Source organism: Lotus japonicus, chromosome 1, assembly GCF_012489685.1.
Source record: "Lotus japonicus ecotype B-129 chromosome 1, LjGifu_v1.2".
NCBI lineage: Eukaryota > Viridiplantae > Streptophyta > Magnoliopsida > Fabales > Fabaceae > Lotus > Lotus japonicus.
Window position 1 is genome coordinate 66,258,589 of NC_080041.1, and position 144,179 is coordinate 66,402,767.

At 38.2% G+C, this 144,179-nt stretch overlaps 7 protein-coding genes, 2 long non-coding RNA genes, 1 other non-coding gene and 1 pseudogene across 21 annotated transcripts; 8 read left to right on the top strand and 3 right to left on the bottom strand.

Annotated features, from left to right (window-relative positions):
- Positions 1-969: 969 nt before the first annotated feature.
- On the top strand, positions 970-2,067 carry LOC130743157 (uncharacterized; the record flags this gene model as incomplete). The annotated part of the gene is made up of 3 exons (XM_057595289.1): positions 970-1,297; positions 1,358-1,588; positions 1,811-2,067. Coding segments are annotated over exons 1-3 (816 nt in total), but the record flags the coding sequence as incomplete, so codon positions are not given.
- A 31,613-nt stretch (positions 2,068-33,680) lies between these two features.
- On the top strand, positions 33,681-38,320 carry LOC130740080 (F-box protein SKP2A-like). Its single transcript, XM_057592584.1, is given in 6 exon segments — positions 33,681-34,004; positions 34,570-34,897; positions 36,419-36,767; positions 36,862-37,003; positions 37,666-38,006; positions 38,008-38,320. Coding segments are annotated over 5 exon segments (1,191 nt in total). The 5' UTR covers positions 33,681-34,004; positions 34,570-34,625; the 3' UTR covers positions 38,095-38,320.
- A 1,488-nt stretch (positions 38,321-39,808) lies between these two features.
- Positions 39,809-56,668, top strand: LOC130731979 (uncharacterized). The gene is made up of 11 exons (XR_009016906.1): positions 39,809-39,867; positions 40,169-40,283; positions 40,458-40,529; positions 41,677-41,723; positions 41,824-42,018; positions 42,640-42,697; positions 43,084-43,167; positions 43,370-43,487; positions 43,635-43,774; positions 43,865-43,930; positions 56,259-56,668. It is a non-coding gene; the product is annotated as an uncharacterized LOC130731979 (long non-coding RNA).
- Positions 56,669-61,604: 4,936 nt separating this feature from the next.
- On the bottom strand, positions 61,605-65,349 carry LOC130740096 (uncharacterized). Of its 12 annotated transcripts, XR_009020076.1 has the most exons (10): positions 65,121-65,349; positions 64,940-65,040; positions 64,680-64,849; positions 64,488-64,520; positions 64,242-64,403; positions 64,072-64,121; positions 63,583-63,898; positions 62,999-63,105; positions 62,151-62,748; positions 61,605-61,983 (listed from the first exon to the last, which is right to left on the bottom strand). It is a non-coding gene; the product is annotated as an uncharacterized LOC130740096 (long non-coding RNA). The 12 variants fall into 12 exon arrangements; XR_009020079.1 differs by having other exon boundaries at positions 62,151-63,743; positions 63,842-63,898; XR_009020077.1 differs by lacking the exon at positions 62,999-63,105.
- Positions 65,350-72,803: 7,454 nt separating this feature from the next.
- On the bottom strand, positions 72,804-72,875 carry TRNAQ-UUG (transfer RNA glutamine (anticodon UUG)). The gene has a single exon. It is a non-coding gene; the product is annotated as a tRNA-Gln (tRNA).
- Positions 72,876-94,144: 21,269 nt separating this feature from the next.
- LOC130731980 (probable indole-3-pyruvate monooxygenase YUCCA10) lies at positions 94,145-97,082 on the top strand. The gene is made up of 4 exons (XM_057584128.1): positions 94,145-94,820; positions 95,437-95,670; positions 96,209-96,334; positions 96,638-97,082. Exons 1-4 carry the CDS (start codon positions 94,206-94,208, stop codon positions 96,848-96,850), a joined length of 1,188 nt encoding a protein of 395 aa, XP_057440111.1. The 5' UTR covers positions 94,145-94,205; the 3' UTR covers positions 96,851-97,082.
- Positions 97,083-107,781: 10,699 nt separating this feature from the next.
- On the top strand, positions 107,782-110,349 carry LOC130743178 (uncharacterized). Its single transcript, XM_057595311.1, has 5 exons — positions 107,782-108,006; positions 108,930-109,130; positions 109,214-109,943; positions 110,025-110,193; positions 110,289-110,349. The coding sequence occupies exons 1-5, from the start codon at positions 107,782-107,784 to the stop codon at positions 110,347-110,349; spliced, it is 1,386 nt and encodes a 461-aa protein (XP_057451294.1).
- A 151-nt stretch (positions 110,350-110,500) lies between these two features.
- Positions 110,501-111,301, top strand: LOC130740159 (glycine-rich RNA-binding protein 1-like). Its single transcript, XM_057592673.1, has 2 exons — positions 110,501-110,782; positions 110,876-111,301. The coding sequence occupies exons 1-2, from the start codon at positions 110,549-110,551 to the stop codon at positions 111,197-111,199; spliced, it is 558 nt and encodes a 185-aa protein (XP_057448656.1). The 5' UTR covers positions 110,501-110,548; the 3' UTR covers positions 111,200-111,301.
- An 817-nt stretch (positions 111,302-112,118) lies between these two features.
- On the top strand, positions 112,119-113,082 carry LOC130743181 (uncharacterized). Its single transcript, XM_057595321.1, has 3 exons — positions 112,119-112,259; positions 112,349-112,696; positions 112,750-113,082. Exons 1-3 carry the CDS (start codon positions 112,119-112,121, stop codon positions 113,080-113,082), a joined length of 822 nt encoding a protein of 273 aa, XP_057451304.1.
- Positions 113,082-114,574, top strand: LOC130743189 (uncharacterized). Its single transcript, XM_057595330.1, has 2 exons — positions 113,082-113,515; positions 113,776-114,574. The coding sequence occupies exons 1-2, from the start codon at positions 113,082-113,084 to the stop codon at positions 114,572-114,574; spliced, it is 1,233 nt and encodes a 410-aa protein (XP_057451313.1).
- A 26,730-nt stretch (positions 114,575-141,304) lies between these two features.
- LOC130743201 (uncharacterized) lies at positions 141,305-142,820 on the bottom strand (annotated as a pseudogene).
- Between the last annotated feature and the right edge of the window lie 1,359 nt (positions 142,821-144,179).

Below are 144,179 nucleotides of genomic sequence, written 5' to 3' on the forward strand. Positions count from 1 at the left end.
TCTCCGTGATCAACCACGTTTTTGTAGTCAGGTAGGAGTAAATACTGGCTCGAGAAGTAGTGGATCTAAGAGATCACACGACAGTGATGCAAGTGGCTCAAACTCTATAGGATCAATTCCTCGTCTAATGGGTAGGGAGGCAGCTAAAAAAAAGAGTAAAAAGAAAATTAGAGAAGATGCCGACGAGGAGGTGGACAAAGAGTGGGATTCTTACATCCAATTCAAGGAGAAAGAGCTTGAACGATTGGACAAGATAGCATCGGTGCAAGCAGAGACTAACGAATTGATTAAAGAGAAGACTAATGCGATGAAAGAGAAGACTAATGCTAAGAAAATTAGTATGTATCTAAAGCTAACTTCGGAAGAGCATCTCAATGATCGTAAGAAAGAGCTGTTAGAGCAGTTGTCGAAAGAGCTATTTGGAAATTAATTTCAAGCGAGTCTTTGTCTGTATTCGGTCAAACTTGTCAGTGGTGTGAAGTCTGTAGTGTTTGCTTTAATGTTTGCTTTAATAATTTTCAAGTGGTGACAAGTATGTAGTGTTTGCTTTAATGTTTGCTTTAATAATTTTCAAGTGGTGACAAGTATGTAATGTTTGCTTTAATGTATGGGTAACTGTGTTTGAATATGTACCACTCAATTCGAATCTTGTCCTTTTCTGATAATTAACTCTGGTTGATAACTTATTTCAAATCCGCCAGTGGTGTCAAGTCTTTAGTGTTTGCTTTAATAATTTTCCATCGGTGTCAAGTCAGTAGTGTTTGCCTTTAATAATTTTAGGGTAACTGTGTTTGAATATGTACCACTCAATTCGAATCTTTTCCTTTTCCGATATTTAACTCTAGTTGATAAATTATTTCAAATCCGGCACTCAACCATCATTCAATGTACTTATATATATGGACTCATAGATCCATTGATGTACCAATATCCCAAATCTCTTCCCATCTACTTCAAAATTCACAAAAAATGGATCCATCTGATTATCCTTTTGATCTTGCAGCATACATTCAAAATAGTCAAATCGAAGAAGCTTATGTACTCAACCGATTTAGAGAGCGTCGAAGAAAAATTCGAGAAGATACTGCACCTCGTAGTAGAAAATATCTCGATAGAGATCATGCAGCTGCAAACCAGAGGCTAATTAACGACTACTTTGCCAATGAGCCTACATATGACGATGCAATGTTTCGTCGTCGGTACCGGATGCAAAAACATATTTTCCTTCGAATCGTTGATGACCTTTCAAGTAGTGATAACTACTTCACCCAACGCGTTGATGCAGCCAATAAACAAGGTATATCACCCTTAGCAAAATGTACCACAGCAATGCGAATGTTAGCATATGGTGTGGCAGCAGATGCGGTCGATGAGTACATCAAAATTGGAGGTACTACAGCATTTGAGTGTTTACGTAGATTCTGTAAAGGAATCATACGATTGTATGAGCAACAGTACCTGAGAGCACCAACCCAAGAAGACCTGCAAAGAATACTACATGCTAGTGACATGCGGGGGTTCCCAGGCATGATCGGGAGTATTGACTGCATGCACTGGGAGTGGAAAAATTGTCCTAAAGCATGGGAAGGTCAATTTACTAGAGGGGATAAGGGAACCACAACAGTTATTCTTGAAGCAGTTGCATCTCATGATCTATGGATCTGGCATGCCTTTTTTGGATTTCCTGGAACGTTGAACGACATAAACGTTCTAGATCGGTCACCAGTGTTTGATGACGTGGAACAGGGAAAGGCTCCAGTTGTGAATTTCTTTGTGAATCAACGTCCCTATAATACGGCATACTATCTAGCCGATGGTATCTATCCTTCTTATCCAACTTTCGTCAAAACGATTAGACTTCCTCAAAGTGAACCCGATAAGTTATTTGCAAAAGTTCAGCAGGGATGTCGGAAGGACATCGAACGTGCATTTGGAGTTCTTCAAGCTCGTTTTAAAATCATCTGTGAACCAGCTCGCTTGTGGGACATAGATGATTTGAGTATCATTATGAGGTCATGCATCATATTACATAATATGATTGTTGAGGATGAACGAGATTCATATGCTCAACGTTGGACCGATTTTGAGCAATCTAGGGAAGGTGGATCTAGTACACAGCAACCATACTCGACCGAGGTGTTGCCCGCTTTTGCAAATCATGTGCGTGCTAGATCCGAGTTGTGTGATTCAAATGTTCATCACGAACTGCAAGCAGATCTAGTGAAGCATATCTGGGCAAAGTTTGGAATGTCTCAGGATTGAAGATGATTTGTATCTTTCTAATTACGTTATTTGTGTGTTGTGTGCTTAGTTTGTTGTCTTGCATTTTAAGTTAAGAAAAAAAAAATTATAGTCTATATTTTAAAAAAAATTAAATTGTTAAGTGTTTATTGTTTTAATTTAATTTAATTCAACATTGTAATTTTATGTAATCATAAAAACAAAAATATAAAATTAAATAAAAATGTGAAATAAAAAAGTGGTGGGGTAGGGTGAGTGGTGAGTGGTGGGGGTAGGGTGTTTAGAGTTAAGTAAAACCATTGGAGTGGGTAATTGTTGAGAGAGTGTTGAATTGGAGAGAGAAGATGATGTGGAGTGTTGGGAAGAGAAAAAATAGGGTAGGAAAGGGGTAAACAAAACATTTTTTGTTGAACCATTGTATATGGTCTTATATATCTCGGATCAAAATTTAAAACAAAACGAGGCGTGTTCTGGGTTCTGAATCCAAGAACCTAAGTTTTAAAATAAAAGGGGTGGATTCTAGGTTTTAAATCCCAGAACTAAAGTGATGTGTTCTGAGTTCTAATCCCTAGAATTATAACAAAAAATAACAAAATGGCTCCAGAACCAAAGTGGTGTGTTCCAAGTTCTACTTCCCGGAACTATAACAAAATGGTTTAGGTTTTAAATCTCAGAACGTTAAGCAAGGTTGAGGTTCCATAATCTAAATACTAGAACGTTAATAGTTAGGTACCAAGTTAAAAATCCTAAGACTAACCTAAATCTTGAAGCTCAAATGTAGTTCCGGGTTTTAAAACCTGAAACGATGGAACCTAAATTTAAAAATAACTTGAATATCATCTTATATCTCGGATCAAAATTTAAAACTAAACGAGGCGTGTTCTGGGTTCTGAATCCAAGAACCTAAGTTTTAAAATAAAAGGGGTAGATTCTGGGTTTTAAATCCCAGAACTAAAGTGATGTGTTCTGAGTTCTAATCCCTAGAACTATAACAAAAAATGACAAAATGATTCCAGAACCAAAGTTGTGTGTTCCATGTTCTACTTCCCGGAACTATAACAAAATGGTTTAGGTTTTAAATCCCGGAACGTTAAGCAAGGTTAGGGTTCCATAATCTAAATACTAGAACGTTAATAGTTAGGTACCAAGTTAAAAATCCTAGGACTAACCTAAATCTGGAAGCTCGAGTGTAGTTCTAGGTTTTAAAACCTGGAGCGATGGAAGCTCTGCTCCAATGGCAGAAGCTTCGTCTAGGAGAAAATAAATGGGAAAATGAAAAGACAAGTGGGGGGAACCGTACCTGAAAGTGATGAAGGTGAAGATGATGAAGCTTCGTGTGTGGAAGTGATGCAGAAGATTGATGAAGGTGAAACGAGAGAGGAGAAGGTGTGGGAAGGTTGGAACGTGGGAGAATGCGAGAGAAAATGAAAGGTAGAGAGTGAGAGGGAAAGGGAAAAGGAAAGGGTGGGAAACTTGGAACGTGGGAGAGTTTGGGGAAATGGAAAGGTTATTTGAATGAAGGGTATTTTTAGTTTTTTTTTTTAGGGTGACAGATTTAGTGGGTAGGGTGGGAAATTTATCTCCCAAAATGAAAACTAAATAAATATAAACACCAAAGATAACCAAAAAAAAAAAATCTCCATCTGAAAACGTTCAAGGGGGCTTGAAGGAATGGGTTTTTTTTTGTCGAATGAAGGAATGGGTTAAGGTATCAAATTGGAGGCTCCCTTAAATGGTCTTGATCTGGAAAATCTGCATAGCATTGGGCTTTCTTAGTAGCCCAATCACAAAAGGGACAATGGATCAGAAGATATCAATCAATATATATTAGAAAAGAACAACTTCTAGCATGACGTGTCGCTCTCACAGGCCAAGTTAGTGACGTGTCGCTCCCAGATTAATTCTCACCTAATATTTTACATGTAAGCTCTTTCTCCTTGGCCCCACTTGCCACATGTGCCCTGAATTTTCCTTACCTTATTTCTCCTTAATAAAAAAATACATTTTTAAATTTTAGATTTGATTAGGATTTAGGTTTTTTATTTATTGATTTTATCTTAATTTATTTTTGATTTATTTTTAGAGTATTAATTAATTTTTATGGTATTTTTATTGAATTTTCGGATTTTTAATTAATTCCGGATTTTATGAGTTTTTATTGTGATTTGCTAGATTTTGATAGTTTTTATCTATTTTTATTTAGTACATTTTTAAATTTTAGATTTGATTAGGATTTATGTTGTTTATTTCTGTATTTTATCTTAATTTATATTATTATTTATTTTTAGAGTATTAATTATTTTTTATGGTATTTTTATTGAATTTTCGGATTTTTAATTAATTCCGGATTTTATGAGTTTTTATTGTGATTTGCTAGATTTTGATAGTTTTTATCTATATTTATTTAGTACATTTTTAAATTTTAGATTTGATTAGGATTTATATTGTTTATTTCATGATTTTATCTTAATATAAAATCTGTGATAAGTGATTTAAATCAATAATACATCCCATCAGCAAAAACCCTCTTAAAACCCTACCTACCTCCACTATCTCCTCCATGGAATTCATCTCCTCCATGCAATTTTCATCTCATCTCTCCACTGAACGGAACCACCCCCACAAAATCGTCTCATCTCTCAACGGAACCACTTTGCCATCGACTTGCAATCGCATCCCTCCGATTTGCTGCCTTGGACTGATTGGGAAGGTTGCAGATGGAGGTTTCAAATTATTTTCTTCCTTTGCTTGCATAATATGTTATGGTTTTTTTCAATTTTATTTTACTTTACCTTTAACTTTCATTCACTCATGTTTGACTTCAAGGTCAATTTCGTTCATCACTTGCCATGCTAATTTCAAATTTTTTTTTTCAGGTAAACATGATTGATGACTCAAGATCTTATCTTGCTCTCATTTCAAGTAAGCCACAAAACATGTGAGACCAGTACTCATGGAGGTTTTTCTCAGTCCATTATATGTATATATTCACCAGATAAGAGATAGAGATGTGTGTTTGGTGTTGCACTACTGTGATGCATATGTATATATTCACTAGATAAGAGATAGAGATGTGTGTTTGGTGTTGCACTACTGTGATGCATATATAGTTTTACTGACTTAGTTCATTAATTCTACATCTATCTATCATCATTACATATATTAAAAGTCACTTTTCGAAGGCAATATTAGATTTTATAATTAATCATTGTTGTACTATGGTTCAATTAATCAAACTTTTTTTTTAGAGAGCAAAAGATTTTATTGAATAAGAAAAGCAAAGTACAACCCCTACAAGGAGGGCACAAAGAAAAGGAACCCGCAACACCGCACCGAAAATCAACCTAAGACGAAACCAGCGAAAATAAAACCAAAAAACCACCCACCAAGAAAGCCCATAAGCCAACTAAAGAACTAGTGACCCAAAATGAAAGCTCGCAAACACAAGAATGCTACGCACCCACATGCCCATTATCTCTAAGATATTCTGCCAGACCCTGAATAGCCTCATCCTCGCTGCCAGGGAAAACTAAACCCGCCATTTTTCCTAGGAAATAAGCCTTTCTGGCACGCGTGAAATATGGGCCAGAGGGGGAAGGAGGGTCAACCGGCGCGGCACACGCAACAACCTCACATACAACCTTCTTAGGTCGACCCCTATGCCTGCGAGAACCCTCTCCGGAGACAGTCTTTGCCCCCCGCTTCTTCCTTGGTCGACCACGAGGACGAGGCCTCGGCGGAGAAAACTCAATCATAGGGTCTCCGGAACTAAAACCCTCCTCCTCCAAAAGAGAAGAACCTTGTGGAAAAGCATCAGCACCCACACTCTCAAGAACTTCCAAAGCTGAGCAAGACCCCACCTCAAAGCTTGAGGAGCAGCCCGACAAAAATGAAACAGAGTGTGGAGGAACACTGCTAGCAGAGACCGAGCAACCTACTTGAGACGGCGAGGAAGGAAGGCATAAATCAGCACTCTCGAAAGATGGCACACTATAATTGCAAAAGAAAGAACCAAGGCCGAAAGAACAAAGCGAATCAACATCAGCACACTGAATAGGAATGACAGCATTTGAAAACCAATTTGAAACCCATAACAACTCGAAAGGTCCAAGCCGCAACTGCATAAAAGGGGAAAGATCCTACCAAATTATAATTAGGCTCCTTAAAAATAGCAAAACCATTGGCACCACCCACCAAAATAGGCACAACTTTAGATGACAGAAAATTAATTCCATTAATCCCATGATGCTGAGCTGTACCACTATCCATCTCTCTCATCCCACTACGTTGCCCCCTGCCTCTTCGAACTCAACCCGCATCAGAGACTTAGAGGCTGGATAAACAAAATCGCCATCACCGCATCCAACCACCACCTCTTGAGCATGCCGCAACCCCGCAGCCAATTCAGGAAATAAAACGACGTCCGGAATTCTTGGCCCCACAACACCGTCCATCCCCCTAACCGCAAGCAAGGGATCTTCCAAAGCATCGGCTGGAAGCAAGCTGCACCCCCTTGGCTTCCCCAAAACAACTTCACGCCAGGATCTTGGAGGCATGGACGATCCCAGCGCCCTTGACTGTCGAAGCTGGGAATTAAAAGACTTCGTTGGAACATGAGAACTGCGAGCCCGCTGATCCAGACCCTTGAAGAACGACCGAGAAATCATCGCTAAAAAAGCATCCTCCTTCAGATCATAACGAACGAACCCGAAGCGGAATCTACGCCCAGACTTCCGCAGCCGTTGGATGAACACGTTAGTCACCTTGCCATGCTTCAAGAAGAGATCCCGCACCTGATGGTAACCCACAGATTCTGATATACCGTCCACAAACAGTGTGAAGCACGGACTCTTCGACCCGCCGCCGCCATCCCGGCGCTCCCCATCGGAGCCACCATCTTGTTCTTCTTCATCCCCCTCGCAGACACCAGTATCTGAGGCACCACCTGGCCCTGAGACTGCAGAAGAAGTCGCCTTAGAAGATGGCGCTGAAGAAACCCTAGCAGAGCTTAGCTTCCTCATCACTAACTTTCCCAATTAATCAAACTTTAGTGTGATTGGAAGTCTTGCTTGCATGTGTGTAATTATCACATTACGATTTAGTATCTGCATATGTTTTTGATTTGGTTATTGTACTTTCAACAACAGTGCTACATAAAGTAAAGAGTTGTTTTAGCCCATTATATTTGTTGAACGGCTAAAACAACTCTTTGCTTTATGTAGCACTGTTGTTGAAAGTACAATAACCAAATCAAAAACATATGCTGATACTAAAAAGGGAGCATATGTCGTAGTATGCTCCCTTTACTATTAACTCTTGAGTACTAGAGCAAGTAAAGGGAGCATACTACGACTGCTTTACTATTCTGAATTTTTTTATCGCAGAAATGCTCTGGTAAGTACAACAAGCACAAAAGCATAATAGCATGATGAAACTACTAGATACACTACTACAGAAAAGGCCTTTGGCCACGGTTAAACCCGCTCATTTGCCACGGTTTAACCGTGGCGATAGCGTGCGTTGCAATTGCTCAATTGCCACGGTTAAAGGCGGAACCGTGGCAATTGATTAGCTGTTATCACGGTTTTTAAAAGGTAACCGTGGCAATAGAGGCCACATATTGCCACGGTTACGTACTTAACGTGGCAATAGAGTCCACATATTGCCACGGTGTATGGAGGAACCGTGGCAATAGAGTCCATATATTGTCACGGTTCCTCAACCGTGGCAATATATGACCTCTTTTGCCACGGTTTAACCCGCCCATTAGCCACAGTTTGTTATATATCCTTCTTCAATTAAGATGAGTGGATGCAATATTCTTTCTAATAAAGATGTAACTGAATTTCATCTAATTAGAAACCAAAAGATGTGACTGCAAGCTACTTCTATAAATCATTCCCTTAAATTTTGCAAGCTACTTCTATATGCATCTTATCTCAGGCTGTCATAGTGCAAGAATATAAAATGAAGCTATATGCTTTTTAACAAACATATGTGAAACAGGTCTATATCTCTATCCCTATTTCTAATGAAACATGAAATCAAAAATTAAAAGAGAAGGAAAGCAGTAATCACATGAAAACAAAAACCAATTTGGTGATCATAGGATTTGTATTTTGCTGTCACCAAAAACCATTTTTGCTTACCCAAAAAAAAGCTTCAACCGCAGTCACTGCATTCATAACTCAGATGATTGAAAATGACATCACATTTTCAAAACCAATTGACAGCAACATAGTAAATATATTAATCTTTACTCAAAATTTCCATAACATATATTGTAATCCTGTTATTCTTCTGATAAATATCAAATGGAAAATAGAACACGCCTTTACAACAGATAAATATGAATCAGTCAAGCCAAACATATTTTCCCACCAGTAAATTTCAAAATGATCTCATTCTCATGTACAATATTTCATGAAAAGTTTAGAAAGAGCAATGCAAACTACACATATAGACATAGTACTAACGGATTCATTAAGATTATCATAGGAATCTATCATCGCTGTCCATTGCTGTAAATCAGGAGGTGTGGCGCGGCTGAAAAAATTATAAAAAGTGAAGTAGAATGATGTTTCCCATTGTCACTATATTTTTGAAGAGGAAAACAAGTAAAAGACAAATTAAGAACTCACTTGAGTAAGTTAAGCTGCTGTAGAATTGAATGGTGAGCATTTTGACTCTGAAAATAGCAGTCAATCATGAAGAGAGTTAAACAAAATATAAACCAAAGCAAGAAATCTTAATGGAACCAAACTTTATTACAGACTCACTCTAAGTAAAAGGGGAATGTGCCAAATGTTTGGTACATCATGGATATTCAGAATATTATCAACCTGTGAAAAAATATACAGAAAATATCAATCAATAATAAAACAATGCTTGGTACTCTGCAGCAGAGGTTGCCACATTCAAGCCAATGTACTTTTACTCAGAAGTTAAGATTTGTAGCTTCTAATTAGAAGTCATTATAGAGCATATCACAGTGGAAACAAACATGTTAATAGTCTGTCAACATGTATAATTATGTTTATTGGTAATTAAGGATACTACTTTGATTGTGCAGTGATACTACAACAGGACTTGTTAATTTGTTATCTAGACCCGTTACATTTTATTACTTATCTAGGTGTAACTCAGCTTTATATAATTGATTGTTAATTAATCACTTCTTGATGAATGAAGAATGCTAATTTTGATAAGGTGCAGGGAAAACTCCAGTGTTTAGTACAGGATGTTGTATATGTTTCCAAAGCTTCTTTAATATTATATTGATCCTTGACATCTATATTCTAAATTTTATCTACATGTAGGCATTTGATGAATTCATTATATACAACTGCTGAAAAGTTAATCCAATATAATATTTTCTTTCTTTAGAATCAGTTATGTAAAGCAAAAGCTACTCACAAAAGCTTTTCCCTATAATTGATTCTGGTTTTAAAATCAATTGTAGAAGAATTATAAATCTTTAAATCCAAAGTTGTTAGTAAAGGGAAATGAAATCTGAAGAAGAAAAAAAGAGATCATTTTGGGGACCAACTAAAAAGAGAATAGCCAAGCTCAGTTCACCAACTAACTTTCTGGAACTTGGCAAACTGTGAGGCTTTTCCTTGGACTCTGCAGCAGAGGTTGCCATATTCAAGAACAAATATTTTAGCTACTAATATGTAACCAAGCCAGCAATTAAGATAAATGTAAAATTCTCCATTAAAATAATGACAAGTGGATTAGAACCTACGATGTCGGAGATTTTTTTGTTCTTTCACGACTCATCTAACTTATACTATCCAAGACCACCACAATCCCACTAATCACAAAATTTATGAAAATTAGCATGGTAAAACTAGCATGACAGTAAGCTAAAACTAGCATTGTCAGTATGCTAAAACTAGCATTGATATAAGCATGGTAAAATTTATCATGTGGAACAATACCTCTTGAGCTAGATGATTGGTTTACAGTGCCCTTGACAACTTCAACCAGCTCTTTTAGTGCTTTAGCACGAACTTTTAGAGCCTCAGATTCTTCTGTTTGTTGTTTCTCCAAGAGCTCTATGCATTTATCCCCCACTGCTGATGCCAAATCACCCTATATATGAAAATCAGAGTAAACATGAATGATTCTGGCTAGTAGGCAAGTCAAGGGTTGATAGCAACCCTTGGATTGTTATTGCACCACCCTCCAGTTGTTGTATTATAACTCATAGGCAGGGCCAGAGCACTTACAGGAGCTAGAGCTAATGCCCTTAACATCAATAATGCACCAAATATATCCATTACAAAACCTGTCAGCCATGTTCATAGCATATGACCTTAATACCTGCAAACAAGATGGAAAAATAACCCAAAAGAGCAATGTTAATACTTAATCAAACAGTCACACACTACCCACTTAGCTTCAATGCAAAAAAATGGAACTTTTACCCAATTTTTCATAACCCAAAACCCCACCCTCATACATATGTACCCAATTTCACAATTCCAAAAACTTCAATAAAACATGCGTATGTTAGTAATCATATAGTTTTCTTGAAAGGAGAGATTTTGAAGCTGGAATCAGATCATAGTGGTAAGGGGTAGCAGAAAGAAAGAAAAAAGCAGAAAAGAGAAAGGGGAAAATTGAAAATGAGAAACATGCCTTGAACTTGAAAGAGAAAGGGGGAAGAATGACTGTGCCTTTCTTCTGAAGGATCTTGCCTACCAACATGCCCCAACTCGAGAGGAATCCCAGCCTCAGAATATTGCCCTCAAGAATCGCCGACACAGCCTCTGTCTCGCCGAGGTTCTTCAAGGCCTGAGCCACCACCCAGGCTTCTCTGATTCATAGGGAAATTGGGCGTGGGTTCAACTTCAAGAGGCAACGGATCAAGAGGGAGAGTGGGAGGGAAGGAGAGGGAAACGAGAGAGGGTGAAATTTGCATAGTGTTGCGCGATGCATGCAAGCAGGTTGAGCTTTAGGGTTTTGATGGAGAGAACAGATCGAGGGTGAAATTCGCAGAGATGGAGATAACAGATCGATGGAGAGGCAAAAATTGCAGTGTCAGGCGAAGGGGAGAAGGGGAGGGTTTAGGGTTTCTCTGAAAATTTTGGAGTGTGTGGGAGGGAGTGGAAAAATGTTGGGGGATTATGAAAACTCAACCTATTGCCACGGTTCCCCCAAAAAATAATAAAATATTTCTCTCTGTTGCCACGGTTCCGCCTAAAACTGTGGCAATTGAGCTATTGCCATGGTTCCGCCTATAACCGTGGCAATTAGGGCGTGGCAATAAGCTAATTCTGCAGTAGTGATATTATTAATGAACCAAACCTTTCAGTTCCAAAACTGTCAAGACCTTCGCTAGAAATTTGTTCTAAAGTACGCCCATTAGTACTACTATAAGAGCAAAGCAACATGCTTCTTATATTGGGAGATAGACAAAAGCAGAGGTTGCCTTAGTAAGCTTTCTCACCTGGATCAACACAAAAAGCAACTGAAACTCGATCGATGAAAGTTGGAATGGCCAGGTTTACTCTTAAAGTCTTTGGCAGGAGGAGGATACAAGAGATCGACCTTGAAGCAAGCAAGGTATGGTGGGTGTCATCATCTTCATCGATATTACCCACCAGATAGACTTGAGCAAAGACTTTCAGGCATCCTGAGAGTAAGGAGAAGCTGGATCTAAATGTATTAAAAAGAGCCTAAAAGCTTTTATATATAGGAATAATATTTTACATGAAAATACTTCTACATAAAAATAAATGTTAATAAGATTTCATCGGAATTTTTTTTTGTTACAAGAAAAACATAATATAATATAGTTTGATGTTAATTTTTTACTACATAATAATATAGTCCACTTTAATTTTTTTGTACAAATTATTATAGGAGTTAAATTCTCCTACGGGAAGAAATATATTTTAACTAAAGTACCTTCATTAAGTATTAATTAATGTATCAAATACAATAACAAATTTCGCGGTACATTCTTTTTTTTCTAAGATTAAAATGTGTGCTGAATGCTTTATTGGTGATTCTTCATATCTATAATTTGTGTTATTGTCTTTAGGCTCATGAAGAATGTGAAACGACTTCATGTTGATATCGGTCAAACTTAGTTTATTTTATTGTGTAAAAAATGAACTTGCATAATCACGTACATAAAGAATCTTTTCTCTTTTTTTCATTGTAGATTAAATCAGCTATTGTTTATTAGCCATCATTAAACCACATCCCCTAATATATTTTGCATAATTTGAGATTTGGTTAACCAATTTTTTTATTAGTTATTCAATTGTACGAAGTTCAATCTATGCAACAAGGGTTTTAATTTAAGACTTTTTGTCCACTTTGCTCATCATTTCATACTCTTCTATTTCATCAGTTGTTTATTATATTTTTAATGATCAAGGTATTAATTGACCTATCAAATATAATAGATGTATTCCCCGTACAAAGCGCGGGTAAAAAACACTAGTATATGTAAAAGAAAAAGATATGGATTTAGATCTTCCAGAGTTCAAATGTAACTGCAGCATCGTGCAGTTATAATCCAATGGTCCAAAGTCCAAACCTACATGAACTATATATGAGGTCCTCGTGAAAGCAATAAGGCCATTGATGTCTTGGCTAGATAAGCTACTCAAGATGCAAGTCTTTGTGGTTTTTAAAGTTCTCACTTTCCAACTTAATTCAATTGTTGTGTTAGGATGTTCTTGTATAGTTTTGTTCTTCTTTTAGCTTTTCAAATGTAAATAAAAACATACTATGAGCTGCTAAATGATGAACATAACATCTAAAATAGAAGGTAGGAAAGTATTTGAATTGTGTAATATTAATGGGGATAGAAAAATAATTTTGTAACTTTAGTAATGATTGAATTTTTCATTCCATCTCATTTCGCTCAAATAGGAGGATTCATGAAACAAAATGGATTAGGTTTAATAGCCTTCTTTTCCATTTCATCATTTTTAAGCAAAATCAAAAAATAGAGCATAACAAGATTTATCATCATTCCCTTTGACTCCTTTTAATTAATTCAAATATACGATTGGCTAAATTGATCATCACCAATTCTTACGGCCAAATTGATCTCGCTAGTTAATGCTTGATTGGCTAAAAAAAAACTTTTTTGTTTCGGAATTTTTTTTTTGTTACATCGGAAAATTAACGACAAGACAGAAATAAAGACTAAGGCACAACAAGGTGAAGGTGTGAAAAACGACTAGAAGGGGGGGTTGAATAGCGTTTTCAATATAAAAACTTTCCCCTTAAGATTTAAAGTAAATCTTTTCGGTTTCTCTAAGATAGATGGTGCAGCGGATAAAGATAGAGAGAAGAGAGAAGCACACAAGTATTTTATCCTGGTTCACTTGATAAATCCCTCAAGCTAATCCAGTCCACCCGTTAAGGTGATTTCTTCCTTCTTAGAATGAAGGCAATCCACTAATCAGATAATTGATACAACTGCACTTGAAACATACAAGTGACTAACAATACACTGACTTAGCTCACACTAAGATTCACTCTCTTAGTCTTCTCTAGGATCCGATCAACCTTGATCTCCTAAAGGAATCACCACTAAGATTCACTCTCTTAGTCTTCTTAAGGATACTGACCTACCCGGTCCCTTAAGGAAAATCAAACAACTGTTTGAGGTTGGTGTTTACAAAGGTTTGCTTCTAAATAAGCTGAGTGTAAACTAAATAAGAACAGATGAAGAAAGTAGAGGCTTGAATCTTTTCTTGTATTGCAGCTCTTGGTTTCTCTCTATTTGCTTTCTTCTTTTCTTCAGCCTTTTATAGTCCAAGGTGCAAAGGATATTTCTGTTGAGAGAATATGACCGTTGGAGGGCATTTCTAGAACTTCCAGAACCTGCTGTGGCTAAACCTTGGTAGGTAGGCTTGTCAGAATAGTACACTGCTCTTGTACTTCTTGATAGAGACATTTGCCTTTAACCAATGACTTCTGATCAGAGTTATGCTTCGTGTTGGAACTTGTGAAGCTTGGTGATCAGAGTCAGTGGGATGCTTGGATCCTCTGACCTTCGTAACTTCTGCTTCTGGACCTTCAGAGCTTCTGGACCTTCAGAGCCTCTGGTCCCTCAGAGTTTCTGGTCTTCAGATCTTCTGATCCTCAGATCTTCTGATCCTCTGATCCTCAGATCCTCTGATCTTCAGACCTTCTGATCTTCAGATCTTCTGACGAATATATCTTCTGGTGTCAGAATCAGAACCTGTTTGTCAAAACACTCAAGACAAACATTAGAGTATCATAGTTGTTCATCCACAAATAAATACTTGTTATCATCAAAACATAGAGTTGTACCACATGACCAAATCTTGATCTTACAATCTCCCCCTTTTTGATGATGACAAAACCATGTATTTTGATGAACAACTCTAAACAAATAAACTGAATACACTCAGAGTATAAGGTATCAGAGTTAAAACTTATCCTGATGTGTATAGTTTATCTTGCTCCTTCTGAATCCAAGACTCGTGCTTGATTCTGAGCTAAGCTCCCCCTGAATCTAATACTTAATATCAACGTTAGTAATATCTAGATTCTGAGCTAGGAGTTGTCAAGATACTATAAGTTCTCCCCCTTTTTGTCATAAGCAAAAAGAATGAAGGGGAAAAAAAATAGTAAGAGCATAAGACGAAATACTCCCCCTCAGAAGGAATACCAAGGGATACTTGGCTGCTGATTAGTGTATCTTCTGATGAGAGCAGAAGTGTCAAAGTCTAGAGGTTCTGGTGACATCTCCATTCTGGACAAAATTTCATCTTCAGATACTTCAGAATGAGAAGCTAGGAACCTACTCTTCTTCTGATGACGCAAGTCAGAAGTTGTAGTAGCATCTTCTGATGTTGTTGCTTCTGGTTCGTCAAGTTCTGAGTCTTTGTTTCTTTCTGAAACAGTCATGCTCATCTCTGCAAGCTTTTTCAGCTAGCTTTGACTTGTCAGAGTCAAGCTTATCATTAATTCTAACATGAATAGCGTTCAGAATATCAACAGAGGGGTTCTTATCAAAAACCAATGATTCCTTGACCAAATCTTACTCTACTGAAACCTCCAAGATCAACTTCACCTTCAGGTTTAAGTTTTGGATCTTGGGACATATGCCTTTCTCCCGTCATGTGTTGCCTGCATCCACTGTCCAGGTTCCATGGTTGGAGTTTCGATGGACCTATTGAAGATATCTGCAACATATATAATCTTATCCCTAGGTACCCACTTTCTGGGTCCTTTCTTGTTAGTTAGCCCAGAAGTTCTGAAAACTTTGGGTCTTTCAACAGGATAATATAAAGGAATTTGAGCATGATATTTTGACATAGAGAAAGTTCCTTTCTTAAGAGATGATGGAGCAACTGCAGAAGGTTTAGAATGACCAATGCCATATATTCCATTTCTGCTTACGCCATAGATCATTGAAGCCATTAAGCTTCTGTCTACGCTTTTAGCCAGGAATCTTTGAAAAGACTTTTCATACTTAGATTCATTTCTACAATCAGAGGCATCACAAGCAACTATTTCTTCTAACTTAGCAATCTGGTTCTTAAGCACAGAGTTAGAATTTACCAAAGCATGATTATCATTTTTAAATCAGAAATAATTTTCTCATGTTCAGAAGGAGTCTTGGAAACAGCATATAAGTCCTTTTTCAGCTTTTTATGCTTAGACAATAAAGAGTTATACTTATCCATGATATCAGACAAAGCATGTTTCAGTTCAGAGGTTGAGAAAGAAGCGAATACCTCATTTTCATCGTATGAGTTAGGATCTCCTTCTGATGCTGAGTCAGAGTCAACAGCATCCTTTGACTCTGCTCCTTTGTCTTTGACAATAGCCATGAGTCCTTGAACTTCACCATCAGAGTCAACATCCTCTGACTCTGATTCATCAAAAGTCACCATCAGACTTTTCTTTGGTTTGAAATGCTTCTTTGACTTTTTGTCCTTTGATGAGCCTTTGTATTTGCTCTGCCTATGCTTCCAGATGCAGTTGAGCTTTCTGGATATCAGAGTCAGCTCATTTTCATCAGAATATTCTGATGCTTCTTCAGATTCTTCTGCTTCTGCTTGGAGAGCCTTAGCCTTTTCAGATTTGGATTTCCAGGCTATAGACTTCTTCTTCTGATCCTGATGTTCAGCACGCTTTAGTTCATGACACTTTAGTATGCTTATGAGTTCTTCCAAACTCATCTGCTCAACATTTCTAGTTAGCTCCAAGGAAGTTATCAAAGGCATCCAGCTTTCAGGAAGACCTCTAAGGATCCTCATGACATGATCAGCAGCGGTGTAGCTTTTGTTGAGGGGTCTTATTCCTGCAATAATCAACTGGAATCTGGAAAACATATCCTCAATGGATTCGTCAGGTTCCATTTGGAAGGATTCATACTGCTTGATCAAAGACAACGCCTTTGTCTCTTTCACCTTTTTGTTTCCTTCATGTGTCGTCTTTAAGGAATCAATGATACACTTAGCGGAATCACGATAAGTAATTTTCTCATATTCTTCATATGAAATGGCACTTTGCAGAATAGCTCTTGTTCTGTGATGATCTCTGAACTCCTTCTTTTGATCTTCACTCATCTTCTCCCTTGGGATTTTTACACCATGTTCATCAACAGGAGGGGTGTAGCCATCAACAACAAAATCCCAGAGATCAGGATCAAAGCCAAGAAAGAAGCTTTTGATTCTGTCTTTCCAGAAATCAAATCTCTGACCATCAAAGATAGGTGGTCTTGCACAGTATTGATATTTGCTTGTAGTAGTGGTGGAATCCATGAGTTTTTCACACTGGCCCGGATCTACTGAACACTGTTAAGTGTGGTAATCAGAACTTGCGCTCTGATACCAATGCCCACAGGAGGATACTTACTGTGGCTTTCTCGCGCGAGGAAATTGAAGAAGCACTCTTCCAAATGCATCCTACGAAGGCACCGGGATTGGACGGCTTTCCGGCTCTGTTCTTTCAGAAGTTCTGGAATATTGTTGGTGATGATGTCTCTAATTTCTGCTTGCAGGTTCTCAATGGTGAGATATCCCCAGGTCGTTTAATCACGGACAATGCTTTAATCGCCTTCGAATGCTTCCATTACATGAAGAAGAAAGTCACAGGAAGGAATGGGATGATGGCCCTAAAGCTTGATATGTCGAAGGCTTATGATCGAGTGGAGTGGCCTTTTTTGGGAGGTATTCTCACCCATATGGGTTTTCCTACACAATGGGTTGAGCTTATAATGTCTTGTGTTACCACAGTTAATTTTTCAATTATGGTTAATGGTAACCCGCAACCGACTTTCGCACCTCATCGAGGTTTGCGACAAGGAGATCCTCTTTCTCCTTACTTATTTATTTTATGTGGAGTAGCTTTTTCAGCTTTAATTCAGCGTGCTATAGTTAATTCTACTTTACATGGCGTGAAGATTGCCCGATCTGCGCCTGTTATCTCACATCTCTTGTTTGCAGATGACAGTATTCTTTTTGCCCGAGCGTCGGTTCAGGAAGCAGAATGTGTGAAAACCATTCTGGCAACCTATGAACGCGCTTCTAGGCAGGTAATAAATTTGGACAAGTCCATGCTTTCTGTTAGCCGTAATGTGCTAGAGAACCGTTATTATGAGCTACAACAGCTATTGAATGTGAAGGCAGTTGAAAGTTATGATAAGTACTTGGGGCTCCCTACCATCATTGGGAAGTCGAAAAACCAAATTTTCCAGTTTGTGAAAGAGAGGGTCTGGAAGAAGCTCAAGGGATGGAAAGAGAAGACTTTGTCTAGGGCAGGGCGAGAGGTGCTAATTAAAGCTGTAGCACAGGCAATACCTTCATGTGTTATGTCATGCTTTCTTTTACCGGATGGCCTCTGCCATGAGATTGAGAGTATGATTTCACGATTTTATTGGGGAGGAGATGTTACGCGTCGTGGTATTCACTGGGTCAAGTGGGGAACTTTGTGCCAGCCTAAGCAGGACGGCGGACTCGGTTTCAGGGATTTTAAATCTTTTAATCTAGCTTTGGTGGCAAAGAACTGGTGGCGAATCTTTAATGGCCCAGACTCTCTCCTTGGTAGAGTTTTTAAAGCGGTCTACTTCCCGGCTCAATCAATGATTGGTGCCAAAAAAGGTTATCGCCCGAGTTTTGCCTGGTCTAGTATTTTGAAGACGGCTGATATGGTTCAAAAGGGGAGTGCATGGAGAATTGGAAATGGCAGCAGTGTTCGAATTTGGGATGATAATTGGCTCCCTCATGGTGCTCCAATTAATTATAGACATGATGTGGTGGAGGAGCTCCAAATTAAGTTTGTGTCTGATCTACTTCAAGCGGACAGGGGAGCTTGGAACAAGGAATTGGTGGAATGGACCTTCTGTCCAGCTACTGCAGCTCGCATATTGGCTGTCCCTCTACCCATTAATCCAGCTGATGATCTTCTCTACTGGATGGGAACGTCCGATGGCTTCTATACGGCGAATTCCGGGTACATTTTCCTCCAACAATTATCTTGTCAGGCTTCCACGTCTTCTTCTACGTCTGCTGGTGCTTGCTTTGGGACGGGGCTGTGGCGGAAATTCTGGAAGGCAAAGTCTTTACCCCGGGTAAAAGAGGTTGCTTGGAGGGTGTGTGTTCGGGCGCTGCCAACTCGCATGCACTTGCGGAACAGACAGGTTGATGTGGATCCATGTTGTCCAGTTTGCGGGGAGGAGGATGAGACGATTGAGCATCTCTTCCTTCGTTGTCATGTCTCCAGGAGCTGTTGGTTTGTCAAGCTCGGGGTAAGGATTGATCCAGGTACACTCTTCCCTGATTTCATGCGTGAGGTTCTCCAACAGCGGGATAGTTGGGTTGTGGCTGAGGTGCAAAACATGATATATTGTTTGTGGGAGGCTAGAAACCGGTGGCTGTTTGAGGAGAGAAAGTTTGATTTTGCAACGGTAATTGCTCGCACGCAAACGCTGGGGATAGTGGCTCGGGTCACAGCTCATGCAGGTGAGGAGCCACGACATGGGAAGGCTACTTGGAGTAGACCAGCAGCTTCAGTTATTAAGGTTAATGTTGATGCCTCAATGGGGAGGGATAATCTAGCTGGTTTCGGGTTTGTGGCTCGTGATGGTGACGGAGAAATTCTTGCAGCAGGATCGAAGTACCCATCGGTGGCATCGTCCTCCACTATAGCAGAAGCTCTTGGCCTCCGGTGGGTGATGGAGATTTCTTCCCAGTTGGGGTTCCGACGAGTTCAGTTTGAGACGGACTCTTTGCAGTTGTGCTACGCTTGGAAGAAAGGCACGGGGAGATCTGTTTTATTTTCTGTTATTCATAACTGTATTAGTTTTTTGAGTTTATTTGACTTTGTTGATTTATCCTTTGTCCGTAGACAAGGAAATGCTTGCGCTGATTTCATGGCTCGGAACGCCTCTACCCTTTCCGATGTGATTTGGATAGAGGAGGGCCCTCCGGGTTTGTTTTGCCTCTTGCAGGCGGATCTTTTGGCTTCTATGCCGGTTTTGATTTGATTTAATTTAAGTTTGCCACGTTCAAAAAAAAAAGATGACGTATATACTTTTTTTTTTGTTAAACATGTTTTATTTTTAGTACATTAGAAAGATAAATTTCACCTTTCATATATTTCATATATTTGATTCCAGAATCTCCCCCACCTAATACATAGGTTCCTAGCTCTTACCCCATGGTTTTTTTTTCTTGTCGAACATGTTTGCTAATTTGAATCTAATTGATATAAAAGAAACATATTAGATACAACTGGATTTATGTCACTGTAAGCTGACCATGACCAAGTGGTTTGAAACACAAGCAAAGACAGGCAACCCATGATAATGTCAAGCAAATTAAAACTTGATTGACTTGAAAACTCTTTTTCCTCTTTCGTGTCCGCAAGCACAAGTAATCTTGCTCCCAGCACAAATGTTCATGCATGCACATGCTGGCTTTTCGGTTTAAAAGTAGTATTCTTACTAATGAAAAAGAAATTGAATGAATATAGGTAAAATTGCAATTTATACTTTTTAAATGTTTGACACAGCTTCTGAACCAACATGAAATAAGAAGCATTTACATTAAAGAAAAATGATTGTTGGAAATCCGATTTCTACAATACTAGATATTTATGACAATTTTAGAACATAAAAATTATAGAATTAAAAAATATATATATGACAGTTTAACCGTAAATTGAGTATATATTGTGGCGGTTTTAAACTGTCAAAACCACACACTTGCAGCGTTTTGGCAAACGTCTCAGCATACATTTTGCAGCAACTTGAACAGGAGCCAGTTGCTCAAGAACTGCTGCTACTTTTTAAATGTCACGTAATGTAAACATGTTTTTATTTTTACTAATAATTTAGAATAAAATCTAGCATACGTTTACTATAAAAAGTTTACACAGAAAATGTAAATTCATTATTTTCTTATATAAAAAGTTTACACAAAATATTTAATAATAGTAAAGTATCCTTTTTAAAATTATTAATTAATTAAAAAAATTCCACAAATCAATTCCGCATAGCAGCTGCTCAAATATTATTTAATTGGCGTCCCAAATTATCTTTTTATCCACTTCAATCATAGCTTTCTGAAGACCCTTTTTGGCATGTTAATGGAATGCATCCAGACGAAAACTGAAGCAAGGTTCACAACGTATATAGACAATCCTCAGGCAAAAGAATCCGTGGTTTTCCTACGCTCAAACCACATAGACATGTTGGTGATATATGCATGAAGATAAGATTGAAAATGCAAGGGTAAATTAAAGCTAGTCGACCCACTCCACTTATGCATTATTTCAAAGGTTTTTCTAATCAAAATGACACATGAATAATGGCTAGCTTTTCACTCTGCGACATAAAAATTCATAGAATATAGCAATTACAACGAAGTTAAGCAATATGAGTTTTACATATACTCTATGCAGTTGAAAATAATGATTGATGAAGGGACAATGGGGGCACCACTTATGACATTGTATAGCGTAATATGACAATTCTTGTTTAAGAATAAGAGGATCTAAGAGAAAGCCTAGCAGAGATAGGTAAGAGATTTAGTAGCCTCATGGAATAATTGAATATTATTTATTGGATGAAGAAGTTGTGTCTAAAGACTCGCACGAGCCGTTTTCCTTTACAAAAGTTTTCATTTTCTCCTATTACTCAGAGTTGCTATTTTGACCACTTGTGGTGCTGATGAAGCTACTCCGCTGACTTTCCTGTTCACGGATGCATTATAACTCCGGCAGAACCGTTTAGTTGTAGGAAGGGAGCTCTGGTTAAGAATGTTATTTTATCTTCTTTGCTCAGAAGTCATTAGGCTCTCTGTTACTTTGGGGTTTGAGGGGCTTTTGTTTAACTCTAGGGTTTTTACTTCATGTTTTTAGCTGGTTGTTTTCAGCTGAGTGTAGGCATGCTTGTTCTTAATTTTCTTATGTTTCTGTACATTGTAGTAGCACTCTTAGATAAATGATTTCTCGCATGTTGTAAGTGTCGATTGGCAAACCCTTGAGTTTTAATCTATTCACCTTTTACTAAAAAAAAAGACTTGCACGAGCTAAGTGACTTGCTCTTGAAGGATTTCTCACTCTCCATGTCCATAAGAAGGTAATTTTGAGGAAAATCGTTTCTCTCTCAAGCACATTCTAGGCGAGCTCTATATCTAAGAAGTATTTGACCACCCCACAAGACACTGCGCCTAAAGGGAAACGTGTCTTAATTGTCTCGAACCTTCATTGTTGTATGTTGCCCTTCGCGTCTTGCCATAAGGGCGTCCTGCATGGCTCGCCTTTTAGATTATGCTCGCCTCTTCAAAAGGTGGGTTCCCATGAGACTTCGTCTTAATTATCCCCGCTTTGTGTTTCTTGTTACTTGTCTTTCACATGTCTCAACTGCAAAACAATTATTAGTTTTTCGAAAAATAAATATAATTGACATATTTAATCTTCCTTCTATGACGGACATGACATTCCGAACTCACATTTTCCATCTCACACATCTAAAATGAACCAGGAAACTTCTATATCTTAGTTTTATAATTTATATACCAAATAGTTGCACAAACAATCAAATAAAAATAATTCAACATCAACCCGCCTTCTTGAACTAAAATCATAATTAAAAATTAAGGTGCCTTTCATTCATCATCTTTGAAGATTCCTATTTCCTATACTCGAAAATCACTCCCCCAATGTTATGTTATGTAGTCTATTTGTAGTCCCACATCGCTTATGTAGTCTATTTGTAAGTCTCACATCCCTTAGAATAAAGAGGAGGTTGACTTACTCCTACTATATATAGGCACCTCATTGTAAACATTATACACACCAAAGAGAAATATTACTACCTAGTGTAGCCGTGGACGTAGGTACACACATTGTGTTCTGAACCACGTTAAAAATTCCTGTGTGATATTTCTTTCTCTCTTCTTTCTTTTCTATTATTGCTCCCAACAACTGATATCAAGAGCTTCAGGTTCGTGGGAATGATCCTCAGTTTAGAGGAAGAAGTGGGAGCAATGGCGTTGGAAGAAGGGAAGGTGAAGATTGAGAGGTTTGATGGCAGAGACTTCGGGTTTTGGAAGATGCAGATGGATGACTATCTGTACCAAAATAAGTTGTATCAAAATTGACAGGGAAGAAGCCAAACGACATGAAGCAGGAAGACTAAAACCTGTTAGATCGATAGGCCCTTGGTGTGATCAGATTGACGTTATCCAAAAATGTTGCGTTCAACATAATGAATGAGAAGACTACTGCATATCTGATGAAGGCATTATCAAATATGTACGAGAAGCCATCTGCCGCCAATAAAGTACATCTGATACGACGTCTATTCAATCTCAGAATGGGAGAAGGTAACTCTGTAACTAATCATATTAACAGCTTTAATACAATTATTTCGCAGCTATCGTCAGTGAAGATTACCTTTGACGACGAATTGATGGCCTTGAGTCTGTTACAATCCTTACCGGATAGTTGGGCTGCAACTGTAAATGCGGTCAGTAACTCTGCAAGGGATAACAAGCTGAAGTTTGATGACATCAGAGACCTGATCTTAAGCGAGAATATTCGCAGGAAAGATTCGGGAGAGTCTTCAAACGATTCCGGTTCAACATTGAATACTGAAAGTAGAGGAAGAGGTAGCTAGAAGAGTCACAATCAAGCCCAAGGCCGAGGCAGATCAAAATCAAGAGGAAGAAGTCAGACAAGAGTCAGGAATGACATCACTTGCTGGAATTGTGACAAGAAATGTCACTTCACCAATCAATGCAAAGCCCCGAGGAGGAAGAAGAATTACCAAAAGAGGCAAGATGATGATGAATCTGCTAATGCAGCAACTGAGGAAGTAGCAGACGCATTAATTTGCAGCTTGGATAGTCTTGTTGATTCATGGGTTATAGATTCAGGTGCATCTTTTCATACTATTCCTTCAAAAGAATTATTATCTAACTATATCTCTGGAAAGTTTGGAAAGGTTTATCTTGCAGATGGAAAACCACTTGTTATTGTGGGAAGAGGTGATATTGATATCAGATCCTCTAATGGAACTCTCTAACATTGCATAATGTCAGACATGTCCCTGGAATAAAGAGAAATTTGATCTCCATTGGCCAGTTGGATGATGAGGGTTATCACACCACTTTTGGGGGTGGAGCTTGGAAGGTGACGAAAGAAAATCTGGTTGTAGCTCGTGGAAAGAAACCAGGCTCCCTTTATATGGTTGCAGAGGAGGACATGATAGTAGTAACTGAAGCTGTCAATAGCTCATCTATATGGCATCAAATACTTGGACACATGAGTGAAAAAGGAATGAAGATCATGGCATCAAAGGGTAAGGTGTCAAATTTGAAGCATGTTGATCTTGGTGTTTGTGAGCATTGCATTTTGGGAAAACATAGAAAGGTTAGCTTCTCAAAAGCAGGCAGGAAATCAAAATCAGAAAAGCTCGAACTGGTGCATACAGATGTGTGGGGTCCAGCCCCAGTGAAATCTCTTGGAGGCTCACGCTATTATGTCACCTTCATAGATGACTCAACAAGAAAGGTATGGGTTTATTTTCTCAAAAAAAATCTGATGTATTTTCTGTGTTTAAAAGGTGGAAAACAGAAGTTGAAAATCAGACAGGCTTGAAGATTAAGAGTCTGAAATCTGATAATGGCGGGGAGTATGACACCCAGGAGTTCAAAGAATTTCGTTCAGAAAATGGGATCAGAATGATCAATATCATACCAGGTACACCTGAGAAAAATGGTGTCGTGGAAAGAATGAACAGGACCTTGAACGAAAGGGCTAGATGTATGCGAATCCAGTCCGGGTTGCCAAAAATGTTTTTGGCAGATGCCATTAATACAGCAGCTTACATGATAAATCGGGGACCATCTGTTCCTTTAGATTATCAGTTGCCTGAAGAGGTATGGTCTGGAAAGGAGGTAAGTCTTTCACATTTGAAAGTCTTCGGTTGTGTCTCTTATGTTCTCATAGACTCCGATAGGAGAGACAAATTGGACCCCAAGGCCATAAAATGTTTCTTTATTGGTTATGGGACTGATATGTATGGCTACAGGTTTTGGGATGAACAAAATAGGAAAATCATTAGAAGCAGAAATGTCACTTTTAATGAAAATGTGCTTTATAAAGACAGGTCTTCTGCAGAATGTATGAGTTCAAGTAAACAGTTGGAACTTTCTGAAAGAGTGGCATTGGAAGAAATTTCAGAAAGTGATGTAGCCAAAAGAAACCAGATTAATCCCGAGAACGAGGATGATGGGGTAGAAGTTGAGCTAGAACAAGAGCCAACAACAGTAATTGAAACTCCTATAACTCAAGTGAGGAGATCTACAAGAACGCCGAAAGCACCACAAAGGTATTTTCCTTCGTTGAATTATTTGTTGTTAACTAATGCTGGAGAGCCATAATATTTTGGTGAAGCTATGCAGGGGAATGACTCTATCAAGTGGGAGTTAGCAACGAAAGACGAGATGACGTCCCTTCAGAAGAATGGAACATGGTCTTTGACCAAGTTACCAGAAGGAAAGAAAGCTCTGCAGAATATATGGGTCTATAGACTAAAGGAAGGATCTGATGGCAGCAGAAGGTACAAGGCAAGACTTGTAGTGAAGGGTTTCAGCAGAAGCAGGGAATTGACTTCACAGAGATTTTATCTCCAGTTGTCAAAATGACCACTATAAAAGTTATCCTGAGTATTGTGGCTGCAGAGAATCTTCACTTGGAGCAGTTAGATGTTAAAACTGCATTCCTACATGGGGATTTGGAATAAGAGATTTATATGACACAACCTGAAGGTTTTGAAGTTCCAGGCACGAAGAATCTTGTATGCAAGCTTCACAAAAGCTTGTACGGTCTGAAACAGGCACCGAGACAGTGGTACAAGAAGTTTAATGAGTTTATGAGCAACTCAGGTTTTTATAGATGTGACATGGATCATTGTTGCTATGTTATGAAATTTGTTGATAGTTATATTATTCTTGCTTTGTATGTTGATGACATATTGATAGCAGGATCAAATATGACTGAAATTAACAGGTTGAAGCAACAGATGTCAGAAAACTTTGAGATGAAGGATCTTGGTCCAGCCAAACAAATTCTTGGTATGAGGATTTCCAGAAATAGATCATAAGGTATTCTGAAGTTGTCTCAAGAGAAATATGTTGAAAAATTACTTGACAGATTCAATGTTGGAGATGCCAATACCAGAAGCACCCTTTTGGGAAATCACTTACAGTTTTCAAAGAAGCAGTCCCCACAAACAGATGAAGAAGAAAGTCACATGTCAACAGTTCCATATGCATCTGCAGTAGGGAACTTGATGTATGTTATGGTTTGTACTGGACCTGATAGAGCACATGCAGTGGGAGTTATCATCATATTCATGTCAAACCCTGGGAAGGAGCATTACTCTTTAAACTTCTGAAACCTCGTGAATTACCTTGAGCACCAAAGTGTCTTCAAAAGAAAGAGATGAGATAACTTTCAGAAGTTTAAAGAGCTAAGGATCCCAAATCAGAAACGTCTTTTGCCTACCTTTAATACCCAAAGTTGGCACAGGAAGCCCCAAGGGCTTTGAGCCGCTCTCCACCTTCACCGAAGCATCGTCAAATTGCTATCAACAATACAACCCTCTTTCACCTAAGGAAGATGCTTAAGACCCCAAGAGGAGATATGTCTGGGAAGAGAATCTCCACTAGAGCCCTTGGCCCCATTTCACTAAAGAAATTTTAACCTCAATCAGCCTCACCTCGATCGGTGAAGATAAGGTCTCACTAGGGGCAGATTTCCAACCAGAACATCCCTCCAAGAAGAAATCATCAAGCCATACCCCTTTAATTTTTATTTTTATTTTTGAAAGCAAAAGATATATATGTATATATATAAATGAATAGGTAAATTCATGAGAACAACCCTCTCACAAATAGGATAACATCTAAACCCCCCCAAATAAAAACCGCCCCAAAGACCACACCCGGGGAACGTGCCTCATTAAAACCTTCATAGGGAAAACCCAGTGAGATAAAACCCTAGTAAAGGAAAAAGAGTACAACATTCCCAAGAAGTGCCTTTGAGGCATACAAGGAAAAATAAGACACCAATACAATAAAACATGACAACCCAAATCTAACCTCAATAAGACTAAACAAGCCCACAATGCAACACTGAACACAACCCAAATGAAAAGAAAAAACCCAAACCACAAAGAGCTAAAACCTCAAGATGACCTATACTTATTTGGGTGAGTACGCTTGAGATGCTGCAATATCCCTCAATGGCCTCCTCATCAGAACCTTCCCAAACAAGTCTCACCTCCTTACCAACCGACCACATCTTACGAGCTCGTTCATAAACACAATCCTCGAGAAGACACCAAATCCACAGGATCCACCCTACCAGACACAGTGTCAGACACATCAGATGCTACTACAACATCATAACCAACAACCTGAAGCCCTAGTTTTTCCTTCCTAGCTTAGTGACTTTCTTGGGCTGACCTCTTTATCTCCCAATATAAACACTTGGGCCCTTAACGGGCTCCTTCTCCACAGAAGGACAACGGGAAAGAGGCTCAAACCGAGAGAAAATCACATCGAGGGAAATCACCGAGGGAACACCCTAGTCCGACACTAGACGCTGATCAAGTGGACACCCCATATCACCTAGAACTGTTGTCTCATAAGCTACATGACCATGATCCAACGCACAATCTGAACCATCAGCTAAGTCACCACCCAAACCTGTATCCAATAAAGAGCATTCAATCTCCATAGAGGCACCACTACCCCTTTACTTATATTATGATAACCAAAAATATAAACTATTTATTCACTGACATTAAAATAGAATATACTCACTTATAAATATTGATTTATTAATAGTAAATATGGGCTAATTTTGTCTTATTATATACTTTTACTTCCTTAAAAAATTATGTATTTATATAATTATTTACAATTTAAATATAGACTTATTTTAAAAAATAAATAATATTAATAAAATTTAAAAATTCAATTAGTTTTATCATTCATGACTTGCTACTAAATAAAAATGAATTGGTTACTTAGAATTTTAAATAGACTAATTAATACAAATAATTAAGTTTAGCTAATTTTAAAACACACACACATATATATATAGACTTACTTATAGAAATAAATAATATATATATATATATATTATCACTTTCAAAATTTATTGATTTAAATATTAAATTTTAAAATATTTTAAAATTTCTATGATAGAGTTTGATAATATTTTAGAATTCAGGTTAGTCCTAACTCTACTTTATAGCTAGTTTAGAGGTGGAGATTACTCTGCCTGTTATTAACACTTGAAGCAAGAACTATTTTCTATTATACTTGTATTACGTCCCTCACGCAAGAGCTCACTCGGACATGAAGCGTGGACAATGACATGTCCCCCCTATACATGTGATGAAACTCAACTTTTTATTAGAACAATAGGGACAACAATGGTCAAAGTCTAGACCATTTGGTCATAGTGGCTCTGGAGGTCGCAGTTGCTATCCACCCGACTTCAGGTTTCTAGATGACCAGAGCAGAGGTTGGACGCTCCTTTCCGTGCAAAGGAGGCAATTGTACTTGGAGGCGAGTTGTGGCGCTTGGGCTTGCACAGTGGCGGTCGCTTCCATTGAGTAAATCGGAAACAGAACAGAGTTCTGAAATTTGAAGAACTCAACAGCGGAATAACGATGAGGATTGATATCATGTAAAGAGAACAATGTAAAAAAAGAGAGGAGGAAATGAAGTAAAACATAATCCACTTGGGTCTACATTATAAATGATTGACTTTAATTAAAAGATAAAATACTTACATATATTTAGATAATGAGTAGATTCTTAATTTTAATTAAACAAGGAAATAAAGAAATAAATCAATATAGAAAATAATCTAAATTACCTTAGTTTTTTTATACAAAATTACCTTAGTTACACTAAGATAAGACTCAAATATTTTATGATATGATAAAGCTATTATGAGATACATGTTCATATTCTAACACTAAACCAATGTAAGTTTGGGGAGCCACTCAATTTTTGTAATCCTCTAAAAGGTTAAGAGATTACATTAAATGGGTGTGACTCTTCCAAAAAATTATTTTTCATACAATGTTTAAAAATTGAGTTAATAGTTCAATTTTGATGCTCACTCTACTGGCACTATTCTTTTTTAAAAAAAAAAATCTACTGGCACTATTCCTTTTACGGCGTATATTAAGATTTTTTTTTTTTGAAATAGTATATTAAGATTTTCGGTACTTTGTTTGTTAAGTGTCTTGATTAGAGAATAATTGACAGAATTGAAGAGGACAAAATGTTATGAATAGAAAATAATAAGAAAATATTCAATTGAATTATCAGAATCTTAAGTATAATTACTAATTAGGGATAGTAATTATTTTTAACTCTATCCTCACTGTTTATGATATGGTTAAAACTATGCTTGAATGTGATTGGCCAGAAATACTACCTGCTTTCTGACTTCTTTTGTAGGTTTTCGTTTTAGGGATGATGATGATGATCTGATCCTATAACCTAGACTTCTCAATTTGCATAGAGTAATTGAGTGTTGGGACGAAATGTATCCACTTGCATATAGAAAATGATAGTAACTTTTATTTGGAGTTATCTAGCACGAATAACTGGTGTTTGGAGAATTAAAAAATTTATCTTCACATATAAATATTTTTAAGTTTTTCATTGGTTTTAGACTCAATTTTTAAAGAGAAATTTAAATTGTTCCTCTGAAAAACTTTCTTGCAATAGATCTTGAATTTTTCATTTATTTGTCCTAGATCCAATTGATGTTTTTTTTTAATGACAATTGATGTTTTTCTAATCCTTCATATGTGCTATCAATTTTCCCCTGTTACCCGATTCGTATGAAATGTCAATTGAGAGGTGACCATATGAAGTATGACCTATTTCATCCTAGATTTTTCCAATCATTTTTGTTCATCCTTCCTCTTGATGCCTCCGCTCCCCCTCCTCTTCCTCATCCTTCTCTAGTCAGAAAATTATAATATCAATTGATATTCATTTAGAAAGTAATCAGTAGTAAGAATTCTGATTTATTGAATATCCATTTAAAAAGTAATTAAAATGATTTGAATTATATTTAAATATGAAAAATCATGCTATCTGATTTCCTGAGAAAAAAATGATGGTGTGTCTTGATGACATTATAGATTAAGCTCTCTAATTTTATATATAAATGGGTGGATTTTTTTTTTCGAACAGTTCCTGCAATATATTAAACAGGGACATAAAAGTCAAAATGTCTGCGGTTACAAAAGCATCAACTTCAGGTAGGACCTCCTCAATCCACACACATCCGGTGAACGAGAAGGCATTCCTAACCAAATAGTCAGCCACAGTATTGCCAGAACGACGAACAACCAAAGGGAAATAAAATCGAAAGAACGACAAAACTGAAAACAATCATTAAGAATAGTAGCTAAATAATTCCTCCCATCTGGAGGTTTTTTCCATAGCTGGAAAAGATTGAGACAATCTGTCTCCAAGCAGACCCGTCGAAAGCCAAGAGAGATAGCTAAGCCAATGGACCAACGGAGCGCCAAGGCCTCCGCCTCTAATGCTGAAGATGCCCTCTCCACCAAATCTGCCGCTGCTGCAAGAATCAAACCCTCGTGGTTTCTAGCCACCATGCCTAAACCCGATGTTGAGTCTGATTTCCATGAACCATCAAGATTATTTTAAAGAGCCCCTGGGGAGGTTGAGACCACCTCGCTAACTGCTCAGACGGTGGAAGAATGGGAGCTGTAACACCTCACTTTCCGTTATTAGGTTATTTATTTTTTATTTTAATTATTATTATGATATATGGTAATTGAGTGATTTTATTAGATAATTAAGTGATTAAATTAAATAAGATTTTTGGGTTTTAGTGTGAGTAGTTGGGAGTGGAGCCCACTAGTACTACTAGTTTAGGGTTAGGAGTGAAATAAATAGAAAGAAAGAAAGAAAATGAGGATTAGCAGATGAGCATACAGAAGAACCCGTGAAAAAGAGAAGAAGAGGAGAAAAGTGGAGAAAACCTAGAGTTGATCTACAAGAGGTAAGGGTTTGAATTCATATTTTCTAGATGGGTATAGTAGTTGGTAGTGGTAGAAAGCGTGATTTAGGAACCCTAGTGATGTGGAGCAAGTGGAGCTACAGTATCTGCAGAAGCGGGAACACCTGAAGAATTTACGCAGATTGCAGTGTCTGTTTCAGACAAAAAACCAGAGTTTTCGGGTAGAAACGGGCTTTTAAGCCAAACCACATCACTATGTCTATGAGATCAAACGTTTTTTGGGTGAATTGCTTCATCTTGAGGGTCAAATTCGCAATTTTCTATTTTCATTTTTTTTTTCAGTTTTAGGGTTATTTCAGCGATGCGGAATTTTCTAAACTGAAAGTAGATAGGTTTGAATTTAGATTCAAGATTTGTGGGGAGGAAAAGAAGAGTGGTGGCGCGCGGCCATGGGGGTGGTGGCGTGCATGAGAGGTGGCGCGCGCCATGGTGTTGGGGCACGCATGGTGGCGTGCGCTGGAGCGCGGCGTAGAGAGATGGCGGGTTTTTGGGGAAAATTATGAAAAATTCAGTTTTTGTATAATAAGTTGCTGAATCTGTCATATATGAATTATATTTAATTTACATCTGTTTAATAGTTCATTATATGATATTGTTTCTGAATTGATGTTATGTGTTAAGTTGCTAAGTTACTGTGACTGCAAGTTGTGTAATTGATAACATGTAAGTTTTGTGAAATTGGAGTTATTCGTATTGTTGAACCGGAGATGAATATGCTAAAATAATTAGGACTTGTTGATGGTCTAAATATACATATGTTAGTTGACTTTTGCACAATAAACTGCATAGTTGTCAAGAGGCAATGTTTGCTAGTTCTCGTGGAGGCTAGTGACTTGTCCCAAAACTGGAGATGGTTTTAAAAGCCTAGATGACAGACTTTATTGGTGGTTATCTGTCTGGAGTGGACGTGGTGATACTGCTAAGGATAACACTATGGTACCAAAGACATTTGCACGGAGTCACACTTGAGTCATATATGTTTCAGTAAGGAGTTGTTGATGTTAAATAATGATAACTGCGACATTTTTGGAAATTTTTTTGTTGTGGTAATTGGGGATATATATATTTGCTTTATTTGAGCTATAATTATGGAGTATTGACATATTGTGAAATTAATTGATTATATTAAATTTCATGATCTATTTTCTTAAATTATGTATGAGGTATTTATGGATAATTTTTATAAGTTTTTGCATTGTTTATTATTATGCTTATCCATATGATATGAGTTCTCACCCTACTGTTGAAATCAAGGTTGTCAGACTCGTGAGTTTAAGCAGACTCGTTTTGGGTAGGTAGACTCATCGAGTCTAACAGAAATGAAAAATTACTAAATATAACCCTGTTACATGAAGAACAAATATAAACATATAATTATAAGAGCATCCAAGATGCATTTAATCAAATAAACTCAAAATCCAACTTCATAATAAAGCAATTAAGCAAAGTTTAACAAAGTACCACACCATAAGTAGTAAGTACCAAAATAAAGTACATACTCAAAGCACCACAACATAAGCATTAAAGAAAAGTACATAAATAGCCAAATAGCAAAGTTCATAAGCAGGCGGCGGAAGCAAGCAGGTCGAGAGAGAGAAAACGTGACTCGCGAAAACAGTAATGGAGGCTGACTCGCGAAATTAGGTTTTAACAGAGTTGAGAATTTTAAAAAATTAGGGATTTAATTTAAAAAAAACGTGACTCGCTGACTCGGTCATTGACTCGCGAGTCCACCGAGTCTACCAAGTCTGAGCAAAAAATGAGTTTGTTGTCGAGTCAACCCGTTTTCCGCACCTAGACTCGCGAGTACAACATCGCTCAGGTACCGGGGATAGTGGAGCTTCTCGCAAGTGTTAGTTGGAGGAGCTAGTCTTTTATTTATATTTTAGTTATGAGGGTCATGCTCTGTTACACATGCATTAAATTCCGCCAAATTAGAAAATATGTTTTCAATTTGATAGATGTAAGTGTAAAACAATTTTACATTAATAATGTATATTCATTAAACTTTTACAATAACTCAAAATAACTTATACGCACTTATAACCGCTTATTAATAAGATAATCTAACAACTTAAAAAAGTAAAAAAAAAAACTTATAAACAGGTTATTAAATATTTTTATAAATTTACCCAAACATTTGCTAATGTATATATATATTTATATCATAAGACATTTCATTTTTTCCTTATACAGTAAAAATCAAGTTAACTTCAAAAACCTTGATTCCATTTCAACTTAATCACACGCACCACGTCCTTGCCAAATACCATTACCTGAGGGGACGTGCAAAGCATGTATCTCTGCCATGTTAAATTGGTGGATGTTGTGATGTGAGACAGTGATGTGGGGCAATACATCCATATGAACATGATTCAGTAAATTTGTGAACGATCAAAGTCGGCAAGTGTCTTTAATCTTTTTTTGCGGGAATGTAATATGGTGACAGATACTTTAACCAAATACGCAACCTAAGTTAACGGTGGGCAAGTCTGGAAACTTCCTTCTTCCGATGTCATACCTCTCATGGGACAAGGCGTCCTTATTTCTTGTTTTTCTAAAAAACAAAAACAAAAGTTTATCTCAAATCATATTGAACAAATCTTCACGCAAAGAAACACTAGGCAATTCCGGATTTTGTTAACTTATGTTATGAACGGTTTCGATTATGGACAACCAAAAACTTCTAGCACACACACATATCTCTCTCCAATCTCCATTCCATCATCACCTTGATTCCATTTCCTCTTCAATCCCCTCCCTTAATTTTCTTTTTGTTACCTTTTGGATTCCAATCATCAACAATTTTCAATTTTCAGATAAAGAAAGAAATAAAAAGAGTTTCCTTTCTTTCTTTCCCTCTTTATGCGTTTTCCTTTTCGTGGTTTTCTAGTCTTATCGATTCTGACCTCCATTCTCATCAACGTATGCTACTTTACTTGGGACCCACTTCAGCTGTCAAATCCCCATTGATCACACGTACACGTGTCACCGTAACGTGATACTTGCTCTTTCTCTGTGACTCTTCACGCTATTTAGACCCTCTTCTTCACAAAACCCCAATTTCAGAGAAGCACAACCACGCTTCTCTGTTACCAAAACCAAAACCAAAACCTCTGTTTCTTCCTCTCTTAGCTTCTCTTCTGGTAATCATCACTTTCATTTTTGTTTTTTTGTTTTTTTTGTGTATTCATGGAATCATCTTGCCTTTGATCAGAAACAGAGAAAACAAAAGTTTTGTTTTTCATGCTTGATTTTGTTTGCTTGATTTTTTCCCCTTTTTCCTAATGATTTTGTATGTATGCTTGATTTCTTCCTCTTTTTTTTTTTTACTTTATGCATGCCGAATTTAATAAAAAGAGTCTTTTTTTTTTTCAAAATTTTGGTGTTTTATTCTTATAACCTGGTGTGCTCTGTTTGATTTTTTCTGCTTTGCCCCTTGTGTAAAGTTTGAAACTTTCTGCGAAGACTTGATCATGTAATTGAGAAGCGTTTGATTTGATGGGTATTTCTGTAATGTTTAGAATACTTGATTTGAGTTTAGAGACCCTTTTTTTCTTATTTATTTTATTGTAGGATTATTATTGTATTTATCTGTATGTTGCTTTCGTTGCAAATTGCTTTGGGGGGCCTTGGCCACGTTGGATTTTTGAATTTTTCTTGGTATGTGGTGGTGGTGATTATTGTTTTGTTTTTTCATGACATGATCAGGTTTCATTTTCCCACAGCTGTGAAATTGATGGTTGTTGTTTGGCTGAAAGTCTGAAATGGTTGGCAAGGATAACCTGAGGACTGAGGACCTGAACCTGAACTTGTCCTTTGAGAAGCTGATGATGGTTGCTGGGAACAGGAACGGTGGTAAAGGAGGAGGGGATATGGTGAAGGGTGGGGTGATCAATGAATGGAAGGATATTCCTGTGGAGCTTTTGATGCAGATTCTGTCGCTCGTGGATGATCAAACCATGATCCGAGCTTTTGGAGTTTGTCGTGGCTGGAGAGATGCAATTTCCTTTGGCCTCGCCCGGTTATCGCTTTCATGGTATATTGTTTTTCTCTCTTGAGGCTTATGTATGTTTTACTTGTTGGCCATGAGGACTGTTTTTCTGTGTTTTTTTTTTCTCCATTTGGGGATTCAATTGAAGTGAAGTTTTCTTTGTTCCTTTTTTGCTTATTTCAAGTACCATATAATTTGATCCTAGAGTTGAGTTTTAAACCTACGATGCATGGGTACTCTATTTTGGCTGTTGTACCACGTAGCGGTACTCCTTGGGTACTTGAAATTACGCTATCAAAATAATATAATTTTTCAAACCAAGAAGTTTAGATACAATTTGGGGAGTTTTGTGGTACCACTTGGGTAGCTTTTAGGTATTTCTTGGGTACATATTACCTAAAACTAAATTGTTTTAATAACTTTTTATTCTTTTATATATACACAAATGAAATTCCTACTTCTATCAAAATAAAACCCTAAATAATCTACCGGTATCTTCAATATGCATCAATCAATTACTCAATTTAAGTTTTCTTTCTTGCATCATGTATGCATCTCAATTTCTCCAATTTGCTTTGTTAGTTTTGACAACAATGTAATCTTCGAATATATATAATATAAGCGTACCAGGACCATAGTTTTCTAAAAGATCGCGTAAGTCGTACCTGTTCCCGGTACCTTACATCCATGCAACTTAGCTAGCAACCCATTTGGAATTAATCTATTTGCTTGATGTCCCCTGCATCTTTGGCATTGAGATCAATTGCCTCATGTTTTAGGGGAATCGGATAATCACGTTTAATCATTTTTCAGTACAGCTGGTATTTTCTGATGAGAATTTAGGTTAAACAAGGGGCTTTAACTATGCTAAGTCAAGTTAGTTGAAGTCTTGTGTTATTTGCTGTGCTGTCGTTGAGATCATATTTTTACAGCTAAGTTGTAATAACGAAGAATACATGCGATAAGTAAGCAGTTTGAACCTTGTAGCTTTTGGTTACAATCCTCCCCTCCCCCAACAGATAATCTTACAATTTGAAAGATAGAAATGCCTTTTTTAGTTTCTCCGTTGAATTTCCGAAGTTAGTTTCCCTAATAACCACATTGCTGGAATAAATGTAAGAATGTGTTTGTTAGGAGGTATCTTAAAACACTCCCTGGAAGGTAAGTGCGGGAGTGTTGTATGGGTATTTGGTACAAATTTTATAAAAATATTCCCGGGCATAATTTATTCCCAGTAAAGTTGATTGCAACAATTAGCGAAGTTTCTATTCCCAAGGTATACCAGTTTAATTTGAAAACCCTTAGTTAATATTGTAATGTTTGTCGGAATCCTGGGGTATACCAGTTTCAATTTTGAAGTCCATTTTGTATGGTGACTGATATCCATTTCTTAAAATTCCTTGATTTGCCCCTAACTTTGGCATTCTTCTAAGAGAGCTTCATAGAAGTTGTGGTTTTGAAGGATATTTATTTTGGTTCAATGGCATGAAGCTGATGTGTGCTTTTTGCATATTGTGAAGTTCATAGAGTGTAAGAATAACAGGATTATGTAATTCCTCACTTCAGGTGTAGCAAGAACATGAACAACTTGGTCCTGTCTCTTGTTCCCAAGTTCAAAAAATTGGAAACTCTAATCCTTCGTCAAGACAAGGCTCAACTGGAGGATAGTACTGTTGAGACTATTGCAAATTGCTGTAGAGACCTGCAGATCCTGGACCTCAGCAAAAGTTTCAAACTTACGGATCGTTCGCTGTATGCTATAGCCCATGGTTGTGGTGACCTTATAAAACTAAACATCAGTGGGTGTTCAGCATTTAGCGACAATGCTTTGGCTTACCTTGCTAGTTTCTGCAGAAGATTAAAAGTTCTGAATCTCTGTGGATGTGTTCAAGCTGCATCTGATACTGCATTGCAGGTATTGATGTGATATACAGTATAGTGGTTGTTTTTCATAGTAATATGAATTAAGATGTCTATGAATTATAACCCATTGACTAAATGATCAACAGGCTGTTGGACAATACTGCAATCAGTTACAGTCTTTGAACCTTGGATGGTGTGATAATGTTTGTGATGTTGGAGTCATGAGTTTAGCATATGGGTGTCCTGATCTTAGATCAATTGACCTGTGTGGCTGCATTCGTATAACAGGTATTTTATTTGAATTTCCAGTAGTTTAATGATGGAACTCTTTTGGCAAAGTCACTTGTCATATTTTTGTTACACTGCAAAATGTGTTTTGTGAAATTGCTAAAGCCACAGATCCTGTCATGCAATGGAGGTGGTTAGAATAAATATTAGTGTTGTGGGGTCCAACATTGACTAGAGATTTGGCCAAATAAGACTTTATAAAGGGTAGACCAACTGTCCTGAGGTAGCTTTTGGGTAGAGTTTGACCTAAATTAAATTCTAAAACGGTTCCAGAACCTATCGTAAGATCTGTTTGTTGGGCCACCCTAAATGCGATAACTACAGATGTCTAGTCTTGCATACATCATGTTTTAGCTGTCCGGACCATGTGACAAAATAAGACCTTATAAAAGGTAGCAATTCTCACCCGTCACCCCTAGGCTAGTTTTTGGGGTAGTTATACATAACTTGTAAGACTTTGAAAGTGAAAGAATACACATAAAATAGTAAGAAAAAGAATAAATTGGAAATTTGATGTCTACAAGAAAGAAATAAGAATATCTATTGTAATGCACTAGCTCAAACTCATCTAATTTGGGTAGTCATTATAGCTTTTCCACTTGGTTTTTATGCATTATGTCTCGGTGATCAGTACAATTTTAACCTTTCTACGTCTATTGCAGATGACAGTGTGATTGCTTTGGCAAACAATTGCCCTCACTTGAGGTCTCTTGGATTGTATTACTGTCAAAACATCACAGACAGGGCAATGTACTGCTTGGCACAGAGCAAAGTGAATAACAGGATGTGGGGAAATGTGAAAGGAGCAAATGATGAGGAAGGCCTAAGGACTTTGAACATTAGCCAATGCACTGCACTCACCCCTTCAGCTGTTCAAGCAGTCTGTGACTCATTCCCTTCTCTCCACACATGCCCGGTGAGACACTCACTTATCATGAGTGGCTGTCTCAGTTTGATGTCTGTGCATTGTGCTTGCGCCGGCCATGCGCATCGTGCAATCACCAATTTCCCTCATCCTGCTCACTGAAGGCATGGTTTTTTCCCTACACTTCGAGGAAGTGCCCTTTGATGGGCTCAGAGAAGTGATATAATTCCCCTCTTGTGGATATGTTTGTGTTGGACTATATAAGAGACTTTTGGTACAAATGAGCTGCCATTTGGTGTTGAATTATGCAAGTTATGCACAACATTTTGAACCTGTCTCTTTCTGTTTTAATCTTGTAATTGTGAAGTTTAAGACATCTTGGCCGCAAAAACTGCTTGCTCCTAAGTCATCGGAGTATAAATTCATAGAAAGACGTTGACTTATGCCCATGATATTTTCTGAATTTGTTGATATTTTTATGGAGGAAATTAGGATAGAGTTTGCTCAACTAAGTAAGAAGATGCTTAGCCATAGATGTACAGGTTAAAAGGAAAAAGGAAAAACCTCATTTGCAGGATGTTTAAAAACCTGGTGTCTTAAGAACTCATCTTTCATATTTTCGAATTTTTGGTGTATATATATATTTATGGGATTTTTGAAATATGTAAGAAATTGGAAAAATTAAAATAAGGTTTTCGAGAATTTGGAAGATGACTTACCAGGTTTTATATCCCTATAATGTTGATGTTTATTGTCGGGTTTCTAAAACATCTTGTAGTGTAAAGTTGTTATTTATAATAAGAACTTGAAAGTCATTATACTTTTTAATATATCACGTTTTAAAACTCGATATCTAAATACAATATAAAAGAGAACATATAAGAAGGAAATTTTTGACATTTGGCATCCATTGGGAGTGGTTTCAGCCATTTTTTGAAGAATTAAAAAAATTAAAAAGAAAATATTATTACCACTTTTGGAAACTTGAGAGTGGCATCTTTGCTAATTTTATTTTTATTGGAGGGTAACCATGTAATAGCACCTACAATTTTAATAATTTTCGAATAATTTTAAAGATTTATTTTGACTAACATTAATTGTTAATTTATATTTACTTTCCACTACTACCTTTCTTTTTTTTGAAACTGTACTTTCCACTACTTCTAACCAATCACATTTTAACAAAATTAAACTCTTTTAAAAAACTGAGTAGTTATATTTAATTCCACCGCTAATGTAGCCAATAGGATAATAGTTCGTGAGTGGAAATTAAAATCTGTTGAAGATTGTTTGAGATTCATCCTCTCACCTCCCATTCCCAATGCTGCTCTCTCCTCGGTACTAATCAACCTCCCACCTCTCTCACTCATCCTTTCAAATTTTTACAGCTTGCTTTTCAAATTTTGATTTTGAAGGAACTCAAATACCCAGTTCGTCTCCTTATCTATTCAGATTCAGACTCTCTCTCTCTCTCTCTCTCTCTCTCTCTCTCTCTCTCCGACCTCCTCCTCCGCTCCCAACTCTCACCACCGCCGGTTCACCTTCCAAGCCCCAATCCCTCTCTCTATGAGCTCCGACACCGCAGGTGCCTTGGCAAGAACCCTCATTCTCCTTCTCCGTATCGCATCTGAACTCTACTTGGAACTCTTTCTGGAAAACTTCTCCCAAATTGCCCCAGACCCTCCTCTCCCCTCTCGCAATTCACCATTTCAGATTCCACAAATTTCAAATAGATGCTTAACCACGTAGCTTATTCATTGCCGTCACATTAGCCGAGTCGTTTTTTCTTTAATTATTTATGTATGTAAAAACAAGATTGCTTACTATTATAATCATTGATCCTTCCTTGCAATTGGTACTCAAACTTGAGTGTGTAAAATTAGATTGATTTTTTATGTATTTATGTTGTGTGTTATGGTAATAATTTATTCTAATTTGTACTGCAGCACAAATTGGGGAGAGGCCATCGCGAGCAGTTCATAACAATAACTGGAGCTAGGTAATCTCATAGTTGGCAATGATTTTGTTTGATGGAAGGCCTTGAATTGATTACTTTGTTTGTTTAGTATTGATCATTGTTGGCATAGTTATATTTTCTATGTCAATTATGTTTTACTTAAGACATCATCATTCATCTTGAAATTACATTTTAGTTTTGTTCCTGTCATTTGCTACTTCAGCTGAATTATTCAAATTTGTTTCTCAAGTGCGTAGCTCTCTTCCTGCATCTATGCTCTCAATTTTTAAAACTTGGAGGCCTTTCTTTTGGATCCCCTCAGATATGTTTTCTTTTTGGGCAGGGCTACATATTTGGCATGTGCAGTCTGACGCCCAACTAGCTGACAATGAAGCATGGTCGATGTCTCATTTGGAGAGGTTGCACAGATAAGATTTTCTATTGTACTCTGAATCAAGGTTTGATTGCTTTTCCATTTTCAGGCCACAAGGCTTTACATATTCTATTTTAATTTCTCCATTTTTTTGGCTTTTGGCAGGCTGATTCATGAATCATATATTTTGACAGGTTGTCTTTTATGTGTATCATCAAGTTTTAGTGAAAACTCTAATGACCTGAGAATTTTTTTGTAGCATCAAGTTTTAGTGAAAACTCTAAGTTCATCAAGGGCTGCTAGATAGGAAGCAGAGTCACCGGGCAACAAGGTAATATCTTAAATCAATTGTATTCAGGGTAAAAATCTTGCATAATTGGCTTGATTCACTTTACAGTGACACTGTTTAGATCATCACTGAAAATGAAGAAGAATCTGAAAATGGTATTTTGTTCTCTCTTTTTTTAAGTCTCATGTTGATAATGGTGTTATCATTCACTTCCTCTTTAATGTACTGTAGAGGGTGAGTTATTATTTGAGTTTGGCTTCCCGGAATAAAAATATCATGTCGACAATGGCATGATATTACCTGTGATGACTATGGGAGATTTATATGACTTTAGTGGAGAGTATAGTGTTTGAGTCTAGAAGACTTTCCCAATGTTGGTTAATCTTTGGAACTAGGATTCATGCTTCAGTTAGGAAGTGAAAACTGAACTCCATTCCAAGGTAGTATCTTTCATAGCATTTCTTTGTAGCAACCTCTACCTGTCACGGTTCTTATTGATTGATGCCTGCGACACTGTCTTAAGGTTCTTTTGCATTTTTATGGTCTTTTTCATGTTTCTTTTCAAACAGAAGAGGTTCAAAAGATAGGTAATAGATATCATGTTTAATTGTGAATCTGTTCCAGCTTTCCAAATATGTGAGATGTGCTTTGATTTTAGCATACAATGGACTAATGCTTGCAAATTCATTGTATATAGACATAGAGATATTGCATACAATAGACTATGTGAGATGTGCTTTGATTTTAGCTTTCCAAACGTGATTGGTGTCACCAATATATTCAAATTTAAAAAGTTTAGCAGAAAGCTCAATTTTTCAAAGCCTCATTATTAGTTTTTTTCTCATTAAAAGACTGCCTATTTTTTAGCCAATCAGGTTTTACTTTTATTTTAATGATTTTATACTGAAAATATCTTGAACTAAAACCCTGACTTTGCATATCACCGTCTGGCTTTTCTCCTCCCAAGCAATTGTTGGAAATGTAAACCAACTTATTTTTTTTTGAAAAGGAAATTCCAACCATGGAGAAAGCAAATCTCAATCTGTGTACCCTGCTTGACCTGTTAGATAGCATAAATCCTGGGTTCTTTTATACCCAATTTTTCATTACCCATGCTCTTCCACCGAAATGAGTGCTTACGTTTATGCTGATCTCTCATTCCCTTCTTCCCTGTTTCTTTCTTATTTAGGCTGTCATCATGCAAAATCCGGATTTGATTGGGGCATTTCATTTCAGGTGCGACTTTCTTTGTTTCTCTTTATTTAATCTGAATCGCTTCTCTCTCACGCCCTCATATTTTTCTGGATATACTATTGAATTCTGGATTTCCTAGCAGTGCAGATTTGATATCAGTTATGGATAGATTGATAATCGAGATTCTTCGGAACCTAAGATCAGTCCAGAGAAAGCTGTGCAGATTTGTGATCGAAACTTTGGTGTTGGTGTTGATGGGGATATCTTTTTCTTACCTGGAATCAATGGCACTGACTATACTATGAGGATTTTCTACTTTGATGGTAGTGAGCCTGAGGTATTACTATTTCTTCTTTACTGCATAGTTTGATTGAACGGGTTGGTTTTAGAATTAAAAAGTTTGCTATATTTTTTTCTTTCTTTCACAATTATTTTGCTTCCCTAGATGTGTGGCAATGGAGTGTGATGCTTCACTAAATGCATTTCCCAGGTTGAGAATATACATGGGAGGCATAGGTTTGATCATAATTAATATTTCTGGATATACTATTGAATTCTTGATTTCCTAGCTGATAGATAAGTCTATTTTATAAATGCATGGTGTGTAGGATCCTATTTTCCAACTCTAATGATAACACCACCCATGAAATCCTTCTTCCACTATTCTGTAGATTTGTATTGGTATTTTATTTTCTCTATGTATATCTTTTATTTTTAAGAATACTCTAATCCAAACTTAATGAAGGTTGGGTAGCTATTGAAGAGCCCCGTGGATAAATTTTCCCTTTCCATTAACTTCACACATTTTTCACTTCCCCATACCTTTTGTTTAATTCCTTTATGCTTTGTATACATAGTATTTTTTGAGTGGATTCATAATGCTTCTCCTATAAATAGCACTTTAATTTTGTTTCATTCTTCAAATCCGCTTCGATTCCTGATCTAATTTCGTTCTCAGGTTCAATTTTATTCTTCGATCTGAATCGGTTTTGGAATTTTTCTCATCAATTGACTCGGTAATTCATTCATTCTTTGATCCGTTTATCTTTTTCTGTTTGAACAGGAGGAATCTAAGAACTAACCAGAGGAACACAAGCATCCAATCTCTGCATTTCCTTTCATTTTCCTAAACGTTAATTTTTTTCTCTATAGAAACTTCCTTCCTCTATCCTAGATCCGCTATCGATTTTCTACTTTATTTTGATTTTCTATGAAATTTCCCCTGCTGAAGTAGATGAAACACCATCCAATTTTTCTTTGCTTTTTCTTATACTGATAAATTTAGGTTTACTTTGTTTAAATTAAATGCTTCCATATTTACATAGGAGATTTTGATAAATACATTTATCTGTAGTCTTGGTTCTCCATGTCATCATTGATTCTCTTCTCTTTCATGTTGTAGGATGATTTGGCTGTTTGAAATAGGCTCAAAAGCAAGTGTAAGAGATTAGTCAACTTTGGAGCCAAGGAAGTTTTTGATATTGAGGTTTCCAAATTACTGTCCATGATATTCACTTACTCCCTTTTTTTACTGTGTGAGATCAAAGATGGATTGTTTTATTTCAAAATCATATTCTAAGATGACTGTATTTTATTGTTTTGTGGGTCCTCATTCATAAGTACAATTGTAGTGTGCCTTGAATATGGTTCTAATTTTTTTAATGTTATTCTTGGTCCTGGATTTTCAGATGATACTAAAGCAGGCATGACTCATAGTAGATTGCTCATAATGGAAGAGAAGGAAATTATGGGCATGACGGACATGTGTATCATCCCCTGATAGAATCCAATAACAACAATAGATAAGTTTGTAAATTAGTACAACTGTAGTGTGCATTTAGTTGTTCAAAAAGAATTAACATTAAAGACTATATTCATTAGTACAACTGTAGTGTGCCTTGACTAGCAATGTGGTTCTAATTATTTTTTCTTCTCTTCCTTTGTATGGTGTAGCTGATTATGGTGTGGAGAGTGACTATATTGATCGGACCACGAAAGATGAACTTCATATTGAAATCGTTATGTTTTCATCTTTATGTTTAAGAATTTCTAATGGAGAAACTATTACTGGGCGTGGAGAGGCAAACTTTTAGGTACTTCTCTTTATTTTTATTGTTTTCTTAATTAGTATTTCTCTACCAGACTCTCACACCTTCTAATCAGTTTTGTTGAGGCTGGTGCAGGTGTTTGTGGTGATGTTGTGTTTGTATGCAAGGTGAAAAAAGTGAGTTTGGTGAAATGATGCATTGGTAAGTTTCTCCTTAAAATTTACCCAAATCTTTCCAACTATTTCCATTTCCTCAATCTCTATCAAAGGCAAAGTCTTTCCTAATATTTGAGACTCTTTTATTTAATGCAATTATTGGGGTTGGCAAATGAGACTTTGTTCCAATTTTATTGTTGGTTAAATGATTGGTGAGGACCATTTTTCACCTTTAACTAAGCTATATGTTTCGTTTTACATTTCATATATTGGGGTTCATGAATCATGCACGATATTGAGTATTTAGTTCGTAAGGGGGTTCTCATTTTTGTGTGGTGGTTGAAGGTATGAAAAACGGTAGAAAGGGGGGGTTTGAATAACGTTTTCAGTATAAAACTTCCACCTTAAAGATTTTGACAAATCTTTCGAGAACTTAAGTGCTAAAGATAAGAGATAGAAAAGCACACAAGGATTTTATCCTGGTTCACTTGATAAATCACTCAAGCTACTCCAGTCCACCCGTTAAGGTGATTTCTTCCTTCTTAGAATGAAGGCAATCCACTAATCAGGTAAGAGTTACAACTGCACTTGAAACCTACAAGTGACTAACAATTACACTGACTTAGCTCATACTAAGATTCACTCTCTTAGTCTTCTCTAGGATCTGATCAACCTTGATCTCCTAAAGGAACTAAACAAACTGTTTATCAAAGAATTGTTTACAAGAGATTTGCTTCTAAAAAGCTAATAGTAAACTCAATGAATTTCAGATGAAAGAAAACTTAGAAGATTTTCGAATATGTCTTGCGTATGTGAATGCTTCTAGCCGTTTCTTTCAGTCTTCAGCCTCTTTATATACTCCAAGGATTAGGGTTGAGCAATGCATGGGAAATGCTACCGTTGGAGGGCAGTTCTGGAAAATCCAGCTTCTGCTGTGGCTGAGAACGTTAGGTAGGTCGTCAGGAAGGTACAATTGCTTTTGTACTTGGATAGCGACGCGACCTTTAAACCTAGGAGACTTCTGATCAGGGGAATGCTTCATGTTGGAACTTGTGAAGCCGGTTGATCAGAGTCAGAGGGAAAGCACAGATCCTCTGACCATTGTATCTTCTGATTCTGAACTCAGAGGGAAGAACATGGCCTTCAGAGTTTCTTGCTTCTGGACTTCAGAGTTTCCACTATTCAGCTTCTGGATCTTCAGAGTCTTCTACACCATCAGAACATCTGAGCCTTCAGTGTTTCTTGGTTATCAGACTTTCTGGATCTTCAGAGCTTCTAGTGATTGAGTCCACATCAGAGTTTGTATGACTTCAGAACTTCTGAAGCTTTTCCACTGTTCATACTGAACATGGTGAATGCGAAAGCGTTGCTTGGGTCACTCTTTATACACAGTGCTTCTGATTTGTGTGAGATTGAGTTGAGGTCAGAACCTGCAAATAACACACTCAGAAAAACACGTTAGAGTACCACAATTGTTCATATCAAAAGGTTAACTTGTAATCATCAAAACATAGAGTTGTACTACTAGATCAAAACTTGATCTTACAATCTCCCCCTTTTTGATGATGACAAAACTAAGATTTTTGATGAACAATCCTTAAACATTAAACTGAATTCACTCAGAGTTTAGAGATATAGAATAAGACTTATCCTGATGTGAATAGTTTGTCTTGCTCATTCTGAATTCAAGTCACTGCTTGATTCTGAGCTTAGCTCCCCCTGAATCTAATACTTGATGAAAACGTTAGTAAAGTCTAGATTCTGAGCTAAATAATATAAGAGTTCAGAGTGAAAAACTTATGACATAGATGAAAATCGAGTAATCAGAGTGCATAAGTAATCAGAGTCATGGACAAGGTATCAGAGTCTTGGGTATCAGAGTCAACTTATAATCACTTCAGAAGAAGTGAAATGTATTCCTTGTATTTGCCCAGTGACACATCTATGGTCATGAAGGTGGAACTCTTAAAATCTCCAAAAGAAAAATAAATCACACTAACACATCTTACACATCAAAAACTGGGTTTACTCCCCCTTTTTGTCATAAGCAAAAAGCTTGGGGTGTGAAAAACTTAGCTTGAAGTACAAGGTACTCCCCCTTAGAGAAGGTCTAAGTTTAAAGGAAAAGAAAATGATGCAAGAATCAGAGTTAGGCGAAATAAATAGAAGATTTAATGCAAGAGAAGAACGTTTACCACCGGGCAAGAGAGTAAAGAGAAGGGTCAGTTACCAAGAACTTAACCTCGAGAAACTGTAGGAGCATTAACTTTCAGAGAGAAAGTGAAGCCTATATAAAGCGTTGGAGAGAAAGGTAAGCTTCACACCTCGAGCAATTTTCAGTAAGGAAAAAAAATGGCATCATACATCGTAGCACTAGAAGAGCTGAGGAAGAAGGCCTGTGAGGAGGACTTGTTCCTGAACATCAGGCATCCAGAGGGTACAACGACCATTGCGGAGCTGACACGGACACTGCTGGAAGAGGACCTGCGTCCAGAGTTGGAGAGAGACCTGAGGGAATTTCTTGCCTTCGTTGAGGAGGTGCAAGAACTCAGCCGGCTTGAACTCAAGCTGCTGGAAGAAAAAGAAGGCTGGGAAGAGAAGCTCAGGACTTCAGAAGAGATTCTGGAGAGGGATGAGCTAAAGGACAGGCTCAGCAACATCCAGCATGTACTGGAGCGTCTGGAGAAGGATAGGTCAGAGCAGCGCCAGGAGTGCAGAAGAATGAGGAGGGATCCTCCATTCTAGACTTAGGAAAAGAATGTATGATGTAAACATAAAAAAAATATTATGAATAAAAGGGTTTTTGCAAACATATGTGACACAATTATATATAGATAAGCATATAGAATCACAAACGAATAAAGTATAATAAATAAAGGAAAAGAAACAGAGTTTAAATAAAACAACGTTAAATAAAAAGAAAGAAAAATGAAGAGATCCTAAAACTAAGGTTTGTCAGTTCGTCTCAGAAGTTCCATCATCATGTGCTTCATCTCAATCAGCATGGATTCATGAATGTCAAGACGTTGTTCCATGATGTCGAGTCTGGATGAGCTTGACTGAGTAGAACTGGAAGGAACATTCTGAGCAGCTTGAGGATCTGGAATGGAAGCAGAAGCAGCAGGAGTAAACACAACTGGTGCAAGTGCTTGGCATCTAAGAGCTTCAGCCTCAGCTTCAAGTCGCTCTGCCTCAAGTCTGGCTTGTTCAGCTTGAGCTGCTGCTAGACGTGCAGCTTCTTCTGCTTGAGCCTTCTTTCTCTTGGCTTCTTCAATAGCTTCAAGAAGCTTATTTCTCTGTTCTTGTTCATGAAGAGCCACCCTTCGAGCAAACCTTTGTTTTGCAGCCTCAATGCTCTGACTGCCCTCTGCATGCAGGAGCTGTATCATAATTGGAACTTGAGCCACTAGCCAAGTGCCCAGATTGTTCCACTCATCAGCCACACGTTCAGCATTCTCACTGAGGTCAGTCTGACCGTGCACATTGCGGAGCCTCAAAGAGGCTTCATGATAGAAAATATTGATGCACTCAGAGAGAGATGTGGGTTGGAGGTGAGTATAGGGAATTATGGAGAGGTTGGTTTCAGGAGAGGCTGGGTGGTTGCTGCTATGAGCTTCAGAGGCACCTTGTGGAGAACCAATGTTAATCATTTGAGTATTGGGTTCAGAGGTTCCAAGGTGAGGGTCTGAAGTTTCAACCAGAGGATGGGGTGATCTAACCGAGGATTGGTTAGACACTGAATGTTCGGGTTCAGGTTCTGGTTGAATAGGCTCTTGTTGGTCAGGGACAGGGTGAGCTGGTTGAGCCAAAGGGTCTGCCTCTTGTAAAGGATTGGCCAAGATAGGTTCATCTGGGTCAACTAGACATTCAGGTCTAGGGCCAGGATATCTCCTAGGGCTTGGACATGTAAGGTAACATTCCTCTAAGGTAGACACCTTTTCTTTTCTAACCTCCATGAATTTTCTAATGGATTCAGAGTTATTGGAGGGAGAAGAATCAGCAACATTGGTTGGGAAGGATACAGGTGTAAAGGCTGTTGAAGAATCTGTATCCGTGGTTCTGGCAGCAGGACGTGCTGATGCTCTGGGAACAGAGTGATCAGACGTTCTGGGTTGTGGCTCTGTTTGGTTTGGCTCTGGTTGTTCATGGATGATGGGTTCAGAGGATAATGGGTCGTACGGGATGGTAAGGAGAGAGGTTGGTTCTTCTGACCTAGAGGGTTGGTTCTGAAGCAAATTCCAGAGAGGTGCTTCAGTAGGGGAAGGTTGAAAGAAAGAAGATCTTGGGGAATGTGGTGGAGAGGTGGTTTGTGCGGCTGGTTGGGATTCAGGAATAGGAGTGAGGGGATTTGAGGAGTGTTGGAGCAAGGCAGATATAGGGAGTGCATCAAATAAATTCAAATCATCATCAGAAGCAAGTGCAGGCTTACTTGAATGTGCTGATGATTGAGTCACTCTGGCAGGAGGTTCAGTCCTTCTGACCTCTTCAGCAGCTGGTTCCACCCGAGTAGGCTTCACCACGATTCTGACATTCTTCTTCTTCTTCTTGGGAGGACCATCCTCATGATCACTATCATCACCATCATCAGGCTTTCTCTTCGTCTTCTTGACCAGAGGGACATCGGATTCCTCAGAAGATTCGTCCAGTAGCATCTTCCTCTGAGCTTTCTTCTTGGGAGGAGAAGGAAACTCTGGAGCTGGCGGCAGTCTGCTGACGAAATCATCAAGGTCAATTTCGAATCCTTGAGCCCTGAGGTCTTCAACATAGCATCTGATGGCGTCAGGATTGTCCGCCTGTGTCCACAGAGGGTAGTCATTCAGAGGCATCCTTCTACCTCTGATCTCAGAAGATGTGTCTTCATGAGCAGGAGCAATCTTCTTCTGGACCAAACCCATCTTCTTCAGAGAGTTTGCAGTGAAGACATCACTGACTATGGTGCTCAGATCCTCTACACATCCAGCATTAACCAGATCTTGCACCAGGTTGCTTTCAATGAGAAAGTCTGAGAGCAGCCTCCCAAAGGGAATATATTTGATTGCAGACTTGATGGAGGCAGTGGTGCGAGACTTCCGGATGCATTCCTTCAAGTAGGAGAACAGGAAGTAGGGAAGGCAGATCTTCTTCTGATCTTGGATGAAGAACAACATCACCTTCTGGTTGAAGTTGATGTAGTCTGGAGAACTGCCCTTCGGTCTCTGGTTTATGCAGTGAAGCAGGATCTTGTGCCAGATCCTGAGTTTGGGGTGAAGGTCCATCACCTTGTAACTCGTCTTGCTCGGTTTGAAAGTGGTGTACAGGGCCTGGTTGATTGTATCCTTGGTGCTGGGTTTCAGCTTCGATTCCGTGAGTTGGAAACGATACCCATAAGCAGTGTCTGCACCCAGCAAGTTCACGAAGGACTTCTCCGTGATGATGATCTTTCTGCCAAGAATATGAGATACCACCTGAGTATCATCACAGTCGGCGTGCTTCCAGAATTCCTTGACCAATCTGTCATACACCGGTCCTCGAGGTCGAATCTCCATTCTGCCAGGACTTGGAGTTCCTCAGGAGCATATACACAGTGAACGGCACAACCCCGTTCTGCAATTGGAACACTCTGGTCTTGAGCTTGACCTTGATCTTGTGTCGGATTCTCAGGGCCCCTTTGACCCGTTGCTAGACCAACTTCCATGTGAGGGAACTGGGGTGCATCTGCAGTAGATCTTCTGGTTTGTCTCACCATTTTTGAAGTGGTTGAAGGTTTGAGGTAGAAGATGAAGGTTGGAAGATGAAGAGAGATCGAGAGAGAAATCGAGAAAAGCGGTTTTTGAAAAAGCAGAGAGAGCGAGAGTGAAAACCGGAAGTGAACGAGATCGTGTGTGTATAGTGGGTTTTATCAAATAACCGTTGTTGATTCAAAAAGCACTTTAAGATCAACGGTTGAAAATTAAAGATAGATAGTAACAGTAAAATACACAATCACACACAGGAGAGAAGCATATCTACACGCAATCAAGACAGACTGTCACACGGGCACAAGGAACTATGCATCAGAAAAACTGACACACGTGTTGTTGTCTCAGCTTCAGAGTCAGTACCAGTGGGTACACACACTCTGATTGAGTTACCTTCTGGACTAGACATCTTCTGATCAAGAAGTATCGTAGTCAGAGGTTCTGATCCATCTTCACTCTGGACAAAAGTCCATGTTTAGATTTTTCAGAATAAAATTAAATCTATCCTCTGCTAAGGGCTTTGTAAAGATATCTGCCCATTGATGGTCAGTATCAACAAACTTCAGAAGAAGTACGCCCTTCTGTACATAATCTCTAATAAAGTGATACTTTACCTCAATGTGCTTTGCCCTTGAATGCAAGATAGGATTCTTACTCAATGAGATTGCAGCAGTGTTATCACAATAGATTGGGATATTGCTCTCAAGGATCTGATAATCCTCCAGCTGATGTTTCATCCAGAGCATCTGAGTGCTGCATATTGCTGCTGAGATATATTCTGCCTCTGCAGTTGATAGTGCAATGGTTGATTGCCTCTTGCTTGCCCATGAGACTAGATTGCTTCCCAGAAATTGACAATTTCCAGAAGTACTCTTTCTCTCTGTTCTATCTCCAGCATAATCAGCATCACAGTAACCTGAAAGCTTATACTCTGATGTTTTCTTATACATCAAGCCAAGGTTAGTGGTGCCTTTCAGATACCTTAGGATCCTCTTAACAGCAGTTAAGTGGGTTTCCCTTGGATCTGATTGGAAACGAGCACATAAGTGAACACTAAATAATATGTCTGGCCTAGATGCAGTTAAGTATAGAAGTGAACCTATCATGCCACGATAGAGCTTCTGACATACTTTACCACTTTTATCTTCTTTCTCCAGAATGCATGTAGGATGCATTGGAGTCTAGGCCACTGTAGATTCCAGCATATTGAATTTCTTCAGAAGTTCTTTAGTGTACTTGCTCTGATGGATATATGTTCCTTCTGGTGTTTGATCAACTTGTATTCCCAGAAAGTACTTTAATTCTCCCATCGTACTCATCTCAAATTCAGCCTGCATCATCTCAGAAAATTCTTTGCATAGAGATTGATTAGCAGAACCAAATATAATATCATCAACATAAATTTGCACAATTAAGATATCATCTTTATAAGTCTTGCAAAAAAGAGTTGTATCTACTTTACCCCTTACAAACTCATTCTCCAGAAGGAATGAGCTAAGTCTCTCATACCATGCTCTGGGAGCTTGCTTCAGACCGTAGAGTGATTTCTTCAATTTGAACACATGGTCTGGCTTCTTCTCATTTTCAAAACCTGGGGGTTGATGAACATAGACTTCCTCTGAGATATAACCATTTAGGAAGGCACTCTTTACGTCCATCTGATGTAGAACTATGTTGTGATTTACTGAGAAAGAAATCAACAGTCTGATTGCCTCCAGTCTTGCTACTGGAGCAAATGTTTCAGTTTAGTCTATTCCTTCCTGCTGGCTGTAGCCTTGAGCAACTAGCCTTGCCTTGTTTCTGACTACATCTCCTTTCTCATTCAGCTTGTTTCTGAATACCCACTTCGTTCCAATAACATGGACATTCTCAGGCTTCTTCACTAAGCTCCAAACATCGTTCTTGGAAAATTGATTCAGTTCTTCTTCCATGGCCAGAATCCAATCCTTGTCCTGAAGAGCTTCATCTATGGACTTGGGTTCAATTAAGGACACCAATCCTTTCAGACTGAGCAAGGTCTCTTCAGAGGGTCTGAAGGCAGATCTGGTTCTGACTGGTTCGTCTTTGTTGCCCAGAATCAATTCCTTAGGGTGAGCTGCAGTGATTCTGCTCTTCTTCAGAGTTTGTGAGTTAGAGGGACCAGCTTCTTCCTCTGGTTCATCTTCCTCTGGCTCATCTTCCTCTGGAGCTTTGCCTTTGTCAGAAACATTAATGCTTAAATCTGCAAACTTTTCAACTAGCTTTGACTGGTCAGAGTCAAGCTTATCGTCAAATCTAACATGAATAGATTCTTCAATAGTCTTAGCATCAGTATTATAAAATCTAAAACCTTTAGATCTCTCAGAGTAACCGAGTAATAGACACTTAAAGGACTTAGCATCAAATTTATGCAATCTATCCTTAGTATTGAGAACATAACAAACACAGCCAAAAGGATGAAAATAAGAAATGTTGGGTTTTATGTTCTTCCACAATTCATAAGGAGTCTTATTCAGAATTGGTCTCACAGAGATTCTGTTCTGAATGTAACATGATGTATTTACTGCCTCTGCCCAAAAGTGCTTAGCCATGCCAGTTTCTTGGAGCATGGTTCTAGCCATCTCCTGAAGAGTTCTGTTCTTCCTCTCAACAACACCATTTTGTTGAGGAGTTCTGGAACAAGAGAAATCATGTGCAATTCCATAGGAATCAAACAGACTCTCAAACTTGTCATTCTCAAACTCTCCACCATGGTCACTTCTGACACGCACAATCCTACAAGCCTTCTCGTTTTGCACTTGAGCAATGAAGGTAGAGAACACAGCATGAGACTCATCCTTGCGGGTTAGAAACTTTACCCATGTCCAGCGGCTATAGTCATCAACGATAACCATCCCATATCTCTTGCCACCTATAGACTCAGTTTTCACTGGTCCAAAAAGGTCGATATGCAGAAGTTCCAACGGCCTTGAGGTTGAGACAACATTCTTTGCCTTGAAAGGGACTTTTGTGAATTTTCCTTTCTGACATGCTTCACAAAGAGCGTCTGAAGCGAACTTCAGATTGGGTAAGCCCCTGACAAGGTTTAGCTTGCTCAGCTGAGAAATCTTTCTCATACTGGCATGCCCTAACCGTCTATGCCATACCCACTGCTCTTCATTAACAGACAGAAGGCACTTCACATTCTGAGCCTCCAACTCAGATAATCTGATCTTATAGATGTTGTTCTTCCTCTTGCTGTTAAACAGAACAGAGCCATCGATCTGACTTACAGCCCGGCAGGACTTTTGATTGAATATAACATCATAACCCTTGTCAGCTAATTGACTTATAGACAATAAGTTATGTGTTAAGCCGTCTACCAATAACACATTATCAATGCATGGACTACTATCTACACAAATAGTACCAGTACCAACAATTTTACCCTTTTCATTTCCTCCAAAGCCAACTTCGCCTCCAGGCTTAAGTTTCAGCTCTCGGAACATACGCCTTTCTCCCGTCATGTGACGCGAGCATCCACTGTCCAGATACCATGATTGGTGTTTCAGTGGAGCTATCAAGGATATCTGCAACATAGATAATCTTGTCCTTAGGTACCCACTTTCTGGGTCCTCTCTTGTTAGTTACCCCAGAGGTTCTGATCACCTTGGGTGTCTCAACATGATATTTTAAAGGAATATTTGCATGATATTTAGTCATAGAGAAAGATCCCTTTTTAAGAGGGTTTTTAGCAGCTTTAGCAGGTACAGGACCAGGCAATATGGTACCAGAGGGAACAAAACACTCATACAAGGATTTAGCTTTAGACACAGAGGGCTCATTTCTAATTGGTTTAGAATAGCCAATGCCATGCATTCCATTTCTGCTTACGCCATAGATCATTGAAGCCATTAAGCTTCTATCCACGCTTTTAGCTAGGAATCTTTGAAAAGACTTTTCATACTTAGATTCATTTCTACAATCAGAGGCATCACAGGCAACAATTTCTTCTAACTTAGCAATCTGGTTCTTAAGCACAGAGTTAGAATTGATCAAAGCATGATTATCATTTTTCAAATCAGAAATAATTTTCTCGTGTTCAGAAGGAGTTTTGGAAACAGCAGATAAGTTCTTTTTCAGCTTCTTATGCTTAGACAATAAGGAGTTATACTTATCCATGATATCAGACAATGCATGTTTCAGTTCAGAGGTAGAGAAAGAAGCGAATACCTCATTTTCATCGTCTGAGTTGGGATCTCCTTCTGATTCTGAGTCAGAGTCAACAGCTTCCTTTGACTCTGCTCCTTTGTCTTTGACAATGGCCATGAGTCCTTGGACTTCACCATCAGAGTCAACATCCTCTGACTCTGATTCATCAAATGTCACCATCAGACTCTTCTTGGTCTTGAAGTGCTTCTTTGGCTTCTTGTCCTTCTTCAACTTTGGACAATCACTTTTGTAGTGCCCAGATTCTTTGCACTCAAAACATGTGACTTCCTTGATTGAAGACTTCTTCTGGCCTGAGGACTCATACTTTCCTTTTGCCTTTCCAGAGCCTTTGAACTTGCTCTGCCTGTGCTTCCAGATGCGGTTGAGTCTCTTGGAGATCAGAGTCAGCTCATCTTCATCAGAATCTTCTGATGCTTCTTCAGATTCCTCTTCTTCAGCTTGAAGAGCTTTTAACTTCTCAACCTTAGCCTTTTCAGATTTGGATTTCAAGGCTATGGACTTTTTCCTCAGATCTTGCATCTCTGAGCGCTTCAGCTCATGGCATTTCAAAATGCTGATGAGTTCTTCTAAACTCATATTCTCAACGTCTCTCGTGAGCTCTATTGAAGTCACCAAAGGCATCCAACTTTCAGGAAGACACCTGATGACCCTTATGACATGATCTTTTGTTGTGTAGCTCTTGTTGAGAGGTCGTATGTCAGCTACAAGCAACTGAAATCTGGAGAACATTTCTTCAATGGACTCATTTGGCTCCATGATGAAGGATTCATACTTTTGGATCAAAGACAATGCCTTTGATTCTTTGACTTTCTTGTTTCCTTCATGAGACATCTTCAGAGATTCGAAAATGCCTTTTGCAAACTCACGATCTGTAATCTTCTGGTACTCTTCATAGGAAATAGCACTTAGAAGAATTGCTCTTGCTTTGTGATGTTGTGAGTACAGCTTCTTTTGATCTGCAGTCATCTCTGACCTTGGGATCTTCTTGCCATCTGCATCAACTGGACGCTCGTAGCCATCCACAATAATATCCCAGAGATCTGCATCGAAACCCAGAAAGAAACTTTCCAGTCTATCTTTCCAATATTCGAACCTTTGACCGTCGAACATAGGAGGCTTTGCATTGTAACCATCTCTTTGAGTTTCACTGGTGGTGGCAGCCATTGTTTTTCACACCGGCCCGGATCACTGAACACTGTTAGGTGTGGTAATCAGAACTTGCGCTCTGATACCAATTGAAGGTATGAAAAATGGTAGAAAGGGGGGGTTTGAATAACGTTTTCAGTATAAAACTTCCACCTTAAAGATTTTGACAAATCTTTCGAGAACTTAAGTGCTAAAGATAAGAGATAGAAAAGCACACAAGGATTTTATCCTGGTTCACTTGATAAATCACTCAAGCTACTTCAGTCCACCCGTTAAGGTGATTTCTTCCTTCTTAGAATGAAGGCAATCCACTAATCAGGTAAGAGTTACAACTGCACTTGAAACCTACAAGTGACTAACAATTACACTGACTTAGCTCACACTAAGATTCACTCTCTTAGTCTTCTCTAGGATCTGATCAACCTTGATCTCCTAAAGGAACTAAACAAACTGTTTATCAAAGAATTGTTTACAAGAGATTTGCTTCTAAAAAGCTAATAGTAAACTCAATGAATTTCAGATGAAAGAAAACTTAGAATATTTTCGAATATGTCTTGCGTATGTGAATGCTTCTAGCCGTTTCTTTCAGTCTTCAGCCTCTTTATATACTCCAAGGATTAGGGTTGAGCAATGCATGGGAAATGCTACCGTTGGAGGGCAGTTCTGGAAAATCCAGCTTCTGCTGTGGCTGAGAACGTTAGGTAGGTCGTCAGGAAGGTACAGTTGCTTTTGTACTTGGATAGCGACGCGACCTTTAAACCTAGGAGACTTCTGATCAGGGGAATGCTTCATGTTGGAACTTGTGAAGCCGGTTGATCAGAGTCAGAGGGAAAGCACAGATCCTCTGACCATTGTATCTTCTGATTCTGAACTCAGAGGGAAGAACATGGCCTTCAGAGTTTCTTGCTTCTGGACTTCAGAGTTTCCACTATTCAGCTTCTGGATCTTCAGAGTCTTCTACACCATCAGAACATCTGAGCCTTCAGTGTTTCTTGGTTATCAGACTTTCTGGATCTTCAGAGCTTCTAGTGACTGAGTCCACATCAGAGTTTGTATGACTTCAGAACTTCTGAAGCTTTTCCACTGTTCATACTGAACATGGTGAATGCGAAAGCGTTGATTGGGTCACTCTTTATACACAGTGCTTCTGATTTGTGTGAGATTGAGTTGAGGTCAGAACCTGCAAATAACACACTCAGAAAAACACGTTAGAGTACCACAATTGTTCATATCAAAAGGTTAACTTGTAATCATCAAAACATAGAGTTGTACTACTAGATCAAAACTTGATCTTACAGTGGTTGTGTCTGATTTTATTAGCAGGTTTCTTGCAAGAAGCTATGAGAATGCTGACTCTCCTTTCCAGATTCAGATATTTCTATCTTGGACATTTTTTCATCTGGCATCCGGGAGATATGGTTATTAAATCTCGAAGATTCTGTACTTGAGAGCTTGATCTTGAAATTGAAAGGGGAAATTGACTATTGATTTTTCATTTTGTGTTATGGAGTTTATAAAAGTAGGGAAGAATATGATTTTATCATTTTGTGCTATGGAGTTTCTGTAAGATGAACAAGGTCTAAGGATGTATGTTTTGCCTTTAGCTAAACTAATTCAATGATTGTGTTATTGTTGTTTTCTTTCACGGTTCATCATTTAGAGGACATATATTATTTTGAGAAGAAAATTTTGGAGGAAATTGGTATTGTCAACAATAGAGAAACATGTTATTAAAAGAGGAATATTGTGTACTTTAAGCTTCTCTCTTGAATATTTATAAGTTTCATTATTTTTATCTTTTTATGTGTAACTCATGGCGTGACTACAAGTCAAAATAATATAGTATGCTATATGTATCTGCTAGCATATTTTGATAATGATATAACTCCCTCTTTTATATTTTCCATTGTGTTATTTGTATATATGATTTTTTTGTTCACATTTGAATTGATGTTAAAAGAGAAGCAGAGCTGAGAAAGATAAAGAAGAAAATAGAGAAAATAGTTTCAGGTTGAAATTAATAGAAAATATGTTTTAATTTAATTTTAGTACTTTTCCCAAACTTTTTAAATAATTTAACAGTAGATTACAAAAAGCATTATAATTTGATTGTGAATATAAGGCTCCCCACATGGAATTAAAAAAGAATAAACATATTTAGTATATATTTATTAATTATATAGTAAAAAAACTCCTACATGAGGAACAATGTGCATGAAAATACTTTCAAGATGAAACTGAGAAACTAATAGAGAATTTTTTAATATAATTTTAGTAATTTTTCATTCCTTTTAAAATAATTTAAGAGTAGGTATACAAAAGCATTATAATTTGATTGTGAATATAGGGCTCCTACGGGGAATTCGAGTAGATTAAACATATTTAGTCTATATTTATTAATTAAATAGTAAAAAGCTCATAAATGAAGAACATTTTGCATGAAAATACTATAAAGTTAAAAATGATATAAGAAGTTTTATTATAATTTTAGTAATTTTTCATATGTTTTTAAAATAATAAAAGTGTAGATATACATAATGATTATAATTTGATTGTTATTATAGGGCTCTCACGAGGAATTAGAGAAAAGTAAACATATTTACTCTATATTTATTAATTATATAGTAAAAAGCTCCTACATGATGAACATTTTGCATGAAAATATTTTTCAGTTGAAACTAATAGAAAATATTTGTATATAATTTTAGTAATATTCACAGACTTTTAACTAATTTTAAAGTAGATATAAAGAACCATTTAAATTTGATTGTGAAAATAAAGATTCCAGAAGAACATTTATGTTAAAATATTTTCAATTTGAAAATAACAAACAATACACTTTGATATAATTTTAGATTTTTTTCATAATTTTAAAGTTAAATGTATATAAAAATATGAAATTTTGACGGGAATTGAAATAAATGAACATATATACCTTTTATTTATTTATATTTAAATTATATATTAAACTAGTACCTTTTACCCGTGCGATGCACGGGGATATTCATTTTTGGGGTTTGTGTTTTTTTTTGTTAAGTCTATTTTTTTAAATATATTTTGTTGATTAAAAGGTATAAACGTTTTTTAGACTATGAATTCTTAATTTTTATTTTTATTAAATGTTTGTTTTTGTTTTTTGTGTGTTGTTATTTTGTTTTTATCTTTTGTCTTTTTATTTTAAATGGTAGATTAATATTATTTTTTGCTCTATTGATTAGTTTATCTCAGCTAGTTGAAGTAATATGTATGCGCTAAGAATATGTGTTTATTTTTTTGCAATTAGCATTATTTCATTGAGAATAAAACTGAGAGCGTAATATTTCACATGTTTTGTAAAAATATCTCCTTCGTATTACCTTGCGAAATACTTATTTGTACAGTGCGTTTGAAGTACTATGAGAATTACTGCCATCACCATCGCCAAATGAGGATTTTTAATTGTTAATGATGCCCGATTCTAGAGATTGCTATAGGAAATTGTCTCCTTTGAAATTTGAAAGGAATTCTCCTATCTGATGGGGTTAATGTTAATCTTGGTATAGACACCCTTTTTTCGGCATTTCTTCCCGATATAACCTTTCCTTCCAAAACATATTTGCCCATTTCAGATGTGTATCATTGCACATTCCGGCTGATTGATCGATGTTTCTTAAAAGCATCACTGAAGCTCCTTTTTTTAGCTTTAATTGATGATTAGGCAAACCTGAAGAGTTTATTGTGTTTAAAAACTCCGGTGTGTGGATATCATTTGGGCTGTCATATATAATTGCTGCCTGATGAACATGTGTTATCGGCACTCAAATAAGTTTTCTCTTCTCCAGGCAACAATGACATCATGTATTCATTCAAACTATCAACAATCTCATTTGTAGGAGCTCCTGAGGAATGTCCAGGATTGTTTCATCTTCTATCTTCTTTCCTGCATTTCCATCTCCTATGCTTAATATCCACTCTGAAATTTTTTTTAGCTCATCAACCTCTGCAGCTGATCTTCCCGTTTGTAGCCTCATATTTTTTTGTTAATGAAATACCTGCTCATGATTCAAAAGATAAGAACCATTGTTATAGCCGATAAGAACCAAGGTTAGCACAATTAGGCATCCACCTAATTATAAGTACCTTCCAAATCACTTAAAGGACGATTGTTTGCAAGCTCCAATGTATGTGAAGTGCACCTTTTTGAATGGGCATTGTTAATAATTTATATAGATGTAAGGAAAGAGTTAGTGTAAAGGTTATGCAACCATTAATAAATTTCTAAATCAAAACTAATTAATTGTGCTCCATTGGATTCTTTAAGTGGTGTAAGTAAATAAACCATCAAAAAGAGAATTGGAAGGGATTAAGCTAAATAAATAAATCATTAAATAAAAATTAATAAAAATGTAGTTAAAATAGGTATTTAAAATGAACTTTAATTACATATTATTATTTTATTATTTGAAGCATAAAAAGATGTTATAAAAAATTAATATAATTTAGGAGTTACATTAAAATTAAGAAATTAAATTATTTGATGTTTTAAAATTAATGACCATAAATAAAATAAATGAATACAATTTAAAGTGCCTTAAAATTTCATAGTAACCTTCGTACTTTTAATATTCCATATAATGGTTTTTAGTATCCCAACTTCAAATAGAATTGCAAGGGATTAAACTGAATAAATAAAAATAAATTGATAAAGATGTTATTAAAATAGGTTAAAATAGGTAAAGAAAAGTCATATTGATGCATATTCTTATATTTATCATCATAAGCATAGAAAGGGGATACAAAAAAAAATCAATAAAATTCAGGAGTTTCAAAGGAATTAATAAACTTTAAATTAAAAAACATGAATATTTTTAATTAATTGAACTTCAGTGTGCATAATAATGACTTAAAGACCTTTCACCTTATACATTTTCATTCACATATTTTTTCTATTATTATATAGAATAGAGTTAATAAAAAAAACCCTAGGAATTGAATTAGGGAAAAATAGAGTCCAGATATTTTTTTTCTTAGTTTTAATAAAATAAAAGGTTATTAAAATACACATTAAAATAACCATAAATTGGGGTAACATAAAAATTTAATATCATTTAAGAGTTTTTTTTGGGTACAGAATATCATTTAGGAGTTGATTAAACTAAATAAATAATGAAATTAAAATTTATAAAAATGTAATTAAAATAGGACAATAAAAGACATATTGATTACATATTAAAATAATATTAATTTAAGCATAAAAAGATGTTACCAATACTTAATATAATTTGGAAGTTAATAATGACATAAAATACCTTTCAACTATTACAATTCCATATACATACGTTTTCTATATAAAATATAATTTTAAAAATTTATTTTCATGTATCTTGCTACTGCAATTTGAAATGAACAAAATACATAAAAGAAAAATTGATAATTTTTTTATAACAATATGTCCATAAAATTCGTAATATGAAAAATAAAATATTAATTCAGAAAATTAATACGACAATAATAAAAATTCTTATTAAAATAGGTCTTAAACAAATGACATACCGTGAAATGAATATTATAAACGATTTGACTTTAAACGGACAAAAATTAAATTTTGAATGAAACAATGAGCTATAAATATTTATAATTTTTTCAATGCTATTAAAATACGAATACAAAAACTTTTGGTTACATATTTCAAGAAGCATAAAAAGAGATTACAAAAAAAAAATATCATACAGGAGTTACAAATTAATTTAGAAAATATTTATCATTAGTTCCAAAATTTATAACCTCAAAGATTAAAATTTAAACCAACTTAATAATGAAACCAAAACCAATGAACTTATACAATGAAACTGATGTCAACAATCATCCTCCCAAATGGAAGAATACATATATAATTATCAAGAATATGAACCACAGAAAAATAATGAGAATAAGAATGATCCCATCTTAGTTTAGCCACAATATCATGGTTTCTAGATTATAGTTCAGACTTAATAATTATTTGCCTTTTAGTTTTTGCTTAGCAGTGTAGTGTACTGATGGTTAATTGACATCATTTTCATTTTTTTTAATAGATTTAATGGTTCAATTGTAAGCTTCATTATAATCCCCTTGGGCTCACTTTGTAACTCTTCTATGTTATAATCTCAATCATTATTTCAGCTACCCAAACAAAAGTTGAATAGGCAAATTGGTATTTAATGAGAATAAGAATGATCTCATCTCAGTTTAGCCACAATATCATGGTTTTTAGATTATAGTTCAGACTTAATAATTATTTGCCTTTTAGTTTTTGCTTAGCAGTGTAGTGTACTGGATGGTTAATTGACATCAGTTTCATTTTTTTTAATAGATTTAATGGTTCAATTGTAAGCTTCACTATCCCCTTGGGATTGCTCACTTTGTAACTCTTCTATGTTATAATCTCAATCATTATTTCAGCTACCCAAACAAAAGTTGAATAGACAAATTGGTATTTAATAATTGGCTTTCAATTTTAATTATACTGTTTCATTCTTATTTCAAATTTCAACCATTAGCAGTTTTTTATTGCATTTAATATGAGTTTCATGATTTCACAATTTAGTAGAAGGAATTTAGAAAGTTACATTGCCAGCCTTAGAAAGTTAAGGAAAACAAATCTGGAAAAAACATATTGGGATAAAAAAAAAAGAGAAAATAACCATGTTATCTTAATGGTAGTATGGTTTTATGAAAAGTTTACATAATGCTAGTGACAATACAGAGCCTGAACTACAAATTCCTATTGTACTCAGAAAAATTCTTTGACTCTCTTGATACCAAGGCAGCCAAATGAAATAGTCAAATAAAGTTTCCGTTTAAAATGGGAGAGGTGATAATGGCGAACCACTTTCTATGTCAAAAAGTTCTATCTTGAATGGTATTGTGAAGTCACTCAGAAACAACTTCTAGGTGACAACTCAAATCTAACCAAACATCAAAAATGGAGGCCAAAGTCTCCTTTCTACAACTCTCTTTTGCTGCGTCATCTTAATTGATCTCACAACATTGAACACACACCAAAACAATCAACAATGGTGACAGCCTAAACAAAACCAAAAAAAAGGGAGCAGTTAGAAGTACCCACAACATGATTTTAACCCTAAGGGAAAACCTAATTTCATATCAATAATAATGTTAATGAAGAAAAGCATATACGGTAAAGGGAAAATTAAAATGAAAGCATGAACGAAGTGATAAATTTAAACATACTTGTAGCTTGGAGGTTGCAACCATCTTCATTCGTTGGTGATTTTTTAGATATCCATCACACTCTTCATCTGGTCATGAAGAGATGCCATTTCAGAAATGCCAAGTGATGACAACCTAAATCAGAAAGAGCACATATTTAGTGATCCCAGCTATCATTCAAGTACATGCATTCAAGGAATTTTCCCCAAAAATCCGTTGGTCCCAATTCATGTTCCATAATATACACGAAAATAGCAATTACTCAAGGAATGCTAACATACTTGCAGGCAAATTTGGGGTAAATTTTTCTGCATATGGCAAGCAACTAACACGAACATGGAATTAAAATGTTATATTTAAGATTTATAGTCTTAGCTCAAGAAGAAAATAAAATACATGAAAAATGTTACATAATAAAAGATTGTCAAACCGATATGTATCCGGAAATAGTTACCCTGCAAGTCATTATATCAAACATGTGATACATGATAAATGTTACATAATAAAAGACTATCAAACCAAAATAGATCTTATATTGTATACTACTGAGCTAAGCATCTTTTACTTTCCAGCAACCCATTATTTGTTCATCCAACATCAGAGTTGTGTAGCTAATAATCTGCAAAAGGGAAAAAAAAAACTGCAAATTTCATGGTACAATTTTGAATACAAACACTAATCATGATGCAGAAAAAAAAAATTCAGTGATAAACAAATTGACATGTAGCTACCAATTGGAAATCAAATATCAAATTACAAAAAGGGTTAAGCCCCATTTCTGATGCACCACACATTAGCAGTAAGCTAGGGAAATCAAGGGTCTCACATCTTCAACAATTACAACAAAGAAAAAAAGGAAAGACACTCACCTGAAGTCACGAAGATAAGATTCAACATCTTAATTGACTGCTTGTTCTTCCAAATTCTATTAATTATTTTTTCAAGAAAGAAATTTTCCCAAGAGAAATTTTCACAACTGTAAAAAAAGAGCAGATGATCATTTCATAATTTGCAAATCAAGTCCCTCTGGACATCTGCCAAAGCAGAAGAGCACGTATTTAGTGATCCAGCTATCATTCAAGTACATGTATTCAAGGGTCTCTTAAAAAATGAAGGCATTCAACCTCATCCCAAATCACAACTAATTGATTAATATTTAGCTTGGGCATTTTTTCCTCAACTCATATTTTGTAATTTAACATTTGTAGCCAAATGAATCAAAATTATGAAGCAGATTAATCACCATCACTGCTCAACTAATCGCCATCATCATCTAGCTTGGACATTTTTTTCTCAACTCATATGTTATGTAATTTATTATTTGTAGCTAAATGAATCGAAATTATGAAGCAGACCAAAGAAAACACAACTTCAGGCCCCTCTCCCTAATACTATGCATACCCATAACAAAACAATGAATCACAATCTCTGATAAAAGAACCAAATTTGATACCTTTGGCGAAACTGCGAGGAGCCGACTGTAAAACCGGTATGCATTTCTCCAATGATTAATTAATAGAGTAGCGGATCAATGTTTCACAAAGAGGAGTAGAGAAATATTACGTTATACGTCTTCAAGCCCAATGTGAATTGCTTTGGTTTTGCCACACCTTGCTGAATAAAAAAAAAAGGACAGAAAAGGATAAGGGCATAGCTATTGGCAGGCCAGTTTTCATGTACTGACACTTAATTCTTCACTGCCATTTCTTGACCTTCATGGTGCTGTCTGGGTACCTTCTCTGCCTTCACCACTCCGTTTTCACATAACTCTACAAAAATCAAAAGTGTGTCTTAAAGGTATACATACAAAGTTGTTACTAAATAACTATTTTATGTTAGTCACCCATACCTATCATCGTACCAATATTCCTATAAAGGACCAAATTTTTTTCTTAAACTTTCAGGGCAACATGAAGTTTTCAATTAATAGAGAAGATAGTACCTTGCTTCAATCCTTATCCATCCAATGGCTCTAGTGCTTCACGTTCACAACTGGAAAATAAAAGCTCAATAAGAAAAATTAGCAGAGAAAGTAATATCATTTTCCTTTCACCCACCGAAAACATAAGTAAGCTTAAAAAATCCACACAGATAGAAACACCCACAAATTACCGCATGATAAAATCCAAAAACCTATAAGCTTGCAAATTTCCAAATCATTACTCCTGAAGATAGCTGTTCTGTTAGAGAACCACCCACACAGTGATTTCACGTGGAAAGGAAAATTTCATAGCAGAGGGAGGTGAAGTTCTAATTGCTGGACAAAATAAAAACCTAGGCAAAGACAACTCTGAAATCAGAATAGAAATCAAAACGGAAGATAAATCATAAATAAGGTGCGGAGTGAAGGATTCTTACCGAAATTTGAAGGCAATTCCAGATCGTCGGCGCCTGTGAAAGAAGTGAAACGAACTTATAATGATGAATGATAAAATTGAACTATGAATTCAAACCAAGCAATCAAACCAACCTGTTCAAGCATAAGTGTCGGGCGAAATCAGTGCAGAGTAGAGAAGGAATTAAAGCAAAAATGGCGAAATCAGGAATAACCTGGTCATTGTAAGCCTCTGTCTCAAATCTGTCATTTTCGAAACCCTAGAGAGAAACGGCGCAGAGAAGGAGAAGAGGAACGAAAGAGTTGGAGAACCCTGCTTAAAACATGAGGAAGACGCCTCAGCTTCTTCTTCTTCTCAAAATCCAAGACGTTTCACCAAAGCACCCTTGAAAATTTCACTGGTGCTGCGTTATTGTTACGGAATTGAGAAGAAAGAGGCGAACACAGGAGAATAAAAAGGGAAGAAAGGTCGAACCTGAGAAGAATCTTCGCGCTCGCTCTCTCTGAGGCATATGGTTGCTTTTTTTTTCCCTTTTTGAGAAGATGAAATCTGTTTATGCCACCTGCCACCAATTTCTGCAAGAAGCAAAGAACCCCTAAAAAAACAACAATCAGAGACTCACAAAGCTCAGAAAGACGAAAGAAAAGAAAAGAACCAAAGCCCAGAAGATTGAAATCCGCCTTCAATCTCATCTGCTTCGCCTCGTTCGTGCTCTGCCTCGCCTTGTCCGTGCTCTGATCTGTTCCGGTTCTGCTCACACACGATCGAAGGAAAACGGAAGAAAAATATGAAAGGGAGAACGTGCGAGCGATTTAAAAGGGCTGGTAGAATGAAAACGGGTGAAAAGGGAGAAACCAAAACATCAGCGAATTTTAGCAGGAGATCAAGATTGCTGCAGGATTTACACGGCAAAGATTTGATCCATAAATAATAACTTATGGTGAATCAACGGCTGAGATCAAATCCAGGGTGAAATAAAAAGGATTTTTACCAAAATATCCATGTTCAAACTTCCTTGCCTTTAAAATTATTTGTTGATTGACAAATTTACCCCTAGGTTGCTAAAACTCTTCCTTTATAGAGTTTATAGATAGCTCATAAGGGTAGGAAATTTTTACATGAAAATACTTTGAAGTTGGAATTAATAGAAAATATTATTTAATTTAATTTTGTACTTTTCCGAAACTATTTACTTAATTTAGGAGTAGATATATATAAACACTATAATTTGATTGTGAATATAAGGCTCTCACGGGGAATTAGAGAAGCATAAACATATTTATTCTATACTTATTAATTATGTAGTAAAAAACTCCTACATGAGGAACATTTTGCATGAAAATACTTTAAATTGAAACTAATAGAAAATGTTATGATAAAATTTTAGTACTTTTTCTATACTTTTAAATAATTTTAAGAGTAGATATACAAAATCATTTTAATTTGATTGTGAAAATATAGATCTCACGGGGAAGAACATTATATTAAATTATTTTCAAGTTGAAAATAAAAAAAGTGTAATTTTATAAATTTTTTCATAATTTAAAGGTATATAATATATATATATATATAGGGATTGGAGATCTAGGTCATCATCTTTATCAGCGATGCTAGCCCAAGATTTATTCGGAAGTTTAGTGAGGCCTTGAGGTATTACATCTAAGCCTAATTGTTTGAAGGCGAGGGATGTTTCAATGGGCAAAGCATAGTCAGCTTTGGTTTGCTTTGGTTGTGAAGATTGGATTTGAGCAGTGGGTTCAGATTTTTGGACAGTGGGTCCAGATTGGTGGGCAGTGGGCCCAGATTGGTGGGCAGTGGGCCTAGATAAGATTAAAGAGTCAGAGATTATAATACCTTTGCCTTTTTCTTATATATATATATATATATATATATATATATATAAAAGAAAATTTTGACGAGAATTGGAATAAATGAAGATATATAGTTTAATTTTTTTTTTATGTTTTAGTTACATATTAAAAAGCTCATACGAGGAGGAACATTTTTCATGAAAATACTTTCAAGTTGAACCTAATAGAAATATTTTTTTGTTATCATTTTAGTTCTTTTTTCAGACTTTTAAAGTAATTTTAAGAGTAGATATACAAGACATTGCAATTTGATTGTGAAAATGAGGATCTCACAGGGAAGAACATTTACATTAAAATGTTTCCAAGTTAAAAAAATCAATATTAAATTTTAAGAAGTAAATATATATAAATATATAGTCACACGGGGATTGAAAATATATATTCTATATTTATTGGTGTTTAGGTTACATAGTAAAAAGTTGATACGATGAGGAACATTTTGCATGAAAATACCTTCAAGTTGAAACTAATAGAAAATATTTTAATATAATTTTTATAATTTTCCTAGACTTTTTTTATATTGTTAGGAGTAGATATACAGAAGCATTACAATTTGATTTTGAAAATAGAATCCGACGGGGAAGAACGTTTACATTAAAATATTTCTAATTAAAAATAACAAAAAAACAAATTTTATTGTAATTTTATGGATTGAGTGAGAGAGGGGGAGAGGGAGGTGAAGAGGGAGAGAGAGTTAGGGAGAGGGGGGAGAGAGAGAGCTAGAGAGAGAGAGAGAGAGAGAGAGAGAGAGAGAGAGAGAGAGAAAGAGAGAATGGAAGAGGGAGAGGGAGAGGGAGAGGGAGAGAGAGGTGAGAGAGAGAGAGAGAAATTCCCAAATTACATGAAAGCTTCTCCATCTTTTTCCGCCTATCCTCATTTGAAAGTCTCTGTTTCAAATGCTCCGAATGAGCTATTTATTGCATTATTTATATTTTTTTAATTATTTAGGGATTATGAAATCAAAATTATATAGTGTAAAAAAAATGTAATTTAATGTGATTCATTTTTTCTATCACATTTTCCATATGTTATAAATTGTGTATAATTATTTAGAGATAGGAAAAAAACAATAAAAAAACAAAAATCATGTAATTTAGTATATTCTTACATCATAAACACATTAATCCTCATTTATATATATAAAAAATTAATCCTTATATTAAAAACAGTTTTTAATATGTTCGGAAATATGCCACCGTGCAATGGCACAGGTAAATTTAATATGTTATCCATATTTTCTATCATCTTATTTGGAGATATGAAAAACAAAAATAAAAGAATAAAAACAAAAATCATACAATTATTGTATTATTATATCATAAAAAAATTAAAAACACAATAAATTATATTTATATTTTTTGTTAATTCATACAAAATAAATAATTCTATATATTAAAAGAAAATTATTGTATACTTGGAAATATGTCCCCCGTGCATCGGCACGGGTATACATACTAGTAAAGTATAAATGTGTACCGGGTTTTAGATCCGAGTGAACATTAAAGCAGAGGAAATATTAAAAAAGGTGCTCACTAGGGTGGTCACTTTCATTTTTAGTGCATGGACCAGGCCTAATCACTGTCAGATTTAAGCATATTAGAATACTCTTTATTTGAACGGTTAGGATTTGATGAATGCTAAAAGGTAAAAATGTTAATGAACAACTCTAAGATAGCGTTTGGTAGACAGGTGGGAAGGGAACGGAACAGGACACATGAGTTCCGTTATGTGTTTGTCATGTATTTAAGATGGAACGGAACGGGACAAAATACTCCAGGAACGAGATACTTTGGTTCTCTGGAAAAAGGGTGGAACAGAACGGAACACTCTCTTAAAACTTTTGCAAGTTCAAAACTACCCCTAATTTATATTTGAAATTTTATGTATTTAAACAGTTTAAAATCACTTCTAAAATTGAAAGCACTTATTATATTTGTAGACAAAGTTAATGAAAATCTATTTTTTCAAAAAAATCACTTAATATAAAATCAATTATTTTTTCAAAAGTAAAATCACTTTTTGTAAGCATTGATAAAAGAGCCAATTAGAGTGCGTTTGATTCAACATATTTTAGAAAAAATCACTTTTTAATCAAAAAATCACTTTTTAAATCAAAAAATCATTTTTTAAATCAAAAAATCGTTTTTTGTGTTTGTTTCAGCTGAAGCTTAAAACTGATTATTTGAAACAATTACTTAAGATTATCATGAAAATCTATGATGATAGATGAGAGGAGGTAAAACAAAGTGATTTTAATTAGAGTAGTCAAACACGAATCAACTTAATTAAAATAAAATCAATTATTTTTTCAAAAGTAAAATTAGTTTTTGTAAGCAATGATAAAGGAGCCAATTAGAGTGCGTTTGATTTAACTTATTTTGGAAAATTACTTTTTAAATCAAAAAATCATTTTTAAAATAAAAAAAAAAAATCACTTTTTGTGTTTGTTTCAGCTGAAGCTGAAAACAGATTATTTGAAACAGTTACTTTAACTTATAATGAAAATCTATGATGATAGTTAAGAGTAGATGAAAACAAGTGTTTTTAATTAGAATAGTCAAACACGAATAAATTTATGCTTTTATCAAAATCTCTAAAAAAATATATATATATATAGTTAAAAATCAATATTTTTTAATCTAAACAAACGCACTTAAAATAGCTTAAATAAATAATTAGGTTCTGCTTTTTTCAATATCATACTGAAACAATTTAAACAATATATAAGTGATTATTTTAAAGAAATAAGTGATTATTTCATGAAGTAAGCAATAACAAACGGTTTCTTTGCAAAATGTTCAATTGAGTTCAATTTGTTTTCATCAATCAAATATTAAACATGCATGGTTATATATGTAATTAAAATCATGGTTCTGTTCTATTGACTTGGTGTTACCAAACATAACACACAGAACATTATTGTCTTGTTCCATCCTGTTCTGTTCCGTTCCGTTCTGTCCTGTTCCGTTCCGTCCTGTTCCGTTCCGTCACCAAACGCCACCTAAGGTCCCCTTTTCTTCTCCTTGCTTTTGGAAACTGTTGGTGGCTAACAACAGAGCCTCATCCACTCTCCTTCATCAACTTGTAATGACTGCGAGCATACGAAGGTGGTTTAGCGTTGTCAGCAGCGAAAACTGCCTTTGGAATTACAAGTTGGTTACGACGGTGCAGAGTGATGGGAATAGAGGGACGGTGGTAATTCAACCGAAAGTGGTTGAATACGAATGAGAGGTGCATTTTAGTTGACACGATCGTTCGCTGCAATTTATAGTCTTTGGCTCAGAACGCGCTGCAATTTGCTATCATTTTTATCTATAAAAAAATTGTAAAATAAGATTATTTCACAAGATAAATCAAAATAAATTTTTTATGCAGGGTTATAATGGTTTAGTTAATCCAATTTCTTGAACATTTAAATTTTAAAACCCTATACTTTCATGAGAAGTTGTAGTAGTTTGAAAAAAAATTGTATTGATTAAGATTTCATTCAATTAAAAGTATTACTCCATCTGTTCTTATTTAACTGTCCAGAAAGAGAAGAAACACACATATTAAGGAGTGCAATTAATTTTGTTACTTTTCATAAAAGTATTATTTGATTTCCTATTGCACCATTTAAAATGTATATTATTTTTCCTCATTTATTGTTCCTACAAGGGCATTTCTTAGAAAAACATCATTTAATGCTCTCTTGAAACTCTAAGTGGATATTGAAACTCTAAGTGGACAGATATATAGAAACAAATTTTTTTCTTCAAAGTAGACAGTTAATAAGGAATGAAGGGAGTAGCTAATTAAGTATACATATTGTGCATATATTTACTCATTGCGAGAAAATACTTTAATTAATCAAAACTGAGAAGGTGTTAAAAGACAATAAAAAAGAGCAACAAACTTGCCATTATCAAAAACCTTAACTCTAGAATATTTTGTAATATTTTATTTCCCTAACTTTGAACCACAGTTTGCCACCTGTCCTCTTTGTATTATTATATTCAAATTTATTCATCCATTCTTCCTTCTCCCTCTTCCCCCATTATCTCCATCATTTTTTCCAATGTTCTGAAAACCGGACCGATCATTAAACCGGTAAAGGTACTGGTTTAAGGTTTAAAGGTCCAACCGGGGATAGACCGAGGTCAAACCGTTAATAATAAATTAATATTTAAAATATTTAGAATATACTAAATATCATTTAATACTGATACTTATTATGTTACCCTTATATTGCTACCCAAATTTGAGTTTAATTACATATAATATTACAATAGGTGAATATCAAGCTGACAAAATAGTAAATAAAACGAATGCACTTAGAACGTGTTTATTTTTTCATTGGCCAAGACTTGTTAATTAAATATACTATCATGAAATATTTAAAGTTTTATAATATCATCCAATTCTTTTTTTTTTGATACAGTGGTAGTAGGTCCAAAACTTCAAATTGGAATATCGGATCCATCCTTATATACGTTCAAAAAAATCAGATCCTTGGCCTTGGTAATATATATATGTGTATATATTGAAAAGTGGTGGAAATTAATAACCATATTTAATATTTCTCCATTTTCATGTTTAGATTGATAATGATAGTGGAAAGATTGACCGGAAATTTATGAAAAGCTGGTGCCACACGGAAATCGAAACGTTTGAAAGGAAAGTTAAAGAGAGAGAAAAAAAAATATTAAAGTGTATCCGGTTTGACCGTTGGTCTACCGGTTTTTCCGGTTTTGACCGGTTCTAGACCGGTTTGAGCGGTTTGATTCCGGTTTGATTTCCAGCGGTTCCTACAGTGTTTCGGACCGGTGCCAGGTCCGGTTACCAGTCGAACCGGTCGAACCGGCCGGTCCGGTCCGGTTTTCAGAACATTGATTTTTTCTCTCCTCATTTACTCGACCTCATCAACTATTTATTTTGAGTGTTTTAATACTTTATCTTTTCTATGTGCAATTAATTTTTGTTTCCTTCCTTTAGATCTTTTTTTTCTCTCTCCCACCAAGCTCTTCATTAAACCCGCCCCTCTGATTGTTTTCGTTCTCAATGCTTTCCAAATTCTTTCAACATATTACTTTTTTAAAAAAATATTTATTTCTTCAACATCATAATCCATATTCTTGCAAAGCTATTATTTTAAAATTCTTTCAAACCTACTAATTTTAATTAATAAACTTTCACCAATCTTTTCAGATATCATTCACTTAATAATTTGTTATATATTTTTTTGAACAGATAATTTGTTATATCTTGGAAATCTTTGAATTAGTTTTTTTATAAGCGGAAATCTTTGAATCAGTAATTGAATTTCAGATATACAAATTCTTTTTTAAATTAAAAAAAAGTTCAAATGAAAAAAGAAGACATTTTCCCATTCACCAAGTGAAATCCCTGCTTCGTTATCTCTCCTGCTGTTTCATCTCCCCAAATTTCCTACACATTCCATTTGCACTTTTCTCCAGTTTCCCAGCCTCCTCTCCTCGAAAATTTCTGCCCAATTGTTTGAATGCATTCCCACTATTCTCTATATTTTCGAGACCCTTCTCCCACACATCTCCATATCGAACCCAACACCCCACTTTTCCATGCTTACTTTGAATTTCAAATTCAAAGCTTTGGTTGCTTATTAATCATTTTAAACAAATTTCAGTGAGGGAAACAACATCTGCTCTGATGAGTCTCAAATTGGTCCCTAAACCCCAACCAAACAGAGAGGGAGTGACGAACAAGACAACGAGGATATGGATGAATATGATGATGACGACAGTGCAGATTAAGGAGAGGATGTGCTGTCGTTTCTGCTCTCTTTCCTCCCGATTATCGATAAGAACCTAAAGAGGAACCTGACTTTGTGCGAGTGGTGAGTTTCTGATTCTGATTCGATGTGTGATTTTTTATAAGCTTTTTTTTCCTTTAGATTATGATTTCTTCAGTAGCATTGTGTACTATGGATTATGATGTTGAAAATATTGGATTTGTTCTGATGAAGCTTGACCTTTTCAAATACTCCCCAATGTCTAAAAAGTTTTTATTTACTACTTCAGATTCAAATTCTCTCCTCCTCAACGAATTTCTGAGACCAGAATGAGTTGCAAGTTGCAACAAGATTGGTAGGTCCACTTCTGAACCCAATACCTCAACCTTTTAACCTTCTTCTTTTTATGATTTTTTGCCTATATTGATTTCAACTAGATGTTAATTAGTAATTACCATAAAATTCTAGTTTATCAAACTTATAAAAGAAAAAAAAAAAACTAGCATATTTTATTTTTTACATTTGAAAAATAGATGGCAGAGAGATGTGGAACAATCAAAGGTAATAAATATATCACAAGTATATATTCATGACAATGACCGTGATTAAATTAAAATAATTAGGAAAACTTTATACTATTAAAAATAATAATAATTTGGAGAAGCCTACGACAACGATTATCCACGACTTGCAAATTCCGCAAAACTTAATAAAAAAGAGGTCCTACCGGGAGTCGAACCCAGGTCGCTGGATTCAAAGTCCAGAGTGCTAACCACTACACCATAGAACCAGATGTTAATTGTTTTGGAAAACAATATATTTAATATATGCGGACAAATAAAACTATATTATAATACACTTGATTGAAAACTATATTATATATACATGTTTCTATTGCTATCTGACGATTTAAATCCAAAAGGCTTAATTGCAACTTTGGTCCCTGACATTTACAAAAGCCACAATTTTGGTCCCTCACCTAATTTAATTACAAAAATCGTCCCTCACCTAACACTTCGTGAACAACGTTGGTCCAACCATCAATTTTTTAACGGAAGAAGCTTACGTGGCGTTTGAAAGCTTACGAGAGAGATGCAGAAGGGGGAATTAGTGCTTAAGAAACGAACAGGGATCACCGAAAACAAGCTAAGCCCAATCTGGGAAGGGCCTTACAGAATCTTGAAAGCTTTAGGAAGGGGGGCTTATCACCTGGAAAGCTTGGATGAGAAGCGGGTGCCGCGATCCTGGAACGCAGCAAGCCTAAAATACTACTACAGCAGATAGAAAGCTGAATTCGGAGGGCTGGAAGCGCGCCTCATGTAGGCTGAAGAGCTGAAAATAAAAACGAAGAAACATACTTTTGTACTCCGTTTCAAGAAATTGTTGGCCAAAAGCGCCTAAATGATAAAAACAAAGACACGTTCTTGTTCTCCATCTCGAGAGTTTGTTGACTATCACGTCTGATTGAAAATACAAAAATTGTATCTAGCAATTTCAATCACACTAAATTGCGGCGAGAGCTCGGTGGGAAAAATTCCCTGAAGGTGGCAATCCCAACACGACCTTGATGTCTGGGGATTGCTCCGGAGAAGCCGACACAACTCGCCGTCACTCGTCGGCGATGTGTGCGGATAAGCTTCTTATCCCAATAATCTCCCCAAAATTTGGGCGAGCATTTTTCAACTAATCTTAAAGTCTCGGGTAAACCCATATGGCCATTGGGCCCTGAGCAACTGTAAGACCCCGCCTAATAAGGCTGGTGGGGCCACACCTGATTCTACGGGAAATACGTGTGTGAAAAACAAAAGCCTCGGTTCAAAGACTGAGCAAAAAGTCCTAGTTGAACGCAGCACACCATCAATGTCGTCAGACGTAATTCAGAAACAAGGAAACCATGGGGGTGCGAGAGAGAAAAATCAGAAAGCGCTAAAGCATGCATAAAACATAAGAAAGTAAAGGTTGAATTAACTAACTTAAAGTAAAATGCAAACAAAACAAAGAAGTACTGGCGATACAATAATCCGAAGCAGGAAAACATTATATTTATCTATCTATCTTTTCCCTCTTGTTCCACAGCATCTCCCAGGTCGACACAGGAAACCTCCGGTGGATCTTCAGAACCCTCCAACCTGGCGGGGGTAATCTTCTTGAAAACCCCCATGGAGTTGAGGTTGATGGAAGGTTGGAGGTGCTTGACTTGAGCTTTGCGATCAGGAAACCACGAATACGCTCGTTAGCCACCGCGTAAGCAGCTTCACTCCTCATCTTCTCCTCCAAGGCGAGGGCCTGAGCATCTTTCTCCGCCAAGAGCTTGCATTTGTACTCCATATCCAACTGGGCATTGGAGAGCAACTTGCCCTTATCTGCCAATCTCTTGCGCAAATCAGCAATCTCCCTGTCCTTAGCAGAAATGTCTTTCTCCTGGGAAACAGCGGTGACTTCCTTGGCGCTAAGGTCCTTGCGGAGTCCTTCAATCTGAGACTCAAGCTGCTCCTCCTTCTCGTTCGCCGCAGTTTGAGCAAGTTTCGCATCTGCGAGTGCTTTCTGCATCTTCTTGGTCTTTTCCACCTCACAAGCCAGCTGGTTGGACAGTTTGGAACAGGTCTCGTTGGCCTGAAGGTTGGTAGCGTGCAGTTTCTCCACCTCCTGGCGAAGCTCTGCAATCCCAGTGAGGGATCGTGCTTGCCAGACCACCTGGGCGAACAGACAGCCGGCGCAGAGAAGGTTTGACACGGCCTCCTGAGCGACGTCTTGTAGGTTCTGGCTGGGAACTTCCCTCAGTTTCTCAAGGTAGGGCTGAGAAAGCAAGAAGGAGAATAGGTCGGAGGCAGAAACGCTGGAGGGATCCTTTGGGCGGCTTGAAGAGGGATTTCCTTTTCCTTCGCCAGCCTTTGGAGAGTTAGGGGTAGATGAATCATGAGTCACCTGTACGGGGGAAGGAGGGCGAACAAAAGATGGCGTAGGCTGGGCCTTCGTCGGAGCTAGTGGGCGAGGAAAATCCTCGGCCGAAGAAATGTTCGCCTCGCCGCGCTGATCAGGCAGGGAGGAGTCATGCACACCAATAGAAGTAGAGAGGGCGGGAACAACTTCCTCTCCGCTTGCAGTATTCAAGGGAGAAGCCTGAGAGTCTGGCTCGCTTAATTTCTTCTTTTTGGAAGAGCCGTCGTCCGCCGGCGAGTTTTGCCTTTTCTCTCCGGCATGGGCAGGAGAGGGGGCCTTTGCGTTCCCGAAGAGGAAAGCCTCCAACAGTTCAGCAGTAGAGAACTTCATTTTCCCTAAAAAAAAGAGACAAATAAAAGCCACTAGAGATACAAAGCTCGACAGCAAAGAGAGAGGGGGGGGGGGCGATGAAAGGAGGAAGAAGAAAACCTAATCGAGGGAATAACTTGGATCCTGGGGGAGCGCCAAGCAGTTCGGCACAATTAAAAAGAGGGAGCCGGGATAAGACCCCTAGAGCGAAACTTTCTTTTGAAGAAGAAGACATTTTGGGGAAATCAGATAAAGGCTTGGGACGTAGTGTTCAGTAAAACGGGAAAAAGGCTTTTCCTCCTCTCTGCGTGAACAACGAGGGATAAGCAGGGTGGACAAAAACCCGGAAGTACCGGCGAGCCAAATAAGATTTAGAGCCAACCTGATGAGGGGCAAACCGTTCTCGGCCCGGCCGGGGCACCAGAATGACCCAGCCGTGGGTCCCCCACGATTGAGAGTCTACCTCAAAGAAGAAAGAAAAGAGGGCAGAGGAAGGCGCCACATCAACACTATGGCAGAGAATCTCAAAGCACTGCAGATAGGCCCAGGAGCAAGGATGAAGTTGGCAAGGAGAAACATTGACATCGCACAGCATTTGGGTAAGAAAGGGTGAGAAGGGAAGTTTAATGCCCAGAGGCCAAGAAATAGGAATTCGTACACAAAGAAGAAATGAGAATATTTGGGGTCATTAAGCTCACGATGTTGCCAAGGGCGGTCAAGTTCCCAGCATCCGGTGGTACGAAGAAGGTCCTCTAATGACGAGGAGTAGCAAAGCTCGCTAGCCCTACGGGGAAGATCTGAAATAGATCCGCTAGTCGACAGTTCTGATGGTTGATCAAGGACCTCTTGATCAGGAGCTTCTAAGATGGGAGAGGGGAGAGTGGCGAAGGTCGCCAAGCGATGAGTTTTGATCTCCTCAGTGGAGGAAAGGGACCTTGCTAAGGACATCATAAAACTAAAAGAAAAAGGGAGAGATGAAAACTAACCAGGAAAGGGCAACGAGAAGAGGAGCGGGGAGATCCGAGACGATGAGTTCGCAGGGTCAGCAAAGGAAACTGGAATGAGAGTCGGAAGTGAGTACGGAAGTAGTTGATGGAAAACATTGAATGGTGAGGAGGAGAATTTAAAGGCTGGGGGTGATAACGGTTGGGAAATCATGCCCCATCATGGCAAAGGTAAGACGATTGCTCAAGACAGTGTGACGTGGATTTCGGAAAGCGGGGGCAACACATTAAATGAAAAGTTACAACGGTTGAAGCTGATTAGTTTAAATTTAAATTCAAATTGTCAGACTTGACCATGATTCAAAGGGACGCTTCAAAGATAGCAGTTGGGATTCAGTGGATTCGATGACCCTAGCACCATCTCAGGGCGCGACGCGTGGCGTAGGCTCGACACATGTCAAAACATTGCAAGTCGGAACACATGCATAACTATGGTGGGGCGAGCGAATCAAATACCATCGCTACAAGCTCACTTGTGGACTCAGACCGCCCGGAGAAGAGGAGCACAACAAAAGTTTGAGATGTAGATTTTAAAAGCTTTACTCACCGAGCCATGTTGGCCATTGATCTTCGTTTTTAGACTTTAGGTTTTAGCGTTGATTAGTTTCTTATGACCTTCGCCCTAGTTTTTCTGCTTAAAGAGACACTTAGCTCTCATGCTTCGAGCTCGATGTCTTGTGGACTGGGCGAGACCCAGGGTCCCTCGCCCAGAGGCGTCAGCCTAAGGCGAGGGGCGCACCTGAGACTTGGGCCTCCCTCCCCGAGGCCCAATTGGCCCATTAAGGTAAATTAGCGGTGCCAAGCCCAACTCCACACCTATAAATAGGGGACGATTACTGAATGTAAGGGACTTTGGGCTCATTTGTGAAATAACAAGATTGAAATTCAGTTATTCTTTCTCTATCTAGCGGTTAGAATCTCACTCTCTAAGCATTCACATCACTTTCCTCACACTTTGGGTACTATATCCCTATTGTATGTTCTTGCATAGAACAACAGAAAATAGTAAGAAAAAGGATAAATTGGAAATTCGATGTCTACAAGAAAGAAATAGGAATATATATATATTGTAATGCTCTAGCTCAAACTCATCTAATTTGGGTAGTTATTATACCTTTTCACTTGGTTTTTATGTATTATGTCTCGGTGATCAGTACAATGTTAACCTTTCTACTTCTATTGCAGATGATAGTGTGATAAAGGTTCAGAAAGCATAAGAAATTCTTCATAGATCCTAGCATGAATTCAGGTTAGTCATTTCCTCCCTTTAAAATTAGTGAGAATCATATTAATGTAAAATCCTAGTTTAGGTTTTCTGCATGTATTAAGTGTTTAATGGACGCATCACGTCACACTGTTTCAAGTTGCTTAAAAAATAATTGATAAGAAAAAGTTCAAACTAATAAAATTTGTGGTAAACAAATTTAGTAAACTTTTATTAAAATAATTGACCTCAACGAAATTCTGTTTTGAATCACAAGAGAAGAAATCAGTAACAAAGAATAGGAGAAAATGAGAGAAGTAACTGAATTTTACAGATTCATTGAATTGAATGATGAATTGAACGACTTACACTATTATGAATTATCTAAATACTAACTTAATGTAGAAGAGATAAATTTAACCAAAGTAACTAACTACACAAATGGAAAACACTTGAAGGGTAATAAATTAACCAACTCCTCTGACTAACTTGCTTCTAGTAGCTATCTCTATTGCTGATCCGTATGATCAATAACTTGAAATGCTTCAATACCCCCCATCTGGAGGTGGTTAAAAAATGTTTGCACTGAGTTCAAGAGATAATGACAGCCGTCAAAGGAGAGATGCTTCATCTTTGAAGGAGTCAACCACTTCTCTACCTTCCGAATAGCTGGTTCCCATGTCACCACCCTCCTTGGGTTTGCACCCACCTTAATCTGCAAATACACAAAAGGCATACATAACTTTGCAGTTCAATATATCAGCAAACAGTCTTACAATCCTTTCATTTACAAGAATACCCGCTAACTTGCTTTTGAAAAAAATTAACTTTTAAAACAGATATCAACTCAAACCACCGGTTCAGTATGCTTTTTATAGTATACATGTTATCCAAAGACATATCCCCAATAAATAGAGTGTAGTCTGCAAACTGAATATGCGATGTTTCAATGTTGTTCTTACCCACCTTAAAACCTGAAAACAATTTTCCCTTCACCAAGAAAATACTTGAGCATTATATTCCTAGATATTTAATCCCCAAAGCCTCGTGAAGTGTTGATTTAGTAAAATAGGATCATCAATATAAACCAATAGGGATACGAAGAAATCCCCACCAAATTTGGTGAATAGAAAATTTTAAAATGAATTTGACGGTAACAAAGGCCAAGTAGCATGGTGGATAATTTCTCATTCCAGTTTTGACTAGCTTGTTTTAAACTGTATAGAGACTTAACCAATTTTCACACTTGGTTAGGCTTAATTAGAAGATGTGGCTCCCTCAGGCAAACTCGTATAAATATCCTCTTGTAGATTTCCCTGAAGAAAGGTATTATTTACAACTAATTGATGTAAATTCCATTGCTTGGATGCTCCTGGTGCAAGAAGAACCCGAAGACGGGTGAGTTTAGAAGTTGGTGAAAAGGTGTCAAAAAATCTAAGCCTTATCATTGATTATATCCCTTAGCTACAAGTCTGGCTTTGTAACGAGTTATGCTGCTAGCCATATAAGTTATGTTTGACCAGATAAACCCATTTTCTTTCAAGATAAATGTGTACTCAGAAGCCACAGAGTAATTCATGAAATCACAGAGATAGTTTCACACAGGCTTTTGAGTACACATTTATCTTGAAATTCACGAGTTCCCTTCGTAATACTCAATTTACCATGTGTAATTGCCCCAAGTTTCACGATGAAACCTATATAAACTCTAGTTTTCTTGATGAAAGTTAGTAAAGCTCAAGTTTCCACGTGAAATGGCTATGGTTTCAAGTGGAAAGCTTGGAAATCTCAACATTCCACGTGAAATTGGCCAAGGTTTCACGTGGTAAGGAAGGAAATCTCAACATTGGACGTGAAATTGCCAAGGTTTCACGTGGATAGCTATGAAATCTCAAGTTTTCACGTGAAATTGACCAAGTTTCACGTGAAAAGCTTGGAAATCTCAGGATTCCACGTGAAATAGCCAAGGTTTCACGTGGAAAGCTAGGAAAACTCAAGTTTCCACGTGAAATGACCCAGGTTTCACGTGGTAAGGATGGAAAACTCAACATTCCACGTGAAATAGCCAAGGTTTCACGTGGAAAACTCAAGTTTCCACGTGAAATAGCCCAGGTTTCACGTGGAAAGCTTGGAAATCTCAGGATTCCACGTGCAAAGCTTGGAAATCTCAGGATTCCACATGAAAGGCCAAGGTTTCACGTGGAAAGCTAGGAAATCTCAACATTCCATGTGAAATTGCCAAGGTTTCACGTGGAAAACTCAAGTTTCCACGTGAAATAGCCCTGGTTTCACGTGGAAAGCTTGGAAATCTCAGGATTCCACGTGAAAAGCTTGGAAATCTCAGGAATCCACGTGAAAGGCCCATGTTTCACATGGAAAGCTAGGAAATCTCAACATTCCACGTGAAATTGCCAAGGTTTCACGTGGAAAACTCAAGTTTCCACGTGAAATAGCCCAGGTTTCACGTGGAAAACTAGGAAAACTCAACATTCCACGTGAAATTGGCCAAGTTTCACGTGAAAAGCTTGGAAATCTCAGGATTCCACGTGAAAGGCCAAGGTTTCACGTGGAAAGAGAGGAAATCTCAACATTCCACGTGAAATTGCTAAGGTTTCACGTGAAACAGCCCAAGTTCCACGTGAAAAGCTTGGAAATCTCAGGATTCCACGTGAAAGGCCAAGGTTTCACGTGGAAAGCTAGGAAATCTCAACATTCCACGTGAAATTGCCAAGGTTTCACGTTGAAAACTCAAGTTTCCACGTGAAACAGCTCAAGTTCCACGTGAAAAGCTTGGAAATCTCAGGATTCCACGTGAAAGGCCAAGGTTTCACGTGGAAAGCTAGGAAATCTCAACATTCCACGTGAAATTGGCCAAGGTTTCACGTGGTAAGGAAGGAAATCTCAACATTGGACGTGAAATTGCCAAGGTTTCACGTGGATAGCTATGAAATCTCAAGTTTTCACGTGAAATTGACCAAGTTTCACGTGAAAAGCTTGGAAATCTCAGGATTCCACGTGAAATAGCCAAGGTTTCACGTGGAAAGCTAGGAAAACTCAAGTTTCCACGTGAAATGACCCAGGTTTCACGTGGTAAGGATGGAAAACTCAACATTCCACGTGAAATAGCCAAGGTTTCACGTGGAAAACTCAAGTTTCCACGTGAAATAGCCCAGGTTTCACGTGGAAAGCTTGGAAATCTCAGGATTCCACGTGCAAAGCTTGGAAATCTCAGGATTCCACATGAAAGGCCAAGGTTTCACGTGGAAAGCTAGGAAATCTCAACATTCCACGTGAAATTGCCAAGGTTTCACGTGGAAAACTCAAGTTTCCACGTGAAATAGCCCTGGTTTCACGTGGAAAGCTTGGAAATCTCAGGATTCCACGTGAAAAGCTTGGAAATCTCAGGAATCCACGTGAAAGGCCCATGTTTCACATGGAAAGCTAGGAAATCTCAACATTCCACGTGAAATTGCCAAGGTTTCACGTGGAAAACTCAAGTTTCCACGTGAAATAGCCCAGGTTTCACGTGGAAAACTAGGAAAACTCAACATTCCACGTGAAATTGGCCAAGTTTCACGTGAAAAGCTTGGAAATCTCAGGATTCCACGTGAAAGGCCAAGGTTTCACGTGGAAAGAGAGGAAATCTCAACATTCCACGTGAAATTGCTAAGGTTTCACGTGAAACAGCCCAAGTTCCACGTGAAAAGCTTGGAAATCTCAGGATTCCACGTGAAAGGCCAAGGTTTCACGTGGAAAGCTAGGAAATCTCAACATTCCACGTGAAATTGCCAAGGTTTCACGTTGAAAACTCAAGTTTCCACGTGAAACAGCTCAAGTTCCACGTGAAAAGCTTGGAAATCTCAGGATTCCACGTGAAAGGCCAAGGTTTCACGTGGAAAGCTAGGAAATCTCAACATTCCACGTGAAATTGCCAAGGTTTCACGTGAAACAGCCCAAGTTCCACGTGAAAAGCTTGGAAATCTCAGGATTCCACCTGAAAGGCCAAGGTTTCACGTGGAAAGCTAGGAAATCTCAACATTCCACGTGAAATTGCCAAGGTTTCACGTGAAACAGCCAAAGTTCCACGTGAAAAGCTTGGAAATCTCAGGATTCCACGTGAAAGGCCAAGGTTTCACGTGGAAAGCTAGGAAAACTCAAGTTTCCACGTGAAATAGCTCAGGTTTTACGTGGAAAGGAAGGAAATGTCAACATTCCACGTGAAATTGCCAAGGTTTCACGTGGAAAACTCAAGTTTCCACGTGAAACAACCCAAGTTCCACGTGGAAAGCTTGGAAATCTCAGGATTCCACGTGAAAGGCCAAGTTTCACGTGGAAAACTCAAGTTTCCACGTGAAATTGGCCAAGTTCCACGTGAAAAGCTTGGAAATCTCAGGATTCCACGTGAAAAGCCAAGGTTTCACGTGGAAAGCTAGGAAATCTCAGGATTCCACGTGAAATTGCCAAGGTTTCACGTGGAAAAATCAAGTTTCCACGTGAAATAGCCCAGGTTTCACGTGGAAAGCTTGGAAAACTCAACATTCAACGTGAAATTGGCCATGTTCCACGTGAAAAGTTTGGAAATCTCAAGATTCCACGTGAAAAGCTTGGAAATATCATGATGCCACGTGAAACCATGTGAAACATTGAGAATTCATGCACCAAGAATGAATCTCCCTTGTGAAGCCTAGGCTAATATGCATGAAAAACAAGTTTCCAGGGGCAAAGCTCAAGTCTCAATGAAAAGTTGGTTTGGGAATGCCATGCCATGGTGCCCAACATGCTACCGGATTCGGTCAAAACGTGGCAAAACAAAATCCCCGTGTGCATATTCAATGAAATTTGGTGGGAATGTTGGAAATATGCTCCTTGAGGTACATCGAAAATTCCAGAACAAAATTCGACCTCTAGGTACCGTTTTCTATTTTTACCGATTTCCCCCGTTTCGGTCGGAAAATCATATAAAAAAATCCCCGTGTGCATATGTAATGAAACTTTGTGGGAATGTTAGAGATATGAACCTTGATGTACAGAAGAAAATACAGACCAAAATTCAACCTCTAGGTACCTTTTTCTATTTTTACCGATTTTCTCGGTTTTGTCCCAAGAATAAAATCATATTAAATTCATCCCTTGCTGGAAGTTGATGAAACTTTGGGAACCATCTTGTTTCATTTTTATAAGCATGCCTGCAAAAAATCACGTCCGAATTCAACCTCTAGGTCACCAAACTAAATTTATGTGTCCTAAAAAAAAGGTATCATCTTTTACAAGTGTGGAATTGTTGCGTTTTCCTATAGTAGGGGGGAGCATACAGGTGAAAAATCAGCCCAACGTGGAATTTTCAGAAATGCTATGGAATGCCTCCCTGAGCGTTTTGGGCTAGCTTTTCACCTCGTTCCATGGCAAATGAGTGATTAAACGGATCAAATCACTCAAAATTCACGTCCCGGTCAAAAATTGCGTCCCGGCCGAGATTTCTCAAAAAGGTTAAACGACAACCCAGTCACGATTTGTGACTTATCACACCCAGTTGTGGCACACAAACATTGCGTTCTTAAGGTTTGGTGAAGCTTTTGCTTGACTCCGGCATGTTCGAGCTCAAATTCGTGAGCTTCAACCCATCGGACGGGCATTCGTCGATCCTCATTTTCGGAGCTTGATTTTTGTGTTGTCCCAACTGTTTGGAATGTGATGTGGCTGATTGATTTCACTCTTGACGTGCCGAATGCCGACCACAATCTCATTGGCGTGGGGATTCCGGTGACGGCGCTAGCGTCAGGGGTCAATTCGTGATGCCGCAGCACGAACCGAAATTCGTGTTGCATGCCCCGGCGGGTCGTGTGATCTAGTTTGGACGCGATTTATGATCTGAACGTGAGTTGCCATATGAAAATGATTGTGAAAGTTTTTGTGAAAATGATCCGACTTTTTCGAAGAAAACTTTTTAAAAGAAAATGATTGTGAAAACGATTTCTCTTGAAATAAAATCTCTTTTGAAGAAAATGTTGATTGTGAAAGCGATTTCTTGTCCCTAAAATAACGAGTTGCGATCGGTACATGCGATGGGTACATTTCCAGGTTTCATCATACCTAGCGATGTAGACATGGCGCTGCTCGATGCTTCCATTTGCTTGCTTGCCTTGGCATTGCGGGGTGTGGAACGTTTAGTGGTGTTGGGTCTACTGCACGTGAGGGTGTATGAGTTGTGTTTGGGTTGTTTTTGCTGGCTGGCTCCATGCTTTTGCATCGAACGGTTGGCATGCAATCCTGTTTCAAGTGAACGTCCCTTTTAGTTGCGTGATTGCGGTTCCTGTGTTGACTACCTCTTGAATGGTATTCGTGTGGCTTGTCGGATTTTGTCCATCCAGACCTCCTCGATGGGGTTCTGGGGGATCTTGAAGTGATACATGTGTTCCACGTTTGTGATTCACTCTTGAAGCAATTGTGGCGCATATGTTTTTGTTGCTCTCTCGGATGCGGTGCATGAGATGAAACATGGGAAAATTTTCCATGCAGTCCCTTTAATCTTGGTTGCCTTGAATGACACTTGCCTCTGTGCTTGCTTGCTCTCCATTCGTGGTTGCATGCAAGCACCGATGAGCAAAGTTGTTAATGGATGCTACCTGGTTGATCCTGCCAGTAGTCATATGTTTGTCTCAAAGATTAAGCCATGCATGTGTAAGTATGAACTAATTCAGACTGTGAAACTGCAAATGACTCATTAAATCAGTTATAGTTTGTTTGATGGTATATACTACTCGGATAACCGTAGTAATTCTAGAGCTAATACGTGCAACAAACCCCGATTTCTAGAAGGGACGCATTTATTAGATAAAAGGTCGACGCAGGCTTTGCCTGTTGCTTTGATGATTCATGATAACTCGTCGGATCGCACGGCCTTTGTGCCGGCGATGCATCATACAAATTTCTGCCCTATCAACTTTCGATGGTAGGATAGTGGCCTACCATGGTGGTGACGGGTGACGGAGAATTAGGGTGCAAAAACGGAACGACACATTGTTATTTAAGATAAATATTGTATGATCAGGGTCATAAAATTTACTAAATTGTGAGATGAGAGTTGCAGAACTCTCTTTGTCATGTTTAATTTGTGCCAACATAGAAAAAATAGAGTTCCTCAATAGATCTATTTTTTCAGTAGACAATTTAAGCTTGGCAAGCTTTTTTAAGCTTGAAGCAAGCTTAACTGGTTGTCTCTGAGTTTTATCCTACAAAAGAAAGATAATTAAATTCAGTCCCTCAATCATGCTTGAAACTGGATAAAAGCTCACAAATATCAACAACTACCAATCAAATAATCAACTAACTGTCCTAATTCATACTCTACTAATCAAATATTTCTCGGAACAAAGAAATCCTAATCCTAATCATTTTTTTGTCCATGTTTCAGTTGGTTCCTAGATGGTACATGTCATTCATCTCTATCAACAATCTACAAAACTCTAATTGAAATCAAATAATCAACTGTCCTAAATCATTTTCTTGTTCCTGTCATTCATCTTTACTAATAAGTCCAATGAAACCCTATGAATATGAAATTGAAGAGAGAGAATTACCTTTACTATTTCTGAAGATGAGGGTTGTTCTGTGGCCATCTTTACCATCAGTCCAATAAAACCTTATGAGTTCAGGCAGATACAGCAAGTGAGTGATTCATACATAGCAATATAGCATAGTGGCTTAACAAACACTATGAATTATCAGAATTTTGTAACTTGTCACTCACAAAAGACATGGAATTTGAATATGATTCCTACACCAGACCATATTTCAGTTGAAAAAAGAGAAAAAAAACCAAGGTCCTCATTATAGCATATTCAAATTCCATGATGACCTTGGTTTTTTTCTCTTTTTTCAACTGAAATATGGTCTGGTGTAGGAATCATATTCAAATTCCATGTCTTTTGTGAGTGACAAGTTACAAAATTCTGATAATTCATAGTGTTTGTTAAGCCACTATGCTATATTGTTATGTATGAATCACTCACTTGCTGTATCTGCCTGAACTCATAGGGTTTTATTGGACTGATTGTAAAGATGGCCACAGAACAACCCTCATCTTCAGAAATAGTAAAAGGTAATTCTCTCTCTTCAATTTCAAATTCATAGGGTTTCATTGGACTGATTAGTAAAGATGAATGACAGAAACAAGAAAATGATTTAGGATAGTTGATTATTTGATTTCAATTAGAGTTTTGTAGATTGTTGATAGAGATGAATGACATGTACCATCTAGGAACCAACTGAAACATGGACAAAAAAGGATTAGGATTAGGATTTCTTTGTTCCGAGAAATATTTGATTAGTAGAGTATGAATTAGGACAGTTAGTTGATTATTTGATTGGTAGTTGTTTATATTTGTGCTTTTGTTCAGTTTCAAGCATGATTGAGGGACTGAATTTAATTATCTTTCTTTTGTAGGATAAAACTCAGAGACAACCAGTTAAGCTTGCTTCAAGCTTAAAAAAGCTTGCCAAGCTTAAATTGTCTACTGAAAAAATAGATCTATTGAGGAACTCTATTTTTTCTATGTTGGCACAAATTAAACATGACAAAGAGAGTTCTGCAACTCTCATCTCACAATTTAGTAAATTGTATGACCCTGATCATACAATGTTTATCTTAAATATTAATGTGTCATTCCGTTTTTGCGCCCTAATTCTCCGTCACCCGTCACCACCATGGTAGGCCACTATCCTACCATCGAAAGTTGATAGGGCAGAAATTTGAATGATGCGTCGCCGGCACAAAGGCCGTGCGATCCGACGAGTTATCATGAATCATCAAAGCAACAGGCAAAGCCTGCGTCGACCTTTTATCTAATAAATGCGTCCCTTCCAGAAGTCGGGGTTTGTTGCACGTATTAGCTCTAGAATTACTACGGTTATCCGAGTAGTAGATACCATCAAACAAACTATAACTGATTTAATGAGTCATTCGCAGTTTCACAGTCTGAATTAGTTCATACTTACACATGCATGGCTTAATCTTTGAGACAAGCATATGACTACTGGCAAGATCAACCAGGTAGCATCCATTAACAACTTTGCTCATCGGCGCTTGCATGCAACCACGAATGGAGAGCAAGCAAGCACAGAGGCAAGTGTCATTCAAGGCAACCAAGATTAAAGGGACTGCATGGAAAAATTTCCCATGTTTCATCTCATGCACCGCATCCGTAGAGCAACAAAAACATATGCGCCACAATTGCTTCAAGAATGAATCACAAACGTGGAACACATGTATCACTTCAAGATCCCCCAGAACCCCCTCGAGGAGGTCTGGATGGACAAAATCCGACAAGCCACACGAATACCATTCAAGAGGTAGTCAACACAGGAACCGCAATCACGCAACTAAAAGGGACGTTCACTTGAAACATGATTGCATGCCAACCGTTCGATGCAAAAGCATGGAGCCAGCCAGCAAAAACAACCCAAACACAACTCATACACCCTCACGTACAGTAGACCCAACACCACTAAACGTTCCACACCCCGCAATGCCAAGGCAAGCAAGCAAATGGAAGCATCGAGCAGCGCCATGTCTACATCGCTAGGTATGATGAAACCTGGAAATGTACCCATCGCATGTACCGATCGCAACTCGTTATTTTAGGGACAAGAAATCGCTTTCAGAATCAACATTTTCTTCAAAAGAGATTTTATTTCAAGAGAAATCATTTTCACGATCATTTTCTTTGAAAAAGTTTTCTTCGAAAAAGTCGGATCATTTTCACAATCATTTTCATATGGCAACTCACGTTCAGATAAAAAATCGCGTCCAAACTAGATCACACGACCCGCCGGGACATGCAACACGAATTTCGGTTCGTGCTGCGGCATCACGAATTGACCCCTGTCGCTAGCGCCGTCACCGGAATCCCCACGCCAATGAGATTGTGGTCGGCATTCGGCACGTCAAGAGTGAAATCAATCAGCCACATCACATTCCAAACAGTTGGGACAACACAAAAATCAAGCTCCGAAAATGAAGATCGACGAATGCCCGACCGACGGGTTGAAGCTCACGAATTTGAGCTCGAACATGCCGGAGTCAAGCAAAAGCTTCACCAAACCTTAAGAACGCAATGTTTGTGTGCCACAACTGGGTGTGATAAGTCACAAATCGTGACTGGGTTGACGTTTACCCTTTTTGAGAAATCTCGGTCGGGATGAAATTTTTAATCGGGACGTGAATTTTGAGTGATCTGATCCGTTTAATCACTCATTTGCCATGGAACGAGGTGAAAAGCTAGCCCAAAACGCTAAGGGGGGCATTCCATAGCATTTCTGAAAATTCCACGTTGGGCTGATTTTTCACCTGTATGCTCCCCCCTACTATAGGCAAACGCAACAATTCCACACTTGTACAAGATGATGCCCTTTTTTTTAGGAGACATAAATTTAGTTTGGTGACCTAGAGGTCGAATTCGGACGTGATTTTTTGCAGACATGCTTATAAAAATGAAACAAGATGGTTCCCAAAGTTTCATCAACTTCCAGCAAGGGATGGATTTAATATGAATTTTTTCTTGAGACAAAACCGAGAAAATCGGTAAAAATAGAAAAAGGTACCTAGAGGTTGAATTTTGGTCTGGATTTTTTCTGTACATCAAGGATCATATCTCTACCATTCCCACAGAGTTTCATTACATATGCACATGGAGATTTGTTTATATGATTTTCCGACCGAAACGGGGGAAATCAGTAAAAATAGAAAACTTTACCTAGAGGTCGAATTTTGTTCTGGAATTTTTGGTGTACCTCAAGGAGCATATTTCCAACATTCCCACCAAATTTCATTGAATATGCACACGGGGATTTAGTTTTGCCACGTTTTGACCGAATTCGGTAACATGTTGGGCACCAAGGCATGACATTCCCATACCAACTTTTCATTGAGACTTAAGCTTTGCCCCTGGAAATTTTTTTTCCATGCATATTAGCCTAGGCTTCACAAGGGAGATTCATTCTTGGTGCATGAATTCTCAATGTTTCACATGGTTTCACGTGGAATCATGATATTTCCAAGCTTTTCACGTGGAATCCTGAGATTTCCAAGCTTTTCACGTGGAATTTGGCCAATTTAACGTGGAATGTTGAATTTTCCAAGCTTTCCACGTGAAACCTGGGCTATTTCACGTGGAAACTTGATTTTTCCACGTGAAACCTTGACAATTTCACGTGGAATCCTGAGATTTCCTAACTTTCCACGTGAAACCTTGGTTTTTCACGTGGAATCCTGAGATTTCCAAGCTTTTCACGTGAAACTTGGCACATTTCACGTGGAATGTTGAGATTTCCTTCCTTTCCACGTGAAACCTGGGTTATTTCACGTGGAAACTTGAGTTTTCCACGTGAAACCTTGGCCTTTCACGTGGAATCCTGAGATTTCTAAGCTTTTCACGTGGAACTTGGGTTGTTTCACGTGGAAACTTGAGTTTTCCACGTGAAACCTTGGAAATTTCACGTGGAGTGTTGAGATTTCCTTCCTTTCCACGTGAAACCTGGGCTATTTCACGTGGAAACTTGAGTTTTCTTAGCTTTCCACGTGAAACCTTGGCCTTTGTTGTGGAATCCTGAGATTTCCAAGCTTTTCACGTGGAACTTGGGCTGTTTCACGTGAAACCTTAGCAATTTCACGTGTAATGTTGAGATTTCCTAGCTTTCCACGTGAAACCTTGGCCTTTCACGTGGAATCCTGAGATTTCCAAGCTCTTCACGTGGAACTTGGGCTGTTTCACGTGGAAACTTGAGTTTTCCACGTGAAACCTTGTCAATTTCATGTGGAATGTTGAGATTTCCTAGCTTTTCACGTGAAACCTTGGCCTATCACGTGGAATCCTGAGATTTCCAAGCTTTTCACGTGGAACTTGGGCTGTTTCACGTGAAACCTTGGCAATTTCACGTGGAATGTTGAGATTTCCTATCTTTCCACGTGAAACCTTGGCCTTTCACGTGGAATCCTGAGATTTCCAAGCCTTTCACGTGGAACATGACCAATTTCACTTGGAATGTTGAGTTTTCCAAGCTTTCCACGTGAAACCTGGCCTATTTCACGTGGAAACTTGAGTTTTCCACGTGAAACCTTGGCAATTTCACGTGGAATGTTGAGATTTCCTAGCTTTCCACGTGAAACCTTGGCCTTTCACGTGGAATCCAGAGATTTCCAAGCTTTCCACGTGAAACCTGGGCTATTTCACGTGGAAACTTGAGTTTTCCACGTGAAACCTTGGCAATTTCACGTGGAATGTTGAGATTTCCTAGCTTTCCACGTGAAACCTTGGCCTTTCACGTGGAATCCTGAGATTTCCAAGCTTTTCACGTGGAATCCTGAGATTTCCAAGCTTTCCACGTGAAACCTGGGCTATTTCGCGTGGAAACTTGAGTTTTCCACGTGAAACCTTGGCAATTTCACGTGGAATGTTGAGATTTCCTAGCTTTCCACGTGAAACCTTGACCTTTCACGTGGAATCCTGAGACTTCCAAGCTTTCCACGTGAAACCTGAGCTATTTCACGTGGAAACTTGAGTTTTCCACGTGAAACCTTGGCTATTTCACGTGGAATGTTGAGTTTTCCATCCTTACCACGTGAAACCTGGGCTATTTCACGTGGAAACTTGAGTTTTCCTTGCTTTCCACGTGAAGCCTTGGCTATTTCACGTGGAATCCTGAGATTTCCAAGCTTTTCACGTGAAACTTGACCAATTTCACGTGAAAACTTGAGATTTCATAGCTATCCACGTGAAACCTTGACAATTTCACGTCCAATGTTGAGATTTCCTTCCTTACCACGTGAAACCTTGGCCAATTTCACGTCCAATGTTCAGCAATATTCTAGGTTTGGTTCCCTTGAAGGACTATAATTTCATTCTTCATAGCTAGTTTCCAGAAAGGATATTTTCCACCCTATGCATAACTTGTTGGCTTAGTTACTGAAGACAATGCTAGTCTATATGTACAATGCAATGGAAAATGATTGTCATATGACACATATATAATAAGATAAGAAATGGGCAGTGGTTGGAGGCTTGATTAGGGTGAACATTGGTAATCATGAAGGTGTTCTGGTGGTGTTATAGTTAGTGAAATTTTTTGAGTTACATGTATTAGATTTGTTGGTGGTGGTTGTGATTGTGATGAAGACGCTGTTAAGTCTAATAGCCTAAGCCTAACAATCCTTTTTCGTGTGGTTGTGATTGTTTTTTATAGGCAATAAGAATTATATTGAATAGAAGTACAAGGGGTACTTCAACCCAATACAAAGAGAGAGAAGAAAAAGAAAAAGAGACAAGCTAAAAACTACCATGTACAAAAACATAGCCCCTAAAGATGATGAAACTACCCCACCTAATACCTCCTTGAAAATAAACTTAACAAAACAAGCCTCATTAAAACCTTGCTAGGACAAAACCACCTTGGGAAAATCTAGCAAGGAAAAAGAGTACCAATTTTGGAAAGTCAAGAGGATATTTTCAAGGAAGTTTACAATGAATTCTAAAATCCCACCCCAACCCCAGCTGTCGAGCAGTGTAGAAGATAAACCACCAACGAATGAATCCCAATTAAAATTTGATCAATAGTGCCAATCGATCAAATATCTCCACCAAAAAAATCCAACACAGAAAACGCAGAATTAATAGCTCCCTTCACTCCTCATGCTTTCACAAACAAGACAAAACCAAGCCTTCTAGGTCCATTGCAAAAAATTTGTTTGATAACCGTTGAATTTTCATGCTATATCCTCAAGGTACCCTTTAATATATACTCCAGCAAATAGATATATTACTCCTAATAGCCTTCAACACTTGTGAATTCTCTGCTAGGCTATGTTTCAAAGTGGAAATTCTATGATTACCATACTGTTTAGCTGGGATTCTTAGGGGAACCTCAGCGTTTCGTTCCACAAAACCTCTGTTCGCCCCCTCAAGTCTCAACAAAGTCATTTTCTCGAACCATGGCACGTTGACATACAGCTTCATATCTCCTATGAACATCTGATCTATACGTCTTGCTAGTCCAGCAGGGTCCTCAACTCTAGCCATCCTCACGAAACCAAACCTGCGCCCATCCTTATTCCTCTTGTTCGGTATAAAGATGTCTACTACTTCTCCCCACTTTGCAAACACTCCCCACATACTTCGTTCATCAAAATTCTCCGGAAAGTGGGTGAAGAAAAGAGTGTAGTTATTGGAATCCTAATCTGCCTTCTCCTTCTTCCGGCTATCATCCATGCCTCTTCACCTCCCTCCACTCCTCTCTCTCTCTCTACCTTTCTCTCTCATCTCTCATTTTAGGTCGTGTGTGTTTTGTTGATAATAAAGATAAATTTATAAAAAATAAAAATACGATATTTGAACTTTCAAGTATCAAACAATGCAAAGCCAAATGAAATGAAAAATCAAGATGAACTGATTGTCACAACACTGAAAGCTTCAAACCCAAAAACTGCACAAGCTCTATCATCTATCATAATGCACAAGACTTTCATCAAGTTGTTCGTTTACCAGGGTGCACAAGACATCTATCGTTTGACCAAGCTTCAAAGAATATCAAACACCCAGAAGACTCAACTGATCATGAATAAGAGAAAGACTTGTTTCACCCAACTCTTTGACACCACTATCAAACATCAAAGCAATAAACTGTCAAAGAAGGATACACATCAAAGGTAGAGATGTCAAAGAACTATCTGAAAAGTCAGACTACCTCAAGTCAATTCTAAGCTCGTACAAAATTGGAAGAATCACCTCTGAGCTAATCCTAGGTTGAAGGATTAGTAGCCTCTCTAATATCATCTCAGTAGGAGAAAATCTAAGTAGGATTCTATCTTTTTCTAATTTGAAGGAGCCTGAATAGGTTGGTGAAAGATACTCGTTGCACCTGGAGAGGTTAGTGAAATAATACTTGTTGAGCTTGGAGATGCTTGGTAAAGAATACTTGCTGGGAGAAGTCCCAGATAATACTTGTTGAGAAGAGTCCCGGATAATACTCATTGGAAGAAGTCCCAAAAATACTCGTTATGAAGAAAAATATTGGAATTGAGATGAGATTGAGAAAAACATAAATTAGTGTAAGGTTAAATTTATAATTTTTTTAATAAATATTCAAAATAAAACATAAATTTAAATAAGAAGAATGTATAAATTATTCAACAAAAGAATAAACAAATAGAATTTAATACTTTTAATGTGATTTTTTTAAATAAAAGCTTTTAAGAACATATAATATAATCACTTTTTCACATTGAAATAAGAGATTAATGGACAGATTCGTTAATGTTATTTTGTACTCCTAGTACACTGCTAGGAGAAATGAAAATTTAATTAGCTAATTAAAAAACACTAAGCTAAAAACTGAATAAAGGCAATCCTTAAAAAAGTGTATTATAAAAATTCAGTAAAAATTAATCATGTTTAAATTATCTAAAAAAAACAAGGTTAAGACCTAAATAAGGTAATCATTACGGAACCACAAAACTAATCAATGTATGATAAGCATGTGTAAAATATAGGGCCCGTTTGGTGGTCAGGATAGGATATGATATGTGAACAGGATAAGAACAGGATATGATAAGAGCAGGATGGACTCTTATCATATCATGTGTTTGAGGTGCACATGATAAGGACAGAATATGATAAGGAAAAAAGTATCAGATTTATATTTGAATAAAAAATACATTTAAAAATTGATCATTCTATTAAATTTAATTTCTTTACATTTTCATGAATAGTCTATATTTTAAAATAAATACAAAAATTATTTAAATTTTATTAATTAGCCTATTTTATTGTTTTGAAGATAGCATATATTTTAAATAAAATTATACAGTTAGCCAATTGGTTTTCATTTAGTTGTGACACGTGATAATTAACAATAAAAGTTAACTAAATTAAGAATATTATTATTTCAAAAGTACTTTATATTTAAATATTATATAAGTAGATAAATAATTTTTTAATAATAGGAGATGAAAATATTAAATTAGTCTATTATTATTAATAAATCAATATTTGTAAGTGAGTAGTCTATTTTACTATTTATGAATAATAATTTTGTTTATTTTTTATTTTAGTTAAATTAATATTTTTATATTTATTAATTAATATTATTATAAATTGTAAATTATATAATATTAAAATAAATTAATTTGAAGTTAGGATACTGAAAGAAAATATATAACTGATATCCTATCATGTTCTATCCTAGCTCCTCCCTCAGGATAACTTTTACACATAATTGACAAGATAGGATAGGAGACGGGATAGTGTTATCCTATCCTGCTGGCGCAACAAACATCAGATAACAACATGATATGATTATTATCCTGTCCTATCCTATCCTGTCCTGGTCACCAAACGGGCCCATAGTGTACATGTTGACTATAAAAAGTTATGTTATTATAAATATTCTTCTTTTTATAAAATAAATAAAAAAGAATGTGTTATCTCCTTTTTTCTGAAATGTACTTCAAATTAAGTAAATAATAATTAAAAAAAAGACTAGAATAAGGATTGTTGCAACTCATCATTACCATATCAAGTGAACCTGAAAAATGTTCATGCTTATAAAAGCAGCTTCTCATTATAAACCTTAAGAAAACCAAAACTAATAACCAAAACCACCAAAACCAAAAACCATGGAGATAGAGGTGCCTGTTGTGATTGTGGGTGCTGGTCCTGCTGGCATAGGAACCTCAGGGTGCCTCAACAAGCATTCCATCCCTAACATTGTCCTAGAAAGAGATGATTGCAATGCATCTCTTTGGAGGAAAAGGACCTATGATAGGTTGAAGCTTCACTTGGGCAAAGAATTTTGCAACCTCCCCCACATGCCATTTCCTTCAGGTTCGCCCAACTTTATCTCCAGAATTGATTTTTTACGCTACATAGATCGTTACGTGAGTCGTTTCATGATCAACATCCGGTATAACCGGAGCGTGGAGTCAGCCACCTACGACGACAAAAATGGGAAATGGAGGGTCATTGTGAGGGACACAGCCTCAAATGTTGATGAGGTTTATGTCGCTGATTACCTGGTGGTTGCGACGGGGGAGAATTGCGAAGGGATCATTCCCAAGATAGAGGGGCTTGAAGGATTTGAAGGAGAATACATGCATTGCAGCAAATACATGAATGGAAGGGCATGGTATGATATGAATGTTTTGGTTGTTGGTTGTGGGAATTCTGGCATGGAGATCGCTTATGATCTCTCAAATTGGGGTGCAAATACCTCCATTGTTATTAGAAGTCCTGTAAGCCATTTCTCTTTCTTTGTCCAATTTTTTATATGTGAACTCTTGTTATTGCAATCCAAAACAAAATAAAAGGATGGAAAGGTTTTAAACTGTGGTCGATCGTGGGAACAATTGCATGACGGCATGATGCTTGTGTTTTGGTTCTTCGTATTATGGTAAGTTGTGAATTAACATGATTATTGCGTCTCAAATTATGGTCGCCATGCAGTTTCAATATATAACATTCAAAATCTTGACGTCGCAACCATTAGAATCATGACCTTGATTTAAAACCATGCTATCATGCAACAATTTAAAAAAAAAGACCCCTTGGCTTTAACATTGTTTTGATGATAATTGAGATTTATTTATTTATTTCAATAATAGTTGTATCAAATAAAAGAAAATACTACTCAGTGCGATGACGGTCTATATATCAAAATTCTCCTTCTAAAATCAATATAACCCATTATCTGGGTACTGGGTACGTGCATGTTTGGAAATTAGTGGCCATATTTGAAGATCGTGTAAAACATAAGCTACTCAAATTAGTTCCCCAATTAACAAAAATACATTGTTTTTCTTGTTGTTTAGTGTGTTTATATCTGATTAACATCTCTCTTATGTTCATCAGGTACATTATTTCACTAAAGAAATGGTGTTCATTGGAATGTCTTTGCTGAAATACATAGAAGTTGACAAGGTTGACAAGCTTATGGTGCTCATGAGCAAGCTGGTGTATGGGGATATGACTAAGTACGGCTTGACCAGGCCAAAGGAAGGACCTTTTGCTCTAAAAATCAAGGGGGGTCGTACCCCTACCATTGATGTGGGTTGTGTGTCAAGGATTAAGAAAGGCAAAGTAAAGGTAAATAAAGATAATGAATTAGCGTGTTTGAATTGGTGGTGGATGCAGAGTCAAAAACATACCAACTCATGAGCTATAATTTCTAGTTTTTTTAGAATTAAATATATTTTTGGTCCCTATAAAATCAAAAATTATTAGTTTCCCTCCCTGCAAACTTTTTCTTTAAAATACATCTTCAATTTTTGTAAACATGCATGTTTAATTTACGTCAGTCAAAGGACCAATACGTAAAGAAAATAATTTAGAAGAACCCTTTTTTAGTAATTTTCAGGATTTGAAATAGTATTTTTAGTTATTCCTAGAAACTCGTGTATTTTCAAAATTTGGGAATGTGTGTCAAAGAATTTTATTGAGGAACCAAAATCAAAAAATTAGTATTATATGATCTTGTAAGACGAAAAATATATATATTCAAAAATTTTATAACTAATTTTTGAGTTTTCAACCACAGTACTAATTATGCTAATGCATATTTATAACTTTTCATGAAGTCCTTGAAATAGGTACTGTTAATTTGATGATCACCATTTTCATACAGGTGTTCCCAGGTATTACAGGCATAAAAAATGACAAGATGGTTGAGTTTGAGGATGGACGAATTGGTCAATTTGACGTTATAATCTTTGCCACCGGATACAAAAGCAATGTGCTGAAATGGCTTAAGGTGCACAATAATATATAAACTATAACGCAATTATTTTTTCTCTAGCAGGTCTAAAAGTTGATTACTTGAGGATTTGTGTCCTTGCCATTAACATAATCCTAAATCCTAAGAACTGATCAAACGACAGTTACAAGCTCAAAATTTGAGGCGCTGAATCTTTGATATATCAAGCGACTCAAATTTTTTGGTGAATTTAGGATTTCTCTAACTATAGAAAATCCGAATAATAATTAAATGTGCCTAAGACTAGTCAATGTGTGTGAAATTTCTGTCATTTTATTCGGTAACACTTTCCATATGCAGGATTACAAAGGGATGTTCAATGAGAGTGGAATGCCTAAACCAAGATATCCATCACATTGGAAAGGAGAAAACAACATCTACTGTGCTGGGTTTTCAAAGAGGGGATTAGAAGGTATTGCTTATGATGCTCAGGAAATAGCAAATCATATAAGTTTGACTATGAATGCAAGGAATGTACCTAGTTCTATGGCCAATATTGCCGGAGTCGAGTAATAAATAAATGGGTTTGCAGTGTGATATACGAGTACTATCATTTTCTCCTAGGGGAGACTTCATGTGGATGATCATTATTAGTATCGGTGTTAATTAGTTACATTAACACCATATTTGTTTTTGATCGGTCAAAACTAATTCCATTCCAAGGTACAAAGGAGTACCAAAATTTATGTAAAATTTATCAAAAGTTATATAGAATTTTGTGTGTTAATTATAGACAATGAATGTTTTATGCTTCTATATCTATTACTTAGATCTTCTTAATTTCTAGTTACCAGTTAATTATCTGTGGATTGGTGTACATGCCATATTATATAAAAGGTTTTGAAGTTAGTTTTTGAGTTCTAAAAATATTGTGTGAGTCAGAGCACCTCCTATACTCTATTGGTACTCTATTGGTAAGCTACAGAGAAAATCAACAGTTTTGACCGTCAGTAAATTGGACATATCTGTTAATGCTAATTTTGGTCGGTTTACCAACGGCTTAAATTGTTCGAATGTGGTTGTTGTTGAGCGGTTAGAACGTTCAATAACACAGTGACTATACAAATTGTGATAGCCTTCAATAAGTTCCCCCTCCATTTTACCTTTCATGTACTGATAGATTTAACGGTCAGTAATGTTTCTTGCAAAGGTTTCCCACCACAAGAAACAACTTACTGACGATTTAGACTGTCGGTAAAATAGTTTTAGTACGGAAAACAAGATTTTTCTTACGACATATCATATATAAATCTGTCAATTACCGAAAAATTTGTGGTGATGGTAATAAACCATTAGTAAATGACTTATTTCTTGTAGTGTAAGGTCGTGCTATAACTAGGAGCAGAACCTGCTAATTAAAAAATTAATATGATTTGATTGCTTCATATATATATATGAATATTTTTAATGTCATTGTTTAGTTTCTTTTTGTGGTGGCTTAAGTCTGATCCAGATCTATACTGCTCAACTATTAAGAACAAAACAGAACATAACTTATATTTCTAATCTATTTATCTGTTTCTATAGAACCAGGTGATGACGATGATACTTACGGGTAAGGAAGGTCTGTCTTCTATGATGCTTCGCTCTTTCAGTTGTATTTCTGAGGGACTTATTCCCACCAGATATTTTGAAAAAACAACTGAGAAACTCAGTGCTGCTGAAGGTTCTAGATTAATCATCAAGTATAAAATCCCATCAGCCATTATCAAAAATGGTAGCCTTGAAATCGAAACTCCCTTCCTGTTAGTCAGAAATCTTAGCCAAAAAGTCATTATAGGGACTCCTTTCATTAAGAAGCTCTTTCCCTATAATACTGACGTGGAAGGCATCACTGTCCAGCACCTTGGGCAGCCAATTCTGTTCAAATTTTCCGAACCTCCCTTTGATAAGACCTTGAATGTCATATCCTACAAGGAGAAGCAAATCAACTTCCTCAAGGAAGAAATCTCTTACAAGAACATTGAAGTTCAATTACAACAAACCTCTGTCAAATCAAGGATTGAGAATATTTTAGGAAATATTCAATCCAACATCTGTTCTGATCTACCCAACGCCTTTTGGGAAAGGAAGAGCCATATGGTGGAACTTCCTTATGAAAAGGATTTTTCTGACAAACAAATCCCAACCAAAGCTAGACCCATCCAAATGAATGAAGAACTTCTTCATTTTTTCCAAAAGGAAATCAGTGATCTTCTTGAGAAAAAACTTATTCGCAGGAGTAAGAGCCCTTGGTCCTGTGCAGCCTTCTATGTCAACAAGCAAGCTGAGATAGAACGTGGAACCCCTAGGCTGGTCATCAACTACAAACCCCTCAATCAAGCTCTTTGTTGGATTAGATATCCTATTCCGAACAAGAAAGATCTCCTAGCCAGACTGCATGATGCTAAGATCTTTTCAAAATTTGACATGAAATCTGGATTCTGGCAAATCCAATTACAGGAGAAGGATAGGTATAAAACTGCTTTCACTGTCCCTTTCGGACAATATGAGTATAATGTTATGCCTTTTGGGCTAAAGAACGCCCCTTCTGAATTTCAAAGGATTATGAACGAAATCTTCAATCCCTATTCCAAATTCACTATTGTCTACATTGATGATGTTTTGATCTTTTCTCAAACCATAGATCAACATTTCAAACATCTCAATACTTTCATCTCTGTTATCAAAAGGAATGGCCTGGCTGTATCCAAAACAAAAGTCAGTTTATTCCAAACCAGAATTAGATTCCTTGGCCACAATATTCATCAAGGGACTATCATCCCAATCAATAGAGCCATTGAGTTCACTGATAAATTTCCTGATCAAATCATAGACAAAACCCAATTGCAAAGATTCTTGGGATGTCTCAATTATGTTGCGGACTTCTGCCCTCAACTCAGCACCATAATCAAACCCCTTCATGATAGACTCAAGAAGGATCCTCCACCCTGGTCTGATATTCATACCAACGTGGTCAAACAAATCAAACTGCGTGTCAAAAATCTCCCTTGTCTTTATCTCCCAAATCCTCAAGCTTTCAAGATTATTGAAACTGATGCCTCTGATATTGGCTTTGGTGGTATTTTGAAACAAAAGGTTTTTGACAAAGAACAAATTATTACTTTTACTTCAAAACATTGGAACCCTGCTCAGCAGAATTATTCTACTGTCAAAAAAGAAGTTTTAGCAATCGTCTTGTCTATTTCAAAATTTCAATCTGATTTAATTAATCAAAAATTCTTAGTCCGTGTGGACTGCAAATCTGCCAAAGAAATTCTTCAAAAAGATGTCAAAAACTTAGCTTCAAAACATATCTTCGCCAGATGGCAAGCTATTTTAAGCGTTTTTGACTTTGAAATTGAATATATAAAAGGATCTACCAATTCTCTCCCTGATTTTCTTACTCGTGAGTATTTGCAGGGAAGATCATAAGATGTCCTCCAGAGGAGGATCCTCCTCCTCTCGAGGAAGAGGAAAAGGCAAAGGCAGAGAAAAGAGCCAAGGTATTATAATCTCTGACTCTTTAATCTTATCTGGGCCCACTGCCCATCAATCTGGACCCACTGTCCAAAAAACTGAGCCCACTGCTCAAGCCCAATCTCCTCAACCCAAACAAACCAAAGCAGATTATGCTTTGCCAATTGAGACCCTTCTTGCTTTTCAACAATCAGGCCTGAACGAAGTTCCCCAAGGCCTTACCAAACTTCCAAAAAAGACTTGGGCTAGTATCACTGAGGAAGATGCTGACCAAGATCTCCCATCTCTCCAATCCATTATTGAGAAAACTCGTAACCTTGCAACTCATTCTGGAAAAAATCCTGTTGTTGCTCAATCTGGTCAACTTAACCCAAATTCTGGATACTTGACCAAAACAATTTCCAAATTCCAAACCTTGATTGAACCAGAATGGTGGGACCATTCAGGAGGTAACCTCGCCAATAAAATTGGTACTAAACTCTTCCCTGGTCATCTTGATCCTATCCACCCAAACAAAATCCAGAGATTCTATGAGTTTATCCTGGTAGATACAAACAGTGTGGAAATCAAGCATTTTAGGGATAAAAATGACAATTCCCTAATTACCCATTCTACACTCCAAATCCTCCGTGTCCTTCGTCCCACTGACTTTGGACCCAATGCAAACAACTACAGAAAATTTTCCCAGAATTTTGATCCAATAGGTTTTAATTATTGGGATTACATCAAAGCTTGGGATTTTACAATCCTTGGCCTGCAAAACCAAAATTTTAAACATTCTTGGCTCATTTACTTCAAATGGACCAACAAATATTCTTTTCCAATTTGGTTTCATTCCTGGTGGGACTTCTTTGGACCAAATACTGAAATCTTCCCCCCCCCCGAAGTCCTGGAGGGATACAATCTTTTCCTGAAACATTGGAACAAAGAGTTAAACAATTACCCTGATTGTTTAAACTTCTATACAATCTTTTCCATTTCTTGGGTATTTTCTTGGCGATATGGTCTTAAGGCCAAACCTCAACCTATTCTCAACAAGCAAGCCCTTATCAAGTGGTGGAAGATTTTTGATGCTTCCAAAGCTCACAAAGATAAGGTAATTCAATGGTTCAAAAACAATCAGAATTATCTCAAACATGCTAGTCCGCAATCGAAGAAGGTCTGTCTTCCATGATGCTTCGCTCTTTCTCTTCCAAGCTTTCTTTCAGATCTTCCCAACCCTCTTCTTCTTCCATCAATCATCATCATCATCAATCCAATCAATCGAAATCCGAAAATGTTTTCAAAGAAGAAATTCATTTTGAAGACATCAATCAAGATCTTGATAACTGGGAAATTCCAAAAATTTCTCATGCTGAGATCTATAAACCAAACGGATCTTTCTTCAAGAGATCTGATTTCATCATCAAAACCGTTGAGCAAACGTACAAGCTCAGATCTGATAATGAAGAAATCCACCTGCTTTCCGAGAAAAGCGTCAAAGATCACATCAATAAGAATTTCAACTACCTGCATATAGGTAGCGTCCAAGTTGGTCTGAAACCTCTGACTAGGAAGTCTCTTGATATTGCTGTACTCCTTTGTCTTAGGGATGTTAGACATAATCGTTTCCATGACTCCCTCTTAGGAACGGTTGAAACCAGCCTGAGCAATGGACCAATCTTTTTTAATTGTTTCCCTGATCTTACTGTCAGCCTTGATGACAAAAACATTCTTGACGTTCTATTCCTGAATATCAAGCTTCACGGCCTTGATATGAAGGATGACTCCATCCCAATCTCTTTGATCTACAGGGTTCAATACAAGGTAATGAACTCCATCAAATCTTATTTCTTGCGAACCAATTGTGAGAAATCCGGAGAAACAACTCTTTTCCTTACAGATTATGATAAGGCAAACGTTATTGTTCCCAAAACCATCCAATGGAGTGATATCACCCTTCCAGAGAAATGGTCTTTGGAAAAGGATGCTCCAGCCCAACCTGTCGAAACTCCTGAGTTTCGAGAAATCATCCAACACCAATCTGGTCAAGTAGATCTTATCTTTGATAGGAGAAATTCTTTCTCTATCCCTAGATCTATTAGGACATCCTCTGATTTCCAATCAGCCATGTCTAGAAGATCCTTTTCTATGTCTAGAAGGAACCAGCCTGAGTCAAGCGCTCGACCTTCCCTCTCTCATGACGGATCTACTATCCATCTGGCTGGATATGTCAATTTCACTCCTGTCAAGACTACCTATGACAAGGGTGATGAAGATCATCAATCCACCTTATCTCCGACGTATTCTTCTCTATAAACCCCTGGAGAAACTTCTGACTTCATCGGAGCTATCACTAAAGAATTTGTCATCAACAAAGAAAGCATCCGAGCAGACTTTTACTCTGGTGATCGGACAAAGCAAAGAGAATGGTTCTTTGCAAAGTATCAGGGTAAAAAGAGAAAGAAAATCCAAGATAAATTCTATGGGTTTCTGGAACAAACCCAGCAAAACCTCTTCTTCTTCGACTGGTTTCAGGCTTATGCCATTAAGAAGAGAATCCATTATCCTTACCAAGTTGACATGATTAAGTGGCAGCATAAGGATGGAAAAGAAACTCTTTCTAATCTACCTCCTAAAACTCCTTTCCTCCTTAAAGGAGCTCAATCTACACCTGTCTTGGCTTCTCCCTTTAAGACTAGGGAAGAAGAAGGTGAGGTCACTAGCAAAGACATCAAAGACCTCATGGAACAAGCCAATTATACTAACAAGTATCTTCAGACCCTTGGAGAATCTCAATCGCATGATGATTGACTTACTGCCTTCAACGCCTCCGCTGCAGATATGATCATAAGTCTGAATAGTAATAATCCTAGAAGATTTTCAATAAAGGTTTTCATTTTAGTTTAGTTCAACGTGTACTACCAGTCCAGATCCGTTTCCATAGTGCTTAATTATGAAAGAACAAAGCAGAGAAACAACTTATATCTAACATAGTTACCATGTTCCTACTTCCCCATCAGGCTCTGATACCAAGAGGGGTTCGGAAGCAGAAGGAGGGGTATGAGATGAGGATTAAGAAGAGAAGTAGGACGCCACCAATATATATATATATATATATATATATATATAACTCTTCCCTTATGATACTGACGTTGATGGCATCACTGTCCAGCACCTTGGACAACCTATTCTGTTCAAATTCTCGGAACCTCCCTTTGACAAAACCCTGAATGTTATATCTTACAAGGAAAAGCAAATCAATTTCCTCAAGGAAGAGATCTCCTTCAAGAACATTGAAGTTCAATTACAACAACCTTCAGTCAAAACAAGGATTGAGAATATTTTGGGGAATATTCAATCTAGCATCTGTTCTGACCTACCCAATGCCTTTTGGGAAAGGAAAAGCCATATGGTGGAACTTCCTTATGATAAGGATTTTTCAGACAAACAGATCCCAACCAAGGCTAGACCTATTCAAATGAATGAAGAACTTCTTCATTTTTGCCGAAAGGAAATCGATGATCTTCTTAAGAAGAAACTAATCCGCAGGAGTAAAAGTCCTTGGTCCTGTGCAGCCTTCTATGTCAACAAACAAGCTGAGATAGAACGGGGAACCCCTAGATTGGTCATCAACTACAAACCTCTCAATCAAGCCCTTTGTTGGATTAGATATCCTATTCCCAACAAGAAAGATCTTCTTGCCAGACTGCATGATGCTAAGATCTTTTCGAAGTTCGACATGAAATCTGGATTTTGGCAAATCCAATTACAAGAAAAGGATAGGTATAAAACTGCTTTTACTGTCCCTTCTGGACAATATGAGTGGAATGTTATGCCTTTTGGGCTAAAGAAAGGTTTGAATAAGGGTTTTTCCAGTTGACACCCTTTAGGGATATCAAGATCTGGGGAAGAGGGTTCAGTCTTGACCTTTCCTTTTCCTTTTCTAGCAGATTCATCATGAGTCTGAGATTCTCCGTAGTAGGTCCAAAGAAATCCCACCAAGAGTGAAACCAATTTGGAAAAGAATATTTGTTGGACCATTTAAAATAAATGAGCCAAGAGTGTTTGAAATTATGATTTTGTAGACCAAAGATTGTATTCTCCCAAGCTCTCATATAGTCCCAATAGTTGAAACCTACAGGGTCAAAGTATATATATATATATATATATATATATATATATATATTTATCTTTATTGTAGCCCTTATTACCTCCCTATAACCCAATTTAAATGTAATTCTTGTACATCATTCTGGCATTCCCTACACGCTCATTAATACAAAGTAATATAAAGAGAGAAATCTATTAGGATATAGGAATTGTGAAGCGCGAAATGTGACACTGACACCTCACATTTTCACTCTTTGCCAAAGTTCCCACCTCAGCATTTTATCCTATGTGTCATCTTATACCATTTGTGAACGTTTTATCAACATTTTATCAAGTGTTGTTTTATCTTCTTTAACCTTCAACACCCACTAAAATCACAAAACCTGTTAGTAAAATAATTGGTTGGAAAAGAAAACTGTTACTATAAAATAATCAAGTGTAATTTAATTCCCTTTAATCACTACTACAAAAAAGGCTTTTCGCCACGGTTCCGCGCGCCCTTTAGCCACGGTTTAACCGTGGCGATAGCGTGCGTGGCAATTGCTCAATTGCCACGGTTCAAGGGCGAACCGTGGCAATTGATTCGCCTATTACCACTGTTCGTTAAGGTAACCGTGGCAATAGGGTCCCCATATTGCTACGGTTACACACTTAACCGTGGCAATAAAGTCCACATATCACCACGGTCAAGTACGTAACCGTGGCAATATATGGCTTCTATTGTCACGGTTTTTTAACTGTGGCAATAGGGTTCCCATATACGGATTTATGTTTTTTTTTTATTTGACCTGGTCTGTCCATAAATTACAATACATTCACATATTCTAGCAGAATTACTCAAATATTCCAGCCTTGAATAACAAAACAATACTAAAAAAGGCAAATTTTCAGCCACACAATGATCAAATAAGTACCTTCAATAAGAATATACAAATCAAATACAATGTTAAAAAATTGTTTATCTAAGCCAATAAAATTTTGCCAATATACAAAGCTTTGTTAGAATTAGAATCGGATCTAGCAGCATCCAGAAAGACGCGAGGGAGAGTAGAGCATCTGCAACAACTTGCCAGAATGCACACTGCAGCAGAAAAACAGCAGTCCATCACCAACAGCACAGTAGAAGACGAAACAAAATTACTACAATGCCAAATTTAAACAATGCAAACACACTTTTGAGCAACACTATGTCAAAGCCACCCCTTTGTTTACATGCACTTTGATAAAGCTAAAAATAACCAAACCCTTTATGTTCTAGGAAGAACATGTAGCAAGTAAATCTGGAAACTGGTTGTTTTAGAGGGATGAATGTATATTAGTTAAATGGAAAGCACTAAGTAGTAAACCAGAAGTAACATAGGAAAAAAAGGGAAATGCATGTCACCTGTTTAGGCCTTGTCATTATTGTAGGGCCATGAGTTGTATATCCTTGTGTTGCTACTTTGCTCTGTTTGAGTTGATTTTCCATGGGACCAAGCCTTCAAAAAAGCAACACACAAGGTAAGAGGGAGGGAAGTTATGTATGTACATTTAGGAAAAAAGGGAGAGAAAAATGGTGAAGCAAGCAAGCAAACTGATTGACATGTGTTGCCCCATATTCACCTCTGAAATCAAAAGCTTTGATTTGAGAAAGCAACATAATATGCAAATTGCAATGCACGCGTGAAAAATCAAATAGCTAGGAATGTGAGAAGCAAGACTAACAATGAAAAGTTTTTTTCAACATGAGATAAGATACTACTCATTTTACAAATTTCTCAGTCAATTTTGCGGAAAAATAAAATTAACTTATCAGTCACTATTACATCAATATATCAATCAAACTAGCAAACACATCAACAGAATGTCGGCCGAATCTAGCGAAACTAAAAATTTGACAAGCCAACTCAGTTAAACTTACCATCACATGTAGATGCTACACAACAACTACAAAATAAAAAAGTCGCAGCACTCACAAGAATTACAATAACAAAGAAGTGAAGAACCATAAATTGAAACATATGAAGAACATCAAGCTTTACCTTAAATTTATCCACATGATATTTGGCATTGAAATAAAAGGAACATATTATGAGTAACAAACTTTGTACAAGTTAAACAGTTCAACAGAAGTGAAGGCTTAATACTGACAAAAAATCACCTTGAACGATCACTATTGTAGTTCACTTGTAATTCATGAATCATGAGTGTGCTTACGGTTGTGCTTAGCTTATAGTGCAATAGTGGATTATCTTTGAGAGAGCTTGCAATGGAGCCAAGATATGATAAGAAAAACACAGTATTTGCACTAGAAAACTCGTGTGACTACAAAATCAAACTTCCAAGGATTAAATAAAGGGAATATATTCACTCCTTCACTCCTTAATCTAGTATAACATTAAACAAACGAACAACCTTCACTCCCCAATCCGCCAAAAAGTACACAGATAAGTGTAAAACATAGCATCTAAAACACCCTTATCTTGGAGAAAAGGTTATATTATTTTTCTTTTAATACAATAAGAACAGGCATGCACAGAGTAGAGAAACAAACCAACTAAAAGAGTGGTTGTTACTTGTATCAACAACACGGACATATCATATAGCTGTTACTTGAATGGCTGCAAAATATGCAATAGTATGTTTAGAAATGTAGAAACTGGAAAATAAGGAAACATTGAGCAAGAAAATGAATCCAGAATTCCATATTTTTTTATTTTATTTTGGTATACGAGTGACCAACTCCATTATACCTGACCATAAATAAGATCCAACTACCCCCTTAGTGACTCATAAGGCTCTTCTCTGCAGCTGACGCAGACTAAGTAAATTGGTCCTTTCAAAAGAAAAACAACCTGCACCATAACTTTGAACTAAGATTTCATAACACAAGATTCACGTTTGCTAAAATTGATAAAACATAAGATAAGCACTAGTATCGATAACTTACAATTCAAATATAAGAAAGGATTAGAATATCATTTTGCATAAGATACTATTTATTGGGCAAGAAGTACTAGCTTGTAAATGCTCAAATTAAACTATATATTCACTAATAAAAACTTTTACAGGGAAGAAGTGTATGAAGAGACCTGATGCTTTCCAACCCTCACCAATTTGACACGATCACCCTTGAAATTAAAAAAGAAAAGTTCAAAAAATCCCTCTCAACTTAAATTCAGATAATGAATCAAATATATTCAGGACTATTGGAGTAACTAGAAGCTAACAGGCTATAATCAACTAAAATAAAGATAGATACAATACCCATTCTCCACAAAGGAAATGATTGCTTACAAAGTTGCTGAAAACCAGCAAGCTTGTGTTCATCTCCGTATCTGCAATGAACAAAAAGTGAGAAATGAGAAATAGAGGAATGGGGCATGATGTTTTAGGCAGTGATCCTAAGATATATGAACAGAAATTGATGGAAGCATCATCCTGCACTTTATTCATTAATCAAACAGAACATGATATTATAGGTAACTTCAGAGTAATGCCTCACAGGACATGAAGTTGAAAATAAATGCCTCTATGAGTAACATAAAGTTGAAATTAAGTTGCAGACCAGAAAATACAGCTAGGACACCCACTATAGAATACTGTCCACCAAGAAAAGCACACCCACAAAGTGATTAATTCCTAGATGAATTTCTGCACACCGTTGTCAAACAAATTGCAGAATCAAATATCAAGGGACTTCCCATATCAGCAATAATATCGAGGGAGTTATAGACCCTAGTGAAACAAGCCAAAATTAAGAGCCTAGCATGAACAGAAATGGCAATTAGGGCACCAAAATTTGAGAGACAAACAAGAGTTAACACATACCTATTTAGTTGGACATTCCATGAAAGCAGAAACTGGGAAATCAACGACAGGGACTGCATGAAAATCTACCCTATTCCTAGAAAATGCAGAGAGCGAGAGAGATGATAGCAAATTTGCGAAGAGCACCTGAGAAGAGAAGACCAACGAATGTGATGCGATTCAGAATGGAATTCGCACGGTGGCGTGGCCGCGTGGGTCTTGCTATGGGTGTGGGAGAAGGAGAACTGGAGATAGAGAGGCAGAGGCGTGGCTGGGTCCTGGGCAAGAATCTGCAACTTCGTCGATCTAGAACTTCACCCTCAACAAGAGTAGTACCCAGCAGGCTGTAGATGGAGAACGATGAGGGTTCCAATCGAGAACGGTGAGGGTTTAGGTTTGGGATGCGAGAGTGCGAGAAGGGAATTAGATTTCCCACCCCCTGGTTTAGAATGCCCCTCCGTGTTTTAGTCCGAATGTTATACATTCGGACTCCTCCAAATGTTCAAATGTCGGACTCAGTTAATTATAGAACAAAACTATCAATTCAGATTCACATTTGTAACGGGACAGAACATCAACTCTCGGAGGTCTCAAGAGAAGCGACCCAGAGGCACCCAAATCGACCCACACATCACGACCAAAAGCGACCAAGAATCATCTGTGTTTCAAAACCGACCACACTGAGGTAATTTGTTGGAATCCACGACCAAGAATCATTTGTATTTTGAATCATGTGTATTTTGATGAGTTGGTGTTGTGATTTCAAATTTAGGGTTTCAAATTTAGGTATTTCAGATTAGGTTAGGTTTCGAATCCCTTTTTATGAGTTGATTTGGTGAAATTTCATTCCTATTGTGATTTCTGGAGTATTTGGGGTTCTGAGGTGCGAATTTGGGGATATTCGTACTCCGAATCTTGAAGATTCGGAATGGTTCAGGACTTCAAGATTCGGACTGGTTCAGGACTTCAAGATTCGGACTTGAGAGATTCAGTACTGTCTCTCCTATTGCTTCTGTTATTGTTTTTCATGATAAGATGAATGGGGTGAAGATAATTTCCATGCTTTTGGCTATCTTAGGGTAGTGGTTAAGGACATAACCAACTTGAGATTTCACATTTGAATTTCATAACATTATTTGAATTGTATTGAAATTTCATAACATTAGTTTACTGTGTATACTTGTGGATTGCTTCAACTAGTTAGTTACTCATTACATAGCTATTAATCTGTTTTCCTTATTTTTTCTGATAGATTATGGCGAGGACAAAGCAAACTAAGAGGGTATCATCTGAAGAGTTGGCCGATCGTCGTGCCTATCTCCACGCTTCTCATAGGCGAGGTGATCATGATACAGATGTGTCGACTTCTCGGAAGGGGGCTAGTAAGGGGGCTCCGAAGGCGACCACTGAGGTTCCTGCCCCTGCCACTGAGGTTCCTGCCCCTGCTACTGAGGTTCCTGCTACTGAGGTTCCTGCTACTGAGGTTCCTGCTCTCTCTCGACGCCTGAGGTTACTGCTACTGAGGTTTCTCCTCAGTCGACGCCTGAGGTTAGTGCCCACGATACTGTTGAGCCTTCCACCTCTTCACTTGATATTGATGCAGTTGAGGAGCCGGAGTCGGAGTCGGGGTCTGAGTCGGGGTCGGAGTCGGGGTCTGAGTCTGAGATTGAGGGTGAGGATGTAGAGGTAGAGGATCCGAATATGCCGCCGCTCCAGAGAGATCCACCGTTTCCTGGTGGGCCGGTTGAGTTGTCACTTCTGCAGCATTACCCGGATCACATAGCGCCGTGGACGTGGCATACCCTACTAGGCACCACTGACCCTCGTTATTCTGAGCGAGGTGATTTGAGGCTTGCCACTGCTGGTACGAAGCTCGGGCTGATGACGTGTGATGGGGACAATTACAGGGAGGTCCGCTTGATTGTGGAGAGGAGCGGACTGTATCCACTGGTCAGGTGCAGCTATGTAGAGACGGATCCAAGGCTTATATCGGCCCTTGTGGAGAGGTGGCACGAGAAGACTAGTAGTTTCCACATGCCATTTGGGGAGATGACTGTCACCCTTGACGACGTCTCCGCTCTTCTTCACATCCCGGTTGGTGGGAGATTCTACACTCCAGGAGTGGCCTCGAGATATGATGTGGCAGAGACCTGCGCTTTGCTGTTAGGGGGGGATGCAGATTTGTACATGGCTGAGTTTGATAGGCTTAGGGGTCCGACTATGAGGTTCAGCTTCTTGCGAGACCTTTACCCGAAAGCTGTTGCAGGTTTGTTTCATTCATTATCTGAACTTTTTCCAACTATTATTTATATTTACTTAATCATAATTGGTATTACATTGTAATTAGAGGGGCGGTACGAGCATGCAGCCAGGATGTACCTGATGCATCTTGTTGGCGCGACATTGTTCGCCGACAAGAGTGGGGGGCACTCATTCTCTGCCCGTTGGATCGGCATGCTACAGGATCTTGAGCGGGTGTCGGAGTTCGCGTGGGGCGCCATGGCCCTTGCCACGTTGTACGACCAGCTGGGACAGTCTTCTCGTAGCGGGGTCAAACAGATGGGCGGTTACACTTCCCTGTTGATGGCCTGGGTCTTTGAGCACTTTCCAGACAGGCTCGTTCGCCGGTATGCGAACCCGGCTTACACAGAGGACCAGCCCAGAGCTCGTAGGTGGACAGAGTCACGGTCGGGGCATGCTAGGCTTGACGAGAGGCGAGTACTACTTGATGAGTTGACGGCCGACGACGTCACTTGGACTCCATATGAGGCCCACAGGGAATGGCGACAGCGGGATGAGAGGGCTTTGTTCTCAGGATACATTCGGTGTCCCTATCCCCCTGCTGTGCGACCTCATCTTCCGGAGCGGGTCATGCGACAGTTTGGGTATATACAGACGATCCCGCGCCACCCTAGTGAGATGGATAGATCTCCCGCAGCTGAGGCTGTTGATGCGGCATTCGCAGATTATGTGCAGTACTTGTTCCCTGAGGGTGACCCTACTATAGAGGAGGGACAGGCTGTGGGCGGTTACATGGATTGGTACGCTAGAGTGTCTCATTGTTTCATCATACCGGATGAGAGGAGGATTGATCTCAGTGCCGTGGTAAATTTTAAATTTTATTTCTATTTTCTTTATGCACTTGTGGTTTTCTGTATGTGATTTACTAACAGCGTTTTTTTTATTATTTACTTTCAGGCTGCTTTGCGTAGGGCTTTAGAAGTCCTTGAGTTGTCACTTGAGGTGGATGATGCTTTGCTGCCAGGCACACAGGCCCGCGCTTTAACGGAGAGAGCACTTCGCATCCTCCAGGACTTGGCTGGGACACAGGGCATTGCTTACGCTGCTGGGAGAGGAGGTCTGGGAGCAGGTGGCCGAGCAGGTGGCCGAGCCGGTGGCCGAGCAGGTGGCCGAGCAGGTGGCCGGGAGGGAGGCAGGGCAGCAGGTGGCCGGGAGGGCGGCAGGGCAGGAGCCAGGGGAGGCCGTAGGGGTAGGGGAGGTCGTCGGGGTAGGGGACAGTAGGGGACATTAGTTGTATGAGCATTTTGTTGACATTACTATTACGATATTAGGGGACTATGTATTTTGCACTACTATTTCGGATTAGTATGAGTTTTATGTTCACTTTAACGTATGTTTTTTTTTTATTTTTCACTTTTACCCTAAACCCTAATAATTTGTGAGCTTTATCTTCACTTTAACATTTTTTTTTTCTTTTCACTTTTAAAATCTATTACTTTTATAATCAACCCTAATAATCAACCCTTGTAATGGAAGCCAAAACCTGGCACTCAACAACACAAATCCTTGTAATGAAGTTTAATCTTCAAGATATAATCCGAAACTTCAACCTTCGGATCAGTATGAAACTTCATCCTTCGGATTAGTATGAAACTTCAACTTCCGGACACCTCTGACAGATTCTACCACCTTTTTCAGCACCATTACTCCATAGCTTCACCTACCTCACCACCATTATGGCCTCCATAAACTCCTCAACCACCAAACCACCCCCCATTACATTTCACTTCTGATCACCCTCACTCCCTCACTTCCTCTTTTCTTACTACCCCTCAACCCCCCACCACCATCATTGCACCACCAACAACAACAACCTTCATGCACCACCAACAACAACCTTCATCAACCAGCACCACCTTGGTATGTATCATTGCATCCATTATAATTTGCCAATAATATACATTTGTTTATATTTTCTACTATTTAAATTTCTCTTCATTTTTTGCCACCACCATCACTTCAACTTTTCTGCCTCGACATAAATCCGAATGTTCAAGTCTCGGATTAGTACGAAAGTTATAGTCTCGGATTAGTACGAGAGTTATAGTCTCGGATTAGTACGAAAGTTACAGTATCGGATTAGTACGAATGTTCATTATACGGACTGTTAACCAGTGGCAGATTGGTTTATGCAGGCAGTATGACGAACACATTTTTCTATGATGATGAAATGCTGCTTCTAAAACAAGATAATGATGTCAATGAAGGAATGTTGCTTCAACAACAAGATAATGTTCAGCCTATAAGTGTGGATACCACTCATTTATGGTCGACCGATCAGGTATTCATTGCGTATACCATAATGACATTATTGTTTAGTGATGCTTGAATTGATTACTAATTTTAAAATGATATGTTACCACTGTACAGATATTTGAAACGGTTGATGACCTTAAACAATGGGCTAAGAATGTTGGGAAGGACAATGGATATGCGATTGTGACTGGAAGGTCTGATTATTCCAGAAAAGGTGGAAATATGTATATTATTCTGCGGTGCTCGAAGCATGGTGTGTATATCCCGTACAAGGACCCTAAGTCCTTCAAGTACAACTCCACCGGATCACAAAAATGTAATTGTCCTTTTAAACTTAAAGGACAACCTACGGAGGGTGATAGAAATTGGTGGCTGAAAGTGTTGGAAGGGGTACACAACCATGAACCAGCTAGATCTTTGGTTGGCCATTCCTATGCTGGTCGACTGACAGAAGAAGAGAAGGTTCAAGTCGACAACATGAATAACAATTGGGTCACATGTTGGCCACTTTGAAGGAAAATAATCCGGGTAACTTGTCTACCATCACTCAAGTGTATAATCGCATCAAAAAAGTTAAAGAACTAGACCGCGGGCCACTTACAGAGATGCAATATTTGCTGAAGAAGTTGGCAGAAGCCAACTATGTTCACTTTGAAAGACATGAAGAAGATTCGGGTGTCATTATGGAACTTTTCTGGGCTCATCCTAATGCTATTAAACTCTTCAACACATTCCCTCACGTGGTAATCATGGATTGCACATACAAGACAAACAAATTTCAAATTCCATTGCTTGAAATGGTTGGCCTCACTTCTACTAGTCTGACTTACTCCATTGCATTTTGCTAATGACTCGTGAGCGCACACCTGACTATGTTTGGGCCTTGGAGTGCATGAAATCTCTACTTGCTGACCCTGCCCGATTACCTGGAGTGATTGTGACTGATAGGGAATTGGCTTTACTCAGTGCTGTTCGGAATATTTTTCCTGAGGCTACCCATTTACTATGCCTATTCCACATAAACAAGAATGTTGAGGCAAAGTGCAAATTGTGGGTTGACACAACGGATTTTAAAGCCTTAGTGATGCAAAAGTGGAATGAAGTGGTATATGCGGAAACAGCTACACAATTTGAGGAGGAATGGAGCGACATGTGTGATATGTGTAAGGATCATCCAAGGTTCACATCGTACATTTATGACACTTGGTTGGTTCACAAGGAGAAATTTGTGAAGGCATGGACAAACAGAGTGAAGCATTTTGGAACGACAACAAGTAACAGGTACTACGCACATGCAATCTTGATAGACTTGCTTCATTTGATAGAATTGATTCATTTGATAGGCTTGTTTCATTTTTTGTATGCATTTGATAGACTTGTTTCATTTGATAGAATTGATTCATTTGATAGGCTTGTTTCATTTTTTGTATGCATTTGATAGACTTGTTTCATTTGATAGAATTGATTCATTTGATAGGCTTGTTTCATTTTTTGTATGCATTTGATAGGCTTTGATAGACTAGCTTCATGTTTGTATGCAGGGCTGAAAGTGCACATGCAAGCTTGAAGAAGATGCTTAGGAACGGCAAGGGTAACTTGTGCGATTCATGGGAAGCAATTGATAGGTTGACCATTGTACGCCACAATGCAATACAAGCATCGTTTGAGCGCAGTATTAACATTGTAGAGCACTGTTTCAAGTCTCCAATGTATAAGAATATGAGAGGATTCGTTGCTAAACATGCACTTCACCTAATGTATGATGAACAAAACAGATTTTGGGGTCATAGTGAGAAATGCGGTTGCGTGATGAAAGTCACTCATGGACTACCTTGCGCTTGTGCACTTCAGAGTATGGCCTCAATTCCGTATGCAGCAGTTGATCCATTCTGGAAGATACTTTCTTGGGAACAAGTGCCTGTTGTGGAGAGTCAAACCTCAAACAGTGGATGCATGCCGCTAGAGATTGAGGCTTTGTGGGCTCATTTCAATACCTTGGATGATGCGGGCCAAAGTATGCTGAGAAGGAAGCTTAAAGAGCTTTATTGTCCTCAAATCAGTTCATTGTGTCCTCCTGAAGTGAAGATAAAGCACAATCAATCGTCCAAGGAGAGGAAAACCAAACCTCCCAGAGGTCAATCAATAGGATCCACCCAGCGTGACCTTTCACATTGGGAACTTGTTGACAATCAGACCAAAGAACAAGAAGCGAAAGCTAGCAAGAGGAAACCTAGGCTCACCAAAACTCCTAAAACAACTCCAACATCGCAAGCTCCTAAGACAAAGAACAAGAAGGCTATGACAGCCACCGGCTCCAAAATCTACTTACCGGAGTTGTAACACCCCGATTTCGGTGGCGTCACTTTAGTAACCAAAATAAACTTAATGCGGAAAAACGTAAATATTTTTTTTTCGATAATAACTATGACTGAAATAAATAAAACCCAAATGCGAAAGGCAACAGAACTAATACACAATACATATAACATCCCCCGCTGTAAGTAGCAACCTCGTCACGAGTAACCTCCAGTGACGGAAAGTAGAAAAGTGTAACGCCCGTAGGCAAAATGTACAATCCCCAAAATGATAGGTCAAGTGTCAGCAACACAAGCCCTCCAAAAATAAGAATAAGTCAGAGCTAGGGAACTAACACCCAACCTTAGTAGACTCTAAACACCCATCCCCCATACTTCCATCATCGACTCTCATCTGGTCATGCATGAAGTCCGGGTCCACGTCAAAGGCTCAGTAGTAGTCATTTCGCTCCGGGTCTTCCCCGAATGACGAAGAATCACGAAAGAATCCATCGACGACATCTGACAAAAAGGGCATACATAGCCCCCCAAACACAGGTAGCACGCGCAAGGGTCAACTTACGGAATATAGTATAGGGAATACAAGACAACAGGTAAAGTATAAGGGGTATAGATATATATGTTATATATATACATATAAGTTCTGCATTGTCTACCCTAAGGTTTAAACATAGCATGTTATCAACACTCTAGTACAATTCCATCATCAAAGCACATAACGATATCTATCAACATCTACTCATCAAAACACATAACGATGTTTATCAACATCAACTCATCAAAACATATAACGATACAATTAGAGTGCATGATATGTCAATGCAACGTCACTCTCGACGGTTCCAGAAAGAATAGGCTGGGCACGTTTGAGTCGGTCCTAACACTGGCATTGTGTCGACCATAACCCCCGAGTGTCACTTACAACCTTGATATAGCCGGATCAGTCCTAACCCTGCGGGTCGACTTTTCCCTCCGCTATGCCCGACAATCAACAGGTCGATCCTAACCTCACGGTCGATCATATCCCCCGTCGATGTCCGAATTACCCGAAGGTATAAACTGTACCCGAAGGTATAAACTGTACCCGAAGGCATAAACTGTACCCGAAGGCATAAACTGTACCCGAAGGCATAAACTGTACCCGAAGGCATAAACTGTACCCGAAGGCATAAACTTAACTCATGATGATTCCTCGAATCATCCGACTCATCTCAATCCGATGGTCAAAACTGCTCAGCGAGCAAAGAGTATCGACATACTCGAAAACTATCAGTCTCCCGGCTTATCCCTCTGATAGCCCAACGACATGACTGCTCCCACAACACAAGAGTATCAACATACTCAAACCTTCTCAACTTTCTCAACACTTGGATCTGACGACACTTCTCATTTTCCACAACTAAGATTTGCATCCAAAGCTTCCTTTCGAGGTTAACGCCATTACTTAAAGATTTAGAGGTTGTTTAATGTCTTATGAGTTTTCTTTTCAAAATAATATCCTTTTAGTCTTATCGCAAATCCTATAAGTTCTCGGGATCTCCAAATCCCCAAATGACTCCAGAGAATGTCTCGATCCATAAACATCATAACAAGGCCCGAATCTCATTCGTCCTATCAAGCTTCCTCCAAAACTCTCAAAATAAAATCGGCATGACCTGCCCGCTATCCTCACCATTCAGAATCTCAGTTTCTAGCGAAAAGCATATTTAAATCATCACAATCAACAACATGTCATATATCCATAAATCTCATCATAAACACTTAACACTTAGCGTATAAAGCATGCACCACACATCCTAGATTACCCACATAGCACAATAGCATGTAATTCACTCTCAAAAACATTCAGTAGATGAATCATCTACATTGTCAGCCGAAGCCTCAGAAAACATTTTACCAGTCAAACACAAACAAGTGCATAAACAATAAATCAAGTCGAATTCATCGACACCTAAAGCATTAACAAGCAAGGTAAGTTGCCCTTATCTCTAGTTATTCCAGCGTTCTCCTCAAACGTTCCTTCACAATGAGCTCCTTGATCTTCAGGAAATTCTTCAAAAGAACCTTTAAAGTAAAACCACAGAATTCTATCAAAATCTATCGGAAACTAAGCTATCAATGCTCACTAAGGTTACACGAAGTAGTTCATACTCCGAGGTACGATAATCTAGCGCGAAAGGACAAGTTTTCGGAAAAGGAATTTTCCCCCTCCTCCTCTATAGGGCTCGGCCACTTTTCACAATTGTGGGGCTCGATTTTTCTTCGATCAAACTTGGTTCCTATGCTTTCATTAGCCGTAACTAAGGGTATTCTGAACTCGGAAAAATTATCGGATCAAAAACTGTCGCAGGGGTATTTTGGTCATGATTTTTAACTTAGAAATTTCAAAACTGAAATCCCAAAAACCAAATTTTGCAGGGACGTTACTAACGACGTTTATGACAACTAATCCTACTAACACTAAGCTAAGGCGATAGTTTTTAGCCTAAAGGTTGAAGCTTTACCTCAAAAACTCCAAAAATGGGTATTTAAGGCTAAAATTGATTCCGGCGGAATTCCGGCGACATAACGGAAAATCTAATCCGGCAGAAGTGATCTTGGGCACATATAGAAGAGGTTTAGAATCAGAAATGAAAGATTCAGGATAGTTTTGCAAAAACCCATAAACTATCCGCTCAGAAAACTCTACAGAAAAGCTATGGAAAAAGCGATCAGAGGTAAGGATTAGCGACTATACCTCGAAGCCTTGAAATAGCAACTGATTGATCGACGATCAAGCAAACGATGAAGAAAATCTTCTCTTCTCCCTCCCTTGTAGAACTCGCGGCCTTGATGAAGAAAATGGAGGAAAATTTGAGTTTTTCTTCCTTTCTTTGCTATATATAAAGGTTGGAAATTCGCGGGAAAATGAAAGTTTCGCGAATCTGATTTTTCCGGCGTCATACTCCGTGAATTAATAGATATGTTTTGGCGAAAGAATTCCAAAACTAAAATGAGGTCTCTTTGTATTTTTGGCAACTAAAGCATAGTCGGTATAAAACTATTTTACCCGATAAGTTGCTTTTTGCATCGAATGTCGGAATGGAAAACTTCCTTCGGAAGAAAGATTGAAATCATCAAGAGAAATGGGTGTACGCGTGTAGAATATTCATTTGAAGCTCTGAATAGAAAAAGTCTTCATCGTCGAGAAATTCTAGGGTTTTGAAATACCAGGGATTCGGTTTCGGCAAACTTCCGATGATTGGAATCGGACGTTCGTAGATCCTAGAGTTTCGCCTCGAAACGATTGTGATATATGGAAAAAGAGAAGTTCTAACATTTCTCTGAAGATTTTTGGAATTAACTTCCATCGTGCCTATAAATGAAAATTAGCTATATATTAGGGTTTCTGACCTAGGTTTAAGCGTATAACGATCGTGCTATAACTTTTATCGACTTCGATACGATCCTTTGACTTTTCCTGAACTTTCTCCTTCATAAATTTATTTCATTTGGTAAACTCTTGTTCAGGTTTCCTTTCACGATACATCAAGCCTAATCGTAAATGGAAATCTCTTCCACTTATTCTAAGCTTAAAAACTTGGGTCTTACATTACTACCCTCCAAAAAGAAAGTTTCGTCCTCGAAACTTAGGGTTCAGTAAAAGTTCTGGATATTATTCCTTGATATTTTCCTCTAACTCTCACATAACACCGTCCGTGTCTTTATTCCAAATAATTTTCACTAAAACACTCTGCTTTCTCTTCGATTGTTTCACTCGTCTAGCCCCAATGCTGGTTCGACGGCGTCTCAACAGACATAACATCTTTCAACTTGCCGAGGTTTAACTACAATCGTCAATGATGACACCACTAAAACTCTTACTCAAATATGATCTTCAGCTTCCGAAGTCGATCTTTACCCTAAGATTCTCATTCCACTTAGCAAAATCCACTTGCTAATCTCTAGCTTGTATCACCGAAATCCATAACAAGTTTCATTCACTCTTAGACTTTAAGCAACTTGTCCAGATATGACAACCTCAAGTGTTCATCTTAATACTAACACTACCCTTTTCTGTAACTTGATCACCATCTCGTCCATCAACTTCTTAATCTCTCAATCAAATTCTGACCAACTTTGAGTCCTAGAAACTTAAGTCAACAATTCATAGACTTAAAACCTAAACCTTCACCAAGTTTGGACCTCTAATGTCCGTTAATTCTTCAATGCTTCCTAAATGAATATCCATTTCTTCAAACTATATCTCCTTCGCAAGAGAACTTATACTTAATGCGAACTTTTTCCTCCCAGCTCGACTAATCCTCGATCCAATCAAGTTAATCTTACCAATCCTTCTATCAAAGTCCATCGCCAGTTGTGATTCCGAAGATCACCCCCTCAATATTAAGTTGATCAGGCCTAATACATCGAAGGTGGAAATCTAGAAAAAGCCCACTGGAACAGTCAATGAGTTTCCTATCATCCAGTGGTCACATACACCCTGATGATAAATCTTCAATGATGTCGCTACGGAACTACACACCCTCGACATCATACGTATACTATCCATAAGAAATATCTCTAAGTTTCAATCTTCAGCTTCTAACTTCTTGTTAAACGCATTGGTGCAAAACTACTTTCTAGGTTTACCGTGTTATTCTAAACCTCGTATAATTTCTATAGCTAAAATACGAGCTACGGTCAATTAAGGTGTTAATAGGCGTAATAACTATAAGGTCAAAGCTCAAACAAACAGTTAGTACTCATCACAAGATAGTCTCTAGCATCACTATACAATATGAGTAAGCAATAACTTCAATCAATTTTTAAGCGAAAAATCGCTTGCAGACAATCAATTTTCACTCCTTGCAGAGTCACACAACCTAGCACAGAAGACCTATTCCCCAACAACTCCCGAAAGACTCGACCGTGCTCTGATACCACAATGTAACACCCCGATTTCGGTGGCGTCACTTTAGTAACCAAAATAAACTTAATGCGGAAAAACGTAAATATTTTTTTTTCGATAATAACTATGACTGAAATAAATAAAACCCAAATGCGAAAGGCAACAGAACTAATACACAATACATATAACATCCCCCGCTGTAAGTAGCAACCTCGTCACGAGTAACCTCCGGTGACGGAAAGTAGAAAAGTGTAACGCCCGTAGGCAAAATGTACAATCCCCAAAATGATAGGTCAAGTGTCAGCAACACAAGCCCTCCAAAAATAAGAATAAGTCAGAGCTAGGGCACTAACACCCAACCTTAGTAGACTCTAAACACCCATCCCCCATACTTCCATCATCGACTCTCATCTGGTCATGCATGAAGTCCGGGTCCACGTCAAAGGCTCAGTAGTAGTCATTTCGCTCCGGGTCTTCCCCGAATGACGAAGAATCACGAAAGAATCCATCGACGACATCTGACAAAAAGGGCATACATAGCCCCCCAAACACAGGTAGCACGCGCAAGGGTCAACTTACGGAATATAGTATAGGGAATACAAGACAACAGGTAAAGTATAAGGGGTATAGATATATATGTTATATATATACATATAAGTTCTTCATTGTCTACCCTAAGGTTTAAACATAGCATGTTATCAACACTCTAGTACAATTCCATCATCAAAACACATAACGATATCTATCAACATCTACTCATCAAAACACATAACGATGTTTATCAACATCAACTCATCAAAACATATAACGATACAATTAGAGTGCATGATATGTCAATGCAACGTCACTCTCGACGGTTCCGGAAAGAATAGGCTGGGCACGTTTGAGTCGGTCCTAACACTGGCATTGTGTCGACCATAACCCCCGAGTGTCACTTACAACCTTGACATAGCCGGATCAGTCCTAACCCTGTGGGTCGACTTTTCCCTCCGCTATGCCCGACAATCAACAGGTCGATCCTAACCTCACGGTCGATCATATCCCCCGTCGATGTCCGAATTACCCGAAGGTATAAACTGTACCCGAAGGTATAAACTGTACCCGAAGGCATAAACTGTACCCGAAGGTATAAACTGTACCCGAAGGCATAAACTGTACCCGAAGGCATAAACTGTACCCGAAGGCATAAGTTGTACCCGAAGGCATAAACTGTACCCGAAGGCATAAACTTAACTCATGATGATTCCTCGAATCATCCGACTCATCTCCATCAGATGGTCAAAACAGCTCAGCGAGCAAAGAGTATCGACATACTCGAAAACTATCAGTCTCCCGGCTTATCCCTCGGATAGCCCAACGACATGACTGCTCCCACAGCACAAGAGTATCAACATACTCAAAACTTCTCAACTTTCTCAACACTTGGATCCGACGACACTTCTCGTTTTCCACAACTAAGATTTGCATCCAAAGCTTCCTTTCGAGGTTAACGCCATTACTTAAAGATTTAGAGGTTGTTTAATGTCTTATGAGTTTTCTTTTCAAAATAATATCCTTTTAGTCTTATCGCAAATCCTATAAGTTCTCGGGATCTCCAAATCCCCAAATGACTCCAGAGAATGTCTCGATCCATAAACATCATAACAAGGCCCGAACCTTATTCGTCCTATCAAGCTTCCTCCAAAACTCTCAAAATAAAATCGGCATGACCTGCCCGCTATCCTCACCATTCAGAATCTCAGTTTCTAGCGCAAAGCATATTTAAATCATCACAATCAACAACATGTCATATATCCATAAATCTCATCATAAACACTTAACACTTAGCGTATAAAGCATGCACCACACATCCTAGATTACCCACATAGCACAATAGCATGTAATTCACTCTCAAAAACATTCAGTAGATGAATCATCTACATTGTCAGCCGAAGCCTCAGAAAACATTTTACCAGTCAAACACAAACAAGTGCATAAACAATAAATCAAGTCGAATTCATCGACACCTAAAGCAGTAACTAGCAAGGTAAGTTGCCCTTATCTCTAGTTATTCCAGCGTTCTCCTCAAACGTTCCTTCACAATGAGCTCCTTGATCTTCAGGAAATTCTTCAAAAGAACCTTTAAAGTAAAACCACAGAATTCTATCAAAATCTATCGGAAACTAAGCTATCAATGCTCACTAATGTAACACCCCTATTTCGGTGGCGTCACTTTAGTAACCAAAGAAATAACTTAGGCGGAAAAACGTGAATTATTTTTTTTTTCCGATAATGTAAGTAAAGACAGAAAGAGATGAAACTCTAAAACGAAGATAACAGAACTAATATACAATATGATTACAGCCCCCACTGTAAGTTGTAAACCACGTCACGAGTAAACCTCCAGTGACGGAAAGTAAAAGAGAGTAACGCCCGTAGGCAAAAGTACAAACCAAGGTAAAAATACTGTGTCCGCAACACTAGACCTCAAAATCTGAGAACAAGTTGGCCCAGCGGCCTAAGAAAAGACCCCCTAAATCCAACCAGCTCTCTGTGATCTCCATAGGAAACCACACAAAAAGCTATAGGCGGGAAACTACCCTGTCCCCAAAGAAACAATGACGGTCAGAGCTAAGACTCTACTCCTACACTAATCCCATCTCGAGTAAGTCGCTCGGTGGCCAGCGGGGTCGACCACCCCTGAACCGTACTCCTCCAGATCAAGCTTCTTCAACCTAGTTCCCCCTGAAGGGTGAACCATCGTGAACCGGTCCGCCATACTCAACTGACAATGGCGTAGTCCGCCCAAACACACACAGAAGACGCGAGGGTCAACTCCAAAGAATTATATAAATAATAAAACCAGATATATAGGGTAATAATTATTTAGCCTCTCAGGCTTATACGTTTAGGGATAACATCCTAGGGTTGCATATATCACAATGAGTATAAAGATAATAATAACAATTAGCATGCCTCAAGTAGGATAAACAGGTACCAACCACACTCAGCAACTAAGTCAGCATGTATGTTGCATGAAATGCAATGCTGGGTAACAAAATGCATTCCGGAAGAAGGATGGGCACCATCGAGTCAGCCCTAACACCGGCCAAAGTGGGACCATTCCGCTCGGGCGCCTCTTACACCACACAAAAGTAGTCAGATCAGCAGTGAACCCGTAGGTCTGCCATTCCGTCTGCTACTGATGACCACCGTAGTGTCCTAAATATGGAAATCCAGGTCTTATGACCATTTTGGAATCCACCGAGGTCCGGTAATCCGCCGTGTATTAACCTCAAAATGAGTGCATGAATGCAAGTGATTAGTCAAACAACGTCTCCGACCTCACTCGACACGTCGTCACGTGTTCTACCTAACTTATTGTCTCTAAAAAGCCTACCCTAAGGCAAACGTCGATTCTGCGACAAAATGAATTAATCAAAAGAAGAAGAATATACTTGGGAACTCATGGTTCCCGGCTAAACTTGAGATAGCCAATCAATAAACTGCTCATCGAGCGAAAAGGTACCGAAGTACTTGGAAACTTATAGTCTCCGGCTAAACTTTAGATAGCCAAACAATAAACTGCTCATCGAGCAAAAGAGTATCAACATACTCGAAAACTTGTAAGTTCCTCAAAACTTGGACTCGATGACACTTCTCATATCTTCAAGACTAATATTCAGGCTCTAAGCTCTTATCTAAAGTTGTTATCATGGTTCAAGGGGTTTAGAGATTGATTAATGTCTTATGAATTTTCTTTGAGAAAATAGATTTCGTTTAGTCTTATGATACTTCCTATGAGTTTCAGGGATCCCATAATCCCAATTAATTTCTGAGAAGGTCTCGATCCATTAAAACATAACAAGGTCCGAACTTCGTTCGTCCTTTCAAACTCTCTCAAAATCTCATAAAAATTCGGCGTGACTTGCCCGTAAACCTCACTCTTCAGAATCTCAGGTACAAGTGGAATAGCATAAATAAAACAGCTCAGTCAAAAGCATAAACAGCATATTCCAACACTTCCTAAGTTAACCATGTAGCACATAGCATGTGAATCATTTAGCACACAATATCATGGCATCAATTACTCAACAAGGTCGGCCGAAGCCTCAGAGAACAATTCAGACATTTAGCAATTAAGTGCATAACACATAAATCAAGTCGAACTTGTCGACACCTAAAGCATTATCTAGTAATTCAGAGAGTAGCCCTCACCTGTAACTCCTCCAGCGTTTTCCTCACAACCTCCTTCACGTTCCTCGCCTTGATCTCCAGGAAACTCCTCAAAAGAACCTTAAGCCAAAATCACAGAAATCAACACATTGAGTCAGAAACTCAGCAAGCAATAAGTCCTAGGGTTACACGGTACTTTACAAACTCTGTGGTACGACAATCTAACGCGTTAAGACAAGTTTTCGAAAAAGTCGGATTTCCTCCCCCCTTGGTATAGCTCTCGGCCACTTTCCTTAATTGGGAGGGTCGATTTTTCTTCGATCAAACTTGGTTCCTAGGTTAACATACGCCGTAACTAAGACGGTTCTAGGCTCGGAAAAATTTTCGGATCGAAAACTGATATAGGGGTAGTTTGGTCATTATTTTTAGCTCAAAATTTCAAAATTGGATTTTTGAAAAACAGATTGGATGGAGACGTCCACAACGACTTTTATGACGACAAATCCTACTAGCACTAAGCCAAGTCGATAGATTAGAGCTTAAAGGTTGCGACTTTACCGAGAAATGGGTATTTAAGGTAGAAATTGATCCCGGCGGCATTTCGTCGACATTTGACAAAATCTAATCCGCAGAACACGCTCAGGAGCATGCAGGGAAGAAGTTTAGACACTGAAATCAAGCTATTTGGGCAATTTTACAAAAAGCTCCAAACTTTGAGCTCAGAAAAACATAGAAAAAGTCGACAGATCTGACGATCAGAAGTGAGATATAGTTTACCTACCTCAAGGTCTTCGATTAGCAACGATCGGTGAAGAAAACGGGCAAAGATTCGCGAAAATCCGGATCCTCTCTTTCTCTCTAGCTGCTCACGGTTTTTGGGGGAGGGAATGGGTGATTTTTTGGCAAAAATCTAATTTTTGAGCTATTTATAGGTTTTGGAAAAAGCGGAAAAAAGATTTTTTTGCGATTCCGATTTTTCCTGCGCGTTCCTCTGCGCATTCTAAGATAGGTTCTGGCGACAGAATTCCAGAACTCAAAACAGGATTCTTGGAATTAAACCAAAAGATCCAAAATCGGCATAAGTCGGTGTAAGTCGGATTATCCCGAAAAACTACTTTTTGCAGTGATCGTCGGATGAGAAAACTCCCTTCTGAAGAAAGATTAGGAATGATGAGAGAAATAGGAGATCGCAGGTGGAATCTTCATTTGCAGCTCCGAATAGAAAAAGTCTTCATCGTCTGTCGATCTTAGGTTTCTCGAACTATCAAGGATTCCGTTTCGGCAAACTTCCGAGAATTGGAATTTGACGTTCGTACTTTCCAAGATTTCGCATCGAAATGATTGTTTAAGAACGGAAAAGAGAAGTTCTAACATTTCTCTGAGGATTTTTGGAATTAGTTTCCATCGTGTCCTAAAGCGTAAATTAACTATTCACTAATACCTTTGACCTAGGATTAAGCGTATGTTAGTCGAGCTATAACTCTTATCGGTTTTTCGATAAATTCTTGGACTTTTCCTGAACCCTTTCCTTCCCAAATTTATCTTAATCAAATAACTCTTTTATTTTATTCACTTATCCAAAGCGTTAAAACTTGGGCCTTACATTACTACCCTCCAAAAAGAAAGTTTCGACCTCGAAACTTATGGTTCAGTAAAAAGTTCTGGATACTGTTCCTTGATCTTTTCCTTCAGCTCCCACGTCGCATCGCCGGTGTCCTTGTTCCAAATAACCTTCACTAACTCGATCTCTTTTCCCCTCAACTGCTTTATCCTTGTGTCACCAATGCTGATTGGCGTGTCTCGAAAGACAAGTTATCCTTCAACTCAATGTCATCCAGCTCGATGACGTGCGTCGGATCAGCAATATACTTCCGCAGTTGTGACACATGGAATACATCGTGAACGTTTGATAGAAAAGGCGGTAGTGCGATCTGATAAGCTACCGGTCCTACACGACGAGTAATCTGATAAGGTCCAATGAACTTTGGCGTAAGCTTTCTTGATTTGATTGCTCGACCAACTCCTGTAGTCTGAGTAACTCGTAGAAACACATGACCTCCCTCTTCAAATTCCAGGGTTCTGCGCCTTTGATCTGCATAGCTCTTCTGTCTACTCTGAGAAGCCTTCATCTTCTCTCTGATCGGTTTAATCTTCTCAGTCATCTGTTGCAGAAGTTCCGGTCCTACTAACAAATTCTCTCCATCTTGATACCAACATAAAGGTGTTCTACACTTGCGGCCATACAAAGCCTCATAGGTGCCATACCTATGGTCGTATGACAACTGTTGTTGTATGTGAACTCAAATAGTGGCATTAGGGTATCCCAACTGCCCTTGTTGCCTAACACGCAAGCTCGTAGCAAATCCTCCAATGATTGGATAGTTCTCTCAGTTTGCCCATCAGTCTGTGGATGATAAGCAGAACTTAATCTCAGCCTCGTTCCCAAAGCCTCATGAAGAGCTCCCCACAAATGTGAAGTAAACTTCGGGTCTCTATCGGAAACGATACTTGTTGGCACTCCATGTAGTCGCACAATCTCAGCTATATAAATCTCTGATAGCTTATCCACGTTGTACGTAGTTCTCACAGGTATGAAATGAGCCGACTTAGTCAGTCGATCCACGATTACCCAAAACGAATCATATCCTTTTTGAGTCCTTGGCAATGCCACGATAAAATCCATCGATATGCTATCCCATTTCCATTGAGGTACATCCAAACTTTGTAGCATACCTGAAGATTTCTGATGTTCCACCTTCGCCTTCTGACAGATTAAACATGCAGCTACATATCCTGCCACTTGTCTCTTCATCCCTGGCCACCAAAAAAATTCACCTTCAAGTCCTGATACATCTTTTTCCTTCCAGGGTGAATGCTCAACTTGCTTTTGTGACCTTCGTCCATAATCAACCTCCTTAAGTCAGGGTTTTTAGGTACGCACACTCTATCCTTGCATCGCAGGATATTGTCACTCCCTACCTTGAATTCCGGGTCCTTACCCTGAATTACTAAATTCTTATTTTCCGAGTAAAAATTCATCTTGTAACTGTTGGTCTCGGATTTCTTCCATCAATCCATTGGTAATCCTGATCATCCCGAACCTCAGTTCTCCCTCGGATACTCTTACGTCCAAACTCAAATCTCGGAATTGTTCCAGCAGTTGCAGCTCCTTCACCATCATTGACGAGATATGCATCTTCCTGCTCAATGCATCAGCAACAACATTAGCTTTTCCAGGATGGTAATGTAAGGTAAAATCGTAATCCTTGAGAAACTCCATCCAACGTCGTTGCCTTATGTTCAACTCCTTCTGGTCGAACAAGTACTTCAAGCTCTTGTGATCACTAAATATGGTGAAATTGCATCCATATAAGTGATGTCTCCAGATCTTCAACGAAAACACAATGGCAGCAAGTTCTAAGTCATGAGTCGGATAGTTCTTCTCATGAGTCTTCAGTTGTCGTGAAGCATAAGCCACCACCTTCCGATGCTGCATCAGCACACATCCCAAACCTTGATGCGAAGCATCACAGTACACTTCATACGGTTCCTCTGGTTGCGGTAAGACGAGTACAGGTGACGTCGTCAAACGTTCCTTCATTGTCTGAAAGCTAGTTTCGCACGCTTCGGTCCATGCAAAAGGTTGATCCTTTCTCGTAAGTTGAGTCAAGGGTCCAACGATCTTGGCGAAATTCTCAATGAAGCGACGATAGTATCCCGCCAAACCGACAAAACTCCTGATCTCAGTCACGGTCTTTGGCCGTTCCCATGACAACATAGTCTCTACCTTTGCTGGATCCACAGCTATGCCTTCTTTAGAGATCACATGACCTAAGAATTTTACCTCTTTGAGCCAAAATTCACACTTAGAAGGGTTGGCGTACAGCTTTGTCTCTCTCAACACTTGTAAAACCTGACGCAAGTGCCCTTCATGATCTTCAACATTCTTTGAGTAGATCAGAATGTCGTCGATAAACACCACGACAAATCGATCTAAGAATGGATGGAAAGTCCTGTTCATGTAATCCATGAAGATAGCAGGTGCGTTTGTCACCCCAAATGGCATCACTAGATACTCATAGTGTCCATAACGAGTCCGGAATGCCGTCTTCTGGATATCCTCAGTCTTTACTCTGATCTGATGGTAACCCGACTTCAGGTCTATCTTTGAGAATATCGCAGCTCCTCGTAGTTGATCCATCAAATCATCAATTCTAGGTAGCAGATACCTATTCTTGACGGTCACTTTGTTCAGTTGTCGATAGTCGACACAAAGTCTAGATTTCCCATCCTTCTTTTTCACCAATAAGACGGGTGCTCCCCAAGGTGAAACGCTTGGTCGGATGAATCCCTTCGACAGAAGATCCTCAAGTTGAGACTTCAACTCCACCAATTCCGCAGGTGCCATCCGATATGGTGCAATCGAAATCGGTCCTGTTCCCGGTACGATGTCAATAGCAAACTCAATGTCGCGTACAGGCGGCAAACCAGGTACATCGCCAGGAAAAACATCCGCGAAGTCCCTCACAACTGGAATATTACTCACTTCCGAATTCCCTTTACTCTCCAAGCTTAACAAAACTGAATACTCTTGAGATCCTTCATTCAGAGAGACGCTAATATGATTGGCGGATAGATACTCGGAAAGATCCGAGTCAGGAAATACCACTCTCTTTCGGCTGCAGTCTAGGAGACAATGGTAGTGGGACAACCAGTCCATCCCTAGGATAACATCTAGGTTCGTGAGAGTTAGGCACACTAGGTTAGCATGGTAAACTTTATCCCTATAGGTTACTGGGCAATACATGCATGCAGTATTGGCAAGCAGAGTTTTGGCAGGTGTGGTAACTATAAGATCGAAACTCAAAGTAGTAACAGGAAGTTTTAATCTAGCAGCACATTCCCTAGAGATAAAAGAGTGCGTTGCTCCGGAATCGAAAAGTACAATTAGGAGATTACCGTCAATCTCGCAGTCTCCCCTGATCAGACCATCAACCCCTTCAGCTTCTTCACCATCCATGGTGTAGACTCTTGCCTTGGCAGCAGGACGCTTCCCACGAGCAGTGTTAACAGCTGGTTCTGTCTTGGGTGCTCTGCATTGAGCAGCAGTATGCCCCAACTTGTTACAGTTAAAGCATTTGGGCCTCATGTCAGTACAAGCATTGGCATAGTGCCCAGGCTGCCCACATCTGTAACTGGTCATCTCCCTGTTCACAGTCTGACCTCCAGAACCTCCAGCAGTACCCACCATGGGCCTATAAGATCCTGAAGCAATTCCTCTACCTGCAGGACGTTGATACGGCCTCCTGCTATGAAATCTCCCTCTGCCTTGAAAATTTTGAGAGCCCGACCTCATCGGCCCTCCTGTTCCAACACGGTTCAGTCTCCTGTTCTTCATTATCTCCACCTCAGTGGCTTTCTCAACCAAAGTCTGAAAACGAGTGATTCCCAACGGTTTCACCGAGTCTTCAATATCGGGCCACAGCCCATTCACAAAGCGCTTGCACATGTAGGGTTCATCGACCCCATTGCGGAAGAATCGAAAGTGCTTGGCCAACGATTCCAGCTTGGCAGCATATTCCAGGATGGACATGCTACCCTGACGAAGTGTCAGGAATTGCGACTCACGCTCGTCCCGAGCACTATTTGGAAAATACTTCTCCAGAAAAGCAGCACGAAACGAAACCCAATTCACTTCCAAGTTGTTTGCTTCCATCATTCCTCTGGCGCCTCTCCACCAGTACTCAGCATCACCCAACAGTAGAAAGGTTGTCATTCCCACCTTGGCCCCCTCAGCAGTCTGTAATACACCGAAGATCTTTTCAATCTCCTGGATCCAGAGGTCCGCTTTGTCCGGGTCAGTACCCCCCGAGAACTTAGGTGGATCCTGTCTCCTGAAATCATTCAGGCCTCTATTCTGGTCCATTGTCACTTCCCTCTGGCGTTGGTGCTGATCACGTGCCTCCTCAGCAGTACGCCTCATAGCATTATCGTTTGCCTGTGCAGTCACAGCTTGGGCCATAGTGGCCATCATCTCAGCTAGTTGGTTAGCGTTCACCATGTTCTGCTAAATTAACAAACAGTTAGTGCTCATCATAAGATAGCATCTAATATAACTATACAATATGATTATGCAATAACTTCAAACAATTCTAAGCGAAAAATCGCTTGACAGACAATCAATTTTTTTACTCTTTGCAGAGTCACACAACCTAGCACAGAAGACCTATTCCCCAAGACTCCCAAAAGACTCGACTAAGCTCTGATACCACAATGTAACACCCCGATTTCGGTGGCGTCACTTTAGTAACCAAAGAAATAACTTAGGCGGAAAAACGTGAATTATTTTTTTTTTCCGATAATGTAAGTAAAGACAGAAAGAGATGAAACTCTAAAACGAAGATAACAGAACTAATATACAATATGATTACAGCCCCCACTGTAAGTTGTAAACCACGTCACGAGTAAACCTCCAGTGACGGAAAGTAAAAGAGAGTAACGCCCGTAGGCAAAAGTACAAACCAAGGTAAAAATACTGTGTCCGCAACACTAGACCTCAAAATCTGAGAACAAGTTGGCCCAGCGGCCTAAGAAAAGACCCCCTAAATCCAACCAGCTCTCTGTGATCTCCATAGGAAACCACACAAAAAGCTATAGGCGGGAAACTACCCTGTCCCCAAAGAAACAATGACGGTCAGAGCTAAGACTCTACTCCTACACTAATCCCATCTCGAGTAAGTCGCTCGGTGGCCAGCGGGGTCGACCACCCCTGAACCGTACTCCTCCAGATCAAGCTTCTTCAACCTAGTTCCCCCTGAAGGGTGAACCATCGTGAACCGGTCCGCCATACTCAACTGACAATGGCGTAGTCCGCCCAAACACACACAGAAGACGCGAGGGTCAACTCCAAAGAATTATATAAATAATAAAACCAGATATATAGGGTAATAATTATTTAGCCTCTCAGGCTTATACGTTTAGGGATAACATCCTAGGGTTGCATATATCACAATGAGTATAAAGATAATAATAACAATTAGCATGCCTCAAGTAGGATAAACAGGTACCAACCACACTCAGCAACTAAGTCAGCATGTATGTTGCATGAAATGCAATGCTGGGTAACAAAATGCATTCCGGAAGAAGGATGGGCACCATCGAGTCAGCCCTAACACCGGCCAAAGTGGGACCATTCCGCTCGGGCGCCTCTTACACCACACAAAAGTAGTCAGATCAGCAGTGAACCCGTAGGTCTGCCATTCCGTCTGCTACTGAGGACCACCGTAGTGTCCTAAATATGGAAATCCGGGTCTTATGACCATTTTGGAATCCACCGAGGTCCGGTAATCCGCCGTGTATTAACCTCAAAATGAGTGCATGAATGCAAGTGATTAGCCAAACAACGTCTCCGACCTCACTCGACACGTCGTCACGTGTTCTACCTAACTTATTGTCTCTAAAAAGCCTACCCTAAGGCAAACGTCGATTCTGCGACAAAATGAATTAATCAAAAGAAGAAGAATGTACTTGGGAACTCATGGTTCCCGGCTAAACTTTAGATAGCCAATCAATAAACTGCTCATCGAGCGAAAAGGTACCGAAGTACTTGGAAACTTATAGTCTCCGGCTAAACTTTAGATAGCCAAACAATAAACTGCTCATCGAGCAAAAGAGTATCAACATACTCGAAAGCTTGTAAGTTCCTCAAAACTTGGACTCGATGACACTTCTCATATCTTCAAGACTAATATTCAGGCTCTAAGCTCTTATCTAAAGTTGTTATCATGGTTCAAGGGGTTTAGAGATTGATTAATGTCTTATGAATTTTCTTTGAGAAAATAGATTTCGTTTAGTCTTATGATACTTCCTATGAGTTTCAGGGATCCCATAATCCCAATTAATTTCTGAGAAGGTCTCGATCCATTAAAACATAACAAGGTCCGAACTTCGTTCGTCCTTTCAAACTCTCTCAAAATCTCATAAAAATTCGGCGTGACTTGCCCGTAAACCTCACTCTTCAGAATCTCAGGTACAAGTGGAATAGCATAAATAAAACAGCTCAGTCAAAAGCATAAACAGCATATTCCAACACTTCCTAAGTTAACCATGTAGCACATAGCATGTGAATCATTTAGCACACAATATCATGGCATCAATTACTCAACAAGGTCGGCCGAAGCGTCAGAGAACAATTCAGACATTTAGCAATTAAGTGCATAACACATAAATCAAGTCGAACTTGTCGACACCTAAAGCATTATCTAGTAATTCAGAGAGTAGCCCTCACCTGTAACTCCTCCAGCGTTTTCCTCACAACCTCCTTCACGTTCCTCGCCTTGATCTCCAGGAAACTCCTCAAAAGAACCTTAAGCCAAAATCACAGAAATCAACACATTGAGTCAGAAACTCAGCAAGCAATAAGTCCTAGGGTTACACGGTACTTTACAAACTCTGTGGTACGACAATCTAACGCGTTAAGACAAGTTTTCGAAAAAGTCGGATTTCCTCCCCCCTTGGTATAGCTCTCGGCCACTTTCCTTAATTGGGAGGGTCGATTTTTCTTCGATCAAACTTGGTTCCTAGGTTAACATACGCCGTAACTAAGACGGTTCTAGGCTCGGAAAAATTTTCGGATCGAAAACTGATATAGGGGTAGTTTGGTCATTATTTTTAGCTCAAAATTTCAAAATTGGATTTTTGAAAAACAGATTGGATGGAGACGTCCACAACGACGTTTATGACGACAAATCCTACTAGCACTAAGCCAAGTCGATAGATTAGAGCTTAAAGGTTGCGACTTTACCGAGAAATGGGTATTTAAGGTAGAAATTGATCCCGGCGGCATTTCGTCGACATTTGACAAAATCTAATCCGCAGAACACGCTCAGGAGCATGCAGGGAAGAAGTTTAGACACTGAAATCAAGCTATTTGGGCAATTTTACAAAAAGCTCCAAACTTTGAGCTCAGAAAAACATAGAAAAAGTCGACAGATCTGACGATCAGAAGTGAGATATAGTTTACCTACCTCAAGGTCTTCGATTAGCAACGATCGGTGAAGAAAACGGGCAAAGATTCGCGAAAATCCGGATCCTCTCTTTCTCTCTAGCTGCTCATGGTTTTTGGGGGAGGGAATGGGTGATTTTTTTGCAAAAATCTAATTTTTGAGCTATTTATAGGTTTTGGAAAAAGCGGAAAAAAGATTTTTTTGCGATTCCGATTTTTCCTGCGCGTTCCTCTGCGCATTCTAAGATAGGTTCTGGCGACAGAATTCCAGAACTCAAAACAGGATTCTTGGAATTAAACCAAAAGATCCAAAATCGGCATAAGTCGGTGTAAGTCGGATTATCCCGAAAAACTACTTTTTGCAGTGATCGTCGGATGAGAAAACTCCCTTCTGAAGAAAGATTAGGAATGATGAGAGAAATAAGAGAACGCGGGTGGAATCTTCATTTGCAGCTCCGAATAGAAAAAGTCTTCATCGTCTGTCGATCTTAGGTTTCTCGAACTATCAGGGATTCCGTTTCGGCAAACTTCCGAGAATTGGAATTTGACGTTCGTACTTTCCAGGATTTCGCATCGAAATGATTGTTTAAGAACGGAAAAGAGAAGTTCTAACATTTCTCTGAGGATTTTTGGAATTAGTTTCCATCGTGTCCTAAAGCGTAAATTAACTATTCACTAATACCTTTGACCTAGGATTAAGCGTATGTTAGTCGAGCTATAACTCTTATCGGTTTTTCGATAAATTCTTGGACTTTTCCTGAACCTTTTCCTTCCCAAATTTATCTTAATCAAATAACTCTTTTATTTTATTCACTTATCCAAAGCGTTAAAACTTGGGCCTTACAACTAAGGTTACACGAAGTAGTTCATACTCCGAGGTACGATAATCTAGCGCGAAAGGACAAGTTTTCGGAAAAGGAATTTTCCCCCTCCTCCTCTATAGGGCTCGGCCACTTTTCACAATTGTGGGGCTCGATTTTTCTTCGATCAAACTTGGTTCCTATGCTTTCATTAGCCGTAACTAAGGGTATTCTGAACTCGGAAAAATTATCGGATCAAAAACTGTCGCAGGGGTATTTTGGTCATGATTTTTAACTTAGAAATTTCAAAACTGAAATCCCAAAAACCAAATTTTGCAGGGACGTTACTAACGACGTTTATGACAACTAATCCTACTAACACTAAGCTAAGGCGATAGTTTTTAGCCTAAAGGTTGAAGCTTTACCTCAAAAACTCCAAAAATGGGTATTTAAGGCTAAAATTGATTCCGGCGGAATTCCGGCGACATAACGGAAAATCTAATCCGGCAGAAGTGATCTTGGGCACATATAGAAGAGGTTTAGAATCAGAAATGAAAGATTCAGGATAGTTTTGCAAAAACCCATAAACTATCCGCTCAGAAAACTCTACAGAAAAGCTATGGAAAAAGCGATCATAGGTAAGGATTAGCGACTATACCTCGAAGCCTTGAAATAGCAACTAATTGATCGACGATCAAGCAAACGATGAAGAAAATCTTCTCTTCTCCCTCCCTTGTAGAACTCGCGGCCTTGATGAAGAAAATGGAGGAAAATTTGAGTTTTTCTTCCTTTCTTTGCTATATATAAAGGTTGGAAATTCGCGGGAAAATGAAAGTTTCGCGAATCTGATTTTTCCGGCGTCATACTCCGTGAATTAATAGATATGTTTTGGCGAAAGAATTCCAAAACTAAAATGAGGTCTCTTTGTATTTTTGGCAACTAAAGCATAGTCGGTATAAAACTATTTTACCCGATAAGTTGCTTTTTGCATCGAATGTCGGAATGGAAAACTTCCTTCGGAAGAAAGATTGAAATCATCAAGAGAAATGGGTGTACGCGTGTAGAATATTCATTTGAAGCTCTGAATAGAAAAAGTCTTCATCGTCGAGAAATTCTAGGGTTTTGAAATACCAGGGATTCGGTTTCGGCAAACTTCCGATGATTGGAATCGGACGTTCGTAGATCCTAGAGTTTCGCCTCGAAACGATTGTGATATATGGAAAAAGAGAAGTTCTAACATTTCTCTGAAGATTTTTGGAATTAACTTCCATCGTGCCTATAAATGAAAATTAGCTATATATTAGGGTTTCTGACCTAGGTTTAAGCGTATAACGATCGTTCTATAACTTTTATCGACTTCGATACGATCCTTTGACTTTTCCTGAACTTTCTCCTTCATAAATTTATTTCAATTGGTAAACTCTTGTTCAGGTTTCCTTTCACGATACATCAAGCCTAATCGTAAATGGAAATCTCTTCCACTTATTCTAAGCTTAAAAACTTGGGTCTTACAGGAGTTGCCATCTTTTTTATGGCCATATATACATGAAGTGATAGATGTTGTCGGGGATGGTAATTGTGGATACAGAGCCGTCGCTGCATTGCTGGACCTTCAGAACGGTCAGGACGGTTGGCCTCGGGTTAAGGAAGAGCTGATTGTAGAACTCACACTCTATGAGAAACACTATACACGCATGTGGGGTTATGATGTGGTACAAGCCATGCACAATCGTCTCACTCTCCCTCCTGATGGTAGAGCCACTAAAGCCAAATGGATGCATCTACCGGAGATGGGGTACCTTATTGCTAACCGGTTTCGGGTGGTTTTCATCTCCATCTCGTTAAAATCTAGTTACACTTACCTTCCGATGAGAGGAGGCGCCCCACCATTAGAACATCCTGTCATAGCTATTGGTCATGTGACCAATCACTTTGTACAGGTATATCCTCAATTAAATACATATCTTCTTTTTTATTAATACACTCTCTTGTCACGTTAAATAATTTATATTGAAATATATCTAATTTTACTATTATACTCTTAAATGTAGCTGAAGTTGGTGTCTGGAAATCCTATGCCGCCAATTGCTCCCCAATGGGAATACAACATTGAAGAACCCGAGTCCGAATGGTGTAAACCGTATAAAGAGCGTTTGGATAGATTTATGGCTGAACACACTGTTTGGATTGGTCCTCGTGTTATTACCAACTTTGATTTAACAGACATAACAGAAGATTGATAATATGATTCATGTTTGTAATGTTGTAACCATGTGTGTAACCATATTATTAGCAAGAATATTTTCCTACATGTATTAAGACAATGCTCCAGTATTGTTACGAGGTCTGTTTGTCCCATATTATTGTCACTGCATTTTCACGTTTCTGTCTGTGACAGTATCTGGTTTGAGAGGTACGAATCTTGAAGTTTCATATTAATCCGGGTTTTCAACTCTCGGACGTCTTAAAAAGGGGGGGGGGTGGTAAATTTAATTATGAATCAGTCCGGAACTTATAGTCCTGGATTGATCCGAAACTTAAAGTCCTGGATTGATCCGAAACTTATAGTCCTGGATCACCCTTACCAAGCAGCAGAATGCCTACACAACCAACTCTGACCACCATCAATTACAATCTCAACCACCATTACTGCCTACACAACCAACACTGACCACCATTAATCTTCACCACCAACCCCATTACTCATTCATCCTACACCATAAATCCCTTTACTTCCTATATTTGTCCCCTATGCACCAAAGGCATCCTACACCATTACATTACTTCCCTTCTTCCCTTGTTGCAGGAAATAACCAAAAGAAATGGAACAAGATCCACCATCAACCTTCATCCGCCCTTGCAAACGCCAAGACAACCTTGCCTCCAGCTCTCGTCCTCTCATTCTCGGCCCAGCTGGCGCCGTCCAGGCCGCCATGATTCACCGCAGATCCACCGACGACAAACCAAACATTTCAACCCAACAATTCGTTAGGCAAGTCCTCCAAGACGGCCACGACACCGATCCCGATTTCCAATCCAATGCTTGGCTTTCAGCCCTGCAATTAAACGGATCTGCCACTCCTCTGGGCGCAATGACTCACCATCATGAAAGAGTAGATCACGTCATCGGTGTTATCAAATCCTGCAATCCCAATGGGTTTGGAGATGCAACAGTTACACTCAAGGTATTTCCTTATTCCTCCTTATATTTAAGTGAAATGTTATATTCATGTTTCTCTCATGACATCTGAGATTGAGATTCAGGACCCTACGGGCACTGTTGGCGCTAGTATCCATCACAAGGTCTTCACTAAAAGCGTATTTGCGAAAGACATAACTGTTGGATCTGTTCTGCTTCTCCAAAAGGTTAATCTATAGGCAACTTTAACATTTTAAGCTTCTTTGGACAACTTGGACATCACATCGTTTCTTCACTTTACTTTCAGGTCGTTGTGTTCTCTCCTAGAAAGTCTAATTATTATCTGAATATTACCTTGTCCAATGTAGTCAAGGTATGATGATCTTCTTCCACATCTAAAATAAATCATTTGAATCTTTTCCACATCTACAACAAAGCATTTGAATCTGTTTTCATTATACAGGTATTTCCAAAGGACAGTGCACCTCCACCTGGAAGCTTCACAAACATAACAGAAGATTAATATTAGTTCTTTACTAATTCTATATTAAGGACTATTTGTGTAACTTTTGAAATGCTGAACTTAGATTATGTATTGTTATTATGCTTTACTTTTCCAATGCTTAACTTGGATTATGTATTGTAATTTTGTTTAAATTGGATTATGTAACTTTTCAATTTTAAAGTCATGTTATATTTGCTGCAATTGGACTATAGTCATGTTATTTTAACTGTAACTAAAGAATCCGAACTTTTAACTCTCGGACTAGTCCAGAACATCAACCTCTGGACTGGTATGGAGGTTTAAGTCCCGGAGGGTATTCCCGGTATTTTTTTAAAAAGGCTAGGGTGGCAATTCTAAACCAGGGGGTGGGAAATCTAATTCCCGTGCGAGAACGGTAGAGACTGAGAGGGAAAGGGGAAAAGATTGGCGCAGCTAGGGTTAGTGAGAAAGAAGAAAAATAAAAACTTGGGTAGCGTATAACCCCCCCAATTGCCACGGTCCCCCCAAAAAATAATAAAATATTTCTCCTCCTTGCCACGGTTCCGTCCATAACCGTGGCAATTGAGCTATTGCCACGGTTCCGCCTATAACCGTGGCAATTGGGGCGTGGCAATAGGCCTTTTCTGTAGTAGTGAATACATGATGTAAATCTAAAAAGCTAAAGCTAACGCTTGTGTAACACCCCAATTCTAAACGGTATATGTATTACAAATATCAGAGTGACAAAAATTCTAACACTCATGAGGCATTACATAATCACTTAAAACATTATCATAATGCTCCTGTAACAGATACATATCACATAAACTTTGAGATGAACTCATAAATAAACTTAGGCTTAATTGCACATTTGCTCCCTCATCTTTCATCATTGTGCAATTTGCCTCCCTTATGTTTAAAACGAGCGAATTTACTCCTTCATGAATGAATTTGTGAAAATTAGCTCCTTCCATTAGTGCTCCGTTTAAAGGTTAACGGAAATTGCTGATGTGGACACCATTAAATGACGTGGCTCTGAAATTTTTTCCATTGGGATGCCACTAAGACTCCATGTAAGTAAAAGAATAAATAAAAATTCAATAAATAAAAAATTCTAATATATTTAACGTTAATTTTAATTAAATCATTATTCCTGTAATAAAAAATTAAACCGTTAATCATTAATATCTCTTTTTACCAGAAAAAAACCCCAATCTCTTTCTATCTTCATCTCCATTGAAATGACAATAACAAAAACAATTAAAATCAAAATCTTCACCCCCAATCTCTATCTGGTATGCTCAGCGTGGAATTAGTCATAAGTTTGGTGCTATTATTTGCTGGTGCTTGTTCCTCTTTAGATGGCTGGGTTATGCTTCTTCCCTCGCAACCATCCTTCTGTTGTTCACCTTCGTTTCCAGCAAAATAACATTTCTCCGATAGTTCAGATCTAAGGAGAAGAAGGAGAAGATAGTGGGTTGAGAGGGGAGTGGTGGTGATGCAGTCGTGGGAGTGGTGGGGTTGGTTTGGGGGGTTAGGGGTTGCGGTGGCTGGGAGAATGAGGAGGAGGTTAGGGTTGAGAGATGGGAACTAGAAAAAGGAAGAAGTTGGGGATTCTGGTGTTTTGTGATAATATTAGGAGAAGAAGTGATTGTGCTAAGATTAGGAGGCTTAGATTGAGAAGAAGTGATTGTGGTTAGAAATTGAATTTTTTATTTTACGATGGAGGCTTAGATTGGTTTGTAAACTGATTTAGAATATTTTTAAAATTATATTTCGTTGTGTTTTAATTTTAATTTGGTTGTTGAATTGAAATGTTTTATTTATTTTCTTTTTTATTTACTTATGTGTCTAGGTGGTATAAGTAGTAAAGTGGTGCAAAAGAAAGGTTAAGGTGGTGTAAATAGCAGTGCCTCATAAGCAATTCTGTTTAATTTTGGACGGCAACTTAACGGAAGGAGTTAATTTTCACAAATTCATACATGAAGGAGGAAATTCGCTCGTTTTAAACATGAGGGAGGAACTTCGCACAATGGTAAAAGATTAGGGAGCAAATGTGCAATTAAGCCATAAACTTAAATGCTCTTGTGACAGTTAATTAGTCTTTGAACTAGTTCACTTTGACAAATAGTTATGCAGCGAATCCAGTGTCTTTAAAACTTAAAGAAAACATAGTATCTTGCCCACAACTTAAAACAGAAACAACTTCTCAAATAACAACTTAATTCAAATTATAACAGAAGGAAAACAAGCGTCCATTCCCCCCCGAGTGCTACGTATCAGAGCAAGGACTCCAACTCGAAATAAAGGCTATAGACTACTCCTCCTGATTACCTGCACGTTACCAACAAGAGTAACATTCAAACAGAAGGGGTGAGATATCGAGTATCATAAATATAAGAATGGCAATAAATATGCTAGATTAATGCCACACCACTTCTTTTCTACATTCATATAGCGCAGTTACTAAAATAGTCACAAATAACGTCATCGACTCGGATACAATTCGAACACAACAATGACTATGCATATGTATGTGGTACCAACAGGGCTTCAGCCCTCATCACTAATTGCCAATTATCGGAGGCACAAGGCATAAGCCTTCATCACAAATCGCCAATACAGGCCATCACAAAGTATGCAGATGCTATGCGACTCAAAATGACGTATACATCTCATAATCATCACTTCAACATGAGGCATTGCGCCTGTATCACTACATCACTAACATCGCTTAAAACAACACAATTCAGCACACATGCATTTTTATCAACTATACAATTACCCTGACATCTTAGGCAATTTTGGCACCAAATCAATGAAACAACTCACTTAAGCATGCAATCATGGAAGAAGCTATCACATATGGTAAATAAATTATGGATTTCATGCTAAAGGTGTTCAGCCACATGCATCATCCTCATAGCTAATACATGGAACATAAAGACATTAACTTTCATACAACATGTAAGCTAAATCTAATTATATTTCCAAAACAATTAGAATTTCCGTAATCTGGAAAAACAGCAGGAACACCAGCCACTAAAAGCGGTCTCCTGAATTCGTTACTGAACCAAAAATCATGTATTTTGTATGCCTAGAAAGCTAACTTAAAGTCCTACAATTTCTTAGTTGATCACATCTTCATTTGAGCACTCTAACTGGGCGGAAAAAGGTCTCGAAGTGTACTGTCCAGCCCAGGAAATTTTGGACAGCAGCACAGCATCATCAAATCCGTGCATAAATCATATAGCAGTTCAGGAATTACGCTCACAGCAGAAACATATTTCAGTAGAGATAACCTACAGGATTCGTTACTTGTTCAAAAATTACAAATGACCTCAATTTGAAAAGCTAACAGAAAACTCTACCACTTTCTAGTTCATCAAAGAATTTTCTGGGCACATTAACAAGGTGAAAAATCACGTTGAAGTTCACTGGCAGAGATAGCAGATACAGAGCGCAGAAAAACATGGTTTACTAAACTGAACTTACAGACCTCGTCTCTCAACCAAAAATTATGTACCATATCATTCCAGAAAGCTCTTTCAAAGGCCTATACTTTCTCAGTTCAACGCAACATTATTCGAGCACTCTAAACAGGCTCTAAAAGGCTTCGAAAGTCACGGTTCATACCAGGAAAATGACCAGTCCGTTTTATGTTCCAAAGTAAGTGATTAAAGTTGTTTCTCATCAAACAAGACACAAAACCTAACAAGCATGCTACCTAACAGTCCTTATGTACCATATCATTCCAGAAAGCTCTTTCAAAGGCCTATACTTTCTCAGTTCAACGCAACATTATTCGAGCACTCTAAACAGGCTCTAAAAGGCTTCGAAAGTCACGGTTCATACCAGGAAAATGACCAGTCCGTTTTATGTTCCAAAGTAAGTGATTAAAGTTGTTTCTCATCAAACAAGACACAAAACCTAACAAGCATGCTACCTAACAGTCCTTATGTGCGTGATCATAAAGAAAATCAAAAGGGAACCTCAACCCAAAACTCCTAGCATACTATGGTTCTGCCCTCACCCCGTTCAATCACACAAAAGAAAATCCCAAAATCAATGGATTTCAAATCAGATTTCCAGAACATCATTAACAGCAACAATTCTACATCTCCCAAATCCCTAATATCATTCACCATAATTCCATTAGAAACTCAAAATCCCACCCTTACCTTTGGATTGAGTGCAACTCCCCGTTCCCGATCGAATTCTCCGAAGCCGATCCGCTCTCCCCCTCTTCCGGTTACTTCACGCACAGCCTTCTTCTTTTTTTTTCTCCTTCTTTCACGCGTCCTCTTCTTTCTTATTTTTTTTTTTCTTTAGCTGCTTCCCCATCCTTATTAAACCATCTAAACCTAATTCCTCAAGGGCTAAACTAAAAATCCTAAAATCTCTCCTAGTCCTTGTCTCTATTTTTAATCCTAACTTTCACCCCCTAACTCTCTTCCATTTCATAAAACACACCCAGCATCACAAAAAAAATATTTTATTTCATTAAAGTATTAATATATCACCTATTAAACCACCATACAATATAATCTTAATTAAAATAAAATACCAACATTATTTTAATTAAAAACGGGGTGTTACAACTCTCCCCCACTTAAGAATTTTCGCCCTCGAAAATTTCCTTAAACGAACAATTCGGGGTAGGACTCCCTCATCTGACTCTCAAGCTCCAATGAAATAAAGAATGCATCACACCCATAATAATAATGGCAATCAAAGATGTGCCATTAATAAAGCACGTACCTCGAATTAGTCTATCCTCAGCAGTAGTCTCAGCACCAGATAAAGCAAACACCTTCCCCCTTGCAGGATCTTTCTTGGGTTTGTCACAATTAGTACTGATGTGACCTTGCTCTCCACATCTGTAGCATGCCACAGTTTTACCTTCTAGGCACTCAAAGGATTTGTGGCCCAGCTTGCCACACTTAAATCATGTTGCTTCTGAATTGGGACATTCAGGAGAACGATGTCCTTCAACACCACACTTGTAGCACCTAACCGGATTAGGAGCTCCTCCCCCACTCGGCTTCTTGTCATGACCAGCTTCTTGTTTAACCTTATCAACAGGATTCCCATACGGTTTCCCCTCTGAATTGCCCCTTTTCTTTCTTCTCTTTCAAAGACTTGTAGTGAGCAGCACTTTCCCTGCTATCCTCATCATATATCCTACTCCTGTTAACCAGGTCAGAAAATCGGATAATCTGTTGATATCCCACAGCCATCTTGACCTCAGGTCTCAAACCATTCACAAACTTGTTACACTTAGATCTCTCAGCTTCGGCAGTATTGTAGTGGGGACAAAACTTAATCAATTCCTCAAACTTTGTAGCATACTCCGCCACGGTTCCATTACCCTGCTTCAGTTCAAGAAACTCAATTTCCTTCTTTCCACGCACATCTTCTGGATAGTACTTCTCCAGAAATGCATCCTTGAAAAGATCCAAAGTAATCTTCATCCCATCACCTCCAAACCTCTGAACAGTGTTGTCCCACCAATCTTCAGCTTCTTTCTCAAGCATATGGGTGCCAAACTGCACCTTCTGCGTGTCAGTACAATTCATGACTCGAAAGATCTTCTCAATTGCTTTCAGCCATGCCTGTGCTTTGACAGGGTCGTATGCTCCTTCAAAGGTTGGCGGATTGTTCCTCTGAAACTTTCCCAAAGCACGGAATTCATCCTGATTATGGTTCCCAAGGTTCGCTTGCTGACCTTGCCCAATGGCGCCAGCCAACATTGCCAATGCCTCAGCGATAGCTTCATCATTCCTTCCGGCAACCATTTTCCTTAACCTCCAAACAGCCAACAACTCTTATCAAACAACAGCTCGATAGTGCTACTTACACATATCGAGTATCAGCAAGTATTAGAATATATATTATACTAAAAACTTGGTCACTGACCAACCATTGCTCTGATACCACTAATGTAACACCCCAATTCTAAACGGTATATGTATTGCAAATATCAGAGTGACAAAAATTCTAACACTCATGAGGCATTACATAATCACTTAAAACATTATCATAATGCTCCTGTAACAGATACATATCACATAAACTTTGAGATGAACTCATAAATAAACTTAAATGCTCTTGTGACAGTTAAATAGTCTTTGAACTAGTTCACTTTGACAAATAGTTATGCAGCGAATCCAGTGTCTTTAAAACTTAAAGAAAACATAGTATCTTGCCCACAACTTAAAACAGAAACAACTTCTCAAATAACAACTTAATTCAAATTATAACAGAAGGAAAACAAGCGTCCATTCCCCCCCCCCCCCCCCCCCCGTGTGCTACGTATCAGAGCAAGGACTCCAACTCGAAATAAAGGCTATAGACTACTCCTCCTGATTACCTGCACGTTACCAACAAGAGTAACATTCAAACAGAAGGGGTGAGATATCGAGTATCATAAATATAAGAATGGCAATAAATATGCTAGATTAATGCCACACCACTTCTTTTCTACATTCATATAGCTCAGTTACTAAAAAAGTCACAAATAACGTCATCGACTCGGATACAATTCGAACACAACAATGACTATGCATATGTATGTGGTACCAACAGGGCTTCAGCCCTCATCACTAATTGCCAATTATCGGAGGGACAAGGCATAAGCCTTCATCACAAATAGCCAATACAGGCCATCACAAAGTATGCAGATGCTATGCGACTCAAAATGACGTATACATCTCATAATCATCACTTCAACATGAGGCATTGCGCCTATATCACTACATCACTAACATCGCTTAAAACAACACAATTCAGCACACATGCATTTTTATCAACTATACAATTACCCTGACATCTTAGGCAATTTTGGCACCAAATCAATGAAACAACTCACTTAAGCATGCAATCATGGAAGAAGCTATCACATATGGTAAATAAATTATGGATTTCATGCTAAAGGTGTTCAGCCACATGCATCATCCTCATAGCTAATACATGGAAGATAAAGACATTAACTTTCATACAACATGTAAGCTAAATCTAATTATATTTCCAAAACAATCAGAATTTCCGTAATCTGGAAAAACAGCAGGAACACCAGCCACTAAAAGAGGTCTCCTGAATTCGTTACTGAACCAAAAATCATGTATTTTATATGCCTAGAAAGCTAACTTAAAGTC

What these genes read in the sequence shown, in the direction of transcription:
- LOC130731980 (XM_057584128.1), top strand. Translation starts at nt 94,206, where the DNA reads ATGGAGATAGAGGTGCCTGTTGTGATTGTGGGTGCTGGTCCTGCTGGC. An exon ending in CCATTGTTATTAGAAGTCCT is followed by an intron (nt 94,821 to 95,436) that starts GTAAGCCATTTC and finishes TATGTTCATCAG; the next exon opens with GTACATTATTTCACTAAAGA. An exon ending in TTAAGAAAGGCAAAGTAAAG is followed by an intron (nt 95,671 to 96,208) that starts GTAAATAAAGAT and finishes ATTTTCATACAG; the next exon opens with GTGTTCCCAGGTATTACAGG.
- LOC130743178 (XM_057595311.1), top strand. Translation starts at nt 107,782, where the DNA reads ATGCAGAGAGCGAGAGAGATGATAGCAAATTTGCGAAGAGCACCTGAG. An exon ending in TTCCTGCCCCTGCTACTGAG is followed by an intron (nt 109,131 to 109,213) that starts GTTCCTGCTACT and finishes GTTTCTCCTCAG; the next exon opens with TCGACGCCTGAGGTTAGTGC. An exon ending in TTACCCGAAAGCTGTTGCAG is followed by an intron (nt 109,944 to 110,024) that starts GTTTGTTTCATT and finishes CATTGTAATTAG; the next exon opens with AGGGGCGGTACGAGCATGCA.
- LOC130740159 (XM_057592673.1), top strand. Translation starts at nt 110,549, where the DNA reads ATGCGACAGTTTGGGTATATACAGACGATCCCGCGCCACCCTAGTGAG. An exon ending in GGATTGATCTCAGTGCCGTG is followed by an intron (nt 110,783 to 110,875) that starts GTAAATTTTAAA and finishes ATTTACTTTCAG; the next exon opens with GCTGCTTTGCGTAGGGCTTT.
- LOC130743181 (XM_057595321.1), top strand. Translation starts at nt 112,119, where the DNA reads ATGACGAACACATTTTTCTATGATGATGAAATGCTGCTTCTAAAACAA. An exon ending in ATTTATGGTCGACCGATCAG is followed by an intron (nt 112,260 to 112,348) that starts GTATTCATTGCG and finishes ACCACTGTACAG; the next exon opens with ATATTTGAAACGGTTGATGA. An exon ending in GACTGACAGAAGAAGAGAAG is followed by an intron (nt 112,697 to 112,749) that starts GTTCAAGTCGAC and finishes GCCACTTTGAAG; the next exon opens with GAAAATAATCCGGGTAACTT.
- LOC130743189 (XM_057595330.1), top strand. Translation starts at nt 113,082, where the DNA reads ATGACTCGTGAGCGCACACCTGACTATGTTTGGGCCTTGGAGTGCATG. An exon ending in GGAACGACAACAAGTAACAG is followed by an intron (nt 113,516 to 113,775) that starts GTACTACGCACA and finishes GTTTGTATGCAG; the next exon opens with GGCTGAAAGTGCACATGCAA.